The sequence below is a fragment of the Telmatherina bonti genome, assembly GCF_933228915.1.
Source record: "Telmatherina bonti genome assembly, chromosome: 17".
NCBI classification, from domain to species: domain Eukaryota; kingdom Metazoa; phylum Chordata; class Actinopteri; order Atheriniformes; family Telmatherinidae; genus Telmatherina; species Telmatherina bonti.
The window spans coordinates 13,948,002-14,083,710 of NC_136615.1; the positions used below are offsets into that span (position 1 = coordinate 13,948,002).

A 135,709-nucleotide genomic window follows, 5' to 3' on the forward strand; every position below is an offset into this window, starting at 1 on the left:
TGTAAAGACCAGGAAAATATAAAACCTGCCAACTGCAATCCTATGCAATTGTAAAATCTTTTGCCAAAAAGATCAAGACAAACAAAATTAAGAATTTTTGAAAAAAAAAATGAGTGAAAAAAGAAAAAAGTGTTTTTTTTATTTATTTGGCACAAATCTAATCCCGTCCTGTTCACACATGGTCTGTTTGATCAATTAAATTATGACTAAATGGGCTTCAACTTCAAGTGTTTTCCATTTTATCTCAACCCTGCCTAATAAAAACAACTTGTAATAAATATTTTCTCCAATAATTCATGAGCTTTCTTAGAGAAAAAGTCAATTACTTTTTCTCTTGAACTTCTTTGGTACTTGACAATAATCACTGGTAATGGATGTGACTCCTCTGGAGACCGGCTATATACTTAAAGAGCTTGAGGAGAAGCTATTACTGCATTTAGCCATTTTATAAATGCTAGATTTATCTTTTCTTTAAGCAGTGAAATACTCAGTTTTGCATTTGACTGAAAACTGTAGTGATTAAGGTGGTATGAAGTACAACGAAGAACCTCAACAATGTCACTGAGCCCACATAAAACCATGTGGGTGCAAAGATAAATGCCGAGGCCACAAGAAGGAAACAAGTCCAGTCCTAGCCTGGGAAAACCAGAGAAATTTCTAATCTCCCCAAGGAGGTTTAAGCATCAAGCCTTCCACCACTCCCCACACTCAACCATCCTCCCATCTTAACTCAGGTCCAGTTTGTGGGAGTAGGATTATATGTGAGTCAGGTCATATAAGCCAACCTCAGATTCTCTGGATGTGCGCACTTCCCCAGGGAGCTTATTAAAACAGAAATTACCATAAAATACTGGCTTATGAAGTGTCCTTACACTTTAACCCTGTAAAACCAGATTTCCATGAGTAATGTTCAGTGATAAATTAGGCAAAATATTGCTTGGAGTTTCCACATTCCTTGCTTTTGATGTGACTGGCTGTGTGGATCACACTCTCCATTTATCTCCTACAAGTACAGATCTGCTTTTTGTTGTTTATTTTACTTTTGCAGTTCAGAAGTACGCTTGTTTCACTTGCACATGGAGCAGAGTGCCAAAATAGAAAAAGGGAGTCCTAATAAAGCTTTAAGATCCTTGTTGTAAATAAGAGAACAGCTTACTGAACAGCAAGTCCTGGTTCGTCTGTTCTTGCATGTCAATTCCTGCACACTTTCAATCAGATTCATTATGTTTTTACAGAACAAGACAGGGGAGTTCTTTAACAAAAACAGGCACCATGGATGGCTTTGTTGTGTTTGTGTGTTTTTTTCTCCAGTGAAAGGCCAGCTCATCACACCCCCAACAAACTTCTCATGTTAGGAATGAGAGAAAACCCCAGGAAGTCAGGTTACTCCCCCGGATCTGTGAGGCAGCTTGGGTTAGAGGTGAAACTCTAAGGATAAGAATGCATTCTGCATTTAACCCCAATAAACAGTCCAGAATTTATATCAGCAGTGGGATTAGTGGCTTTAAAGAGATAAAAAGCAAATCAATAAACACAGAAAGAACTGAGAGCAATGATTCAAAGGCAGTCAGCTGACGGCGCTGAAACACGGCCGATCTGAAAAATTATGTTTGATGCGTAGACTTTGAACAATTACACACAAAAACATCACATAGTATTTATTAATTCTTAACCCTATTTAGTATTTATGAGTTCTACAAGATGCAATGGACTGGTGAGCTGTCCAGGGTGTACCCTGCCTCTCGCCCAAAGACTGCTGGGATAGGCTCCAGCTTCCCTGTGACCCTTAATCAGACTAAGCGGTTAGGATAGTGAATGAATGAATGAATGAATGGGTACTACAAGATATGAGGTATAATAACAAATATGATACAGTCTGAATATAATCCTTGTGATGATAAACTTGCTGTAAAAGTAAGAGTTAACCTCAACCTTTCATGTTTTCTTCTTCTTGGCTTCTGTATTAGCATTTTAAAATGGTAGTTTTCTAATGAAAAAATAACCTGCATTCTGCTCTGAGGACGACGGATAGCTTCATTTACATGGACAAATAATATTTCTTCTTTTCACCTGAAATCTAATCAGAGATTTAAGCTGACTTACATCAAAGCTAGATAAAGTGAGCTTATCAATTGTGTGTTTGCATGATGGAAAGATTTAATGTGATTTTAACACTTTAATCACTTACAATGTGTACAGGGCTGAAGAATAATAATCAGAAAAAGACAAAAAAAAAACAAAAAAAAAAACAACCTGTCGTTCCAAGTCTTGCAGTCATCGAGATGTTCAATATTCTGTTTAGAGTTTCAAACTAAAACGCCGTATCCTCCACAGTCCAGTTAGTTTTTGCTGATGCCATTTTTCTAACCTTTTCTGAAACTCATGTCATCTAACCCCACATGGCTGAAGCATGAGCAGAAACAACAAAAAATCCCATAAACTATTAGAATGAGTTTAGACATATTTATCGTTTCCTGTTGATCAGATCGTGGAAAGGCTTAAATCCCTCTTTGATCAGATTGAACAGTCATTCAAATCAAGGCCAGTCAGATACACTGAGGAGTTTAAATGATGTATTTTATGTTGATTAAAGAGTCAATGGGATTAAAAATGCTCCATGTAAACACAATTAATGCCACCCTGTGTAAACCTCTTCCCTCTTTTGCCATCTCATGTAAAAATCTTCATATCGGCCACTGCTCTGAATTACCTTAACAGCCCATGCTAATAGAAACAGCAGCATTTTATCTTCGCCTGTTGTAGTAATGAGTAGTTTGTGTGTCTGTGTGAGACTGCGTTTTAAGATAAGACCCTGAGATATGTGACAAACAGAACTGTCATGTTCTCATCACTTCATTTCTTCAGAAAAATGAATCTTTCTGATCGTCTACATGTGACAGAAATACATAAAAAGGTACTGAGGTTTGTACTTCATCTGCTCCTGTGTGTGTACTCTACTGTTCACACTTGCGTGTCCACATTATTTTTTTTTTTTTTTTTATTTGTCCCAGTTTTCCCTCTCAGTCAGTACATCCATAAAAAAAAAAACCTCAGACACTTATGGCTATGATTATCTTCATCAGTTCTACACTCAGGTGTGGTTTAACATAAGCTTTAGAGGAACAAGTCTCGACAGTTGCAAAGTATTTCCCTCTGGCAGCTTGCAGAACAAATATCAAGTACTTCATGTGCTGCAGCTTTTAAAGTATTTGTGTGTGTCAGAGTGAGAGACAGATGAACCATACAATTACTAAATTAATACCGAAACCTCTCATGTGCCTCTCATAGACAAACAAGGCCACAACAGCGTGTACCTCACCCAGCTTTACCCACATTCCGACAAGCCTCAGCAGACTGTAGCTACGTGAACAACAGACCTCGTGTGACCCAGCTGTTTACTCTGCTTTAAATGATCATTACATGGCATATGGCAAGCACATGAATGATTAAATACACTTCTTTTATAAATACTAAAGGTGAAGTCCACCCTAAAATAGTTTCTTCCTCAAACAGAAGAGCAGCCTAAACAAACAGATGATCCTCTGCAATGAGGATTTATTGCCTCAGATGTGCAAACAATTGAGTTAAAAACAAACTAATATAATGATAATGATGAAATTATGTGACCAAAACAAGGATCTATTAATGTTATCTAAGGGATGTAAGTTATATTTTTGTGCAACATAAGAGAGAAAAAAACTGTTGGATTTTACCACCTTTGTTGGTGCCATTGCATGTTAGGGGCGGCCCGAGTCTTTTGGGCCCCCAAGCAGAATAGGATTTTATCAAATTCAGAGCAACAATGGATAAATTTGCACGTTTTAACATGTTTTGTGTTGTATGTGTGTGTTGCATACTTACTTTGTATTTGGAGGTAAAAGAAAACGTCATCAGACAAGGCAGGATAGGATATATGTAAAATGAGCACGTTAACTGCTTTAATTATTCATTTTGTTCTTAAAATAGTACGGAGATACAACAGTTGGCATATATGCCATATTTCACTTAAAAAACAACAACTTGTTTTTGTCCTCAAACACCACAGTAACTCAAAAGATTCTCCATCAATCTGCTGCACAAAAAGCTGTGCGTGCACCACACAACGCAGCAGCAATTAATTAAGCAAGAATTGTTTGCATTTTTTTTTTTATCTCCACCAAGGAGGTTGTGTTTTTGCCCACATTTATCTGCCTGCCTGCTTTTTTTAGCATCTTTATGCAAAAACTGCTAGGGGGACTGTTGCATTGCAGGCAAATGTTTCCTTATAAATTCCTCATTAACAGAAGTACACCATCACCCATCACATGCATTTTTAAACAATTCCCATTATGAGTTTAATTAAATACTGCTGTTGTGTACATATTTTAACCTGTGCACAAGGAGCCGCCTTTATTAAATGTGTTCTCGTGTTGTTTTAATTAAATCTCAAAGGTTGAGTGAAGGTTGAATCAGTTATTGAACAAAACACCAGAGCAGTTTCTGTGTGAAAATGAATTAGTGTAAACATTTTTTGATTAGATTTAAAGACACTTTTCTCCTGTGTGTCTCCTAACCTGCACCGACAGTCGATACATCCACCTTTGCACATGAGTCTTGACATTGAGTTAGTTTCTCAGTTTTCTTCCACACAAAGTGAAATAAATGATATTCTTCTGGTGATAAAATCCTCTCCTCACATAGATAAGGATTAAAATGCCCATGTTGCTCTGCATTTTTTACAAAATTAGTTTTACAAGCTGCAACAAGTCCTTTTAATTCACTTTTAATTTTAGTTGTGTTTATGTTAAGGATAACACCCGGTGATTGCAGTGTCACACTCATTAATTAGGCATTTAGACATTTAGTCTGCATGTACACAGGCCCTTCATTATCAAAACATAATTTTATTAGTAAATAATTGCATGATGTTTACATTCCTTGGCATGTGGTAACGTAAGTGTATGTTAACATGCAAACACGGTTCTTTGAACCATTTTAGTCACATCTGTCATACTATGTCTCAGTTTCCCGTTTGTGAAATCAGTATATGTCATGGAGGCGGTGGGGATGTGGACCCAAATGCAGGAGTCATACGAGATTTTAATTCCAGTAACAGAAGCCAGGGCAAACTAACAAAATGAACCAGCAACTCGAGACAAAAACTGAGGGTTATAAATACACAGAACACAACGAGACACAGGTGAAACTAATCAGAAAATCAAATCAGGTGAAACTAATGAACAGGAACCTGGACACCAGAGACCTAAACAAGGAAAACTACAAACCAAAACAAGAAACCAGAGTTAAGGAGAAACACAAAACACCACATCATGACAGTATGCCCATCAGAGAGAGTTGTTTAAAATGTTTCTTTCCAGTGACCAGAACTGTGTTTGCAAAGTATGTGTTTGTCAGGTGTGCCAATAAACAAGGCCAGAGTGGGATACAGAAGAAAACAAAGCTTCTTGGGCCATGCCAGTTATTAAGAAATTGATTGAACAACTTTAAACCATCATTCATCATTCATTGGCAATAAATCAATACCTTTGTTGAATTTCTATCTATAATGTCCACACACAGATTTCTGTTGTCCTATGACTATAATGTAAGTACTGTAGCTGTCAAGATTTTATGCGGTACATCACGTTTGTGCTTTCTCTCAAGCTACAATAACTGCATTATTAGTGTATTTTCTCTATACTGGTTGCACATCCTGTCTGTTTGCTCAGCACCAAAAACACACCTAATTACATGTGTTTTAATTGCTCTCAGCGAGTGTTTGGGTTGTTGACTTTTCGGAGGGTGGAAAAGCGTTTATGAAGAGGAGTTATAAGGTTATTATGCTGCACATAAAGATTGTGGTTTGCACTTTTTTAAATATGGTGTTTAAATACATTTAATTGAAGGAGTTTATGAGAAAATGTCCTGAAGAAAATATTGATTTTTCTCTGCAACATGCTGGCAAAGTTGCTCTTTCAAGTACTAAACATACGATCCAACATCTCTTTATTTACCTTATGTAAGTGGTCCTTTTTTTTTTCCTGATAAAAAAAAAAAAAATATGATAGCCTCACTACACTTATTATAATCTACTTAAAATATAACCATTATAATCAACATTATCTCAGATTATACCTAAAGTTTGCATATAAGACAATTCACACTGTAAGAAATCCAACTGTTAAGCAGCTCATTGACAAAAGGAGACTTTTGGAGAATGAGATTACAACAGGAAAGTAAAGACAGATTACATATATTAGTGGCTGAACTACATAGTGGGTTGATAAAACTGGCTGAGAGTATCCTCTCTCTGTGAACTGGGAGGAGCAGAGAAAAAGTGTTTTGAGAATAAAAGGAAACGTTTCATCCTTGGAAAAAAAGAAAATAATTACAGTACCTGGTGCTTGGCACATAGATGTTAATTTCTCACACCCCTCATTGTTATGGAGCTGTTACTATGGGCAACCTGCAGTACCCTGCATATCCAGCAGGGTCATTAAACCAACTTGTTTTGAAGTCCGTGTTAGAGTAAAAACTATTTATGTTAGTTAATGTAATAATTCTCTATTATTCACATTTTAAATGCACAGCAGTAGTTGTCCCAGAAGAGCAACATTTTCTGAATTTAAATGGATTTCAATGGACAATTGAATCAAATAATAGACACAGATGTTGATATTGTAAAATGAAGCTCTCGAAATGTCTGTAAAAGTGTCATTTCAATAAAACAGTCGATAAAGAAACGGGTAATATCCCTGGCCAAAACTGAGCAGACCTAAAGTTAAAGTGACTTTTAAAAGTACTTTAACTAACATTTCTGGCTCTACTCAAATTAGGAGTTTACAACATTTGACAGTACTTGTAAACTTTTTAAATGAATAGGTTGGCTACACTGTGTTAGCCGAGCTCTGATGTAACTATTAATGTAATCAATGAAGCAAGATATCGTGCACTGACAGGTGTTACGTGTTCCTTTGAATGCAGACTGTGATTAAATGCGTTAATACTTTTATAACTTGTTCATTATTTTTAATACAATTTCATCTGAACATAAACTTTAAAACATGCTCAAAGGTGTCCTTTGTTTCTGCCGGTGTGTTTGTTTCATGAATAGCTGACAAAGTCTGTACTGGGAGAAAGCTGGGATACTGGGAAACAGGATGCAAGAAGTCAGTTCTCCTGTGTGTGTGTGCGATTGTGAGTGTGTTGCCCTTTTTTTTTTTTTTTTTGTTTGATTTGTTTGTTTTTTAATCTATTTTTTTTCTGTTCTGAATTTGCAATTTAATGGCCAACCTTAAAATGATGAATGCCATGAAAATTAATGATCTGATTTATGTGAATCCATGTAGTTAAACTTTAGGGTGTATTCCGAAGAGCTTTTCTTCAGATGAAGGATGAACAGTTTACCTGTTTGGTTTTTTTTTATGTCAGAATTTAATGGGAAAATGGATCATTAGTCTTGATCAGCAGTGGGTGCTGTCATTTGTTCTGATAAAATGCCGCCGCTGGTGTCTTCTTCTGCATTCCTTCCAATTAAACATGCTCGGGTGATAACAATGATTGCTTTCCCAACTGCGCAGAACGTGCAAGGCGGGCCGTTTTGATGTGTGAATGCCTGGGCATGTTTTCTTTTTTTTTTTTAAATTCATACATTTTCTGAAGTAAAAATAGGCCAACTTCTGCAGGTGTTCGCACATGTAGATGGATTTGTGTACATGGTGTCCCTGCGTTTATCACCTGCTAACACATGAGAATGCTATTGGGTCTCGCCACTTCTTTTTCCTGGGGCTATCTTGCTGATCTCAGAACAAGCCATGATTCTACCTGCAGTGACAGAAAGGAAACTTTGTCAGAACAACTCATGTGATATCAGTGTTTCCTTAGGCACACATCTTTTCTGTTTATTGGTTTATACATTTAGGGTGCTCATTTGGGAGCTGTTGCCAATTTCAACTTCAGAGAACACGGAGCAGCTCTGGCATTCAGACAGAGAAATCTTGTTCCAATGTTTGCTTTTCTCTCAGCTCTGTTTCGACTTCCACCATCTCTGTCAGCCAATTGGTGCTGAATAATGATTCTGTTATCGGGGCTACTGCAGACAGCTGCCTGCTGGAATCAAGCATCAGCTGAAGGACACTGAATAATACTTGCAAGAATATGAAACACATTTCATATTCTGTGCATGACAAATCTATGGGAACCGTTTTAAATGTAGAGAAGTAATGATGTGGTATGAGCTTTTTTCTGATGCATTTCAAGTTACCTCATAGAAGAAGAAACTTTGTGGCATTCTTTTGAAACAAATATTGAAGTTAAAGCAAAACTGAATGTTTTCATGGTGATGTCTGACAGATTTCATTAAAATTTTTCTGACAAAGTTGTGATGAGTGTTTGTTTGATTGAGGGCCGGAAATGCCTGAATAGCCAGTTTTTACAGGAGAGTAGGGCAGTTCAACTTCTTTCTACGCTCACATCCTGACAGCCATGTATGATTCCTGCCCATCTTTCCAAATTATGTTTCCCTGGAAAGACATTCATCTTTAATACTCTGTCAACTGACAGGAAAAGGATGTGTTCAAATCATCTAGGACATTGTGTTATGAAAGCTGCCAGGTGGTTATCCACCCTGTCAGCCAGTTACTGTGGTTTCAGTCACTAATATCATCTGAGGATGGACAAAAACTTTTCTGAATCTTTTTTTTAATTGTCTTCCTGCAAATATCAGTCAGATTAAACTATTAACATTACAATTTTAGCAGCTTTTTTTATTATTATTTTTTTTTTTTTGCAGATTAAGAATTATATCATGCAAATAAAAAGGGCCGATCCATGCTGGGTTAATCAGATTGATTGTATTGTTCATTATACCTGTGTGCATTTTCAGGGAAAGGTGAGGCAGAAAAGAGGCAAAGAGGAGAAACAAATCATGCATAGCTTACCTGAATCAGTAGGACTGCAAACTCCCAGTGCAGGTCATGATTATCTCACACCTTGACATCTGCATTACTGCTCTTGCATGTTTGCAAGAAAGCAGATCTTTAAAAGAATGAATTTACACATGGAAGATGGGATCTTTAAAAAGGCAAGTGGTTTTGTTTTTGTACTCAGGTGGCTTTATCAGTGTGTTTTTGTACAAAAAAAAAAACCCCTGCATGTTGTAACCTAAAACATCAAGAGCAGCAAGCATAAAAGCATTTAAGTCATTTATCAAAACAATGAGTTGTAAGTAGAGTTAAAAGTTCCAAAGGGGAACTGAAATGTGAATACTGACAGTGGATATGAGGGATCTTTGTTTCGAGACTTTTGACACAGATTTACATCTTCACAATGACAACAATAAGCTATTCACTTTCATACAAGACCAGATAATTCACAACACCATGTGAGCAAGAGCGCGCGGCTGCAGAGCACCTGCACGATTGTTCAAAACAGATGTACAAGTCTATTCTTATTTATCCGCTTCAGGACACCAAGCTGCCGTTGGGGCCTCCAGGCAGAGTGATGAAATATTTGCAGAGAAAAACTGAGCACTTCCTTTTTGAGGCAAACTGCTTGCACAGGCGGCTTCCTGAGTACCGCACCAGCTTGGCCAGGTTTGGTCGCAAAACTGATGTGAACTCAAAACGTAATAAAACAAACAGAAGAGGAAAGAATGTGGAAAAACAAAGAATTCTCTGTTTTATGTTGTTTTTTTTTTTTTTTTTAACAATAAGTCAGCTATGTGACTGGCATCCATGTGTGTCCTGGAACGGTGTCTGAGCTGTGTGCTGCTATGGGATATCCAGAAGGATCCATATTTTTTCAAAACATAGCTCACCTTTTTCTTGATTATGGTTGCAACATTGTGGAACCCATACCCATACACACAAATCCTTCAACCAGATGCAGCAGTGCTGTTTATGGCAGATTAGGTCTGTTGGCACTTGGCTGAACCCCAAGAACATCATGATGGAGTGGATGTATGCAGAGCCCACCTGCTTGTTCTTACGCTCTTATCATACTCTAGTTAAGTTCAACCGCTTCAGAAAAGCCTGTGAGTCAAATTTATTTAAAGTTTCTACACAGATGGGGATCATTAAATGTTGCTGTACCAGAATACAAAATGCTGTCTTAATGTTTTTTGTTTTATTTTTTTTTTTAAGAGAAAGTAAAGGAACATTTGTTTTATTTCTCATCTTTTTTCTTTGTTTTTTTTTTTTTTTTTTAGCTTAGCAACATATCGCATGTCCTTGTCCCGATGACAGCTATCAAACCCAGATGCAACCAGTAAACAAGACAAGCAGGGTGTGTGAACTGATTTTCACTTTAATTTTTTTTTTTTGGATTAGTAATGAGACTTTTTGCTTTGAGCCAAAAAAAAATCCAACATTAATTTGCCATTTAATTCAGGGTGTTTCAGTTTATAATAGGTTTCCATGTTAGAGTTGCAATTTTCTTGTTAATTATCCAAAGAAAAGAAAATATTGTTTTATTGTGACTCGTGCTTTTTTCATAAAGGTTACCATGTTAGTCATTTTCTTCTAAGCCATAATCCCAGAGCATCTCACATGCACAGGTTTGTATTAATCTGTTGCAATTAAACATGTCAGTGCCATGTGGAATTTACAGTGCTGTTACTTTTCAGCAACGTTTTAAGCCAGACTGGGTAAAATGCAAATTGTTGCAGTCCCATTAACATACAGAAAGGTAGATCATTTCTTTTATCAGGATGTCATCGAAAATAAACAACAGAAAACTATTTTAGAATGTATGTAGTAAATGCTGATTTGGCTTTTTTACAGTACAACAATGTTTTCAACCGTTGTCACCTACCACTGTTTGTTCTAAACAATGCAATATGTGTGAACGTGACGCACATCCTCGAACAACCTGCTATGTCACTGCAGAGATAGTATCTTCAGTTGAAGTAAACACTCTTGTTTTCTAAAGTTAATAACAGTTGTGCTATTTCTGTGGCATGATTATACCCTCAACAAGCTTAAACATGTTGAAAAGTTTTTCTATAGCTGCTTTCATCAGCTGCTGCTGTGCTTCCCACAGCCTCTGTATGTCTGGCATGCATATATAAATTATGATGGGAGTATGGTGTGTTTTCATCAGAAAACTGAGACTCTGTAAGGAAAACTTTATTAAAACTGCACATTGTCCAGTATTAACTGGATATCACTCGAATAAATGGATGAAGTCATTAAAAGTAAATACCTTATTTGTAGAAGAAAAAAAAAAACCTAGACAGGTGTTTTATTAAAACATGCATGGCGGCTCCAGGTTACTTTTGGTACTATTTAGTTTTATTTGGTTTTGTTTGTGGCTTGTTTAGGAAGTTACAGTACTGGTTTCCTCTTTTTTTACACTTAGAGTTCCTGAGTTTCTCGCTTTGGTTTTCTTTGAGGCTCATTTCCTGTTTTATTTTGTACTTTATTCTCTTGTGTATCACATTTTGCTTTACTTCCTGTTTTTCTACACACCTGGTTTCATTTGTCTACAGGTCTGTACAACAAAGTTGGATTTTCTCTAATTGAGGTAACTTCATGGTTAATCCAGGTTTTCTATACTATGATGCTGATTCACTTCTAGCAGGCGTACATCCCTCCTGCAACTGACTGAGTCACAATATGAACAATCAAAAAAGGCCTTTTTCTTTGTTTGTTTGATTCATATTGAGGACATTTGGACAAAAACAACTTCAGGTTGTTAATGTAGGCTACATGGTTTCATTTTTTAACATTTTTAATTTGTAGTGTCAATATCATCGAGTATAAAAGCACAACCTCCTTAGCAGTTCTCTTGGAAAATGCCCTGCTGATCTGGTGTGCAGATATTGAGACAAACTTAGGAGAGAAAGTGTTATTAGGGATAGATGCATCTTTTTTGATGAAGAAATAAAGCCTTGTTAATGAGTGCTTTGAGATTCATTTTTGTTCTTGTTCTTGGCTTGTTTTCAAGTCTGTTTAGCTCCACAAGGGATGCATCTGCAATGATGAGATTAATGCTCACACGTGGGCCATGGCTGAGCTGTAGAACCACATATTTATGGAACACACTACTACTTGTACTGTCACACTGAGGAACACAAAACATGCTCGCATGGGGGGGGGGGGGGGGGGCTGAGCCTCAAAAGAACTTAATGCAAAATATAAAGCCAAGGAAGGAACCGAGGAAGTTCTGTCCAAAAGGTCTGGGTCGTATTATTGTGAAACCTGTGGTTTGTACCAGGGCTGCGAAACTCTGGTCCTCCAGGGCTGGTGTTCAGGGTTTTCCTGCTGCAACACACCTGACTCAAATCAATGGCTAAGTAGCTCTTGCTAATTAAGCCTCATCAGTGACCTCTTGACCCAGTACGAACTTACCAGACCCCTCAAGTCATCTGGTTCGGGTTTTTCATCGAATCCCAAAGGTAAAACCAGATACAGAGAATCTGCATTCAGCTTCCATGCTCCACAACAAAGTTCAAACATGCAATTTTTCTTTGAAGCAATGATTTTATTTTTAAACTTGATCAGGTTTTAAATACTGTTTTAATGATTTTCCTTTCTCTTTTGTTTTAAAGTTAATTATGCTTCTTATGATCCCATGTGTCAGTATCTCTGTAAAGCATTTTGAATCATCCCGGTGTTAAATAGTGCTAAACAAATACACTTGCCTTGCCTAATAGCCGAATCACCATCGATTAAAATTAAAGAAATATTCACCAAACCTCACAGCTTAATCATAACCAAACATGACAAAAAAAATGCAACATTTGAAACGTTACAAAATGCAAACCTCAGTCTTCTGGGTGAAAATACAGCAAACGCTTCAGGCTAATTGTTGGAACTTTTTTTTCTATTCTCTTTACTTTATGAACTGCTGGAGATACCTTTCCTTAATAATAGTAGTAGTGATAGCTCTATAGTAGAATAAAAATTGAATGAATTTTTTTTTTTTTTTTAATATCATTTTTTTGTTTTATTTTCTTGTTCAGACTAACCTGTCTGGTTGTTTCGTTTACACAGGTATACCTTCACGTCATGAATGAAGTTTGTGTTTCCACATGGCTCCCTTTGTAAACTCCTTTTCCAAACTAAACAGGTCAGTTTCTGTTTGAATGACCTGGGGTTAAAGTGCAGAGAGAAACTGAAACAGAAGACAAAATTGTGAGTTTAATATTGGTGTTAAAAACTTTTTTTTTTTTTTTTAAATGATGAAAAAAGTCCCAAATCTTAATAAACAAGAAATTATGAGCAACAAATAAATTTTTAAAATAAATAAGAATAAAACAAGCTACTACAATTGGAAATTCTGTATATATTTTGCAAATCAGATTATTCCTTATTATTTCCTGACGTGTTTTTCAATTTTACTTCACCAATAAGGTAGTGACATCAAGTTACATTCTTTTATAACATTAGTGGGCATTACATCAATTCAATGTTCAGCCTAAAACCAAATTAACAGCAAAATAATGAGGAGAATGCTTTTATTGACTATTTTAATTGTATTTACATCCATATTATAAATCATACTAATTTAGTTATCCCTTTACTAAAGATGTTGCTCAGGTGTTTGATTAGTCTTTAAATAGTGATCATAATGATAATCCCAGATAATCACAAAGTAAATACCATTTTGTGGAATTTCCCATGCTCAGCTTTCTTTCTCACCACTAAATCCTATACAAAAACAGCAACTGTTGACCTTTTTGTTTCCTGACCGTTTAAAGATGTGGTAAATTCCATGGCAGCAAGGCATATTTTTGTATGGCAACATTTGTGTGGGAATAGTTTAAGGCTTTTTTTTTTTCTCTGAACTGATCACACAAATAATGTCATCCCATCAATGGCTAATATGCCACTACACCACATCCCTGTAAGGAAATTTACAGCAGCAACTGTTTGATGATCTTGTTAAATGATAATGACTTGAAATCATTATCATTTTTCAGCTGTATAGAAATACACAACATCCTCACCTCAACACTAGCTTGTGTCCTGACCGATCAATCAAAATGACCATTGCACCTTTCCTTGTGCATAAACATCCAAGTTCAAGCACAAAGACCTTTGTTGGTATGTTTGTTGGATTAATTCCAATCAATCCATCCATCCATCCATCCCTCCCTCCTTCCATATTCCAGTTTACTCCAGTGGTGCATGATGTGAAGTTAGCAATGTACAAGCATATCTTGGCTGCAGTGTAAATATATTTCTACAAAGCACTTATAGAAGGCAAGCTCAAACTAGAGTCTAGTTTGAAACAGTCTAGTTACCAGACTGTTTCTACTAAATCAAATTTGGACGCCAGAATCGAAGTAATTGCCTTGTGCAACAATGCATGACAGCCAGTCCTCCTTACACACTTGGACATTACCTGGAAGTCCCATCCAGATTATTTCTGCTGTTCATTAATGATTTGCCATGGAATTACATTTCATGTCTAGAGCAACATCATGTTTTGTATTCAGGTCAGAGACCCTTTTTTATGAATCTTATAGTTAGGATCTGAGCATATCCTGAGTTGGAGTCAGCATGTATGGGGCATAACTGTCCAAGTTATGCTCTTATAGAGTTAGGGATAGTCTAGACATCCATTAGTTATGTTGCCATAGGGATGAGCATCTCCTGGGTTGGAGTCAACATGTACGGGACCCAACTGTCCAGGTTATGCTCTTATAGTTATGGGTAGTATAGCCATCCATTACTCATGTAGCAATAGGGACGTCATCTGATGCACTGAGTAGTACCTTGCTCCATTTTTCTAATGTATTCATGTATAAGTATATGACAATTTTGCCATCTTTAACTTATTTCTCCATTTTCTGTAGGTCTTTCTGTATAAGTACAGTTTACATGTTGATCTGTCTTTCTTGTCCTCTCCACCCCAACCAGTCGAGGCAGATAGCTGCCCTCCTTGAGCCGGGTTCTGCCGGAGGTTTTCTTCCTGTTTAAAAGGAGTTTTTTCCTTCCCACTGTCGCCTCATGCATGCTCAGGATGGGGGATTGAATCCAAGTCATGACTCGATGCAATCAGTTGGTTTCTGTGTATGTTAAGTGCCCTGTGACAACATTGTTGTGAAGTGGCGCTATAAAAATAAAGCTGAATTGAACTGAATAGATCATAACTGCGTCATGTTGTTTGGCTTCTGATACAACGTTTGGTTCTAAATTAGGAACTTTTTTCTTTATTTACTTCTCTTTACAGCTGGGAAACCAGAAATCATCCTTTCAATGGTTATTCTAAAGAAATAAACAAAATAATATTTTGGTTTTTATGATTTGAAATCTTTAACATTTATTTGATTAACTGAACTGATCAAGTTTAAAATACATGAAGTTTGCTCACTTACCTATTAGATGATTAGATTATCTAACACTGATTAAACAAGCAGTTAGTTTAAAACAATTAAATGACAAAAGTCATTTAAAGTGATATTACAAATCTTTTCAAATCTTTATCTCCTCAACATAAATAATGTTCATTGTATCCCATGTCATATCAAGGCAGATGCAATGTGTTACCTATGAACTTTTATCCATGTTATGGTCTTGAAGAGAGCTAATGTTTTCCATGCATTTACTTTGTGTGCACTAACCTTAACTAACCACATGATAATCTCAAAGTACTTGAGTAAGTACTCAGTCCTTGCTCTTAGCAAGTCTTGTTCTTAGCAAGAAAATAATTTGTGACAATTTGCAGTCATCTGAACATTTGCCCTCTAAATCTTACTGTACATTTTACAAAAAGCATTCCTGACAGCTGGACAGAGTCTGCACTGTTTTATAAGTCGCAGATCAAGGAAAAGCTGTTAAATGACATCCAGCTTCTTCCTGACACACTTCAGCATCTTTGTTTTTATGACCACCCACTGCTTTCCCTTGCAGTGAGTTACATGGAGGAATCTTCTTGTTTGTTAACAGAGCATGGAATGGAAAGAACTGTCCCCAGCATAGCTTTGAAGAGATTAATTGATAAGCCTGAAATATCAGAAACTACAAACATGTTTATGTAATAGTTTGTTTGCATATTTAATAATCTACTTAATGTTATGTGATTTGTGTCAGGGGCCTGGTCTGAATATGTTAGATGAAAAAGGTTTCAAAGTCCTCATGAAAGAAAGGAAATGTGGCATTTTTACATTTTATTGCTGCTTTTCTGCTCTCTCATGTGTTGTAACAAGGGATATAAACATACAGAGATTCTTGGCCAGTACTTATGATTAACTTTTGTCGTGTCTGATCATAAGCATGGTCATGGTGACTGAATTTGGTTACATTAACTAACTTCAGCTGTGTGTGTTTCTGTTAAGTGTTCATGTCATCCAGGCTCCAAATGTGGATGGTGTCACGTCTCTTGCATATAAGTCTTTTGATTAGTCCAGATTCCAGATGATAACTTTATAGAATATGCTTGTCTGTGTTCTATATAGGGCAGCTGGGTTCGCTGGGATTTTTCACCAAAACTGGTGGCCAGAACTCTTTTTTTTTTTTACCTCCAAACCATCATTTCCACATCACCTGCTTCAGGTAATAAGCATGTCTTACAAATAAGAACTGGAAGCACCCGGAGAGCACAGACCTCTGCCAAGCTGCACTGTAATTTTTATTTATTTATTTATTTGCCAATGATTGTGGGCATTAGTTGTTTTAATTGAAAGCTCTAATGGTCCCCTTCTCCCATATGGATAGTCCCAAGCCTACCGTATCGCAATCTGGTTGTCGCATAACCATTAACAGCTTGTTGGTAATAACAAGCCCTGCTTTTTACCAGTGCCCATCTTGAAGTGTGTGAATACTTCTCATAGTTTTAAGGTTTTCTCTATTGGTTTTTGATAGAAAACTGTCTATAATGTCATGCAATTATATCAATGGCCAGAGGAAAATATGAAGCTAAGCTAGTGGCAGTAGGACTAAACGAATGGTCCCATGTCTATCTACTGTCACATTCTGAAGGAGCTGCTAAAAAGGAAACATTGAGGACTTCACAAAGCCCCCATAGACATTTGTTATTGTTACTGTATCTGGTCATTTTGTGGTATTTTTGGCAACTTTGCCAAAAGATCTGGATGTGAAAATGTAGGTAATAAGAATAGCTGAACAATCTCAAAGAATTGCAGCCGTTTTTCTTGCTGTCTTCGGATGAGTAAAATTCAGTCATTCAAAAGATATCCATTTATTCCATTGCAGGGTAGCAGAGTGTATCCCAGCTGCTGGGTGGGAGACAGGGTATCCTGGGCAGGTCACTAGTTCATCACAGAACAAACACAGAGAGACAAATAGCCACTTATGCTCATCTCACTCCTACAGTCACTTTACAGAAACCACTTAATCTAACATGCGTGTCTTTGGACGGTGGGAGGAAGCTGGGCTGTGTGGAGAGAACCCATATAAGCAATGTCCACACAAAAAGGCCCTGACCGAACCCTTACTACCCCAGCACGAGAAACAGGAAGGGACTTCGGCAAGCTTAGTTTTATCTTAAATAGTAAAAGGAAAATACACAAATTCCAAATTTATTAGAAACGGCTTAACAGGAAACTTAATTGTTTTATTTTGTGAGTTAAATTAACAGCATGCTGTCCCCATGACTTATTTTTTGTTGGATTCATTAAGGTCTGGATTAGATAAAGAGCAGAGAATGTGAATGAGAGGCAACTGGACTTCTTTATGAGGTTCAAAAGTTTCTCAGTTCATTTTATCCTCCTGACTGAATTTAACAGTTTTCATAACATGACATCCTCCCTTTGTACCTTCAGATTATGTGTCACTTTTATCCATCCATTTAGTTCAGCGTTTCCAAATCCAGGCCCTCAGGACCCCCTGCCCTGCACATTTAATAGGTAACTGTATTTTAACTCACCTGAATAAAATAAAGAGCTTGTTAACAGGCTGCAAAAAATGTAATGAGAAAGTGCAGTTATATGACTCAGGTGTTTTGTTGGAGTAACATGTGGCAGGGCGGAGTACACCCTGTACTGGTCACCGGTCCATCACAGTATACGTAACTTAAAAGATCCATTTCAAAGCTTTGTGTGATGGCTTTCGGTATTCTTGTAGTGCTATTATGGTAAAATATTATTATATTGTGTTTTTTAAGTGTGTCAAGTCAAGAAATCTGAGAATAGTCATGTCTGGGATATGACTCAAAGCTGCTTGTTACAGCTCCAACATCTGGGAAGTAATTTTATTACATCAGGGATAAGTGCCTGTGGACTAAATGAGTTAAATATGAGACAAAAGGAGCAAAATGAAAAATCCAAACTGCACTCTGTTTCAGTAGCTTAGATTACAGGCAACAGATCTGATTAAGAGATTCTCACAGCTCAAAACAATAAAGCGATCCATCCAGACATTTCATGCAGAAAAAGAAACATTTTACTGACTATTATTACAGGTGGCTGTAGCTGAAGAGCCTTTGAAGAGCAGTTGTCCTTCAACTGGTAAGTTGGGGGATCGATTCCAGGCTTCCCCTGAAATGCCAGTGTCTTGCCCTAGGACAAGACACTGTCCCCCAATGTGCCTATCAGGGTATGAGTGTGTGAAGTAGTGTAAAGCACTTTGAGTGGTCTGTATGACTAGAAAAGTGCTATAGAAGTACAAGTCCATTTGCCATTTAGTCCACTTATAGCGATGTGGAATATTTAGTGCTTCATCATTTGTGTTCAGTGAGGGATGATCTGGTTAGCTACTTAAAGCTCATCCCAAAATGAACCACAGCTTGTGTTACTGGAAAACATTTTATACCAACAGCACATGATTATCCACCTTGTTCTGTTTTAAAAATGCATCTTATGTTGTCTGATGTTTCAGTAACTTGGAAATTCTGTGGAGAATAAAGAGGCAGATGGAATGACAAAATAATCCCATGCACTGTGAATGGAAAAATAAGTCCACATCCACATATCTTTTATCCAGATATCCACTGGCAATACCAGGATCCACAGAATACCTCCACATTAACCTCTGAGAGGCAAAGTCTGATTGGGGTCATCTTTTAATTGTGATTTAAGTAGGTACTTAAATCGGATGAACTAACTTCAGCTGGTAATTAGTTACTTCCCTGTTTCTAAATGAAGGTGAAAGGACTAATTAGAATCAGGATAAACTCTCTGTGAAGCTCTGCACCTCACTACATAGATGACAGCTTACATTTACATGATTCATCATCAAATTAATGTGTGAACTGGGTACTGGTGGCTGATAGAACTGGGAAAAATATGTTCTTGAAGCCCCTTCTCTCAGATGTGACGACATATTGCCTGTGCTGTTTTTTAGGTCACTGTTCTTTGTATCTGTGGGAAACAAGTCAGAGTTCAACAGCACTCTGAATGACCTTAGCAGGGTTACGACTGTAATCAGGAAACAAACTCTAGTGAATCCTCAGGACCAAAGAATCCAGGCCAAATTGCTGTTTGTGATCGGTTCAAGATAAATGTTTTCCAATAGAAGGAAGAGACATCTAATGCCTCTAATGACACTTGGACCAAGATTTTTAGTGGTTGAGCCTGACAGTGAGGTCAGAAGTAGTTGTACAACACACTACTGTTGGTCAGAGGGATTATGGTTTTATGTGATATCTTTATGACTCTGTCACACTAAATCACCAAAGGTCCAGTGAAGCAATAATTTGTATTATTATATTATTTATGCCCATAGCTTTTATGAGTTTAAAATGCTCCAGCTCAGCTAAAATGTATTTTTTTTCTTCTTGTTTTTTGTCCAAAGGCAAGGCTACACCGTGTTTTTTTTTTTAAATGGAATTTTATCAATTTATGTGGTCATGTTCACCACATAGAAATCCTTAGAGATGCACAATCAGCCTCAGATTGACCGAAAAGGGACTGAATAAGATGTATTTTCATGGTTCTTCTTGGTTCAACTTGACAAACCTCACACAGAGCTATTCTTTCTCCCATGAGGGGACAGAGTACACACTGAATTTTTCAAAAAACATTTTAAAAGTATTCCCAAGGATCCTCATTTCAAACCTTACTTGGTTTTGTAAACACTCCATGTAAGATCAGTGTAGTTGGCAGAAAACAGTAACGCTGCCCGGATCTGACCACCCCTGCCACACAGACGGGGAAATAAAAACCAGACTCAGCTTATAAAGGAAGCTGAGCTTTGATATTGCAGTGATACACTACACGTGTTGAAGCCCATAGTCATGGTTAAAAGGCACCGTCACTAAAAGCAGAAGGCAAGACTGTGGAGTTTATGCCAATGCTTCGTCTTGTACGAATATGAAAATGTACTGATTTTTAATCTGAAAGGTTATTGTTACTTAGAAACGTGCAACAGATGTGCACGTAGTACAAACTAAGCAATTAACAGAATACAGTAACCCATTATGTGTAGACGAAAGGCCACATTTATGAAAGAAAATAGGCACATCAGGTATGAAGGTGAAGAAGGTGACAGAAAAGACTCAGAAATAGTACTTATGCATGCAGGAGGGTTAAAAAAAAAAAAAAAGCAGTATTTCATTTCCCAATGTGGTGGAATATTTATTGGTGTTTTTCAAGTCCACATCTATCCTTAATTTGTTTTATTTATTTAGCAAAGCTACATATATCTGCAAAAAAGTAAAGGACCTTGAGGGTTGACACTGAAGCTGAGTATGTAATTAGATCCAGATGGCAGTTAGTGGGATGACAATCAGGTGTTACGAGAACCCTGTTTTTATTTAAGGAACAGGCTTCTATAAAAGTTTGAGCTTTCTGATATAATTCAGAGACATTTGTCCCATATGAGCTGACATTTGTCAACTTGTCTCAGATTTCTACTACATGGATTCATCATACTTAGTGAGATAGCTTCCCCGAACATCCTGAAAATGACAATTGGGAAATGAAACTTGTTATATTTAGATCCCATAAAATTGTTTTTAAGTGTCTATTTCTGAAAATATCAAGTACTTCATTTCCAGTGAGGGAAAATCTGCAGCAAAACAGAGGCAGGTTTAGATCTTAATCACTGTTAAACCACTGCATCAGTATTTAATTATAAAGATCATTATGCAAAGAACAGCCCTCGAGCTTCGTAATTTCCCATAAGTTTGCTGTTTAACTATTTTCCTCTGAGATGAAAAAGAAAAAAACAAAACTACAAAACTTTTAACTGTGGACACAGTCAATCTTTCTGACATTGGTGTTTTAAGAGATGAATAGATTTTTGCACATAAGACATGTTGGAGAAGAGAGTGAAAATACTGAAATACAAATATTGAAGCTGATGACAACAATAGACACAAAAGTAGACTGGATTGCTGACAATTACTGGGGAGGAAGACTTTGCATTCCATCTTTTAAGGACGGTATTCCTGGTTTTGTACTTTTGAAACCAGTAACAGATCCCTCTCACAGGACAAATCCAAATAGTCAGCTAATGGGAATGCTTGTATGTGAATGTGTGTTTGGTTTCTGTAAAAGCTTTGGATGAAGATCAGTCAGGCTCTCTGCCGATAGCATAAGGACTTGGATAAGATGCAGCTGAGCTTCTAAACAGATAAGAAACAGAATAAAGAGCCACAGAGCAATAAACAGCACAGTGTGGACATGGAGGTTTCCGGTTGTTTTGGCCAGAACAGAACATCATGTAAGTATAAGAATGTACAGAACTAACCAAAGGAACTGGACAGATAAGTTAACAAGCTTTGATTTTCCTTAAAATTCAAGTCCAAAAGCGATTAGGACTACGTTCCAGTCATGATGGAGCTATGTTTGGCTTTCATCAAAAAGCAGATGAGAAAATACTCATTTGAGCCTCTAGGGGGAGCTCTACACATAAGCCGCTTTATACTTCATTTTATTTTGCATAATGTTTGAGATGTTTCTAAAATTCAAAGAATGACATTAAACTTTCAGTATTGTGTATTTATTAATTGAATACATATGCTGCACGGTGGCCTAGAGGTTAGCACTGCGGCCTCACAGCAAGAAGGTCGCTGGTTTGAGCCTAGGCTTGAGGTGGTTTGAACAGGAGCCTTTAAGCCAAGAGTGTGTATGTTTTCCCTGTGTACGCGCTGGTTCTCTTCAGGTACTCCGGCTTCCTCCCACCCACAATACATTCGATAAAAGTGTCAAATGGAATAGAAATTTTCCGCATGAGGCATGAGGTGATCTGTTCCACTGATTTCAATATACTGTTGTAGCTGAATGTTTTTGGATGTAACCCCGTTTTTCACTGTGCCTCCATGCTAACATGTATGCATGTGTGTGTGTGACTTGCAACGTTGTGAAGCACACCTGAAATTATGGCTCCCCAAAAGCCTCAGTGTAAGTCTAGCCGTGGAATAAAATTCACTGGAATTTTTCAATTCATGTTAGACTTATAATTCAGTGACGGTAGCTTCTGAGGCGCAACAATGAAATCGGTCAAGTGATGCTGAATGCAGTGGTTTCCTCTTTTTTTTTCTTTTTTTTTTTTTGTTTTGATTTTTTTCTTTTTCTTCAGCAGATTTTTATCAGAGCAACATGAATCTGGATGGTTTTGGTATAATACTGGTGGAGGAAACAGTGTGATATGTTACCTGTGGTTTTGCATGGTTTGGCTTCTTTTCCCACTTCAGCACACTTACAAATGTTGATAAGAGTCTTGTCACACTAAAGTCCACATTAACCTTTTTCAAAGACAAACAAATACAACACAATTTTCTACCTGGTTAACTAGTTTGGTAACAAGCCCCAGACTGCTGTACAAACACTGAGATCCTACATTTCTTATCAAAATCTCAGAAAAGAAGTAAATAAGTTATTTTCTGAAAGTGCTGAATTGTCTGCATTAGTCTAAACCAGAAATTATTAACTCTAATTCTAAAATAAAAAATCAGAGTTCTCGGGAAATATAAGATTAATTCTGAGATCAATACATAAGTGTACATCGAGGTGTACAGAAGGTTATTGACAGTCGTTATGTGTTTTAAACCTATTAGTTCCAACACATGATGACAATAAAAGCATTACTTCATCAGCTGGTCATCTAGCTCCGCAGAATGAATTTACATTTGGAATGCGTCAGCGGTAAGTCATCATAACCAGAGCTGGTAAACACTGGAATAGAACACACTCATCTGTGTGCTCGTGTGCCAACAGATAGCATATCATTGCGTGCCGTCCAACACATAGCAGCACGCAGCGCTCTCGACTCACTCTGGCACACTTCTGATAGATAAAAGCGAAGCAAATTTCACAAGTAACCACAGTCTGCACTGCACCAGCACATCAGTGCTGCACATCAGTTCAAGTGTTCCTTTGCAATAACCTACATAGGAAGAACAATCTGTTCATGTTAGAGGTTTATTGCACTCTGCTTCTGTTGTATACAACAACTTTGTAGTATAATCTTGCACTTATAATGAAGTATTGGCATCCTGTCAAATGATCCAGTTGTCCCAATAATTAGGGTCCGAGCCATACGAAGTATGGCAAGGCCCTATTGTTGTTGAAATGTTTATTTTTATTCTCCTCAGCACAACTCACTCAATTTTGACCCCCTTAGACCCCATGAAAAGTTGCGAAACTTGGCACACACCTCAAGCCTGGCGAAAATAACGATATTCTAGGGTCCATATGCACACCAATGCAAAAATGTCAACAGCGCCCCCTAGAAACGCCAAAAATTGCCCCTAGAATGGAGTCCAAAAAGTTTAGTTTGACGTAGGACGACGAAATCCGGTACACATGTCTAGCACCTCAAGATGACCAAAAAAGCCAATTGTAAACCTGCTGTCATGGCAACAGGATGTTCGCCATCTTGGCTTTTGCGGCCATTTTTTTGCCCGTTTTTTCAATTTGGGCGAACTAGTCTGAGGGGATTCATGCTATTGGTTCCACATTCGCCAGGGAGCTTCGTGACAAGATGGGGACAAAAAGTTATTCAAATCTTTCTGATAGGAGAAGGCGTGTTACCGTGGCAACCCATGGAAAAAAGCCTTCTCGCCATGAAAGACGATTCACTCATATCTTCGCAAAAATACATCTGATCGGAACCAAAATTAAAATCTTTCATATTTGGAGGGCCCTTAACGCATTGTTATATGTATTGTGGGGTGGGGCACTTTTTTGGGGGGGCCCCTAGGGGCCCGATCGTCTACTTTGACCAAGGGCTGCGAAATTCGGCAGACATACGTATCAACCCTAGACAAGCAAAAAACTCAATTAAGCACCTGTTACCATGGCAACGGGCTGTCAGCCATCTTGGAAAAAAACCTTCTCGCCATGAAACACGGTTTGCTTATATCTTTGCACAAATTCATGCGATGTGCACCAAAACTGTAATTATTCATATTTGGTAGGTCCTTGACACATTGTAATATGTATTGTGTGTGTGTGTGTGTGTGGGGGGGGGGGGGGGGGGGGGCACATTTTGGGGGGGGTCCCGAGGGTCCCAAACATGTACTTTGAGCTAGGGCTGCGAAATTCAGCACACGTGTAACATCCCAAGACAAGCAAAAAGTGCATTGACCACCTGTTACCATGGCAACGGGGTGTCCGCCATCTTGGCATTTAGTCCCATTTAGCACCGTGCGTGAATTGTTTCTAAACAAACTAGTGTGGGATTCGTACCATTGACTTCACATCCACCCGGAAGCTTTGTGACGAGTTCGGGTGGAGGTTTCGGCATGAGGCGAGGACCCGATGGATGCCGCTTGCGGCTTTAATTATGCTTCTTCCCTTAATTATATTCTTTACTTCTGTTTTATGTCTGTATTAACCCTTTAAGGTCCTTGTCTGCCATTTGGTAGAGGTAAATTTGCAGTGACTTTGATTGATTTCTTTTGAAAAATTGTGGAAATAAACCTGCCTGACCAATTGCTTTGGGTATGTAAAACCCAAACTAAGCTACTGTTAAATTTTAACCATTTCACTGTTATATTATTATTAACTTACATTTCAACTAGTTGCTAAAAACATTTATTCTGATTATTCTTGTTAAAAAAAACCAAAACAAAACAAAAAAAAAACAGAGAAACATTTTTATCTGGTCTTTTTCTCAGCGTGAACATTAAAATGTATTTCTTTCTAGTAATCATAGCCTCTATTGCACTTAACTGTACACAAAGACAAACTGTCTTTGCATTTGACCACACAGGAGATGTAGAGCATGAGTGACTACCAGTTGTGGTGTAATTAATAGCAGTGGCTGAATGGTGAATAGTAGACTGGCTAACTTTCAATTTGACTTTCCTTTTAAGAAACCCTGGTGGAAAAAGTGATCGGACACAAAGACCTTACATTGCTGTTCTTCTGGGCATTCTGTAATTTATGGAAGCATTTTCAATATCCTTGTAGATGAGTTACAGGTATTGGCATGTCCGGATGGTTTCAATGAGAATCAGAGAAGAAGTTTGTTTCGTAATGACCTGTGAGGTTGATCATGTATGTAATGAAGACTTCCATGATCAGTCTTTAGCTGTTTTACTGTAAATTCAGCATAACATATAGTTGTTAAAAAACAAACCTTTGTGTAAGGTGAGACAATAAAAAAAAAGAAAAGAGAAAAAAAAATTAAACTATATGCTATGACGTGATTAGAAGCAGAATGATAAAGTAAAAAGTATAATTTAAGGATTAATTTTGCCAATTGGGTGTCAATTTACTGCAAGCAGAGGATAAATATTGAAATAAGTAACCCTTTGCATATAAAAGTACATATGCATTAAAGAAAAATCCAGTTTTTTCATCCTGCATTTAAGTATACATACACACACACATGCACATCAAATATTCCAGTTAGACGGAAACAGGCCAGGACCACCTTAAAACACGGAGGTGGGTGGGATTTTCATAAAATGTTGCATCTGATGAGTGTGTCAGACACCCATGAGCCTGGCTTTCCTCCCTAGATTTTTGCTGTGAGAAACTTTTTAAATGAGCTAATTGTATGCATGTTACACCTCGCTTAGATTTTCAAACATAACACATCAGGAAAATTTTCAACACTTACTTTTCCCGTTGGTACGGATTATCTGCTGATATTGATCACCTGTGTCTTCCCTGATCAACACCACCCACTCAGTCACACAAGCTTTTGACCCTTCTCCCAAATCCCCTCTTAAACTCTAGTTTTGGAGCGCCCCCATCTGACAGCAGTTCTTCAGAGTGCAAATACTGTGGAAAAGGATTGAAAACTGTCCCTATAATCAGTACTTCTTTGTTCAGCCGTGAAGATTTAATGTTTACCCAAAGCTCCAAATGCAAACATTTGACATTTTAATTTTTTTATTAAATACTGTGGAGCTGCTTGACTTATAAAATAGATAAAATCACTGAAAACCTTTTCAACAGTTCAAAAACACTCAAACTAAACTGGTACAAGTGAAATGTCCACAAAGTATCAAACTATTTATCAAGTAAATACTGTAAAAATTATTAGAAAAGACAGTTTAATTCATTTTTTTAACTAAATCTTTAAGCTTCAGAACGTGAATGATCTTGTTGTGAAGATTGGGTAAAAGATGTTGTTCTTTAGTTTCATTCTTATGAATGACCACAAGAGGGAGCTGTCCGTCTAATTATGAGTCCTCTTCATTTCACTTAGATCTGCAGAAACTGATCATGTGCCACTTTTGTCCAAAAATGATCGCCTACTGTACACTTTAAAAGCAGATCGCATGCGAAACATATTTTCTCCTTTTTCTGCCATATCATAATGACATTTCACCATATTTATCTGTTTTACTTATTAATGTAACTTTATTTAATAAAGTTGTAAATCTTGTGTATCTTTGCATAATGTTCTTAAAACAAAATGTCTTCTGGGATCAATACCAAAAATGCAATCTCACCTTCCTGAAGCCAATAAGATGTCTCCCTTCTCTGTCTCAGCAGGAAGTCACTTAGCAAAGTGCAAAGTGCCATGCAGGGACGGCCATAAATTTAACTCTGCCTCTCCATGAAATGGAGAAAATACAGAATAAGATTTAACCAGAAGCAGGCAGATAAATAAAATAAAATAACAGGACAAAATTAAAACCACACTGACTGCTTGCTTTAGTAAATTATTAGATAAAACAGATTTTATATGATTTTTAGTTATGCTCTGATACAAGCAACTTCAAATTGGTTTATAGTATGAACACAGCAACTAGATCTAAATTAGTGTTTAAAAAATAAACTCACTGGGGCTAAATAAAGCATTTGTTATGTTAAAATTTTTACTTTCTTTGCTGATGACGAAAGCATTTACAAAGTGACACCTAACATCTTTGAATCAGTCACGGAGCCCATATATCTTATTCTAATTATTGAAAAGCATATGTTCTTGTTCTTGCTCCAAAGGGAGTCTGCTAATCTCCTCGAATCACCTTATAATAATAATAGTGTCAAGGCTTTTAATGGTGATGTTGCTAAACTGGTCAGAAAGCTTCAATGATTTTTTTCTTTTTTTTATGGAAGTGTTTTCCATTTGCAACCAGTCAAATGTTTAGAGTTGATTTTTATTCATATGAAAATGATTTTATGTACCAGGCTTGCATGTTGTATGGATATCTAAAAAATATAAGTAAAATACACTTTTCATTTTGTGGCCAAGACTAAATAGAAACAATAAATTTCCATCTTTGATTTCTATCAAACACCAGCGACTACACTACAAGATGTTCCACTCTGATTTGTTAAAAGTCTCTAGGGTGCATTCACAGTTGGAGGAAATTGCTAAATACCACCAGCTTAGAGAAAGTGCTCTCATTAAACACCTATAAATGTCTTAAGCAGTCTCCTTAATAAAAAAGTTGTTTTACACTGAACAAATGGATGTTGTCCAGTCAAGACCCTGCTGTAGAAACAAACAGTTTCCTATTATATTCTGAAACACATTTTTGTCTTAATCAACTATGTGCTTCTAAAGATATCCCACAATTGTGAAATATTTTATTGTTAAGATTCAAAGATTTTCAGAAGGTCAGCAAATTCATGGTGTTTACTGTGCAACAAACATGAATATTAGCACTTTGTAATCAAGAATTGATTTGCTTTGAACCAAATGTAGGGACCAATATCGTGACGGCTGAAGCGGTTCTAAATGTAGGCAGCCTGTCCCCACAGCAGTCGTCCAACACAGACAGCAAGGTTCAGCCGGTTCATGCACATTCTCACCACTGCTGTGCACACAGTTAGCTTGTCTTTGTGCCGCAGGAAAACAGGTCAGGCTGTTAGTTATATGTTTGCTATTTTTAATAATTCAGTGCATTGGCAAATATTAGACATATGAAGTCTTCCACTGGAAAAACAATGTTGAATTGTGACTGTTTGTATATACTTGACATTGCATGTGCACTGTGTCATTTCTCTGAGTTTAACGGATTGCACATTTCTCTACCCTGCCACTCTAATTCTGTCTCTCCTCAGTCAATTGTATGCTCAGACACTCACACGCAAACACAAACAAGTGAATCCTGGAGTGACGTCCTAAATAATGACAGCTCAGCAGGCTGCAGACTTTACAGACACCGCAGTCACTGGGGGGGTACACATAAGACTCCTTGGTGATAGAGCTGCTTGTGCACCTGCAAGTGCTGGACTACATTTTTTTCATGTGTGCTTGCAGAAATAACCACATCTTATCCAGTTTGCATGAACTGCTTTATAACATTTTACAATTGGGTCTGGAAATGAATTTTAATGCATAAATCTGAGAAAATTGTTGTATGTTATGATTGTTTATACATTTGTGCATTTATAATATTTTAGTTCTTTTGAATCTGTTCATTAAATAATCCCAAATTTATTCACTGAGTGAAGAATTATTAGTTTTCTGCACATTTTTCATTTTAATCTGGTTGAAACACATGGTTCCCATTGGCTGCATCCCTCCTGAGGTCTTGTGAAGATTATACATCACCTCTACACAGGAAGTGCCAGCAAGCTGCACCAAGGAAGAGACTGTTCTGTCTAAAAGCCCTCTGTGATCCTTACTGAGCGAGAGCCAGGTAAGGGTAAATCACTACCTCTATCGCAAGAAATACTACTAATAAAAACTCCTTAATTAGATGTTATGAAGTGGCTTTATAAGTGTTTGGTACTGTATTCTTATACTCTGGATAACATGATGTCCCTTACAGCAAATGCAAGCATCTGACTGCAAGCATGACATAAGTCATGGTGTGAAAGCATCAGCTGTTTCTTTACAGTTAAATATTGTGAAAAGGTTCTTTGTTGCATCAGGCAGTAAACAACTTTTCTGAGGCGGAGCTACAGGGATATATTGATTCATATGTCACTGAAAACAACACAGAAATGGGGATTCAAGAAAAAAAATATGGTCTTGTCGAATTATAGAAACAGAGAATCAAAGAGGGCCTAATATAGACCATGAAGGATTAAACAAATGACATCATAGTTGTATCCTTGTTATTGGCTGATATTTAGCTGGTTGATATCGGTCAAAGTATTCTATTCTTTTCTATTCTGCAGTCATTTAGCAGACGCATGAGGTAGATGCAAGCCCTCATGGATCCCCGTTCTGTTTTTCCTTCCTGTTAAAAGGGAGTTTTCTTTTTCATTCATTCATTTTCCTAACCGTTTTATCCAATTCAGGGTGGCGGGGAAGCTGGAGCCTATCCCAGCAGTCTTTGGGCGAAAGGTGGGGTACACCCTGGACAGCTCGCCAGTCCATCGCAGGGCCTGTATGAACACTGTTATCATAAATGTTTTAGTTGGTTCACAATGAATTTGCTTGACTTGATTATGTCTTTGAAGTGTCCTGAAGTTACTTTGTTGTGAATTGGAGCAATACAATATACATAAGAATCTGAAAAAAGTGTAAACATTGCATCAAATAAAGACTAATCCTGTCATAGTCTATCGCACATTTCTGTCACCATGATGCATGTAGTACATTTACAGAGCATTAGACACATTTGAATTTGTGTATTAACAGCTAAAGTTGTACTTTTAAGGTACCAGTGAATGTTAGTCTGACTGAAATCATCCTGAATCGCATTTCTAAAATCAGACTGACACACAACTCCAGTAAGATGTAACTTTTAAGATGTAAACCATTTCAATACACAGCTCTACATGGTACCAAATTTCAGCTAAAATAATGTTTCTTGTAGTCCCAGTACTTAAAAGCTAAATGGGAGGTTTACACGACTGACTGTAGCAGAGTCAGGCATACTTCCATCAATAAATCGTTTCCCATCTTGTGCTCATATACTCAGACAAAGAGTGGAGTCAAGTTAAATGAGCCAGTCATGCTACAGCTACAGTTCAATTTAACTGTGTAAGTAACCATACAGAACATTTATTAAGCAGTATTTCACTTTCTTTATTGCAAATGAACAGCATTTTGTCAGCAGGAGGGAAAACGGCAAGCTATACTCTGGCTGACAGAAAACAGTCAGCTCTAATCAAGCAGGTATTTACTGTAGGTGTAATCCAAATCTGAAAATCTATGACTGACTTCATCTGGATTAGTGGTTATGTAATTTTTTATCTTAAATAATTCTACTTTGTGGTCCTATCTTTTGCTTTTTATACTCATATTATCTGTTGCAAGATGTGCTTCCCCCATTTGTTGTTGTGTTTTAATGTAAGTAACTTGGGGCATTTCAGATTTGATGTTTTGTTAAAAAAAAAAAAAAAAAAAAAAAAAGACCAACAAGCTTTGTGAATTATTAAAATCTTACCCTGTTCCTTTTAGACTGATTTCCTCTACTCGCAGACACAAATGCACCTGGAAACAGCTGGAAAACCCCCTCACAGTCTTTTCCATCAACCCACAGCAAGAGCCTCCACATTCTTCATTCACATCCATCTCATCCTTGTCTGTATCTGAGAGACTTCTGGTGGCACCTTGTTGTATTTTTAATGGCCTCCTTTCCCAGTGGTGTATAATGAATGTTTGATACAACCTCCCATGGCCTTGGGAGAATATGTCCACCAGCCCACCAGGCTACAAAGGCGCTAAAATATTCACACTCAGCAGCTTTCTAAGTCAATATGGCACCAGCAGTGACCCCCATCCATAGGGTTGTCAGAAGGAAATCTGGGGTAGAAGTCAACATTTGTGTGCATCTTTTTTTCTGTCTTCACCAATCAACTACTGACATTTAAATCAATAATTCTGAAGTGAAATCAAATATGTAGATAATCTTGTGACCATGCAACATTTTCCTGGGAAACCGCAATCCTGTCCCTAACAGCAGCCTAAATATCGCTGAGGTCAAGCACAACCCCCCACCATTGCATAAGCACTCCCAGCTGGACAATGCACCACTCTACACTACAAGAATGGCTCATGGATCAAAACAAAGGGCCCCAGGTATTGATCTAGGATCTAAAATCCCCAGATACCATACAGGCTCCTTCCCACAACCAAGAGAAAGGATCAACTGCTTGTGTCTCGTTACCAGACACCCTTACCGCAGCGGGTCAGAGCTGTATGGTGACATGAGTAGAATCAGTGAGCATTCATTCGATCCCAGCTAAATTTGTATTGTTTTGACTGCATTTCTGAAGTTATTTTGTATTTTGTTTTTTTTTGTTATTCCACCACAAAGGGCAAACTTTTAACAGCTAGCTTCTCCTCCTGGGAGAACTAACCATCTTTTTATGTTTATATGAAAGGATGCAATGGCACTGCTAGCTGCATTAAACATCTACAGACACACACACATGCACACTCACTTCCTTTCTAATAAAACATGACAGAGTGGAATCCTGTGATCTCAGTTCTTTTCATTTACTATTCATTCAGTCCATCTTAACCCTACCGTCCCCTGTCTGATCATGTATCTCTTTCATATGAATGCTTATTTTTTGTGGAAGCTTTCCACAATCAAAGAATCACTTGAAACTCCCTGTTAGACTGTGAGGAACAGCAAAGGGGACATGAGGCAACCACACATACATCCACAGGAAGGAAGCTTTTCCGATAATATGATAAAAAATAACTGCATTGGGGCATGTGGGTCTTTAAAATTTTTTATTAGTTTTGTTTTTTATTCATAATTATTTGTATTATATTACACATCAGAATACATATTACTCAGTTTAATGGCCCATTTATACACATAGACATACATACTATATACATACTGTGTGTATGTGTGTGTGTGTGTGTGTGTGTATGTGTATATATATATATATATATATATATATATATATATATATATATATATATATATATATATATATATATATAATGTGTGTGTGTGTGTGTGTGTATGTATGTATATGTAACAAAAATATATCGCAAAAACTCTTCTACCAGAGTATACATTTGTGTGAATGTGTTTTATATCACATGCATGAGGTTCAAGGGCTTAAAAAGAGTTTTTAAATTACAATCTAAATATGAAGTTTTGGGATGTCTTATTGTTTATATGGGCGAGGTTGGCTAAACAAAATGTAGAAACCACATTTCCCACAATGCAACACAACCACATCTTTCAGCAGACCCTACCAGCCTTACAAATGTCATCGTAACGCTACAACATTAACCTGCATGTTCTGCTTTAATTATCAAATGCCACTTTCTGAGGCATTTCTCAGACTTTACAAAGTGTTTAAAATGATTCTCATGTGGCAAACAGCTGACCAGCTGCAGTATTTCATCCTTTACAAAGTCAAAAGCGTATGCTAACAATTCAACGTGACTTTCGTGACATAAAAATGACTGCTGAAAAAAATCAGATTGTTTGGAAGCGAGTTTTGTCTTGTTTTTTTATTTTATGTTTCTTTGTTTGTTTGTTTGTTTGTTTGTTTTTTTCTCAATAATAGATCCCATTTTTAGATTAGTTTGGAAGTGGGATGTTATTTTGTGAGTAACAAGTGACGAGAAGTCAAGGACTGATGCAGTGAAAAGCATCACATCTCGACTTCCGGAGCTGTTTGATTTGTTCTGGATGACATCAGCTGTGGGGTGAGTGTGCTAAAAACCCTCCTGGCACCCTCTTCTCTCCTCGGTTACCGAGCATGACACAATGTCTGCCGGTATAAAAACGTAGGGCCACTCCTATCAAGGCTCCACTTGTATGTCTGGAGACCTCTGCGGCGAGCAAGGGGAGGAGGCAGGCTCGCTGTTGGGATCTTGAGCGCGTACAGGAACGACAGAGAGACAGCCAGAGAGATAGAGGAGTGTAACGGAGAACAGAGGAGAGGATGGCCACGCTGGTAGAATGTGCAGATATGGAGAGTTTAGGCAGCCAAAGCAACGTCGGGGCATCCTCAACATCCTCCAACCCATCGCAGCATTTCAACGACAGCAAATTCTACTTGCTGGTGGTTATCGGGGAGATCATAACAGAAGAGCACCTCAAATGTGCCATTGCAGATATAGAGAAAGGTAAGATGAATCTTTAAGAAGTGGGTGCACCCACTGAAAATTGAGCTTCACCCCCCCCCCCCCCCCCCCCCCCCCCCGAGGTGCATAAGCAGAAATTTAAAGGTTGGAAGTTGATTTAGTCGCTTTTTTAGCCGTTTTGTTGACAGTACTTTAAAATGTGCACCTGTTAGCTGCGCATGACTTTACGCGCGGCGCAGTCAGCTGAATTACGCATAGGTTGTAAATGTGTAATTATTTATCTCTGAACCCAATTTAGTAATATTATTACTTTGGAATTTATTTAAATAGATGTTGCTTGTGATAATAATAAAGAATATTCACTCCCATTTGCATGACTTTAGGGTGGGCCTAATGTTTCCAAACACGCTGACCAGACTTCCCAAATCTTAACCCACAGGTTCCCCACCTCCTCAACCACTGTGTTTTAGAGCATCCTGCCCCAGTATACATTATTTTGTGTGATATTATTACCAAAAGACACAATTTCATTTGTTATTTACACGTCTGCTTTTGTAAAGATGACCACAATGATTCAGCATCAAATTTGTTCAATGCGTCATTATTGCAGCCTGTCGCAGTTCTGCTTGTCCAGTGCAGCTTTTGCGGTTTTATTCAGGTGCGTCAGGCTTTTGTTCCACAAGAGGGATGTGGATGTTCACTCTCCTTGTTGAGGAGCTCAGCTTTTAACGTGACCAAACTGACTGAAAACGCTTTGTTTTTCAGAATGTAATGATTGCTTGTCTGCAAAAACGGAACCGCAAAAAACCAAAAAAAAAAAATCAATTCCCCTTCATCTCGTGGGAACATTTCTGTATGCTTATCACCATCATCCCGCATCCAGCTCTCTTTTTCTATCTCTCTCTCTCATCCCACACCGGCTTGTGGGCGTGGCCCTGTCCGCACTGCGGTCCCTACGGAAAGCCACAAGAACCTATCTTCATACTGAGCAGGGCGTTTAGAGATGCTACAGCTGCTGAGGCCTGCCTCCCAGGCTAGAGTGCACTGTTTGTGTGACAGGAGTGGGAAGAGGAGAATATGGCGCAGCAACTGTGAGCGTTTAAAATAGGCCTCTTTTCACACAAAGGCAGATAAGAAGGTCCAAAGGAGGATGTTAAAATTCTAATTTTATAAGGCTGAACACTACTTTATAGAAATAAAACTGATTTGTTTCTAGGGTTTTTGTTTTATGGTTACATTTAAATAATCTCTGTCTATGTTATTGTCAACCTTAAATTTATATTTATGAGTATTGTATAAATCCTCATGGTGAAAACTCATATTTCATGACAAAGTCATCTCTTTAATTTTGAAATTTTAATTTAGTTTTCATTTCAAAGCAACTCTTAAAACGTATCTACATGATTTCACTCCCTCATTCTCAGACTTGTTGATTGGACGTAAAAAATCTGCCACACAGTGCTTCAACTTTGCTGCGTTGCTAAGTTACAACATCAGTGAGATGCAGGTGATATCAATCTTCTTTTTCTCTTTTTTTGTGTTCATTTAAAAACAACACCTCTCATTTTATTTCCAAAAGTTGACTCTGCAAGAATGTACAAAGGTTATGATAAGTTCAATGACACTGTGTAATTACTGAGTGTGATACTATGACTCTGCACCGGAAGGGCCAACAGTACATCTGGCCCCTGGCAAATCACAAAAAGCACTATGGATATTTCCTATCATAGATTTCTAAGCTCATGCCAAATCTGTGGCAAACCGAGACACGTTCAGTCTAAGATTTTTCCAATGAATGGAAGCAGATGATCATCTGAACAGATGTGTGGGCGAATGGAAGACTTTTACTACACCTGATATCAATGGAGTGTCTGATCTGTGTATTGATTTATTTCCAGCCAGAAAACTAACATTCGTTGCTTGCATTTGTTTGTGTGTGTGTTTGTGTGTGTGTGTGTGTGTGTGTGTGTATTGCAGGCATCCGTTCTTGGGACACCAACCTTATTGACTGCAACCTGGATCAGGAGCTCAAGCTTTTTGTCTCAAGACACTCAGCTCGTTTCTCTGCAGATGCCAAAGGTAATTTGGAAGTGAAACATGTTTGCACTGAGAATTTCAGACAGGCTAATATTTACACTGTGTCACACAGGAAACAGATTAAGGGAGGAAAGGAAGCTGTAACCCCTACAATGAGGAGATTTAGTGGCCATCCGATGCTGTTTGAAGTTTTTGCTGGCATGGTTTGAGTCCAGTCACTTATGCTAGAACAGTCACTGCAGATCAATACAAAGCTGTTCGAAGTGATGATTTCTAATTTGTATTTTGATGTTATGGAGTTCTTTCAGGACAAACTCTCCATCCAAAAAGTCAATGAATGATTTGTGTGTGAAAAAGATTTATGTTCATGGTTCATTTTGCAGTCACCAAATCTCAGCTGTACTCAACACCTAATGGAGAATTCAGGGCTGCACTCCACCATGACCATAACAATAAATAAGTGAAAATGTCTTGTAAGATTCGTGCTCCATTCCTTCTTTAGAGCTCCAGAGGGTTCTAGCCATTCAGTGTTTTCCTTCACTTTGTCATCCATATAAACAGGTTCATTTTCTAAACAACAGAGAAAGCACACAGATGATGAAAAACATTTATTAACTGAAGCAGAAGAGATTAAACAATGATAAAAATAACTCTGCCTTCAATAAACCTGATATATATGTTAAAAAAAAAAAAGAGGTAAAGAATGTACAGCATAGGTAACTTAAAGAATAATATAAATAATGTAATAAAATAATAAAAAAAATAACTAGATTTATTTCATTGTATCACCAAACTTATACACATTTATTACTGTAAAAGTACCTTTTCTGCAGCCTTCCTTTAACTGGACTTTCTCAAAGCTCCTTCAACTGCTACAAATTTTTTTCATTTTCTACAGCTCGAGTGGTGACCAATAGGTGATGAGCTCAGTATTACATCACCCCAGCTTTTTGCTGGCTGTTGATGTTGGGGTGAACCACAAAGATAAAAACAAAGTGGAGTTAGCTTGTTACTTCCACTTATTAGAAAATAAATCAGCAACCGAAAGGAAAATGTTGGCTGCAAAAGCAAACAAAAAGTACCCAGCCAAATAATCAGTACAGCACATTCTTGGAACAGGAACAACTTTACGGTATTTGCTGAGAAGGTGGCATGATGGGCTCTTAATGGTCCCCCTGTTAAACAGAGATACTTTTCACTGATTTTATTAAAAGGCATATTTAGCTCTTGCAGTTAACAGCAGGAAAAAGAAAATATATAAGACTTAAGTTAATGTTGAACTTCATGGAAAAGCACATGTCCCCGTCTGAATTCTATTCTTGAGATGAGAACTTTAATGACTACATTCTGCATTTCATTTTTGTGTATGTTGGTACATTATTGTGGGCTGTAACTTCCTTTCAGTATACTAAGCATGCAGGTTTTATTACCTATCTCCTGTACGCCCTCTCAGCACTTTGTGGCTTGGCACTTTTATAGCTGTATCATTTTCAAGGTGAAGGAGCAGCTCTATGAAGATGGAACAGCTTCAGTATGGCTGGACATGTGGGCTGTCAGTAGGCAGTATGGCCTTGACGGCCGGCTGCAGTCACAGCCTCTGCTTGGCCTCGTTCCACTTTGGATATGATCTGCAGGCTTTGCTTAGATGTATAACAGATTGATACAGCCAGCAAATTCTGCAGTCGACTATATCACTGGATAGGTTTATTGCATCAGTATCAAGTCTCAGAATTGGCTGCACAGAACACGATCACAATAAACCTGATTTATCTACAGTGACGTTTAGTGGAGCTCCAGTTTCCCATTCCCTTTCCCCCGACCTTGTTTTTACCTCGTTCCCACCCTGTTTCTTGCTCTCTATCTTCCTCCAGTGTGCTGTTGCTTAGATGCACACTTGATTTGGGAGTAATTAGCAGTGTGGGATTCCCAGTGGCAAGCATGTGTCCATGAGCATAAAGAAAGGAGGGGAAATGAGAGAGTGAGAAGAGCTGAGGGGGGTGAGGGGAATGGCTGTAAAAGAAAGAGAAGCAAGAGAAAGAGCAAACAGGGAGGAGGGGAAACAAGGGTGTGGACTAGAAATAGAAAGAAATACTGTAGATTATAACGGCTACGATAGATCAGGCATGATTTAAAAAAGCCAAAGCTGTTCTAGTCAGAGCTACTTAAGCAATAAAAATAGGCTTTTTGTATTCACATATGTGACTGAGATTTTTTTTCCGTGTCATTCTCATGAGATTTATAAAAAATAGTCATCATAACAAACTAGTTTAGACATTTACAAGAGTTTATGCATGCAATTCCTTCATTCAAAATTAATTTCTTTTTACATATTTTCTTGCATCACTGCATGAAACAGAAATAAACCCAGCTTGGTAATATTTCAGCTGAGAGCAGAGAAATCTGATCGCACGCTTATGTCTGTTAAAGAAATGCAAGCATGCAACCAGCAGCTGTTTGCTTCAAAACATCAAAAGAAGATTTATTCATCTATAAAAAAAAAAAAAAAAAGTAGAAATCCAGACCACTGTCATTTACAAAACCCAGGAAATAAATACAGAACAAGGAGCCTTTTGTTTGGTGGGCTCACTAATAAAGGATCAGTGTTTGGAGGAAACCAGCAGGTGGTATCAAGTGTATGACAAATGCAATTATCTGCTGGCTTGATAAATGACATACCGTCCATCACATTGTATGCAGGTAGTCTGGACCCAACAGCAAGTGGGCTGAGCAGGAGACCCCCTCAGTCTCTCTCTGGTAGCTACATGAAGCTTCTGCAGTAAATTTCACCACACCGAAGCCTAAAAGGCTGACTCTCAACCACAAACCTATTAAGGATGCTTGGATTTAAGATTAATAATGATTACATAATAGTTTATAATAAATAGTGACTAAAGTCTGACATTCATGTGTCCATGATTAAAACGTTCTTAATGTTTATTCAAATCATGGACAAAATATTTTAACTTAAATTGTCTTTTCCATCTCCTAAACTATTCTGGACTCTCACTGAATGGTCTATTCAGCATCTGTAAATCGGCTTTTTTGTCATATATCTGGATGTAGCTTGTAGAATTAATGATCATGACTGAAAGCTGGACGTTATTGGAGGGCATCTGAACAAGTGGTGGATCAATCAGTGATCAGACCATTTAATAGTATTGATAGTGCCACTGGCTCCATTTCCAGACATGTTATGTGTGCTGGTTGCTGTTTTTAACCCAGTTGTGTCGGTACACAGCATCTAGGGGCTTCTTTTGTTACAAATGAAAGTCACTGGTGTCAGACAAGCGAAGACAAAAGAAAAGACGCTGACACAGACAGTAGATCCACCCAGTAAGATTAAATTATAACCCCTACATGCAAATTTTTTTAAAGCAATAAGGATTCTTAATTTAATTTTTGGTGTGCTGCCATGCACATTGATGTTCCTGTCTGGTTCACTCTGTGGCACCTATTCAGCCAGATAGAGAATGCTTGGCGATGCGTGTCACATCGACTTGCCTCCTGCTGAGACAGATCCATGCCGGGCATTTAGGATTTCTATATCGATCAATGTAATTGTCAGCATGGAGAAAGCTCCAATTGCATAGTCCATCATATTTGAAGCTTTACCTCAGACATGCAGCGATGCTGCTCGCTTTGTTGAGTTCTTTCATGTGCACGGACTGCTGCATTTCTGTTAACCATGACAAGCCTGCAAGAAGAGCGGAACCAACAATGAGCCAAAAAAAGAAACAAGATGCATCTATATTACATTAGCTGTCACTGATACAACCTGTGTACAGGAGCATGAGTAGGATGAAAACTAGACTTTTGGTATCGATTGTTCTCTCATTTCGCAGACCAGTGATAACAGTGGTCTCACGGGAGCTCTGGTCATCAGTTTGAGACTGCTGCCTCTACAGAACCAGTCTCAGTGCTCCTGGGTTTCTCTCTCAGTTAAATGGGATTTGGATAATGGTCTCAGGGCAGACGTGTGGCCCTTCTTAAAATGCAAAAACAAATGAAACAGCTTACCAGAAGGATGTGTTTTAAATGTGGCGACCATCAAGGCTGGAAATTTGGTCATTGATTAAAATAAAGTTGAGAAATAAAACAGAAAAAATGAACCAGCGAGGACTAAAACCTAAAAACATGTTGCATGAGCTGTAAAATTGTTTTCTTCCGCTGTAATATTGGAAATTTTAACAACTATCTTTATTATTTTAGCCAACCCCATGTGGCCATTCAGGACACTGCAGTTTCTGTCATTTTCTATTCAGTCCTGGAGGGTAAAGGTTTTCACAATTAAGTTTTCCTAAATGAGCATTCCTGTATTTAACTAATTTTGTTTAACAATATTTCAGATTATACATATTTGCATCTACAATAAGAACCACATGGTCTGAAGATATTTAGGAAGAAGTTGTGTTTAAAAAGTGAAAACTTATTTGTGTCTCTACCAAAAAAAAGAAAAAGACTGTTAGCATGACATTACATGCATAAAAGCTCAAAATTAAAATCACACTTGAACATTTTTTCCCCTCCAGACAACTTAATCCATTTAGCAGAGTGCAATACAAGCTTTAGAAGGGACGATGAGTGTCTGGAAAATAATGAAATTTGGAGTCATTATTTCCTCCTAATGGTCATGTGCTGTGTAAAAACAGCAGTAGTGGATGCAGAGTTTTTCATTTACAATGACAGTCCTCTTGAGGGGTAGGGGGAGGTGGAGTTAATGGTTGTGTGCTTCATGATGAAAATCTGCTGTATGAAATATGTATGTATGGGGGAGTCGGCTGAGCAGTCATAGCTGCTCCATGCTCGCATCCCCAGAGAGGAGGCACTTTCTGGCTTATGAATTTAAAGATTACATCCTCGCAACACTCCATCGCCTTCATGCAGACCAGAGCTTCATCTATTTTCTTTTATTTCACCTCGACTGTTGTCAGCAGGCTTTTTAGAGACTTATTCTTTTATTTACACAACTGGTTTGAAACAAAAGGAGGCAGAACAAAGAAACACTCCCGGCTCGATTCTTTTAAACCTGACGGGTTCATGAAAGACCTCTACCCCCATCATCCCCATTGCACGTATAGCAGAATCATTGTCGTTATCATAATCAATCACTCTTAACCTACAATGACTGATTGTGAGCCTGTCACGCCCCACCGTTTATCCTTTGTGAGACCCAACTAATGAGAAGAAACTGCTACATGTGGAAAATCACCACATTGTATTGAAGTGAGGCAAATTACCATCATGTCACAATAATGTTTGTTGTTTTACAAGCAAAAGTGATTAGTTAGTTATTGGATTAAGGGTTCTGTTATTTCATAAGGTTAGTCCAGTTAGAAATTCCCAGAATCCAGAACCAATAAAAAAATAAATAAAATAAAAAAAAGCTTCTGCTCTGCTGTTTTTCAGTTTACAGATGTGTTTCTAGAAATAAATGCCTTTTAATAGAAACATACATAAAGACAAATCAGCACCAAACAAGTTTAATCACAATGATAAATAGTTTATGTCTAATTTTTAAAAAACTGTACATTTATTATCACCTTTAATGCAACAGGAGGAAAGTGATGGAGATGTCCTGAGGAAGAAGGATGGAGGAGGAATTTAATTCCAACACGGGCTTCAATGCCAAGGAGTTGGATTCACGAAGGCGTTTCACTTTGCCCTCCAGATTCCATCCATCATAGTGATAAAGAGCTTTACTGTGCAGAGTCTGCTAACATTTACAAAGTCATGCTGCAGCTGCCATGTTTGATGAATTAGTTGATAAATTTGTGGAGCGATGCCACAAAACATGAGAACATTCACTGTGAGTTAAAAATCCCTGTTAGGTCTTGTCATAATGTAAACAAGCATTAATAAAGAAAAGGAGTCGAGATGATTAAAGGGATTAGATACTTTATGTCTCTTTCCTTTTATATTTTTGTGCTAGATTTGCATGTTTTTATTATTGTGGGCTTAAAGGCAAAATTTCTGAAGGAGATTTGAACCATGATTTTCACAATCTTCCAACATAATCTTTTATTACTTGGGCCATACTATGTTTTGATTTCAGGTAAAGTTAAAATTCTGCTGCACTGACTACTTTTTACTGTGGTTCTACAGCTACAAAAGTTCAATTCAAGATATAATGAAGTGCATGTTGACTTATTCTCTGCATGTCTGTTTTTTTCTGCAACAAATGTTTCATTAATGATTAGTCTTCAGATTATTCTTCTTCGTGATTATTAGTTTGTCACTGTATTAAGTTAACTGAATTAATATAGTGAATGGCAGAATGGCACCTTAAAGGTCTCTTGTTGTCCAGTTAACTAACTATCAATTCTCCATGCAAAGAAAAATAGCTGCTGTATTTTCCCAGTTTTTTTCCAAGAAAACTAAAATAATTCCCATGTGATTTTCTTTGTTTGTCTGCGAGTTTTCTATTGTTTATTGCACATTAAATTTATTCTTAAGTTGTTTACCAATACTGTAAGAGCTTAAGGAATGGACAATAACTTATTTAATCATGTGACATACTAGCATTACTTTATTTTAATTTATTCTTAATTTGTGACTCTTTCCTACTTTATGTTAAGGTCAGAGGATTCTTCACCATAAAAGTAATATCCTGGAGACGGTGGTGCTTATCAACCCTTCAGATGAAGCTGTCAGTACTGAGGTAAAATAAGCTCTGAAGAGTCTTGAACATACTTTGATAGCATGTGTCCTGCTTTGAGTTGTTGTTTCATCCTGCTGATGCTTCTCAGATCCATTTTGATATTTACAAATGACGTGCAGCATTAAAGGGATTATTTTCTGAGAGATGAGATAAATGCTTTGCTAACCGCACACTTAGCTTTTAGCATTTTGTCTTTGCTGTTTTATACTGTCATGTGAAGAAAAGGAGAGAGAAAGATCTGGAGCAAAGACAACATGATTTTCTCCTCTGTCGCTGCTCTGTCACCCCTCCACCCCCACCCCACGGCAAACCATGTCTGCAGTTAAACTGTGCATTAATAATATCTCACAGGCACCGCAGGATCGACTGGGCCAGTCACCCAGAACAGCTGATGCTGCTGAAGTAGAATAAAAGACCAGCAGAGAGGGAGAAAAGCTGTGAGAGAAATGGATGACAAGAAACTTAGCAACAAGAGAGCTAGTCAGCTAATTAGCTAATGGATTTGAGCGACACTGAACTGATGGTATTTTACCTATAGATAATCATTTAGCTGATTGCTGCAGCGGTGATGCTGTTGTGTAGGATTTCTGCTCTTTAAACAGCTGCAGTGATTTTTTTGTTTTTTTTTGTTACATAAATGCTTTTCTACATTTTCCTCTTCTAATTTTCAGGTTCGTTTGATGATCTCAGACACTGCCAGACACAAACTGCTGGTCCTCTCAGGACAATGCTCTGAAAACACTGGAGAGTTGATTCTTCAGTCTGGATCCTTCTCTTTCTTCAATTTCATTGACATATTTACTGATCCTGAGGTGAGACAACTTGCATAAGTTTCTTGTTCTTATCAATAAAATTTCCTGAAAAGCACATTGCCTGAGAGCATAAGATCTTGAAAAGCATAGGATCTTGATCTTATTTAAATATATCATCTGCATCTTGACATCAATACAGATCAAATCCTCTAAATTTGATGCCTTAACCTAATCCGCCTATACACTGAACGTAGCTAATGTTGACCTGTAAGATGCAGTCCCAGATTTGCATGTTTTTATAAAAAACACTTAGCTGTACTACACTGTTGAATACAATACAGATCAGAGAAATTAAAAGTATCTACACTTGATAATACCTTAAAAATAACTGGACATACTCCATGTAGTTGTGTATTTCCTACACTTCACTGCTGACATTACGTATTAATTTTTAAGCTTCAGCGTATGAAGAAAATTAACCTGGCATGGTTGTGTCTCCAGAGAAAGTGTTTTGTTTTTTCATTCACCTTCCATTTGCTTTAAATGAGCAGTACTGTGTCATGTAATCATGCTAATATGCTTTGTGTAAGTTTTAGATTTGGAGCAACTCAGAGTGAAACAGTTCTGTATATTCTTAATTGCATTATTTCGTGACCAGCCCTGAGAGTTCACAAGCGTTGCCCTTTTTAAATGCTTCTGATAACATTAACCCAAGCCAAAGTGGTATTTAGTTATTTTTTATATTTTGCTGAAGGAATTATTACAGTGCTTTATAATTCTATTCATTTGGTGCAGTGTAAAGGGTTACAGGTCTCGGGAAAAGGATTTTCTATCCTGTAGCAAAACGAGGCGATAGCAGTACAAACACCACTCACTCCAGTGTACCATAAATTCAGCCAAGAAAGAAAAATAGCACTGGAGAGTATCCAGACAGAGATAGGTGACGAAGAGGAAGATACTTGACCTTTTTGTTTACATTTTGCACCTTAAAGATTCACTGACACATTCTAGCTCTTAAATTGTATTAATTTAGTATTTAACTCCAATACTAAATCTTTAATGTGTTTTTTCATGAACAGATCGGCGAATTGCTCAGCACTATTCACCCAGCGAACAAAGCCAACCTCACACTCTCCTGTCCTGAACAGGGAGACTGGAAAAACTCCAACTTGGACAAGCATAACCTGCAAGATTTCATTAACATGAAACTTAACTCCACTCTCATCCTCCCTGAAATGGAAGGCCTCTCGGAGTTCACAGAGTATCTGTCTGAATCAGTAGAGATCCTGTCTCCTTTTGACATGCTAGAGCCCCCAGCCTCAGGTGGATTCCTCAAACTCTCCAAACCATGCTGTTACATTTTCCCTGGTGGTCATGGTGACTCTGCTCTCTTTGCTGTAAATGGATTCAACATGCTCATTAATGGTGGTTCAGACAGGAAGTCATGCTTTTGGAAACTGGTGAGACATCTAGATCGGGTGGACTCCATCCTCCTGACCCACATCGGTGATGACAATCTGCCAGGCATCAATAGCATGCTGCAGAGGAAGATAGCAGAGCTGGAGGAGGAACAGTCACAGGGTTCGACAGCTAACAGCGATTGGGTGAAGAACATGATTTCACCAGATATTGGTGTTGCGTTTGTAAACTTTCCGGAAAACCTAGATGACCCTGAACCTGACTACAGAGTGCGCAAAAATGTTGTGGAAGCAGCATTCACCCAGCAGTTCCTCAACAAGCTAAATTTGAGGATTGAGCCTTTGCAAAGGCCCATAGGAAACACTATCGAACCAATCACACTTTTTCAGAAAATGGGCGTGGGGAAGCTTGAGATGTTTGTGCTTAATCCATCAAAGAACAGCAAGGAAATGCAGCACTTCATGAAGCAATGGACAGGTAGTGAAAAAGACACCACTTCTATTCTGCTTCCAAATGGAAAAGAATCTGAGTTCCCACTTTCTTACTTGAATTCCATCTCATCACTCATTGTGTGGCATCCTGCAAATCCCTCAGATAAAGTTGTACGGGTTCTCTTTCCTGGAAATGCCACCCAGCATCTCATCTTTGAAGGCCTAGAGAAGCTAAAGCACTTGGACTTCTTGAAGCAGCCCGTTGTCACTCAAAAGAGTTTGTCATCTAGTATGCCATCAACACCAACACTTAAGCAAACGAAAATGAAACACAGAACAGACAGCAAAGAGAGCCTAAAATCTACTCCAAAACCATCACCGAGCAAAACAATCAGAAAAGAGTCAAAGGAGGAAACACCAGAAAAAGCAAAGCTAGATGCAGAATCAGCCCATGAGAAAACTCAAAAGACAGAGAAAAAAGAAAAGGTCCCCCTGAAAAAGGAAAAAGCAAAAACCTCAGAGAGAGAATCAAAAGCAAAGGTAGATCAAGCTGCTCAAAATGAAAGCCCAGAAAAGAAGAAATCTGAGGCCAAACCTAAAATGGAAAAGACCATTAAAAAAGAGGCCAAAGCATCGGTGGAAAAGAAAAAGGAAGTCAAAAAAGATGTACTTAAAAAGGAGGATGTTTCCAAGCAAGAAGGAAAGAAGGATGAGAAAGTAAAGAAGGAAGAGGTAAAGAAAGTTGTGAAAAGGGATCTAAGGAGAGACTCACCTATGAAAGAGAAAAAGGAAGACAAGAGAGAGCAAAAGAAAGATATCAAAAGGCCCTCTAAAGACATGAAGAAGACATCTGCTGCAGCAGAAGAAAGGAATCTCAAACCAAAGTCCCTGAAGAAAGAGGACACTTCCAAAAAAGATGTGGGAATTTCATCAAAGCCTAAAGAGAGAGGGAAAGCAAAGGTAACAAAGAAGGACACAAAGGTGGATGGTACAAATTTATCAGCAAACGCTGCAGCTGTTGTTGTGGATCCAGAAGCAGAAAGATCTCTAATGTCCTCACCAGAAGACCTCACTAAAGATTTTGAAGAGCTCAAAGCAGAAGAGTTAATAGAAGATGATGCAACTGTGCAACAAAATGAGACTGAAATCATCCACCATGAAGAAATGATACAGACCAAAGAATCACCTGAGGCTTTAGAGTCTGTGGATGAGGGAATAACCACAACGGAGGTAGAAGGAGACAATGGAGAGACACCCGAGGAGCAAGTGCTCAAAGGGAAAATTAATGGCAGTGTCTCTGAGAGGTTTGAAGATGAGGGCACTGTTATGGAGGAGACATCTGAAGGAGGGGAATATGAAGAAAAGGGGGAGATAGAAGAAGTGTATGAGCCACAAAAAGTGGAATTAGATCAAAATAATCTCTCCCCTTGTGAAGATGAATATGGCACTAAAGTGAAAGAAGAAGACAGCACTCAAGATGATGATGTGAGAAATAAAAATGTAGAAAATGACGATGTTAGACAGGGAGAAGCGGAGAAGCAGAATCCGTTTGTGTCAGCCTCACCTAAAGTGTCATCACCTGTATCTCCAGCTGCATCTATCCACGATGAAATGCCCCCAACTGGCTTTGAGAGCTTCACAGCTTCTGATGATGAGAACAGAGATGAACAACGCGATGACTACACAGTTACATCTGGCCACCCTCAGTCCACCATTAAAATCTCTAGTGCGCCTACTCCCATGGATGAGATGATGACTTCTAAGGACATCATGAGTGGTGAAGCCACCAATGACAAGACAGAATCTCCATTACAGGATTTTGGCAATTTTGGGAAATCAGTGTCAGGAGAGTTTGATAAAAAGAAGCTCTCTCTGCTACAGGATATGCAAGGGTCAGATCATTCTGAGAATGTTGCCACAGAAGGCCAAGACTATAGCCACTCAGCTTCAACAATATCTCCCCCTTCATTGTTAGAAGAGGATAAATTTTGTAAGGAGTTTCTCGAAGGGAAAGAGTCACCTGAGAAGTGTCACAAAGACTCAGCCAGACTCAGTTCGATATCCACAACATCACCAATTGTTCGTTCCCCATCGGTCGAATGTAAGAACACATTTGGTTCTTCATCAGTGTTTGCCGCTCCAGTTGAAATTTCCACAACACTGGCAGGCAGCACCAGAACAGCAGCCAATTTCGCCACGAGCCCAGATGACAAGACACTGGATGAAGCTAATTCTCCCCAGTCTTCAGGTCACACACCTTACTATCAGTCACCAGTGGATGAGAAAGCAGGAGCTCTACCAGCTGTGTCTGAAGAAAAGGCGCAAGGTCCACTCATTGTGGAGGTCATAAGTGATAAAGAAGATTCCTCCAACAGAGTTACCCCTGAACCAGAGCTAGAACATTTCTCCTCAGTGGAGACAGCACTGTCTCCTCCTAAGAGCCCACAATTACCTGAGCCTGAATCTCCAGTAAAGAAGAACAAATCACCTTTTGATGTAGATAACAAGAAACTTGGTGAAAACAGTAATTCAGTCCTGTTCTCAGCACCACTGACCAAACATGACTCTGACACCAATCCCTCCACAACTTTTAAAGAAGAGAGCAAAATGTCCATTTCAGAGGGCACCACCTCAGACAAATCTGGAACTCCCCTGGAAGAAGTTGTAGCAGAAGACACATTTTCACGACTAGCTTCGGCATCTACAGCCTCCCTGGCCACCAGCTCATTGCCAGAACCAACTACTGATTCTCCTTCCCTTCATGCTGAGGTGGGTTCACCCCACTCAACAGAGGTAGATGACTCTTTGTCGGTTTCCATGGTTCAGACCCCAACCACTTTCCATGAGGCTGAGGGATCCCCAACTAAGGATGATAGTCCAAGACCTATGTCCATCTCCCCAGACATCTCACCTAAAACAAAAAGCAAGGCACAGATCCCAGACACTAAATCTCCAGAGCATTCTACTATGTCAATAGAGTTTGGCCAGGAGTCTCCTGACCATTCTTTAGCCCTGGATTTCAGTAAGCAATCTCCAGAACACCAGTCAGTAGGCAGCAACTCACGTGCAACAGAAAATGGCCCAACTGAGGTAGACTACAGCCCCTCTGATGGAACAGAGATTAAAACATCTGGAGAAACCAGAGCTGCAACAGAGAGCCATTTACCTTTTGAAGAGATTGATTCAGCCCATACCACCTCTGCAACTCCTTCGGATGCCTCTCAGTCTACTCCCTCTGTCACAACCCCATGCCAAGTGACAGAAATGCAGCATGCTGTGGTGGAGCAAACGGATAAGTCTCCAGTCACCCCAAAGGCATCATCTCTAACATTTTCTCCCCATTCTAATGACCCATCTCCAGTGCTAGGAGCTTCCACAGTTAAAGACACCACCAGCCCAGTATCACCATCTGTAGTTAAGTGTAGTTATGATAAGTCACCATCACCTCCCAAAGCTTCTTCCCCTTCATTTAATCTTTCAAAAGGAGAGACATTTTCCCCAGCAAAGGAGACTAATCCTTTTAAATGTGAGGATTCTGTACTTGAGAAAAAATCTCCTGTGAGTCCCAAAGTTCCTTCACCATGTAGTCTACCTCTCTCCTCTGAGCCATACAATTGCAACTCTCCCTGTGGCTCCAGGGACCCAGACCCCACAAAGAGAAGCCCCTGTGCTCCATCCAAGACAGATGTTGACCTTTGCTTGGTCACATCATGTGAGTACCGTCACCCCAAGACTGAACTGTCCCCATCTTTTATCAACCCTAACCCCCTAGAATATTTCATCAGTGAGGAAAATGCTTCGAATGAGGAAAAACCTCTGGCCAAGTCAGGAGGAGGACCCCCACCCCCAGCAGGCAAGCTTTGTGCCAAACAATGTGAAGAGACCCCACCCACATCCATCAGTGAATCTGTCCCCTCACAGACTGACTCAGATGTTCCACCGGGTACAGAAGAGTGCCCCTCCATCACAGCAGACGCAAACATTGACTCAGAAGACGACTCAGAGACTCTACCTACAGACAGAACTTTGACCTACAGACACCCCGATCCTCCTCCAGTGGCACTCAGGGACTCTGCTCCTTCCCCAGGCCAACATGATGTCTGCATGGTGGACCCGGAGGCTCTGAAAGCTGAAGAAAATCTTCATAATGCCAATACTGATGGAGGAGAGAAGCCCACTAAGAAAAAGTTATCCAAAAAGTCCTCATCACCAGCAAGGAAAAGTGGTCTGTCAAAAGTGAAGGATGCAAAGACTGCTTCTCCAAAAAAGGGTGTCGGAGAAGGAAAAGATGCCAAAAATGCAACCAATACCTCTGCATCTAGAGGTGTGAAAAGCACTGTATTAGGTGAGTCCTATTTTAGCAATGTTATTCTAATTAAAGTTTTTCAAATGTTACATTAGAGAAATGTTACTTTTCCAGGTTCAGGTACTGGAAAGGCCTCATCATTGCCCAGCTGTCCTCCCATGTACATGGATTTGGTTTACATTCCTAATCACTGCAGTGCCAAAAATGTGGATGCTGAGTTCTTTAAGCGTGTGCGGTCTTCATACTATGTGGTCAGTGGCAATGATCAGACAGTGCAGGAACCCAGTCGGGCTGTCCTTGATGCTTTGCTGGAAGGAAAGGCCCAGTGGGGAAACAACATGCAAGTAAGTTGCAAGTTTAAGTGCAATAATTATCTATTGGAGTTCTGATCCAAGACCACAATTTCAATATCTGTAGATACCAATATTTGCTATCTCCAAATCTGTTTATGTGAACATTATTGTGACTATGGTTATTATTGCTGTTATAACTGTGTAAGATTTCATTAGGTTGTAATAAATGATCCATCCTTTCTTAAGTTACCTCACCAATTTCAAATATAATAACATTACAGATCTAACAATTTCAACAAGTTTTATTTTGATTTGGCACATTTCAACCAAAAACAACTAAACATGTGCGATTTTGAAACAAAGATCTTGTTTTAGTGTAATAAAAAATGTCACATTTTAACATTCAAGGCATTTATTTCTTTTAAAATATGGCTGAAGCATGTCATCAAACACATCTGCGCGGGCTTGACTATCGGTATCGGAACATTTTTAGTAATACCAAGTATAGGTACAAACGCGGTATTGAGCCGATACTGATATCGGTATCTGTGTATTGCTAATTAGTTTAATATTTCCATTCCAAAATTGGGATGCCAGATAGACTTGAAAGGATAAAGCTTATACACAACAGACTTTCCCTTTTGGTCTTGTTTTGTTTTTTTATTGTTTTGTTTTGTTGTTTTTGTGTGTGTGTGTGTGTTTGTGTGTGTGTGTGTGTGTGTGTGTGTGTTTTTATCACATTTCGATTTCATTTACTTTTCCATCAACTTTGATATTAACTCAGGTTTTAGATGTACAATGGACTATATAAAGTTGTGTTTATTACATTAGATACTCTATTGAAATGGATGGATGGAATATCTGACTTTGAAAGGTGAAATTTATTAGGCAGTTACCTAAACCGTCACCACGCCTCTGGCTATAAAAACCCATCTGTCCGTATAAAGGCAGTCAATCATTTTCTGACCCACAATTAAGGGTCACAGGGAAGCTGGAGCCTAACCCAACAATCATTGGGCAAGAGGCAGGTATACCAGTCCATCACAGGGCCAATGCAGAGAGACAAACAATCATTCATGCTCACATTCACTCCTCCCCCAACCAAGGCTCAAACCACCAACCTTCTTGCTGTGAGGCTACAGTGCTAACCACTACACCAACGTGTCCGTATGAAGGATCTCAGATAAATTGACCCTAATTATTATATGATCTCAGCAGGCATATTTCTGCTGAGTTTATTCCCTGACAGATATTTATTAGTACAACAAGACGCTTGTCTTTTTTGAAGTTCTTTACCTTGAGCTCATTGGAAAAGATTCAAGATTTCTCTATTAGTCCAAAAGCCTGGAAATTTACAGTCCAACAGCAACAAATACACACACACATGATAAAACAGTCAGAAATTGAAGACAAATAAAATAAGAAGTAATAATAGATATAGATATACAAAAATATATAATAAAATGAAATAATCCAAGATAATAATTGCGACTGTAGGTATAAGTGTACATAGCACAGAGAGGAGTGTACCAGAGAATATACGCATCAGAAATATAAAATGTTCTAGGTATGAAATGTGGTTTATGAAAGATTAGATAGAGGGTTAGAAGGTCTTAGAAAAAGATTGTCAATTTAAAAAGGAAGGACAAGGCTCTGAATAACCTTTAGAAATTAAATACAGATGATTGTCTTTCACAGGATTCTGATTTGTCACATTCAAAGTCACAGTACATTAAACCAGAGCACTTCAATCAGGCTTATTTGACAAGGTGTTTCAATCATAGTTTATAAAATATTCAGATTCAACCAGCAACTGTCAACAGCATCTGTCATCACAGAACCGAAAGGGCAGTATGTCATTGTTAACACAACAAATATACTATCATCAATTCACCATAGTTGGCATGGATCTGATTAGGGTTTTTTTTTTAAAAGAACAGATTTTTTCTTAATATTGACAGTAAGCTCAAACATAATAATCAGAGGATTTTATTTTATTCTAAAAACGATAATAGCTTGGTCTCTTTCACCTACATCAGCTTGACACAGCAGACCTGCTTGGAACACAAACAACATTACCAAAACTCTATAAAGCAACTCCCCTGGTTTCCCAGCCGAATCCTCAGCACATGTTCGACACAAATATTTATTATTCGACAGACAGGTTCAGCAAATCAAAAGTATGTTTCAAAAGTAAACATTCATGATTCCCTTTAATGATGTGTCTTTATCATGGCTTTCTTGTGTATTTTGCATTTGTTTGGAGCATTGCTCTGGAAAAAATGCAAGAAGTTGTGTTATGGGAGTAACTGCTAGGGGCAGGCAATAGTTTGATCCGATGTATTCCAGGGTCAGCAGCGGTAAAAATGACTTAAGGTTTCAAAGACAAACTTGGAAATCGAGTCTGAAATTACTTGCATCTCTTTATGATGTATCATTTCCACAGCAGCAACAAATATGTGTGCCACATTAACAAAGATAAAACAGAATGGGGATTGTGTCAGTGGGGTGTTTTGTCCACCTGTTACAGGAGACTTGAGTTGTTGGATTTCCTACACAAAAACACACACAATTGTATTTGTATCCCACAAAATCAGCAACTCTATCCAATTAGAGTTCTCTATTGTTCCCCCTAGTTCCCCCTAGACTACACATTAACAAGTGTAGTCAACAAACAAGTGTGAACAATTACCCTCAGGATGGAGACAGTTGAAATGCACACAAAAGGTTAAAAAGCACATTTTCTCTTTCATTTTCAGCCTATAAATGATAAAAAAAAATAAAAAATTTAAAAAAAGCCTTAGTAACAAGAATATAAACAATGATCCCTATCTTTATCCAGCCTAATCAGACAGGCATACTCAGACAAGATCAACATTTATTTTGATCAATATTTTTCAACAATGTCAAATTAATACAGTTATCCCATCACTGGGGGCCAAAACAGCATTTGATAAGGTCAACTTGACATATTTATTTCACTCTGTATGAATTGGGTTTTATGAGTCATTCATTCGCAATAGAAAAACACTTAATACTTCCCACAGAGTCTATCAGAACTAAAGCTGCCCTCAGAACAGAAATATGGCTCTGTATGACATCCATACTCACAGACCTTCCTGAACCTGAATCTTTTCTCTTTCCTGTTTTTTTCGTTGTGCTCACACTCATGTTAATGTCCTTATATCCTTCTACACAGACCACAGATGCATAAGTAAGGATTAAACAACGAGGAAGCGTGCATTAGACCATTCTAAGGCACGACGCGGAGTGGGAACACCACGACGCGCAGCGGAGTGGTGTTACTCCGCGGAGTGCCTTAGAATGGTCTAATGCACGCTTCCGAGTTGTTTAATCCGCTTATACCTTGGTCCCACAAACTGTAAACACTAAAAGAAATAATTTATAATTGCTGTAAACTCGCTAAATGTGGTTAAACATAGGAACTACTTTTTGTTAGTTTTTGTGTCTTAGCAACCGTTGTCAAGAGAAATAGAATGCCATGCGCCATAAATAATATTTATTCACACCACACACTTCAAAAACAACCACAGAAATAGCTAGTAGGGAACAATATTTGTAAATATATATATCATACAAATTAAAAATTGGTTAATCTGCACAGGGGTTGGTAAATTAAAACTAAGTTGAATTAGATTCATTACAAATTAAGCACTATTTTAAACCAAAATTTTTAACCAAAGAACAATAGGCTATCAAAACATTTAATAAACAGGCCTATTGAAAATTAAAATAATAATAATAATAATAATAATTAATAATGTATTAGGCTAATAAAACAATTTCAGTACAGAGAGTGGATCGGCAAACTGCGTGATGCGTAATTATGCATTGCGCATGCTTCAAACAAAATTTAACTGAATGTTCCCGTTGATTGTGCAATTATTAAAACACACTGGCGCCTTTTCCTCGCTGGATTTTTTCTTTGGCAGGGATGCTGCTGAGTCTTTTGTTGAGCCCGTAGACAGAATTTCGTGTTCTCTTCATCTTTTTCATTTTCAATCTTGTTGAGTTCTTCTGATGTTACCTGCTTGTAACGTTGCCTAGCTTGTTCTTTTATTGTTTCCTCTTCTTCCCAGTTATCATATGTTTTGTTTGGTCCAAAAATGTTAAAATTGACCTCAAAATCCATATTTCAGCGTCTTCTGTTATTATGTTATGGTCAGCCGTTGAAGCGTGTGTGACGCGTTGCTATGGTGACGCGCACGGCGGAGGACTACGTTGGTGATTAAACTTGCCGAACTAACTGTGCGTTTAGACCAATCTAATGCACGCCAGTTGACATTGGAATTCTCACTGACCATGGTATAACTCAGGATAATATGGAAGGTCAGCTACCTGATCAAAACACTGCTCAATCTTTATTATAATTTCATTCATCCCAGTCTTTATTACTGAAATGTAGTTTGGGCAAATGCTTTTCCAACCAAAATATTGGTAATAAATGCTTTGTAAGAGTCACAAGCCGATCACTAATTCACTCCATCCATTACTATATGAAACTAAAAATTCTCACTATTTATGATATTGATACTTTTCAGATTTGTGTATTTTTTTCTATTAAATGTATTTAAATGAAGTAGAAATTCCTGACCATTTCTGTTCTATTTTCAGAGTCAGTTTTCAATGAGGCATACATGGGTTAAGTTATGGAATAATATGACTTGTTTTGCAAATAAGTGTCATAATGTTAAAGGTTTTGAGGGATATTTAAAAGGTTATTTGATTGCTCATTTAAAATATTCTATATATGTTTTGCTCTAAGTGGAGGTTTGTTGTTATCCTGAGTGGTCGTTTTTGTCTCTTCCACTGTATTGTCTGTCTTTTATTTCTGTCTACTTTTCTATTTTACAAAATAAAATGAAAAATAAACAATGAAGAGGACTATTTAGAAAACAGCTCTTACTGTGGCTGCTATTTAAATAATTTTTAGTTAAAATGTTAAAGGAGACAAGTCGGCCAGGCCAGTTCCCACTGGGAGTAAAAATTACGAATAGTAGGTTATGCTGTTGGACAGAACCCCCTAGTAATTTACTAGCTGCTACTTAATGTGCTAGGAATTTATCCTTAGGCTATCAGTCAAGTCCACATCCACATGTAACATCTAATTAAACAAAACAAAAAAACAAAAACACGAGGTTGATTGTCAAAATGTTAAACTCAAGGTCTGAATTCACTTGTGAAGACACAACAGTCAAATACCACGTTCACGTGATGATCAGATGCATGATACAAAGGTTCTTGATTAACAAGAATTACATCTGGAAGAGGCTTTTTAGTCTGTTTCTCATTGTTTTTAGGGAGACTGAGTTTAAAAACTTCTTTGTCTTTGGCATCAGGTCACTCTAATTCCGACCCATGACACGGATGTGATGAGGGAGTGGTACCAGGAGACCCACGACAAGCAGCAGGAGCTGAACATCATGGTCCTGGCCAGCAGCAGCACTGTGGTCATGCAGGATGAGTCCTTCCCAGCTTGTAAGATAGAGATGTAGGCCTGCTCAGCGTGATGTCAGGAGGGAGTGTTTTCCATGAGAGAAAAACCAAACCATGTAGCATAAAGCCTAATCTGACCTTCAAACAGTGAATCAAATAAACACCTGCAATGAGGATTTGCCAACATTAAAACAAAATGCCTGTGATTGGACTCTAATGTAAAATAATCAAACACAAGAGAGATAGGAAATAAATACATAAAATAAAATAAACCACCTGCATTTATGCTGACTTTAGCACATTTCCTATTTTACTGCTGATGTATTTAGCTTTCCCTGATCCCCCAAATCAACATATTGAGCTTTTCAATCAATTTAACTGGTTTCAAGATGCAGGTCTGCCCTGCATCGCCCAGTTCACAAAGATTGGCTGTTGTGAACACCAAAGTATAAGACAACACTCTTTCTGTTACTGCCTTAGGGAATCAAAATGAATGTAAAGAACTGCTTGAAAAATAAGACTGGTAACACTAAACACCTGAAGTTGATAAATGTTCAGATTACAGAATTAAATGATGATAAAACTAAAGGGACACTTGAGGCTTAAGCATTAATATGATGTCTATCATCTTCATCATGTGAAGCCAGAGAGCTGCTACCATTACGAAACATTTCCTGGTGTTTTTAATTGAACTGGGTTAATTTATTTTTCAGTAAATGCCTGTTTTTGTTGCTGCTTATATGTATGTAATCATTTCTAAAGTTAAATTTAAATTATTCTTCTTGATTGTCCAGAAAGTCTTTAACACTGCAATATGAGGTTGCTTGATAACACTCTCTTTTGCCTTTGTTAAAAATCTTTTTTAAGAGCTGCCTTTACTTTCAGATCATCCGTCTTATTTACAGAATTTACATTTTTGCAAGAGGAGAAACCCCAGTCTTATAACTTATAAATGTTTTTTTTTATCTAATCAGTGACCTTTGGGAAGCTTGTCTTTCCCCAATGTAAAGCTAGCGAAGCAGGATATTTTCCTAAACCTTAAAATTTCTTGTTTTTCTAAACCATTGTAATATAATTATAAATAGCTTTGTGGCCAGTCGAGTGGTTGGGAGACATGCATGAGTTATGCTATATTAGAATTTTTCTCTTTTTTTAAGGATTTTGCTCAAACTTAAGATTTAATAAACAACAGGGCTACATAGGCATGATTTCACTGAGGGAAAATTGTGCCGTGATGTATGTATACTACACAATGATGGAAAACTTGAAAACGTGGGTGCAACACATGGAAGATTTCAGTGCTGATGCTGAAAACTGTGAAAGTGATCCAGCTTATGGAAGATGTGTGGTCATGAGAGAGGCAGCACACAGAGATGAGAGTGGGGGACTTGTGTGTTTTAGATGAGAGTATGTAACACAAATAAACTTGACACTTTAAAAAAAACACAAACCTGACACATCAAAACTAGCAGTGCTGAAACCGAACGTTGGCTTTGACCGGCCGGCTTCTGAAGAAACATTTAACAAATCACCACATAACTATTACAGGCTTTGCTGTTTTGGGTTATTAAACAAACTTACCCAGCTCAGTGGATATTTCTAAGATGACATCAGGTGTTCATGACACCACCACAGACTAGTTCTCCTGCAGGAGAACCTTAAACTATCACCATGGACTGACAACCAGAACCGACATTTTTTTCTCAAACGGATATTTCTCTTTTCTCTGTACTCTTTCCCTACACTTCCTCTCTTTCTCTCTCTCTCTCTCTCTCTTTATCTGCCTTTTCTCCTGTCTTTCTCTCGGGAGAACTTTAATAATATTTGTCTGCAGCAGTGTGGTATATTTGTCTTGTGATCTTGCATCTTCTCTGCCCTTTTCCCAAACTCATGTGTAACCTATAGCAATTAGTTTCAAGTGAAAATATTCCTTAGAGCTTTCTGATGTTTGTGTGCAATACTTCCTCTACTGTACCCGTATGGCAAAACTAATGTAAGAGGAACCAGTACTAAAGAACAAACATTCAAAGACAACCACAATAAAAATCTATTGTGAAAAAATGACTGATGTGTGACTCCTCCTTCTTCAGTGCTTTCACTTATCACAGTTATTCTTCACAAACTTTGTGCATTAAACAAGCAAAAAAGTGGTATCATTTACAGGATAGATTTTAAAGCCCTGCTGATTGTGTACAAATCCCAGAACAGTTTAGTCCCAGAATACATCTGTGATATGTTCAGAGAATATAAACCAAGCAGAGCTCTTAGATCCACAGACTCGGTTCAACTAGTCCAGACCAGAGTCTAGACTAAACATGGAGAAGCAGCGTTTAGCTGTTATGCTGCAAACAAGTGGAACAAACTCCCATCAAATGTAGGACCTTTTAAATCCAGATTAAAAACATTTTTTATGCATTTTTGCATGAAATCTGCATGTTTAACTGATCTTGTTTTTAACTATCTTAATCAAATTTATCATATTATTGTGATGTTTGCTGTTTTTGCTGTCTTCTCTTTACAACACCTGTATTGCTCTTCATTATTTTATATAAAGCACTTTTCTTTTTTTTTTTTTTTTTTTTTTACAAGAAATGTGCTATACTTGCCCTGCCTTGGCTTTAAAAGGTCTGCATTTTACCATTTACCAAGTTTCTAGTCCGACTGACTGATGCACCAGATGCAGCAGATCTGCCTTGAGATTTAGTTTAGATTTATTTGTTTGATTTAATAAGAACAATGTACATTGATAAACACTTTGTACAACATGCCAGATTTAGCTAGAAGCTACTTTCCAGTACAGGTTTATCCCTTTTTTTTTTTTTTTTATCACATTCATGGTTTAAATGTGATTTCTGAAAGGAGCCTCAACATATTCAGTTGAAGTATATACAAGTATATACAGTCGCTGTGTTTATAATAATGACAGAGCACAAAGCTATAACTAAGTAGTCAAAGTCATGTCCTGATGGATGAGTTGACATTCTGGCTCGGGAGGAAAATTTCCCTTGGTTTCCTTAAGAGACAGACTGTACTCAGAGTGGGGGATTTACTGCATGCTCCCACTGACAAACACAGCAGCAACAAAACAGAGTCTGGTTCTGTCATAAATGACACGCCACAGCAAAGTAGCAATCATTCTGTCTCAGGTGTGGCATCCTGCAGCATGGCAATGATTATGCTTAATGGTTGTGGTTGTAATGGGCATCATAACTCAAATGTTAAAGCATCTATATTTTCTGTCATCAACTCTTCAGCCTAGATGTAAACAAATAATTGGTGATATAGTGATGAATTAATTGTCTCCTGGGGTTTCAGTGCAGCAGTTACCATTCAGAGAATATACTGTATGTACACATTGTTTAGAAATTTGTTTTCAAAGGTTTACCTGCTCATTCAAAATGAAAAAAAAGATAAATGTGTCTTAACTATCTCAAAATATCTCTAACATCTTTAAAGTGTTTCCCACAAACCTGCGTGGAATTACTTTTGGTCAAATGGTGCATGATAAAAGAAAAAGAAAGACTCATAAATGCCCTTAAGTTACTGTACTTTGGTAGAGCTGCCTCCGTTAATCTTGGATCCTGCATGTGCTGTATAAAACATAAATATTTTAAATGTCATCATGCAAAACCTCCCAGGCATTTTTATATTCTTGGTTGCTGTAACATGTCTTAAAAAAACGGTATGTGAGACTGCTTTAAAGCCATCCTTTCCTCGTGATAGTAAGTGTAAAAAGCATCCAGAATGTTACTGTTGGTTAATTTAGGCAACAACTAAAATAGATATCATAGAGATGAATGAATGAAAAGGAGTTGAATACTGACTAGATATGTATAGTTGTAATGCCCTTGCAGAATTTTATCTTAATGGATTGCTACAGCATTGAACATTAAGCATCAACCTTGTGGTACGCTGTCTAGCAGTAGCACTAAAATGCTACTGCTAGATGCCTCTATTCTAGTTAAAACAGATAAGGAAATAATAGCTGCAAAAAAAAAAAAAAAGAAATCATGCACATAAAAAGATATAGAAGACATAAGTGTAAATAATGACGAATCTTTTAAGAAAGGCATATATGCTAAATTTCTAGAGAGAATATTAATAAATCAGTATTTAGAATTGGATTTGGCTCCTGTGTTATAGTGTCCTGACAGACACCCCAGGCAGAACACAACAGGACTGGCACAACAGGTACAAATGTCAAGAGTTGTCTTCACAATTCAGAAGCCTTTTGTTTTACAGTGGGGGGGTCACAGCTCTTCATATTGCTCAGTGTGACCTCGTAAGTCAGGTTGTCAGGGCTCTTTTAGCAAAAATACATAATATCTGTAAGCGAGCAGCATTTGTAGGTGTTTTCATGTAGTATTGAATTATTAAAGATGTGCAAATGAGAGTATCCCTGCCATTTCTCCAAATCCAACACACAACCACAAGCATTTATGATTCAGAAGAGAATTGGGGAGGGGCTGAGTAGCCCTGCATGTCTTTACATCACCGGTCTTACATAGAAAACTACTGTATAATTGTCTTTCAAGGGTCGTGGCTTTAAAAGAGTGGAACAGCAAGCCATCAGTACCAGCTGTTTTTATTCTGCTCTATCACCGTCTCAGTGGGGACATCTATTAGTGTTGACGGGACACCTGAGGCACTTTCCAAAACCAAAGAGAAGTGCACACAAGGATAAATCAAAGAAAATGTAAGAGCTACAATCTGTCAGCAAACCCTGGCTGCTTGTCAGGGGAAATCAGACAGTGTGTTTAAATAGAACCCCTACAAACACCATTGTGTTTTCCTGTTAATTATTGACCCTAACCTCACATGAGCTGTCACCACACCAAACTCAGCATGTAGCTACAAATTTGCTCTACCCAGTGTGTAGCCAGAAAAGGATTGAGAGTTCTGCAAAGATTCACACACCTTGTAGGATACCATAAATTATCCAAGGCACTGTCTGATTGGCTAAACAGGCAATCTCACCAGGATGAGCTGAGGTTGTGTTGCTAAGGCAACAGTGGGGAACCTCCCTGTCCCAGCCCTGTTTTCTCTTTGCATGAATCTTTATCAAATGTGAGAAACACTTTAACAACTAGAACACACTGGTTGAAAAGCTTCCAGGCATGCAATGAAAACAACAAATGTAAGCAGGACGGTTTAATCAGTCTGATTTAAAGAAAATATGGCACAAATGTTTCCTTTACAGAGAATCATCAGAATTTTTTCAAGTGTGCAGAGCTTTTGTTATGTAATCCTGTGGAGGTCAACGGGTACACTAACATGAAGTGGCAGGAAGTGGTGTTTAGTACAGCTGTCTATATCAGAACGATTGCTGGATGTTCATCAGAATGATAGTAATCTACATCTTTCACTTATTCATTATGACAATAACTGGCGTGCATTTTTTGCAATTTGTTATGTTATCAGTTATTGAGACCTTTAAAAAAATTATTCTGCAGTTAAATTTAAATGTAATATGTATTTTTGTGACATGTTCAGGCAGTGATGCAGCCTAAAAAAATATGTTTACAATTACTAAAACTACAGCTACATTTTGAAGTTATATCATAAACATTACATAAAATTCAGAATATATTTTTTCTGTTTACTAAAATGTCTCTTGAGATATTCTGATTTATTTTATTGTTTTAAAGGAGGCTATAGAGAATTGCAAAAATTACCTAAAGACACAAAGAATTTGCTGCGTGACATGATGTTTTGTTCAAGACCAAATTGTTGGAGCCATATGTTCCACACAACCACATTGGGATAAGAAATATATCGTTTTCCAAATTTAAATCTCACTCTAGTGATGCAAAAGATCTGACTTTATAGTTGTTTGAAACAGGAAATAATATTTTACCGGGGAAAATTTATTATTTTATTTTATTTTGTAGTTTAAGGTCAAAATCTTGCCATTTAACCACCCAACTTTCAATTTGACAGTCTTTGTCAGTAATCTGTTATTTTTTATTATTATTATTATTTATTTATTTTTATTATTGTCTTTGTTGTTGTTGATGCTGCCACTGTATTAAATGATCATATAGTGCAGAAGACTCCTCTGTTTGGTCCTACACGAGCAGCAGGCCATTACTTTTCTATGCATCCAAGCTCTAACACACCTGGCTCTGAACTTGAAAGGTTGTGTGGCGCATTTGATTTGATTCAGGTGTGTTGAGGCAGGAATACACTGAAAACCTGCTGTACTGCTGCCGTTGCAGGACTGGATGTTGACAAAGTCCGTCAGACGTGAATTTACCAGACATGTTGCGCGGTACAACAGCACTGTCTGCAGGTTATATAGTGAAATGTCTGAAATGAAAGTTCGGGAAAAGGGGAGAAAAATGAAAATGTTATATAGACATATGTAATTTATGGAGCTTGAAATATAAATATGAATACAAAAAATGATTAAATATAAAAAATTAAATCACAATAAATTGCTTCTGCGGCGAATTTCATGTGCAGCGTCATGTTGGACGATACCAACTACAAACTGTGAATAAATACAAAGAAAACACAAATTGTTATATGTTACCCTAAAATATGTTAATTTAATAACTTTTATTAAGTAAATTCTGTAATACATCTCTGTGTTTTGCTAGTTAAAATGTTTTACTAATATACAATGGACACAAACACTCCCTATGTTTTCATCTCCATGGTACAGTCAGTGGACAACATGGCGCTGCTGGTCAAGCTGGCTGGTAAATGTTGTCGGTCGTTGCCATTTGAGCCCTCTAAAGGTTTATTATGTGGTGTTTTACAGTCAGGTTGGATTGAAGGCTGCGTTGGAGGTAAGACAAACAAAATCCTACAACAAGATAACTTTGTGATGCCAAATTAACTGCAAAAACTGTCAGCTTGGCAGACAGAGGAAAGCTTGTAAAGCAACCACATCAATCCTCATGTGAGGAAAAGTAGAAGCTGATTGCAGATCGATTTGTACTTGCAGAATAATTTACTTATGCAAATAGGTATTGGTAATTTAACCTTGAAGTTCTGCGCGTAATGGTCCTTTGTTTAAAATGTTCTTAAACATTTGGAAGTGTGCAAGATTACAATCAAAAGAAAAACTTGTGAAGTAAGTGCAAGAAAAATGACCCATTTTGACTTTTTCTATTGATTAATTCTACCATACAGTAACCTAAACACAGGCTTTCACTGCTTTAAAGATAGGTTGCTTCCTGCTGCCTCCCTGATCCTTTCCCTGCCTGTCCTGGTCCATTCATTAGTTTAGGGAAGAGTTGATTTCAGTGAATTTGTGCGATAAATAATCCATTTTTATTTGATTGGCCTAATCCCACTTTGGGGCAGGCCACATATGAAGATCTGATCATAATGAGTGAGTGAGCTTGTTTGTTTGTTTGTTTCTTTTTTCTTTTTACACAGCCGGTCAGATGTTTGAACGCACTCTCTAATTTGATAGAGAAATCAAATTGAACTGAACCAACATGACATAACTTGTCCATTTATCTTTGTCCTTTTGTTAATATTAGAATATTAATAGAATATTTTGAGTATGGGGTCTAATTTTAATGATTTTATGTCTTTACTCTTCAGCTAAGAGACATTTATTGTCAGAAGATGTCATCAAATTGCAAGAATTCCAACAAAGAAAACTGGCAGCATCTCACCTTGTTACTGGATCAGAAGGTTAATCAGTGTCTGTCATTTACAACCATGCTATATTTGGAGAAAAAAAATCTCAACAAGAAAAAAACAAAGCAAAAACTTTTTTTTTTCTTAATTTACAGGAAATTATATCCAGTTGTTAAAACAGAAGATGCAAAGAAACGAGTTGATTCTGCGAGAGGAGCTGAAGCTTCTCCTTCACATCTGCCAGTCTGCAGACGACATGTTAATAGCAAAAGAAGCCGTCTACAGGTATGTCACCTGGTTAACTGGTAGCTGTCACTTGTCAGTCACAAAGACAAACTAAAAAAGATTTCTGTTCTTCTTACCATTATCTTCCTTTTTTATTTTCAGATATTATCAAATATGAATTTGACACCACAATCCCCATTTGCCAAATACATGAAATAATAGATAATTTACATAAGTAAATAATTTACATCTTTATTTACAATTTAAAGGTATCACAAAGAGAACAGCAACTTGTTATATGGAGACTTTAAGTTCGGCCCCCTCTTCATGAGACTGTGTTACGAGCTTGGTCTGGAGGGAATGGCTGCTGCTACAATAACAGATAAGGTTAACATAACAGGACTCATTGACTGTTGTTAATAAAATCTAAATTCTGATAACATAAAACAATTCAATGACACCTTGCACCAAAAATGTTTTCTCTCTTTTTTTTTCAACAGAATATGAAAGGATTTTTCATTGACGCAACCTCTTATAACATCACTATTGACATGTTATTTATAAAAGGCTCATATGAAAGTAAGTAACAGTTAAACTTTTCACTTTCTCCACAGTTATTTTCACAAGTATAATATTCTAAATGTTGATTATTACAGGTGCTATGGAAGTACTCATAGTCATGAGGAACCAAAGTGTGCCATTCAACAAAGACACAGTAACACTAGCAATTGCTACCTGCTATAAATTGGTAATGTTTAGAGTATTTGACACATTTAATATAATATTGCAGTATTAAGGCTTGAATTAGAAATGAATATGTTTTGGCCTGTGCTTTTTATCATTTGGGTTGAGCAGAACACTGCAGAGTCCTACAGTATCTGCTCTGCTGTGATAGAAGAGCAGCAATCCAGAGGGTTCTTCATCCCCAGGCATGCATACTGCTTTGCTGTAGCATTAGCACTTCGACAGGTGAGCTGTCTCTTTTATTTTAAACTCACAATATGCATGCAGAAATATATAATAATGTTAAAAAAAAATCTACTTTTTTTTTCTCTTCCTATTTTCCAGAATGACCTGGAAAAGGCTAAGTCTTTATATTCACAAATTATGAGTACTGATAGCAAATTGTGCCAAAATTTTAAGGTAAAGATGGAACATTTATTCGCTGTATTATTTCTTGCTTCTGTTGTTCAGTTATAAATGTTGTTTTGTTTTTTTTTTTTTACTGTTTTAGGTTGTAATTTTAGCCATGTCAGGAGACGTTGCTGATGCCATTTCCATCCTTTCAGCAGCCGTTTTGCCTAAAAGGCCAAACTTTGTGAAAAAGCCTGAGTTTTCACAGGAAGTGGTAGGTGAAACACAGATGTTTGAATTAAATATATTGTAGCTTCAATGAGTTGACTTAGGATGTACTCATGAAATTTTTAACGACCATGAATGTGATTGGTAACTTCAAAGATTGGAGTGTCTATGTATTTGTTCTATTTTCATAACTATAGAAAAATCATTTTATGGCTATAAGAAAAAAAATTATAGATATTTTTTATTCTTAATATTACCAACAATTGATTTTAAAACAAGATTGGAAGTCAAAATGGAAGGAACAGGTTGACCCAGTGGCATCTTTTTTTTAAGGTGAATTTGCTCCGTTTGCGTTGTGAGGGGCAACCATGCCAGATGAAAGTGGAAGAAATCGTGACCCAGCTAGAAGCAGCTGGTCAGGTGACTCTGCAGACTCTTGATGACATGCTGTGTCGTGCACCAACGGGAAAAAGGAAGCAAATGCAGATGGAGGAGGAGAGGAGGGTCAGCCGACGGACTCTGAAGCCTCTACAGTCCGCTCTTTTGTCAGAATGAAGCCAATGAGGCTATGTTATAACAGATTTTGACATAAGTTGACTGATGCAATTTTAAGAATGTTGTACCTCAAAACTATGAACTCTGTTACTAATATGTGTGAGAATTAATAAGTAGTATTGCTCCTACAGATGCAACAATGTAAAGAGAAAAACTCTGCTCAAATGACGTGTATTTTTCTACTGCAATGTGAACATTTAAAGATTTTTAATAATCTGTCGAACAATTCATCGGATGCAAACATCTTTTAAACTTGCTTACTATCCTCAGTCATATTTTTCTTTTGTTAAATTGTGCATTTGGTGGTTCCCATGCAACACCTCTCTCGAAACAGAATCTAGACTAAACTTTGCCTTCATGTCCATCATATACTCATGAAATTGTGCATTTGATGGATCTGCTCTCAAGGATCTCACTTCCAGGGATTTGGAAGGATTGGGTTTTATATGTTTTGGTATATGTGTGAAAGAATGTGTAAAAGTGAATCATATTTGATAATAAAATCCACATTCTCATATTGGAATTTCCCTTGCCCTTGGTTTATTTAATGGCTTTGAAACTGTACAAGCAGATTTTGACCCACACAGCTCAGATTTTATAAACACCCTGAAACACTTTGAAAACTCACTTCATACAGTGTCTGCTAAGAGGCTGTCTCAATCCTGCTATACTTTCAATCTCATGTCTAAAAAAACGTGAACCAAAACTGCACCATTTTTTCTAACCACATTTGTTTCCTGTTTCATAACAGTATTTTGTATTGTACTGTATTTTGTCTTTTCATACACAGAAAAACGATAATTCGGTTCTTAAAGTCGGAATAGCATACCACAACATCACAGTTACATGATTATGTCAGTTTTAGCTTTTTTTTTTTTTCTCCAAAGAAACATACCAATTAAGCATACCCCCAACTGGCTCCCAAACTCTAACTCCAAAAAGACATTACAGAATGTTTTAATGTTAGTAGACTATCAAATGTTTCATGCATTTAAAGCTGGGGTAGATAATCTTGCTGAGAGACATTTTTTTTTATTCTAGGTAAATAGTTCCTCGTCCTGTTAGTAGTATAGACATTTTGTAATTATGAACAATAAGAAATATAGATAAATCCTTAGTTTACTGTAGATCTATAAAAACTCTGACCAATCCAAATATTCGGACCGAATTGAATTCGCCCCCTGCTGTCACAAATTCTGATAGGTCACAGATTTTTGCTGTAACACCTGCTCCCCTCGTGCCCCTCCCGCAGCGCACACCTGATAGCCACACCCTGCATGTAAATAGCGTGTTAATTTTTAAATACAAAGTAGTGAAGAAGAAACTCGAAAGGCAAACATGGCTAAGAAAATGCTGGAAGGATTTCCCCGACATGCCTCTGCTTATTTGCCTCCTCTCGATAAAATGTTGAGAAAGAGAAAATCTGGTCGAAAAAGCTGCGAATTAGAAAAGCAACCGGAGAGCGGAAACCTCCGCCAATGGGCCTTAAAAAAGTTCAAGATCCAATTGGTGATCCGGATCACCGCCAAAATTAAATCATGTCTTCTTTTTCACATTTCCAACAACTCCTGAAAATTTCAATAAAATCGGTCCATAACTTTTTGAGTTATCTTGAACGAAAACAGACAGATAAATGCCGGTAAAAACATAACCTCCTTGGCTGAGGTAAGAAAAAAACCTTAAATCCATAGTTCATAGATATCATCCCATAGACCGTATATGAAAGATGGAGGAGCTTTATTAATGTCTATGCTCCAGCGGATAACAGTGAAGCCTGTGCGGAGTGCATAAAACTGGAGTTCCCCCTTCATCCGCCAGGGGCTGGCTTCAAAACAGAGCGAATCCCCACAGACTCTCATGTTAAAAAGGCCAACTTCACAGCAGAAATAAACAAGTTCACAGCCTAGTACAAAAATCTGTTTTTGGTATAATAGGTCAGGTTTACCTTCATAACAACTGTGGGGGGAGTGTATTTTTTTCTAACTCTCTTTAAATACAGTCAATGTTTCACATCTTACTAGCTCCCCAACATTACCTACCCCAGCTTTAATTAGGCCACATTCGATTGTACGCATGCGCACAAAACAAATGAACGCTATTCTGATGGGTATTCTAAACTGATATAACACCTGGCACCTGAATATTAGATAGCTTCCCTGATTATTTCTGGATGAATCCAGAAAGTCCAGCTATCCACTGTTTTGCCATTTAGTGTCACTATTATAATTCTGGCAAAAAAAAAAAAAAAAAAAAAAAAAAACGGATTAAAAGTTACTGCTTTCACAAAATATCAATATTTTAAAGTATATCAACGCAGTATGTACCACTGTAGTAACTACAGCACTAAGGACACATGTACAGTGAATCTGACATTACAACTAAGCATTCAGATCGGATCACTCCCTACATGTCAACAAAACCTGATGCACATTAAATCCCTCCCACAATGCACCGCTACACTGGCAGCAGAGCTCCTTCGGAAAAGAGCGACGGGGGTGCTTCTTTAACCCTAAAATTTCGTGTTTAAAAAAAGTCATACTGGGTAGAGTTGTTGCTCAGTTCTAAAAAAAAAAAAAAAAAAAGAAAGAAAAAGAACTAGTTAAAAGTTGTGGATAGATGCGTCGGTGACTGATATCAACGCCGAGCGGCTGCTGGTAGCATCTGCTAGCCAGTTAGCTGTTTCTGACTGACGGGGTAAGCCGCGTCGAAAGCTGCTGTTAACAGCTGGTAATCACAACTACCCTAAGGGAAGACATGTATATATATATTTAAAAATTCTCATAGTAAAAATTACATTTTATAGACTGAAATCAACTGCGGTGGCGCAGTTAGCAGTTAGTTTGTCATCGCTAGTGAACTTAGCCTGGATATTATTGGTGGTCTTAGGCTGTTATCTTTGAAAACTGGGAGGCTTCAGCAGACTCGTCTAGAAAAACACCATGAGCACCGAAGAGGCTGCAGCGCCCACCAAAACCGCTCCAGAGGACGATGGCATGACCTGGTGGTACAGATGGCTCTGCAAAATAGCAGGTGTTCTGGGAGGAATATGTGAGTAGTTTTAAAAGTTAATAAATTACAGATTCATACTCAACAGCAGCTTGTTAAATGTCTCTTGTTTAACCTCTGCAGTGTGGCAGTTTATAGTATTTTGTTTGTTTGCCTTTTCTCACTGACAACTGGATTTATTATGCACCATTGTTTGTACTCCCTTCTTTGTAATTTATATAAAAGTCAAATCACATACAGGGCAAAAAAAATAAATGTACTTGTTTTTTGTTTGTTTGTACAAAGGACTGTGTGTGTGTGATTATGTACAATCTGCATTTCACTTGCCCAGCTACTAAACAAAAGCCTTGTCACAGCTCATTGTCCCCTCACTGCAGCAGCCTCTGGTGGGCACCGCCTGTTATCATGACTTGCTTATTTCTAAACCAGTTGTTGTTCCCTAGTTTGCATATATGAACACCAACATCCACATGTTTGTGTGTAATATTCCACTGAGGAGTTCAGTATGAGAAAGGAGTGATTTCTAATTGCTGGCTTTGCAGTTCTGTGGCAGCATTGCAGCCCTCCATCCCCTTCCTTTATCCCTGTCCTTTTCAGTGACACCAGAGTCAGAGTTCCTGTTTCACATTAACTACTGCATATTCAATAGCTCTTGTATTATTGAGAAGGCTGAATGATGTAAAGGGACAGGATACACCATGTGGTTTTTCCAGAGTTTGCGATATTAGTGACTTGTCTGGTCCATCAGTTCAGATAGTGCCTTTCTTCTCACTATGGATGCTCAGTTAAGGTATGGTGTTAACTCCTACATACAAAAGCTCAAGATTGGCACCAGTGATGAAATACACAGAACCTTAGATTAAGAAAGATGATATGAAAATGTTGAAATATGCCACGGATTGTAAAAGCTGTGCATTGTGCAATTAAGCATTACCGAAGTTAACATTATGCTATATATTATGAAAATTAATTACAGATGTATTATGTTATTATTGATCAGACCTGCAACTTCTTTTTTCTGAAGTTGCTTAGTCTGCTGGGTATTTTTACAATGAACCCTGAGATTATATCAGTTACAACAACCATCATGATTGTCTCAATTTAATTAAGCACATATTAATTATCATGTATTAAATTGATTAGTTTTGCAATTAAAGCAGTAGATCATGACAGTCATTTAGCTGATAACACCAAGTTTTGCAGGCCCTTTTTCATCAACAATTTCAAAGAAAAGAAATTTATCATTTCAGTTGCACTTAAAAATTCAATAAAAATATATAAATGGGATGATTACAAAGGCAGCAGCACATTAGTATATCCTTAGTGCATAACGTATATTTCACCATTGCTCAGCTTCAAGTTGTTGCTGGTGCATGGAATGAACATTTTAATTATATATGATAAAACTATATGAGCCACTAGCTCGGTGACAGATCCCAGTGGCCTCCTGCATTGAGCAACACATCATGCATATGTTGATACAAACAGATCTACAGTTTAATACTTTGAAAGAACTCATAGGAGGACAACAGCTGTATTGTAAGTGGATTTTATTTAATATGTTTATGCCATTCCATACATTGTATTTGGTTGCGTCTCACATTGTTAATGTTTTTAGTGCTTATAGAGTAAATTAATCGCTCACCAGGCAACGTATTTATAGCAGCTTGGTATGACATTGAAGTGAGTGAGATGGAACTTCCATAGAGACGTTTCATTTTAATGTTTATTGAATATTAAACACTTATAACTTTAGGTAAGGGCTCATGTTTTGTCTATAATGCACTATCTAACATCTGCTTTAGTGTAATAACAGACTTCTTGATTTGTTTTTGTTGTACAGCTTGCGCTGTCTCAGGAGTATGGAACTGTGTCACTGTGAACCCTTTAAACATCGCTGCTGGAGTTTGGATGGTGTAAGTCCTCTTTATTGTTCTTGATGTAGCATAAACATTTACTCATTCAGATTTCACAAGTCCAAGGGTTTTAATTATTTTTCAATGAGAGGACCAGTAAAAAAAAAACAACAAGCATTCATGGTAACAATCCCACATATCCTGTTGCTGTAGCAAAATGAGAGCAAATACAGCTGTAGGTTTTGGTGCTACAGTTTGACAAATGTGTCCTGTTTAGTCTCCCTGTAGGTGTGAACTGCATTTTCATTAATATCCACACCTACTGCTTAAATGTTTAAGGAGTGGAAAAAGTTTTGATTTGTTTGGATTTTAAAATAGCAGTCGTACAGGTTTCAGTTCAGGCTGACAGGAGCCACAAATGAAGCTTAATGCTGCAAATCAGCCTGCTCTATCTGCCAGTGAGATAAAGTTTTATCAACTTCAACTTTACATCATTTATTGGCCTCTTTTCTTACTCTGGTGTGAAATAATTCATGGTATCTCATGGTAAAGCAATAATATTTTCTCCCTATGTTGGTGGATGAGCTTCAAAGTTCACATGCCGACACATGCACCCCTATTTCTACCAGGCAGGTGCATTCATTATTCAAACAAGAGTTAGTCGTAGCTCTTATGTCAGCGACCTGCTCAGCGTTTCTGTGACAACATAGTGGTTCTTTTTTACTTAGTTAATTTAGATTCTTGTGTTTGAGCTGGATTTGTTTAGAATCATTCACTGCTCTGCTGGGTGTGTGTATGTCCCCTCCTCCCACCTCAAGGTTGAATGCCTTCGTGCTGTTCCTTTGTGAGGTGCCATTCTGTTGCCAGTTCATAGAGTTTGCTAATGCAGTCGCAGCCCGCGCCGACAAACTCAAACCCTGGCAGAAAGCCTTCTTCTACTGTGGGTGAGAACAGCTATGCATTGTACATGCTTCATGTTGGGGAAGGCTGTGCTTCAGTTAAAGGAAAATTAAACTGTGGTTTATATTGTATAAAAGCGTGAGTGTACTAAACATTTTTTTTTTTCTCTTTGTTGTCTCGGCTGCATACTTTCAGGATGGCACTGTTCCCTGTGTTTTTGAGCTTTTCCATTACCACGTTGTTTGGGAATGCCATCGCCTTTGCCACAGGAGTTCTGTATGGCCTCGCATCCTTGGGCAAAAAGTAAGCTGTCCTGTATGCACTAATAGCATGTTATACAGTACCAGCAATGTAGTTACTCATGTTTCTTAATATTTCAATCACATTAAACAGACTCTCTCATTAAATGCAGTCTGCCACATTAAAAAACAATTAACACAAGTTTTTATTTCATGCCTAACAACTCTAATGAGCCTTCCTGTCCATGCATATTATCGTTTAATGAGGAGAGATGTGTGATAACCTTGCTGCTGGTGCTTCCTCTTCTCCTGACATACCTGCTTTGTATCCACCTCTCCCTTGGCATAACCTTCCTTTTTACTACCACCCTTCCTTTGCATCCTATTGTCCCCTTTTTTCCTCTCAGGGGAGATGCCGTGACTTACGCCAGACTGCAGCATCAGAAACAGGGAGACGAAGAGAGAATGGCAGGAATAGAAAATGGAGCTCCAGAGTGAAGCAGCTGCCTTGTCGCCCTCCTCTTCCTCTTGTTTTCCTCATTTCTTACACTTGGATTTTATTTCTCCGCGTTCTCCCTCCATCCTACATCTCCCTCTTCTCCGACACTACAGAACAGTTGTAATATTTATTTGTGTGCTTAATCTGGTGCAATTGTATCCAAGCAGCCTGATGTTGGATTTATTATTTGTTACATGTTGTGTAAGCAGGATTTTTCACTACAACTTGGAACCTTCAATTTAGGTTTTGATGTTGTAACTCTTTTCTTTTGTTATTTTTTTTGTTTGGTTTGTTACTGGTGTCAGTTTTAAACCCTTTTTTGCTGAAACTTTAATATCTTTGTTGCCCCAAAAGCCTATCAGGAAATTTGAGTAGAGCTGATAGTGATTGTAAAATATACATAATTGACCTCAGGTTATTTACTTAGGGTTGTGTGACAGAGGAAGGTCAGTGCATGAAGATGAGCCAGATGATACACAGATATGCTACCACGCATTTCATGTTTTATCCTCCTTTTGTCAGCATTCCCCACGTAATTTTATTTAATGGCAACTCAAGAGTAGTGGGTGGAATGAAGCTGTGGTACGGCAAGGGTGAAAATCCCCAGTATACACTGTCAGCAGGAGGAGAAGCAGGCAAACATTATTGCTCATTACTACCTACCTGTAACAGTATTCCAGGGTAAATAGTTGCAACACAAGACATAGTTAGCCATGATAGGGTTGCCCATACAGAGTTGTACAGTTGGGAAAAAAAAACCACCTTGAACTTTTTCTTTTGGAAGAAAAAGGTCCTTAAAGGTCTTTTATTTAAAGGAGTTTATTTCAGCCAGTATAAGAGTGGAAAGTTACAGTCGCTAATATGTGATTGGAGGGCTTAAATGTTGAAGTTATGCATAGTCAGGCCACACATTGCTGCATAATGGTCTGCCTGCTCAGTCTTTATGGTACAGAACAAATAATGCTTTGGCTTTTTTGTATTTCTTAAAACTAATGCAGGATGCACCAGTGTCGCCCATGTTAAATAAAGTTGTGGGGAACTGGAATGCAAACATGCATGAATGTATGTGTTAGGATATGACAAACAGCCTGATTATTGAGCTTTTCAGCTGTTTGTTCAAAGAAAGAGTGAGACCTGCCTTATAGCTTGAGCCAAATCTTCACCATCCTGTAGCAGAGAAGGTATAAAAAAACAGAACTCAATGAGCGATCGATGTGTTGGCGTTTAAAACGCAGACATTCAGACTGTAAATGTTCAGATTTCACCAGTCTGTAATGAATAATTGGGCTGTGTGTGTTTAAGTTTTTGTTTTATTCATCGCTTTTAATCGTTTTGTGAATTTTATGTAAGAAAGCTTACCTGAACTTTAATTTATTCCACTACACCACAGATGTGTAAATAACCTTAAGTGTCTCCTTAAAATGTTTCATACTTTGTGTTACCTCATGTTTTACTTTTAAATTGCCTGTTTTGTGTTCATTTCTTGTATTAAGTTGAGGATTTTTTTTTCTTTAGTTGTTTAATTATTTGTGCTTTGATCAAAAAATTGACTAAAAGTTTAGACTTTAAAGATTCTCCTCTGAGATATATGAACACGAAAAAGCCAAACTGAGTAATGGGAAGAGTGGTTTTGGTTTTACAGTAAACTCTTTGCACACACAACCCTGACCTACAGCTCCGGGGCATTTGTTAACACAAGCTGAAGGGATATGTTTAACATGAGGGAATGTAATCTGGTGTACCCAAAGATGAGGACCGGATATTTTAATTTATATTTTAGCTTTTATTTTAGCTTTTATACCTGCAATTTTTTTTTTTTTTTGCTACTTTGGTCGCATCTTGTACCAAATATTTGGTAGCATTCATCGCCAGAGCCATGCTTTACCTTTATCACTCATATGAGGTGTTTAGTGGTCAGCGGTTTGTAAATTAGGCGTTTTCTTGCCTTACCTTTACGTATTCAGAAAAATGGATGCTTTGAAACAACTGCTCACACATCTCTTACAGCTGTTTCTATCTTACGTCTGCTACCAGCTGGTTTGTGACCCAACGTTTTTTCCACACATCACCAGCTCTCAGGAATCACACAAAACTAGCACAAGCATGAAAATCATTTGAGCACATTAAAAAGCTTTTGTGATGAATTTTTATCATGCACAACCAGCATCGACAAGAGACAATATATCCACACCTGCTATATGCTACAGTCTTACACTACACTTCTAACTCTACCTTGATGTCCACGGCCATCCATCCAAATGCCCACTTTTATTCTAATGCAGTCCCAACCAAGCAATTTCATGAACTAATTTATTTTCCATCTGCAGGTATGAATGTATGCTTTACTGTAAAGGATATGTGTGCATTGTGTGTTATGATGTGAATCCTGATCATGTTTTGAAGTAGTAAATTAAACAAAGTTGCTAATATCACTGTGGTGTCAGTTTCTTTCGGTTTAGCTGCGCTTCCTGCAGTTATTTTTTGTCATGTATATGGTTTTGAACTTGTGAATGAGTTCACTTTTGTAGGAAAAAAAATCTCCAAAGTCCTAAAATACCCATAATTTTTCCTTTAGGTGTTGATTAGCTTGTACTTTCACTATACTAAACAATGCTATGCACTGATATAAAGGACATTTGTATGTCTGCTAAAATGAAAAAAATGTTATTTGTAATTTATTTCTTGTTGAATATCATTTAAATGTATTATAAATAGGCAGAATAATTTGTCTGGCTCTTTGACCTTGTTGGACTGTAACCAGCTCTCAGTAAAGTTAATGAAAATATATAAAGGGCACAAATTCAAACCTCAAGCCAGCCCTATGCTTTTACAAAGCAGAAACCACAGGGTATTATGTTAGCATTTTCTTCATGTAAAACTGCGGCAATAATCAAATATCTTGAAACTAGAACTTAAAAGCATTAGACAACAGCAGCTTTTAGACCATAACTACAAGGTTTGTAGTGTAAGTTACACTGTAGCATGACATTATATATATATATATATATATATATATATATATGTATATATATATATATATATATATATATATATATATATATATATATATATATATATATATATATATATAATAATTTAAAAAAAAGCAGTAATGCACAGTGTACCAAGCTGTAAAGAGACAAAGCTTGTCTGGTAGCTTCAGTTTTTTTTTTTTTTATATATATATATATATATATATAAGTCAGAGGAGAAGTACATTAAATCTTGAAACATAAAGCAGCCCACATCAGTTCAATTCATAAAATATTTAGCTTTTTCTACTAAGTGATGCTATAAAAGGAAAGAATATGGACTGTATTGATTTCATTCATGTTGTAACATGTTACCTTTGAGACCTTAAAAGCTCCTCCAGTCAAGCTTTAAGACATGAGAATATCTGCCACTGGTAATAAATTAGTCTTGTATGGCTTCCTAAAACCATTTTAGACATTTTGAAAAAGAAACAAATATTTTTCTAAAAAAAATCCATTCTAAAATTTCTTCATTATTTCTACTTCAGTATTTTCAATGTTACCACTCTGTATTCATATTTGAAACCTATATTTACTTATTCAAGTTCCTAAACCATTTGTTGGGCTTGTTTGTGGTTTGTATTGAAAAAATATAAGTTTTAAATGTGGATTTTTTTTTTTGTTTGTTTGTTTTGTTTTGTTTTTTGTTTATTGTTTTGTTATCTTTAAGGGGCCAAAATGTTAATCAAGTTGGTCAATAGGGAAAAAATAATGATCAGATCATACACCAGTTCATGTTATCAGAATTCCTGATAACATGGGGCAGGTTTTAAAGTAAAAAGCAACAGCATGACAGTATACACTTGTCAAGCATGTTTCTGTTTTTTTCTTTTTTTAAAAATCTTATGTGCTTTGTTGTGATTCTACCAAAGACTATTCCGTAATTATTCATTTATGAAAATAATACCATGCCAAAGTTCATTTTGCAGACTTACTGACATACATGTGCACCCTACAGACCAGTTTGAAATATTTCTATCTGCACACTTCACAGAAGACTGGTGTTCAGATCTTGTCTCCAGATGTTTCATGTGAGGACATCAGAACATTAACTTTTCACAAGAGGGGGTCATTTCTGGGAACTGTGTGAAATTTTGTGAGAAATTAAATAGAGAGATAGGGGCCCATGTGATTTCACTGCAGTACAGATAAATTTGACATGACATTAAAACAGTCAGAAATCTCTTGATAGGCATTGTTATTAGATAACAAAGAAGCAGTCCTGTACTTTGTCTCCTGCGGTTAATTGGGTTGAGTTTACACAATAGAATTAAAAATCTATTTAATACTGGATGTGAACTATAAATGTTCCTAGAAAGTTAAATAAGTAATTTTTTGTTTCCTGGTGTTTACTCAGAGGAATGAACGTTTCATGTTACAGCTAATAATGCTTTCGTTTTTTCTTTTTTTGCACATCTTAAAGAAAAAAAAGGTGTCATATGTCAACTCAGGATTTTTAAGTAATAGGAAGTAGCATCTGCAACAGCTGTATAAAGCCTTTTTTCCTGTTTTAAGTTTGTAAACTAAGTTGGTGAGTTGTATCATTGTTTTACAGTAAAAGACTTGAAGCATGTTACAGCCAGCAGCTTTCAGATTAATTTGATCTTTTAAAGCTGTTCTCACTGCTGGTTAATATCCGTTTAATTAAGGTCATCACAAATACCTGTCTCTTTTTATTGAAAACTTCCTTTTCTCTGCATCAGCCCTCCCTCTTATACCACTTTTAACACCTTAGCAGGTAAGATATGGCACTGTGCTGTCCTTTTTTGACATTCACTTAAATTTTCAAGGATTAGTTAATAAATTTGTGAGTTAAATGCAAGATGATTCATTTAAAACAAAAAGATTTGCTTTACATGTTATCATGCAACACGTGGAAGCAGGAACTGGGTTCATGTCATATATAAGGTGCTTTTTAACTTCAGTAACTTGTGTAACCAACAGAGGGCGCTGTAACACAAGGTTAGTCACATGCTTAGTATTTAATTATGTAATAAATTAGTTGTATTGTGAGCACAAAGGTAGGATGAATTCAATCATTAATGCTATAAAAACTTAACAATTGATGCTCCACATACTTTCAGGCTGATATTGGTTCGCACAAATCCATCATGGCAGGCTTTATAGCAGCAGTATCATGGGAATCAATTCTCCATCATTTTCACTTCAGAACCTCAGCAACAACCTCTTTTATCACTTAGAATAAGATGACATGATGAAGTCCTCAGAACAACCTGTTAAACGTGTAATAATGTATTTTAAGTATCTGCTATTATCTACCCTTCTTGGGTTCTTGTGGGAAAACTCCAAGGAAGATGAAAACAACCATTTTAAGGTTTGTTTGAGTCTTTTTTATTTGATCAGAAATCCAGCCAGACTCTCAGGGCCTAAAGTAGCGTGAGGTAAGCAGACACCAGGGAAAAAATATCTGAAAAAAATGTGTCATTTCATGCTGCTACATTTTCTTTTTTTGTGAAGAGATAGGCAACAGGACAATAAATTGTCAACTCAAAGCAGTAATTCCTTACCTTAATACTATAAGTCCTGCATTCATTTCATCTTCTAAGTGAAAACACCCACGTATTTACAACAAATGGCTGCTTAAAATAAAAAACAGTATTATCATACTGATGCTCTGAAGAGCAGAATAAATTCTGTCACTTAGCCACTGTAATGGTCTAATCTTTGCAAACCTTCTCTGAAAGAGTAAGAAAGTAGCTGCATGGGTTGAATAATGCAAATTGCAATGTTTTGTGCTGTAGTCAAATAATGTCTTGAGTAAACATCTTGAGCCACCTCTCATTTCTTTATATAGTGCCAAAAACAGCATGCAGGTAAGTAAATATTGCAACATGCTGACAAAGCATACTTTGTACAGTGCAGATAAGTTTGAAAGACAGGTTTTGGTAAGGTCATCTTTTTTCATTTTATACACTGAACCCTCTTGGACAAATGTAACTCTTTAGCACTTCTTGAAGAAAGTTTCAAAGCTCTTCTTTGAATGTAGGCTTCCTTTTGTTCTGCTTTCTGTCTAGATGTCCACTCTGCTTCAGTAATGAGTCCAGGCTCTAGGACGGATTCATAAGACCTGCTACCACCAGTTTTTAGTCCAGTTCTTGTATCCAAGGCCGGATTATCCAATGGGCATTACGGACAGAGGCCCAGGGGCCATGTCCGCTTGGGGCCCACGTAGGGCACATACCAGCAGTTTAGACATGAAGCAAAATGTACATAAAAGCCAAATACTTACACCACAGTGTCTGGTGCATTGCTATTGGCTGAGAAATGTTAGAAATGTCGTTTCACAGTGTATCATTCACAATTTTTACAATGTTGCGGTGGGGAAGGGGGCCCCTGGAATATTCTGTGCACTTTTAATCCGGCCCTGCTTGTATCATTTAGCATTCCTCAGCCTTGTTTTGTGTTCCTGCTTTCCCTTCTTTCAGAATGGCTTCAGAGATACTCTTCAAGACCATTTGGGATGAGGTTTTACATCTGCTGTAGATACGTCTACTTTTGTACCTCGGTCAGAACTTGTTCAGTTATCTAAATATCTTAAGGAAACAAATATCATTTTTTCAGGTAATAAGTTTAAAGGCATTACATTGATGGTGCAAAAATATTTGTCCAACTGAGATATATGATCTCTTTGGTCTGATATTCAGATGCAGCTTTGATTTAGTCCCTGAGTTATGTGTTGCTGTATGATTTGATTAATAGGTTTAGTTCTTAACAATGAAACTCCCTCTGAAAAAGCTCAGGTACAAGGACAGGACTAAAAATAGCCCAAGTAATAAAACAGCAGAAAAAAAACTTAGAGAACTTATGTTGTAGACTACTTTAAAAATAAAAACAAGAAAATCTTTGAGTTTGGAAGCAAAATATAAAGAAATGAAGGGTGACTGGAGGTCAGTAGCTGCTGATGCATCAACCAACTAAAAGCAGAATTTAAACAAATGCATCATTAAGATACGATAATTAAATAAATATTCTGGTAAATATTCACATAATTTCATTCCGGCAGTAAACCCAGCTTCAGTTCCAGCAATATGTTGTTTTTGTGGGGGGGGGAGAGACTAACTTGTTTGCTGGCTGTGCTCCAGCTCCTGGTTGCATCATGCTTGGGAACTTCGCTCCAATGAGGGACTTGCTTTGTGCTCTGTGGAGGGGAGAGAGAGACAGACAGACAGCTGCAGCGGTGCCACCACCAGGACAGGATTCAGTTTGAGGAAGACCCTCTGCGAGCAGGCTGCATCACCTGCGGACAGAGAAACAACCTTGATCCCACGTCGGGGCTGACAATCCATCCAGCGTGTGTCTGCCTGTGTGTTTCCCCCCTGTTATCTTTTCTTTTTCATTTTTTTAGAAGCTTTTGTGGCGGAGAAACCAGAAGAGTCTCCTGGTGTTTTGTCTCAGAGAAAGAGTCGCGCAGTTTTGTCCTTCTTGAGAACGGGACGTTTGGAGCTCAAAGCAACAACAATGGACCTCGATCCCACCGGGAAGTCTCTGTTGGAGCCGCGTTGCGCTCACACATGGGTATTGTAGCATTTCCACAGTGATCCGTGTAGTTACTGAGCAGTCTTTCACCGTGGTGGGGGTCGTCGGTTGGAGCCTGGGATGCCCGCCAGGAACAGGTACAACCTGGTGGACGATGTGGCGGACTCCAGGGTGCCACTGCACAACGAAGAGGCTTATCAGCATGGCATATATTTCCAAGCCAAGGTGAGATCCATCATTATTTAACCAAACTGTCTTTGCATAGTTGCATTAGATGTGTTGTTGGAGTGGCAGGTGCTCTGGATTTAGCTGGGATCAGTCGTAAAGTTTGAAGGCATGGCGGCTTCTTCTGTCCATAGACTGTATACAGTCTCTGGTCCTGTCCTCAGCTGCACCATACACTGTATATGCACACGTTTTCTGTTCGTGCAAGTTTGTTACACAAGTGTTAAAATAACTAAGATGCCGTCCACAGCCGATTGCATGACATAGTCCCATAAGTAGATGTCTTCCCCGCCAAGGGTTTCCAAGTCTTTAACCTGGCTTTTTGAGGGAACCAGGTGTTTATTGTGGAATTGCAGCAAATGTTTGTTCTTTTTATTTATTTTTTTATTATCCCCTGAATTATACATAATTTCTAACTGTGCTAAAAATGTAATAAAATAAAACAAAATAAAGTGACACAGTTGGTTAAAATATCTAGTTTTCAGACAATCACAGCCCATTATAGTTTTTGAGTCCTGTGACAGAAAACAGCATTCATGTTGCAGATGCTAAAAAAAACCCCAAAAACAAACAAACAAAACAACAAAAAAAACAACAAAAAACAGCAAAAGTGTTTGACTTTTTTGCTTTTTGGTCTACAGATTTCTGTTGCTGGACTTAACTACAGCCTTATGTTGGCCTTTATGTTGTAAAGAGGAAGCAGCAAAGACACAGAAAGGGTTAAAACCAAACCAGGGAGTGTTACTGCTCCAAAGTTCAACCACAAAGCTGCTTTTTCTTTTTTTTTTTTTTTACATCTTATTTGGTCGACTTCTTGCCATCTCAGTTTGTTCTCACAATAACGCCATCTTGTTATAAATTCACACCATAAACACAGGAAAATGCTTCCACAAAGAGTGGGAGGTGTGTAATAGTTTCTATGAAAGAAAAATAGCTCAGTCATGAAATGTGCTGCAAACTGGTGAAAGGATGCAGGGAGAGAAAGTGGATAAGTCACCAAATTTAGACACAAAACAACTAAACAAAACCATATTCTTACCTTGTACCAAGTCGGTTGTACAGATATTACGCTCTCAGACCATTTAGAGTAATTATAATAGCAGCCACATCAAAGGCTTTATGTTCCCCAGAGCCTTTTATGTATTCAGATATATGCAAGCTGCAACCAGCCTCCTAATAAGGCATGGCTGTGTCATTTATATCATACATAAACAGTTTGGTCTGAAATAGAAACACAGGGGTTTCTGCATTGCAACAGAGGATCTGGTTTGCATTAAAGAAATTGAAGTGTATGAAAGAAAATTTCACTCCAGGTTTTGATGCTCTAAGACAAGATCAGGATACAGGCGGTCTCATTCAGGGTTTCCTTGGCGATTCCCAGGCCTCACTTTGGAACTCCTGTCTATCAAATGGCAAGTTTAATAATAAAGATGTAGAATAGATGATAGAGGTGAAGAGATTGAATTCATGGTATCACTAAAGTTGAGATTATGGAATATTATTTGATTTGCTGTATTTTTCTTGTGACTTTGTGCTGCAGTATGTGGGGAGTCTTGACGTGCCCAGACCAAACAGTCGGATGGAAATCGTGGCAGCTATGAGGAGGATCAGGGTAAGATAAGCCTTAAAATGCATTTGTGAGGAAACAAAAATAAAAACAAAACAATGTCTGTAACTGCAGACAAAAGCTGTAGAAAAGAACAGCTACATCTTAAACGTATTCTGACCAAGCACAACCTTTAAACACATTAGAGCCAACAGAACCAGTCTTTTGGTTATCCCCCCGTGATGGAGGACAGAAACCACCTTGACAACAACATAGTAATCACACACAATAAAAAGGGTGTGCTGCTGTCGGATGGAGTTTGTTTTGAGAGTGCACTGATGCATGCGTTGGCAACTGGACAGCAGATCTTAATGTCTGATGGAGGGAAACAGTGCAGGGAGGAGTTATTGTGAGAAGGAAAAAGCAGCATGAAGGAGGTGGATTATGTGGCTTTCCTGATAATTCAGCGTTTTTATGTTAATGGGCCTTTCATTAAATTCAGTCTTTGGCTTAATGCTGGTCAACTCAGTCAGTAAATCTGTTTATATATGCACAATTATTTAGTAAACACAGGTGCAGAGGTGGAAAACAGCCCTTAAGACATCATGCATTGAATTAATAAGTAAAAACTGAAGTTGTTTTTTGTGACTTTTAGTTTTCTTTCTCTTTTACAAATTTTCCATTCACGCAATCTTTTTATAAGAATAATTAGCTCTTTATCCCTCAAAGCTGTTGACTCAGAGGTGGTGAGAGGTGACTCAGACTGTTGGGGTGGTTCTGTAATCTAATTGTGACTCACTCGACCGATGTGGTTCATATATGGCAGAGCTCTTCGCCCAGGCTGAGCGGATTTCATGGACAGAGATGTGAAAGTTTGTGCTATTACAAAAAGGTATAATGTGCATCTAAAGTTGTAAGTCTTTGTGTCTCTGTGCTTTTTGGGTAAGATACTGGGTTTTGCAGGTGACTTGTGTGTTGCTGAGTGGGCCTGCAGAGCACAAGTAAAGCCTGCTGTTTAAATGGTGTCTTTTAATTCCTGCAGTTCCCCCAAACTAGCACATCAGTGAGGTTGTAACTTAAACATGAACACCACCGAGACACCCCACAGGCTGACACAGAGCATTTAACAGGAGCAGGTACAGACAAGTGAGGCCAAATCTTACCAGAAAAAGATTATCATCGAGAAAATATAATGATGTTTACATCATAGTCATGCGTGACTGTCAATCTGTTTAGTTGGAGCTTACATTTAGATATATGAATAACTTCCTCATCAGATGAATGGGTTGTTGTTTTAAAGCTGCAAATCTGAATGTTTTGTGTTGAAAAATTGAGCTTTTTTTTCGTCTTGAGTCATGAATGTGATAAAAAGCTGGATGATAAGATAAGGCAGTCAATACCAAACCACCTTTTGTTTATGAATTTGTCATGTGTGTTAAAAAGCGAGGAGACGTTCCTATTTATAAACTGGAGACATTATTCTGACCTTTGGGTGACTTTGGCTTAGTTTGAACTGTCATGTCCTCTTTGCAGTATGAGCTTTTAAGCCCGGATATTCTGCATGACCTTTTACTGAGCAGCGTCCACCTTTGGAACAAAGGACAGTCAGATGAGGAGCAGCAAATTAAAATTTAATTTGAGTTGCTTTCAAGACATTCAGCTGTGCTTCCTGGTGGTTTTGGCTGCCAACTATGTTGTTGTGATATTTCAATTCCAATGAAGTTGAATAAACAAGACACACTGCTTGTTTGTTTTTGTATCTTTACCTTTTTTTTTCTCTAATTTATTAAAATGAAAATTGTGCAAACAAGATGTAAGATTTTTACCTTTTATACTATTAGTTTTATCTGTGCTGCTAGATTTTGATGTCCCTGAGAGTTCGGCTTGCTGCTTCACTCTGCTTCCAGTTTTAAAGTGTTTGTTGGCTGCAGCTTAATATTTAATACTAAGATATGAGAGTGGTATGGATCCTCTCCTGCAGCTGACTCTCAACAATGCAGCAGTGAAGAGTATTTCCCAACATCCCATTGGTGTATTAAGAAAAAAGGAAAAAGAAAAAGAGATCATATTATTATAGCAGGTGAAATGGGATAACAGCAACATGAGCTTGAGTCCTGGAGTTTAATACTTCAGATGTTTTGTTTTCTCAGTTAGTTTTTACCAATAATCAGTCAGCTTGAAAGATTTTCCTTCCTTCATTTTTCAGTAGGCTGGTTTTGTCTCACTTTTATAATTGCATTATTTTCTTCTTTCATGACTTTTAATACTTTGGACTTTTGCCTGTCTGGATTTAGTTATTTTGCATGATGCCTGCACCCCTTTCTGTCTTCACTGGACATGCTAAGTACCACATTTTTGACCCCACAATCAAAAATTAAAGTTTAGATTTTGCAGGGTCATCTATATTTGGTGCTTTTATAATGGAGGCCTGAAGGTACTCACGGTTAAGTCCAAACCATGTGCAGCTTAAATATTTGTTGTTGCAGAGACGGATTGCTCCAACTCTGTATGCTACTGATTAATCTCCCTCCAGAATAGAGACATACCAGATAAAAAGAGACAAAAGATGCACGACATGGATCTTTGTTTTGTTTTATTCTCACTTCTACATACTGTAGAGACCAGTTACATGTCTACTAATGCATAGGAAGCACTGGCGCAGCTGACTTAAAAGGTATGAATAGAACAATGTTCATGACTGCAGAGTCTCAGTCAGTTTGAACGTGCAGACTTAGAAACTATCTACCTTAGCAGGCTGATTTAAGGTTTTATCCTGGATTACATTTTTTAAGTGAAGATGTGAAGATGGTTCTCTCTCCTATGGGTTGCATTGCCATGGTAACTCCTGCAAACCTAGCCTGCTGCAGGGCAGGTGGTATTCAAACAAACAGTTCAGCACATGTAAAAGTAACACCTATAATCAACTCCCCTGGAAAATAAAAAGAAATAAAGAACTATTCTCCACAGTTTCTAGCAAGAGTGAGATAATCTAAACCAGGGGTACCCAAGTCCAGTCATCAAGATCTACTACCCTGCAACTTTTAAGATGCATCCTTTCTCTAACACTCCTGAATGAAATGGTTGAATTCCCTCATCAGCATGTCATTCAGTTTTGCAGATGCCCGACAAGCCGTTCAGTGGATTCAGGTGTGTCGGGAAAGGGGTGCATCTAACGCTGGAGTAGATCCTTAGGACTAGACTTGAGCACTCCTGTAGACCATATGAGTCTCAGTGGAGGGAAGGATTTATATCAGGGGGTCCTCGAGATCTACCATCCTGCATGTTTACATGTTTCCCTGGTACAACATACTTGATTCAAATGAAAAGGTTCTCCATCAGCTTGTTGTCATCTTCTACACCTGCCTGTTAATAAACCATTGATTTGGGTCAAGTGTGTTGCAGCAGGGAAACACTAAAACCTGCAGGATGGTAGCCCTGAGGGGAACAGAGTTGGTGACCGCTGATTTATATGTAACACATGGATTAAAGTGTGAAAACCTGTACTTAGTGAAATTTGCAAGTATGTAACGTCTGTAATAATACTCACTGAACCATAAAAAGTTCTCCGCTGATCTTCTAAATGACAGACAGTAGTTTTAAATATTTCTTTTTATTCCATCTGTTTCACGTCTCATATAATGAAATACTGTATTTTAACACATGCGGATGCAGCCATAAAAACAGCTTGATATCAGTGTTGGTACCAGTGACACTGTGAATAATCATCATCAATTATTCATATAAACAGCATGTCGATCTCTGTGTTGTTTTACTTATGAATTGAGATTTTCCTCTGTGGAAGGAAGCCAGTGGGTTTTTTTCTCCTTTCAGAAGCTGCACAGCATGGCTTTAAAGCCTCATATTGAAGTTCAAGTCCACCCTTTTGTTTTTGCATTTGCTGGTTATAAAACACAGAAAGGATTTCTGTGCCAACCTGTCCTAATTTGGTTCAGCCCCTCTTACGCTGGGCGAATGTAAACACAGGAGCGTTTAAGAGTAGGCGTGCACGTTTAAGCTTGTACGCCAAGCCAGATGTAATTAACTTTATAGATGAATATTGACTAGCCTTCCTGACTTTCCCCTCGTCTCATTTTCACACAAGCAAAGGCCCTGCCTTTCATTTAAAAGAGCAGCGCGTCAGCTGAGGGACTGAGCAGACGCTCCACAGAGTTGAGCGTGATTAAAGGGTGTGAGGACTGAACTGATTGCAGTGGCAGAAAGACTTGGGACGAAGTCCTGTAATAGAGAAGGGTTGTGTAGTGGCTGGCAGAGCCATAGTGGTTTCATCTCCCTTGGCTAATCTCTTTAGTCTCAGTCGACGTGAGAAAACCGCAGCGAACATGAGCCGAGAGAGGGAGAGTAAACGCTTTAACACAGCGCAGGAGTTCAGTAAAGTCTTTACAAACTCGCACACCTGCCATTCATAGCGAGAACGTGAAAAGACACAATTTTGCGTCCCGTGGATCTTTTCAGGGTTGGTTTTTTTTGTGTTTTTTGTTTTTTTTTTTATCTGCAGCGTTTTCCCCCATTCTTACTGGCTGGTCCTACTGTGCTGGTTTGTAAGAATGTATTTCATTCAGTTTGACCGGTGGCTTAGAAAGCGAGTAAGCGTGTTCACAAGCGTGTTTGTGTGTGCATGTGAGCTGCAGCGCTCCATTATTAGTGAGACCCCTTGCATCCTAATGACCTCCACAATCGATTCACGAGGCTGAATCACAAAAGGCTGGTGTTGCTTCATCCACATGGAAAGACTCGCCGTCTTCCACGGCTCACTGCCTCAGAAAAGGCTGAGTGTGCGTGCTGGAATCTCCTTGGGAAGCAAACACATACTATTTACAGGAGGTTTCTGTCTCTCCACAAAAGGAAACACGTTTAAGGCTATTCTCCTCCCCATCCCATCTCTCTCTTCTCTTTTACTTCCTTATTTCTGCCCCCCCCCCCCCCCCCCCCCCCCCTCCCCCCACTGCTGTTTTCTTTCCATCCCCTCACTCTCCCTCTACCAAAATAGAGTGTCTGAATTTAGCCCCTCTCTGGCTATCTACTCAGTGCTGACAGGAATAGATTTTAGGCTGAGGGCAGGCTATGCATGCTTTTTGATCAGCTCTAATGGGATTTTAAGGCTTCCTCACATGTCCGTCAGGATGCAGCTTCCTTCCAAAGACAGCCAAGAGTCAGATTTTCACAGCTTTATTTCTCCTTTTTTTTCCCCCTCCTTCCTGCTTGTTTTTTAAGGCAGTCTCATGAGAACACCCCCATCTTCTGTGGAAGAAAGAAAGAAACCTGATGGGTTCTTTTTTTTTTGGGTCAAGCCTGTTGACAAGTCAGCATCACCACTCAGTCATGGAGCAGATGTTTGACTGTGGAGGTGGTTGTCATGACGAGACAGTTGCTCTGGGCCTGTCAGAGATTGCAACAGAAATGTTTGGGTTTTTTTTCCCCCTCTATTTGTGTATTTTTCCTTCAGTAAAACTACAGGTAGAAAAAGTGGCTTACATGCAATGACAGTTACTTATTGATAAATAGATAAATGTTCAATGCGTCTTCATCCTCCCGTCAAGACCTGGGGATTCTGACAGTTACTCTTGAGAATAGCCAGATTCATCCTTCAGGTTTCGATGCAGACGTTATCCTGTTCGGGGCCTGTCCCAGCTGCCACTGGGTGAGAGATGAGGCATGCTCTGGATAGGCTATCAGCCTTTCAGTCCATCACAGGCTTAACAACAACAGACAGCTATGCATACTCATACCTTCTGCAGATTCAGCACCACCGTTTAACCTGACATGCTTGTTTTTTTGTTTTTTTTTCACTGTGAAATAAAACCCCCGCACGAGAGAAAACATGACAGGGTACAGGGATAACATGCAAACTCCACACAGAAACTGGCTAATGGACAAATAATCAAACACAGTTAAGAGTAATTACCGCACCAGTTACCAAAACATGCATGTGTGTTATTATCCATCTTGCTGAAGTGTGTTCTTGACAAGCAGTTTTTCATTCATTTTCCAAACCGCTTAGTCTGATTAAGGGTCGCAGGGGAGCTGGAGCCTATCCCAGCAATCTTTGGGTGAGAGGCGGGGAACACCCTGGACAGCTCGCCAGTCCATTGCAGGTCCTTGGCAACCAGTTTGTAGTTGAAATGAAACAAGGAAAGAAATTTGGTCTGATTGACTCATTTAAAAGTGAAAACACTCCATAACAGTGAAAAACTTTGTGTCTGCTGACAAACTTGCAGGACGTGGTTAACAGCAGTGACCAGTTGTGCACTACTCTGGTTAAAAGCCTTTTTTAAAGGGGCAGACCCAAATATTTTGCCATTAAATCTTTTAAATGCGCCAGTACTCCTGAAATCCTTCTTCTGGCATTTAAAGTCATGCTTCAGATCAACTCAGCTAGAACTATTGTTGGGAGATCCAAAGATTTTTCACTTTAGAATATTTCATGAACAAAACTTTCTAGTTAATTTCTGACAGTCAGCTGTGCTGCATCATGAAAGCCAAGCTCTTGTTCCTGCCTCTCTGCTTTGACCCTGGAAATTCAGTGGCAGAGATAAGAAAGCATCAGCATCCATGAATGAGAATATGCAGTGTTGTTGTCATTGTCAATGCTTTGAAAACTCATTATTTACAACCAAATGCCCATAAAGTGGTATTCGGGGCCATTCTGATCTGTTCAAGCAGATATTCTAGATTCTAAAGTGTTTTTGTTATGTAAAGCTTTTTTTTTTTTTTTTTTAATTTCATTTATAAAAAATTCTCTGGATAAAATTTTATTTGGATTTACTAAAACAAAATGGTGTAGGTGGATGTTACGTGTTGCATTTTACATTTTGGTGCTCAGCATGAAGGAATTAGAGCAGGGAAGTGATGTTGGCAGGCCTGCAGGCTGAGTGAGTGGATGGCAGAGCACCGCGTCTGATCCAGCAGTGAAACTGTCACGATCCATAGATGTTGGTTCTGTTCTTGGTTTTAGTTGTTCTGGATCTTTGTCTTTAGCTGGTTATGTTGCTTTATATGCCTGTGGTTTGAGAATCGATTAATATTCTGTAGAGCCTGCTCCTTTGTTACTTCAGTGTGTCCCTGTTAGCTGATTAAACCACCTGCTCCTCATGTTGTCTTCACTTCCCTCAGTGTTTAGACTCTTGGTGTCTGCTGTTCTTTGCCAGAACTTTTTTTTTATTGTTCCCACGTTGATTGCTGTTGTCTTCCCAGTCTTTCCCTCTGCCAAGGTAGGGTTTATGTTTTTGATTGCGTTGTTCTGTCTGTTGGTCTGTTATTAACATAACTCAAAGAGTGAAGGGAAGATTTTTTATAAGATTTTCATGAGATCTCCAAAATGGAATAAAGAACAAGTGACTTGTTTTGGGGGGTTGATCCAGATCAGTGCCTGGATCCAGGAATTTTTTGGAAAGGATTCTTTACAAGGGCAGGACAGGCTCAAATATCAGGTTACTTTGCTGAACTTTGTTACATCTGGGCCTTTAGGCGATGCTAAAGCGCAACATAGTTTGTTTTTAGTGTTGATCCTCCTCATAGGCTTTTATTTGAAATTCTGTTAAATATGCTGAAAAACTGAGTTTCTGATCGTTTTTCAAATTTCGAAAAGACACAAAAGCCAAGAAGGATGCGATTACTGACTCGTTACTATCAAGCGTGTAAATCTTGCACCTTGAACACATAGGTGTCCTTCAGCAGACTCCACAGTTTCCAGATCATTTTGTGCCTGGGTGAAACATTTTTTATAATATTACTGTTTAACACTTGAAGTTGTTTTTGTATCAATGCCAAAAATACCATGAAACTGCTGGTTACAGTAACAATAACAAACATCTATTGGTGGTTTTTGTGAAGTTCTCCGTGTTTCTTGCTAGCAGCTCCTTCACTGTGACAGCCGGTAGGGGTTAGGTCTGGTCTCTCTGAGTTTTCTGGTATTGTAATAAATAATCCTTGAATTTTGTTCTCAATGATTGAGTTTTTAGTGGTGATCCATGTTTTTATGTCGTGTTTAGACAACTGTAACAACAGCTCGGCCATCTTCATTCAGCTGCATGGCTTTTATTTCACACTTAGAAAAGAGGCCATATTACCTTGGATTTAGGATCTCTAATGGTTACCCGTCCATTTTAGATTCAGTTTTAAAATACTGGTCTCTATGTTAAGAGCTCCATATATCTCTGACCTCTGACAACACTTACCAGCTTGTGCGCCGTGTTTCACAGGTGAGAAGTTACTGGTGGTCCTGCACACGCACTCTTAAGACCAGGAGTGGTCTATCCTTTCAAACAACTGCACCCAAACTCTAAAACCATCTGCCTCTCTCTTTAAGATGTACTTAAAAAGCAGCTGAAGACCTTTTAATCCAAGCAGTGTTTATACATCTTCTATTGTCTTTTATGACTCTTTTTATGTATTTTTGTCTTATTTTCTGTAAAGCACACTGCGGTTTTTATCTGTGAAAGGTGCTTTTTGACTAAATGTTTCTTTGTCTGCATCCTCCTGCCTGTTCCATTATACATTTGCGTCCTGCAGATCTATAATGAAGTGGGAGCAGTTGCATGGCACATGTGTGTATGTGGGGTATGGTGTATTTAGGAAGGCATGAACCATAATAGGAGTCTTTGTTTTCAGTTTGTATTCATGGCAGCTTAATGGCAGATGCACTGTTGTGGGTGACCTATATGTCTATTGGATTAGATGTGATCTGGGCTTTGAAAAGGTGCAGTATCTTTGTTTGTCCAAACACAGAGACAAAAAGGGCCCCATCCTTCTTCATTAAGTGTAACTTCCCAGTCTGTGATCGGTGTCATCTGCTGCATAATAGGAAGTTATTCACCACTGATGTGGAGGATGGAGCTTGTCTTTGTTTGCATGACTGGGCACACAGGTGATAAGTGGTCCCAGTCTTCACAACCAGCATCATGTCCCTCGTGTCTACAAGCACAAGCTTCTGCTTTCATTTGCTAACTTCAGGCCATGTCGTGTCTTTCTCACCCGAAAATTAGTCAGGTCATACTTACAGCAATGCCCGAGCATTCACCCAAAACAACCCCCCTTTCAGTGCAAAAAAAAAAAAAAAAAAAATCTCTTAAGCCATGAACTCAATCCGTCTGCAGGGCCTCAAGGCACATTTTCTTCTCTGGCATTTCCTGGCCCTCACATTCAGCACGCAAAATTTGGGTTGTGTGCCTTTGGGATTTAAGTAAACAGTGTTTAACCCCAATGTAGGTTGTCAAAAATCATTTGTCTGAAAAAAAGTGTTCAGATGACTCACACTCAATGACATTTTTTACTAGGTTAATTTCATGAGGGAAGGGTTACTTTGACACTATTTTGGAAGGCTTTTAATATATTTGCAAGTCCAAACTTATTATGTCACCATGCAGAGGCCTTGTGAGCGAGCCAATAGTCATTCTGCTGTCCTGTCACCTGTTAGTTACTGCCGTTACAACCAGATGCAAAGTTTGCTGAATCTTTTCTCAAATGCACACAATCAAAGTCAACATACAGAAAACTGAATTTATACGTGTGCATTTTTATTGGATGGAGATCATATGTATGTTTGAGGCGATGGACTTGTGCCGAGTCTGCTATGGGAAAAACTAAAAATGAATTAAAGCAGAAAATCCTGGAAACCATTATGCGTTAGGCCTTAAAATAGTTCCAACACATCAATTTAAGCTTTATAATTGCTTTTTGGAAGATATAAAATGCGAAGTAAAAATAACAGTGATGTCATTATTTATATGAAGTTGTTGCTGATCAGACTTCATATTGATGGAAAGGACTTATTTATCTGTTAAAGGAAAACATGATCATTCATTTCTTTTCTGCAAATGTCTCTAAACGTCTCTAAAATCCTGATCCTTCAAAACTCAAATCTAAACTTCACTCTGACCAAATACTTTGTTGTTGATGTCAGTTTATGTTGCATTTTGTGTGTTTAGAAAACCAAGAGAGTGGAAGTCAAGCTTAGCTAAATATTAGTGTGTTTTGCACTGAATTATCCCTGTGGCTAAAGACTCATGAGGTTGCTTTAAAGCTAAAGAGTTTTGATGGATTCTGAGCATTTCGTGTCATGAAAGCAAAGCCATTTCTCATGATCTCACTCTGTGTGAAGTCCATTTTTCACTTAATAATAATTTTCATAATCTGTAAATCTATAACTTCAGTATGGCTTCAATTGACTTCAGAGAATGATCAGGTTTATTTGATTGACTGGTTCTTTTTTTCTATGAATGCTATTGGCGTGCTCTTACCTATTTACCTATTACCTATTTATTTGCTATTATACTACAGGTTTGAATTGATAAGAAACCTAAGACTGCTCCTGGCTCTGAAATTTGGTATGAATGTGGGAAGGTTTGTCTTCACTGAGATCAATCCTGCAGCTTAGAGCTGCAATGCAGATTTAAATTGGATGCAACTTGCACTCAGTAACTCTTGAAGCACATTATTAGCAACTGAGAGAGCAAACCTAACACAACCTTTAGCCACTACGAGCACAAACAGCAAAGTGAGCTCACGTAATCATTCATAATAATAACTAAAGAATACTTTATGGGCAGTTTTATTCTCGGATACGTACTTTTCCCACTGTCTGCAGTTCATCCGTGGAACCTGGGATTTAGCAATCTTACTGGAACAGTCTCATTGTGACTCATCTGTTGACTTTGGCCCAGGTTTTTTAAATATGACAGCATGGATGAGAAGGCTAAAGTATATGGATGTACCTCAATACTCTACTCAGAACTCATAGTGAATCCAAATATTGTGACAGATCAGCTCTGTAAAACCGGGCTTTCATTCTTGGTCCATTATTTTTTGGTTTTGGCCAGCATTTTAGCTGCTGATGTAAAAACTGCTGCAGGTAGTTTCACAACTCTGAGATACAGTAAATGCAGCATAATTTGAATGTGAAGGTGTTTGCAGAAAAAGAGGAGAGGGCTGGATAATTCTGCCCTGAAATGGGAGGGTGACATACTGCAAATCTGAGCCACCCACTGAGAGACAGATTGTAAGGCTTAGTGTTCTTTTATTTTTTATTTGAGTTATGGATTTATTAGTACCTTCCGTCTCAGAAATATATGCTTTGCAGCGCAGAAGTTTTTATTTTCATTTTCCTAAACCAATTGCCTAATGACTTGTCAGCTCCTTTTTATTCAGTCAGAATTGCAGTACTGCTTGTTCTGTAATGGTGTTGAATGCCAGGGGTTTCCCATCAGAATGTTGTAACAAGATTATGTTATTTATTTAACTTTCTCTTTCCATAATTGCCATTTAGCTCTGAATGAAACTGTGTTTTATTCACATTCACACAAATTAAATTCTCCAGTCTACAAGATCTATGTCCTTCATACATCACTAAAGATAAACATGTCAGGTGGGTAAGTTGTTTCCTGGCTGGGAGCGCTCTCTGAGCATCAGTAGGCAGATAAGCCACGCTCATTGTACTATGATATCGTTTGGTGGATAATGATTGAGGCATTTGAGCAGACACTATAGGCTGCCCTACTTCTATATGTGATATGAAGCTGCGTAGGTGTGTGTGTGTTTGGGTGTGTATTCATTGCACTTCTCTCATCTTCCTCCAGCATACTAACTAGAAGGCCTGAAGGTGTTATTCCTTCATTCATATCCTGCAACGTCCCCCTCACTCTGGTTCATTTTTGTTCTGCTTCGTCATAATCGACCCTTCCTCTTTCAGTTCTTCTCGACCTGTCACGGGCTTGTGTTTGTTAAAACATGCAGGAAGCGGTTGAGCTTTAAAAGCTTTAAGTTCAAGTTGATGTTGAATTGCTGCTGACATACTGATGTCAGAACCTCCATTAACCAGTTACCTGCACAACTGTTGAGGCTGAAACAGCTTTTTGCTGACCATGAGGACTGAGTGTGGGTTGATTTTCTCATGACAGTAAGACGTTAAAGGCTTGCAGGCAAACAGTTTTCTCCAGTTAAATGAAAATAGGATGAAAGTCATTGTATTTGGTTAATCACACTCTTTCAACAGTTTGCTAAATTTGGTACTTTGTGAAACAATTTGCTTGATGCAGTGAACAAATGTTCACTTGTTTTAGCAAACAACTGAGGGCAGTTTTATTACCTTAACAGTACTGCTTTTTATTAACTTAGAAAGTGAGTTAGGAAGTGTTTGACATGTTTTTGTCTCCTCTCTGTTGGACTAGTATAGTCTCTGTATATGTGCCTAATTCGGTATCAGCCTGTCTAGATTAGGATAAATTAAGGATACGTCTGTCAGACTGAGGTAGGGCAGAGAAAATACCATGCATCATTCCAGCTCTGCACCAGTTGCAATGATTACCTTCAACATTAAGGGCTCATTTTTACAACCCCAATTCCAAGACAGCTGAAATATGGTTTAAAATACAAAAGAAAAACAAAACAGAGTGGTTTACAAATATCATAAATCAGGATTTAGTTGACAATAAATTGACAGTGAAATGTGACAAATTTGAAAGAAAAGTATTTTGCCTTGTCGTGAAAAATATTAGCTTGTGTAGAATTTGATGGCAGCAAAGTTTGGAACAGGTCCATGTTTAGAACTGTGTAGCTTCTACTTCCTACTTGGTTCACTGCAGCATGGTCCTGAAACCAAAGCCCAAGAACAAACCGCATCGTGTTAACCAGCAGCGCTGATCAACTGGGGTCGTTCATTTAGAGTTAATGAAGGATACTTCTGGAGTTGATCGACCAGAGGAGGGAAAATAGAAAAGTGATGTCCTTCCTTTACAAACTGAGATTGAAACTATCTCTCCTTTTTAACACCAGACTTAGAATCGCCTCATAGCATGGCTCTTGTGTCTGGCTCCAGTTAGTAATCAAGGAAGAGCAGTTTATCCAAGATTTTTGTTAAATGCGCCTGACTCTTTACTTGATTAGTTCTGGAGTTTAAAATGATAACTGTTAGGGCTGTGAGGATATGCTTTTGTCCCGATTCGATTCCAATTTTTTTGGGTGCCGATTCGATTTAAATTGCGATTCTCAAAATTCTTCAATATTGATGATTTTTGTAGATTAAAAACAAACACATTTTTTTTATAAAACTTCTTTTTGCAGTAATTTTTCTTGATTTCAGTTAGGAAAAAACAACACAGTAGCCAGATCATCATTCTGCTGCTACAATGCCAAAGAAGACAAGTATAAAGATCAATAAAACCAGTGAAATGACAAAACATTTTTTATAGTGGATTAATTTTATTTATTTGAAAAAAAAAAAGATTTTTTAACAAAAATTTTAAATTATGAAGAAAAAAATCCCGATTTCCCATTTTTCGATTCGATTTTCCCACCCCTAATAACTGTACCCACACATGACCAATGTTTGCTATGAGTGATTATAGCTACATTAAATTTAAGCAGGAATCAAAATCATTATTAGTAATTTTTTTTCTCTTTGATGTAACATGTTTATTTTTTTATTGTGTTTAACAAAGTTATTGCTCATGCCATTTAAAAAATCTGAATTTGGCCTTAAGTCATCAAGAGAACCTTATGTGAGACATGTAGGAGCTTTGTCACAGTGGTGAACCAAATCCACCAAAAACTACTTAAATCATCCTTATTTAATATTCTGACAGTTTTCTGGCTTAAATTTAGAGGATGGTTGCAGGATGTAGATCCATTTCTCATATGGATTGATATTGGATCAGTATGGACTGACTAAACCTCCGGTATCGGAAGCGATAAAAGTGAATTTGTACATCCCGTTTATGCATTAAATCTTCTAAAAGAACACGCCATTTATAGTTTTTCATGTTATCTCTTGAAGACACACAATTTCTGTCTTTTATAGCCCACTGACTGCATAAATGATGGAATCAAACGGCTCATCCTGAAGACTAAATTGCTTCAGTTCTGACATCCTCAGAGATGCAGCAAAAACAAAGTGTTATCTCTTGTCCAGATCATGGGGCTAATGTGTCCGTCGCTCAGTTTAACACCATTAGTTTCATCCTCCGAACATGTGCTGTCTGTCACTTAATCGTATTATGTTTTCAACTGAGATGTGTTTTGTTTACCAAATGGATTAAGAAACTATAAATAAAGATAATTCAGCTAACTGCACTGCATTGCAAGTTTGAGAAGATGTTTTAATTCTTATCTCCATTCACATCAACCCATCATAGCAGAGAAACGGAATGGATAATGAGGAATGAGAAAGCCCATAAGCCCATAATCGTATGCACTGAAGGCATTAGTGTGTTTCTGGAGCAGCGTCGTTTCCTAAAATTGCCAGTTTTTCATGTTTTCTTTGGCTTCGTTTGAAAATTTTCATCCCAACTGGATTTCAGTAATCTTTTCTTGTCACTTGTCTGGTTTCTCACTTTGTATTTGAGGTTTTGGAGTCTCTGATAAAAACCTGGATTCCTCAGATGTTAGTCTTTCATCTCTTCTGTTTGTGCCTGTCTGCAGTTGCTGTCATCCACATAAGGTGCATCAGAGAATTCCAGGAGTGTGTCATGACCTCCCACAGTTATCTACGTTCAGTTATCCCAGCAAGCATGTTCTCTGAGCTGACCTTCTCTAAGGACCTTTGGTCACAGTTAAATAGGATCACCAAACCTCTGACACTTCTGGGCAGCCAAACATTGAAGCATACATCCATGAATTGTATTCTCACAGCAGACTGATGTTTACTACACTGGTAGCCATATTAGCATCATGGATCCTGATGACATTTGGCCAGTATACCACTTTAGACCAGACTAAAATATCTCAACAGTTCTTAGGATAGATTGCCATGAAACACAAGACAACCTTTAATAACCTTCAAAGGATAAATACTTCCACATGTTCCTGTTTTGCCACTGTGGATTTGAGGGTAATGTGCTCAGTAAAAACGTCATCATGTTATATTTGCAAGCTGACATTTAAATTAAGCTGATCTCAGGCAGCTGTAGACTCTTTGTCTTTCCTCGGGTAATAACACAAAGGCGGAGGAGTGATCATCCCAGTTATCATGCTACATCCCAAACTCATCTCCAGGAAGTCCTTTGATTCTGCACCAAAGATATTCACTGTTTTTCATCCATTTGAATAGCTGTAATCTGTGTCACTGTTGGGAAATCAGAGCCTTGAAGCAAATCTAAAGAAACCCAAAATAAGCTCGTTTATTGATTTGAATAAATAGATGCTGGTCAGATCTCTTTCTGTTTCTCTCAGTGATTCCACTTGACACACTACAGTTTAGCTGGGTTATTTTCTGGGTGAAATGTAAAGGATATCACAATTTACACCATATAGGTATTAATGCATATTAACTTTGTGGGAAGAAGCAGGCAGGTATCAAAACTACTATCAGTCAGAAACATGCCATGACACACTTTGCGCATCCTGCAGTTGCATCATTAGATGTTGTCTTATACACAGATTTAAACTGCCAGTGTTTAGCTTTATGAATGCTGTCACACACTCCTAATTCTTCCTCTAAGGGGCTTTTGGAACATGTTTGAATATAGTGCACAGATGGCACCCCCAATTCATAGCCCCCATGCCCCCTAAAACAGGGTTGACATGTGGTGAAGCGTTGACCTTAAATCTGACATTGTATGCATATAAAATGGTTCATCACCTACTTAATTGTTGCTGTTGCCTGTTTTCCCTGATCTTCGTTTTTTTATTTTTTTTAAATTTCCTATAGCCTCTCAATGTCCTGCCATTCACCTTTTTCTTTTAACTTGTGTTGCATGTCCAAAAAACAGTAGTGTATTTCTCTGTAGGAGTAGTATGCTTCTCAGTAGAAGTAGTGTATATCTCTGTAGAAGTAGTGTATTTCTCAATAGCAGTAGTGTAGAAGTAGTGCATTTCTACATACCAGTTGTGTATTTCTCTGTAGAAGTAGTGTGTTTCTCTGTAGGAGTAGTGTGTTTCTCTGTAGGAGTAGTGTGTTTCTCTGTAGGAATAGTGTGTTTCTCTGTAGAAGAAGTGTATTTCTCTGTAGAAGTAGTGTATTTCTCTGGAGGAGTAGTGTATGTCTCTGTAGAAGTAGTGTATGTCTCTGTAGGAATAGTGTGTTTCTCTGTTGAAATAGTGTATTTCTCAATAGTAGTAGTGTATTTCTCTGTAGATGTAGAGTATTTCTCTGTAGGAATAGTGTGTTTCTCTGTTGAAATAGTGTATTTCTCAATAGTGGTAGTGTATTTCTCTGTAGGAATAGTGTGTTTCTCTGTAGAAGTAGTGTATTTCTCTGTAGAAGTAGTGTATTTCTCTGGAGGAGTAGTGTATGTCTCTGTAGAAGTAGTGTATGTCTCTATAGGAGTAGTATGTTTCTTTGTAGAAGTAGTGTATTTCTCTGTAGGAGCAGTGTATTTCTCTGGAGGAGCAGTGTTTCTCTGTAGGAGTAGTGTATTTCTCTGTAGAAGTAGTGTATATCTCTGTAGGAGTAGTGTGTTTCTCTGTAGAAGTAGTGTATTTCTCTGTAGAAGTAGTGCATATATCTGTAGGAGTAGTGTGTTTCTCTGTAGAAGTAGTGTATTTCTCTGTAGAAGTAGTGTATTGCTCTGTAGAAGTAGTGTGTTTCTCTGTATAAGTAATGTATTTCGCTGTAGAAATAGTGTGTTTCTCTGTAGAAGTAGTGTGTTTCTCTGTAGAAGTAGTGTATTTCTCTGTTGGAGTAGTGTATTTCTCTGTAGGAGTAGTGTGTTTCTCTGTAGAAGTAGTGTATTTCCATGTAGGAGTAGTGTATTTCTCTGTAAGAATAGTGTGTTTCTCTGTAGGAGTAGTGTATTTCTCTGTAGGAGTAGTGTATTTCTCTGTGGAAGTAGTGTATTCCTCTGTAGAAGTAGTGTATTTCTCTGTAGAAGTAGAGTATTTCTCTGTATGAATAGTGTGTTTCTCTGTAGAAGTAGTGTATTTCTCTGTAGAAGTAGTGTATTTCTCTGTAGAAATAGTGTTTCTCTGTAGAAGTAGTGTGTTTCTCTGTAGAAGTAGTGTATTCCTCTGTAGAAGTAGTGTATTTCTCTGTAGAAGTAGAGTATTTCTCTGTATGAATAGTGTGTTTCTCTGTAGAAGTAGTGTATTTCTCTGTAGAAGTAGTGTATTTCTCTGTAGAAATAGTGTTTCTCTGTAGAAGTAGTGTATTTCTCTGTAGAAATAGTGTTTCTCTGTACAAGTAGTGTATTTCTCTGTGGGAGTAGTGTGTTTCTCAGTAGCACATCCAAAGCTTCAGGGTACCACAAAATAACAGTAAAGGGCTGATTATTTCGTTGATAATTGATGATGGTTGTGTTTCATCCAAGCTAATGTCTAAAATTTTTTTGCTTTTGTCGAACAGAGAAATAGAGCAAATACTAACATTTGACTGGAATGATTTAGAGATGATGAAAATATAGTTGTAAATTAATTTTTTTCACTAGTGTTAATAGATTGAGTAGTTTATATGATAAACTTTATAATAGAGTCTGTAACTCCAAACTATGACCTATAATTAGGCATGTTTAATAATATTCAGTTTAGACCATGTGGGTGGATATAAATAGTGCTTGCTGGGATTCTTGCATTTGCTTCAACTGGGATTTTAGGATCTGTGATCTAACACCATTTGCCCCAGTAATCCTATTACTCTGCTGCTTTGCTAGAGTTCTGCATTGGCTAGTCATGCTCGGCATCTCGGTGGTCTTTTTTAACTCCCTTCTGCAGGATGCTGTTTTGCTCCACTTCTTGGCCTCATCCCTTGTTCTGAACGCCTCATTCTGGAGGCTGAATTAGTGCAAATCTTTGCACAGTAGTCTTGACTTTAAGGCCTGAAAGGAGTTCTGAAATATATACCTTTGGGTAAATCAGTCACAACCGAGATAATTAAACACTTTGAAAACTATCTGAAACAAGGATTGTAATAATCTACTCCAATTATTATCTAACTGAGGTGATACAGTTATACAGGGCAATAAAAATAACTGTTATTAGTCTGATTTCTTCTTTAGGTACCTTAGTCTTTGCTGTTTGGTAAAGCAGGGTGGCACCTTGTTTGAAGTGCCTCAAATGCATTAGAGCAACTGCATTTACATTAGTCAACATTACCATCACTGACTTAAGGTCAAAGTGTTCGTAATGTTAAAGTTAGCATTTTGCTTTTTCGTAGAAATGAAAAGACCACCTTTTCACTTGAAAGAACTATTTTGCTGCAGTAAAGTGGCAGTCAGAAGTTTAAACACCAATAATCTAAAAAAAAATCTTTCCGTTCATCATCCCACCTAGTTTACTAGGAATAAAAACTGCAGCTGTGGTGTATAGTCAAATGCTCACAACACACTTGCTCTTAACTTTACAGAAAAAAGAGAGACAAATGTTCACAAATTGTTTTACAATCTTTATTTTTCAAAGATAAAAAAAAGAAACACAACTGAACTTTGCTCAAGCTTGTGAGAGGGATCACATCTCCCTGACAAATGAAATGGTGAAGATAAAGATAATCAGTGTGACTGACTACCTGTCAGTCCTGTCATCCTTATATATGGACATAAGTCCTCGCTCATCACTCACTAGAACTGCTCTCATGACTCCACTCATTTACAAAACATATGGCAAAATAGTAGGTGTGATATGTCTTGAAAAAAAGTGTGAAATGAGGTGTGATAGCCAGGTAAGACAGGGCAAAGAAGTACACAAACGGCATCTATAAAGGGGTCAAAGCCCCTTTTAACTCTATCACATCAGTGTGTACAAATAAAATGTGACCTTTGGTGTGATAGAGCTACAAAGGAAATCAATATTATATTTCACCAGTGCACTGAGTTTCAAAAGTATTTTTACATGCAGTGTTTTTGAAGTGAAATCGGTATGTGAACATATTTAATATTTGTATATCTGTGTATCGTTTGTGAGCATTTGTTTCTTTATCTTTAGGCGGTGAGCTTTTGTTTTGGACTCACGTCTGCAGGTCTGTTTCATCAAATAAGCCAGTAAATCTAATTAAGTACTTTGACAGAAATGCTAATGCGGTATAAACCCCAAGAAAGGCAACCAAGAAAAATCAGTCAAAAACAGCAAACTTTTACTTGAACAACAAAACAAAGGAAGAAGTTCTCAATGATAGAAAAGAAGAGTTTTCTTTAGCCTCCACAAGCATTAATTTACAAAACCAAACTGGAATTGTGGAACAGCTGTGATTCATATTAAGTAGGTTTAGTTGAAAAAAACTAATAAACGATTACCTGTTGTTAGTTGTATGACAACAGACTAATGGTGGCAGCTTTACATGCAGCTGAAAGAAGTGAATTTGCCTCCGCTGTGGACTGTAACTAGCAGAAAAGTGTGATATCCATCAGTTGCAGTGCTGAAATTGCTCAGATGAGAGGAATCAAAGGCTTCAGATTCCAAAACATTCACTTAAGTGAAATACATCAACTCAGTTGCGATCCCGATTATTTTCAGTGTAAAATGATCACCCTGAAAGTCAGAAATTACAAGTTGTCTTTATTTTCCCTGTCATGTACTCTGGCAGCTGCTGTGGTCTTTCTCCTCTTCTCTACCACTTTCCTAATGGGATGGTAAAGTCAGATGCTGCTTCTGAGTCCTCAAATCCTCAAAAAAGACCATTTTAAGACAATTTGGCAGTGCTTTTTAACACCGTGAGCATAGAGAAAGAGGATGATGTCAGTTTGTGTGGCCATATGTATGAGAAGCTGCAACAATGCTTCACTAAATTCAAACCTAAATTTCAATTATATAAACATGCTTCTGCTGACATTTTGCTGTCAGTGCACAGGCCAAAATGTTTTAAGTCATAAGAAAAATATATAACAGTGATTTAAGCAATCGATCTTAATCTAGATAAAGCAAAAGAACTCTATCGAAAGTTGCGTCTGAAGAGAATTCAGTCGAAAGCAAAGTGGACTGTTAAACCATGTTTGACTGGAAATGAACGAACATATCACATATGGGACTGAGTAATTTATCCCAGAAGCTGTAGCAAATATATCCCAGTGTATTTATTGTTATTGCACTTGATTAGAAGTTTGGTATTTGTGGTGCAGTGAGACTCTATGCTTCATGCTGATTTACAGTAAGATTTTACCATCTTAATTTGCCTGGCCAATCAACCAGTTGTCTACTATAAGTTAGGACAATTGACTTCTTTCAAATAGTCACACTTTCACATTGCAGCATTGTTTTTATGCCGTCTATGCAGACTTCCATCCAACTCTCCTTCAGGAGATACTTGTGCCTTTGCCACACATTTACCAACTATGACAGGGGTGCCCAGGTTCGGTCCACGAGATCTACCATCCTTTAGCTTTTAGTTGCAATTCTTGTTCAACACACCTGAATCACATAAATGTCTTGTTACCAGGCCTCTGCAGAGCTGGATGACTTGCTGAAGAGTATTTTCTGCTATTTGATTCAGATGTGGTGGAGAAAGGATGCATCTAAAAGTTGCAGGATGGTGGCTCTAGAGGACTGAACTTGAGCACCCCTGAACTGTGACATGTATTATGTTTATTTAATTTAATTTTGCTTCCTATATTTGCATGTAAAAAGGAAGCACTGAAAAGGATATGAGGCTTCACCAGGTTATATGGGATGTTTTTCTGTGCCATTAGTGCACTAATCTTTGATTGGATTGGATCATCTTTTTAAGACAAGCTGAGGCCCATTTTGCTTTCTTTTATTTGAAATACAGAAGAGATTTTTAAGCCAGTGTTGCGTCACTTTGAATGTGGGCTTTTCAAAGTTGTGAAACAGTTTAAATGACTTCATCTACAAGCCCACTTTTCTTCTGTTTATCGTTGATTGCAAGTGTTTGGCATGCTCGGGTTGTTCCTTTGTACTTCCTCCATGTCCCATGTGACTAACCCGAGTAGCTGCCGTCAGTGCTCTGGGACTGGCTGTCCTTTCACTGTGCCTGTCAGCGACTCACTCAAGCGTGGGCCCATTCTCACTCCAAGGGCGTTAGTGCCCGAGGAGTGCCTGCCTGGGCCCACACTGGGGCTTAGCTGCTGCATCTGACAAGCAAGCTTTAAATGTTATTGGTACTCCACCAAAGGTGCCTTCACTCCACTTTACAAAATGTTTTTTCCTTTTCTTAGCCTTGCTGCCTTAATTTGAGAATGAATATCATTACGATGATCAATGAAGGGCATCACAATATCTTTTTTTGTTGGTTGTTGAGAGTTTAGTGGCTTTGAACCCCCCTTTACTTCCAATCCAACTATTAAAACAGGCCATTATTGATCAGTGCTGACTATCAGCTGCTAGAAAGAAACTTGCTGTGTGAGAAATGAAAGTCATTTTCAGAACAGCCACATCTGTAGCTCCTAACATGTGGTTGAGCACAAGAAGATGGTCACGAAAACCTCAACTATGACGCAGCTGTTAAAAGATAAACTCAGAGAAGCCGAATAGAAGCAGTGTCTTCAATCCCCTTTTAAAAAAAGCTTTGCTCTATCATTAAAGCCCCAGTCCCAGAGTTTCAGTCTTGCGTGCAGTTGTGCTGTCATGGAGAGGCCCCAGTTAACCAGGCCGTTAAGCACCCCCCCCCCCCCCCCCCCCCCCAGGAGACAAGAGCTGCTGCTCCTCACTACAGGCTGATTCATAATGCTTTTCACACAAGGTGAATCTCCTCCCATCAGTGCAGACAATCAGCAGCAGGTACACATGAATGCACATCTAAATCCTTTGTCTGCCTAAATTAAGGTTTTCATACACAAAATAGTCAGTGTTCAGAAAAACAAACTCCCGCCGACTTTTATCGAGGCCAAGGTTGCCGTCCACTGTCAAGGTAATTGCTCGCTCATACACACTCCTGCTGACTAATGAGGAGACGTGCCAGTTTGCTCGGGAGGGTAAGGCGTCTCTCTTGTCAGGGGAGTCATTCTGTCCTCCCTGTCTGGCCATGAGGCTGATAGGCTTGGCTGAAAAAAACGCTTACAGCGTAAGACTAGCAGAGCAGCCATGATTAAAGCTTAGCTTTATCTTTTTTCTGCTTCTGAAGCATTGTAAAGTGGTGCTGCTTCAATGGTTCTAAAAAAAAAAAAAAAAAAGTAAAGGAAGGAAAAGGCATCTGCTCCGGATGAAATAAGATAACTTCAGTTTTCTAACTTTGAATTTCCAAATCATCCTTTTCCATTTTAGCTCAGATACTGGGGAGCAGTTATATTTCTCAGCTCAGTCCTACTCCCAGCAGCCATCTCTTTGGATAAAGAATTGGGGGGAATTCCTTGGAAGTCCCCAAATCTTTGGGTTTATAATGAAGGGGTTGCTAGGATACGATCTATAGGGCCTATTGTGGAGTCCTATATGGATTCAATGGCAGACCAGAGAGCATCAGTGACCCACAATGCACCCACATTCCACTGCTTTTCAGAGCTCTTAGACAGGCCTTCGGCTTGGCCTTAATTTCTTATTCCTGCGTGGCTATTCATTGATCTTTTCCATTTTTTAAATTCTGAAACACATTGTAAAAATAAATTCATGTTGTGTTTTTTAACTTTTCTTGTTAACTTTCTCAGACAGGTCTTTGGCACAAATAAAATACCATTAATTGAACTGGTTCAGCTTAATGACTTGGAGCCCTGCTCCTTGAACTGCAGCAACTGTTAGGAGAAGTTACGTCATCTAAATATTGATCTGAGTCCTGTAATGTATAGTGCCCATTAGACATTTTATATACTGCGGCTTAGAATAGAAATACTACAAATCATACTCATAATAATATCTGTGGATTACTGTAAATAAAAATGGATGTTCAGTTTTTGATCTCTGTAGTACATTATTTCCATATTTTTGGTAAAGTTAGAAGTTGGTGAAGAGAAGGTCATAATATGGAGGCGTGTTTCCTCAAAGTTATCATAACTTTTTGATGACAGTTAAAGTTCAGAGCTATTTATGGCACAAGAAGAAACTTCTCTGAAACCATGCATGGCTAGCTTTAGTATCATGACTGTAATAAGGGCAAAGCACAGAGGTGTATAAAGTAGAAGTAGAAAGTAGAAGTCCTGTCCGGCAGCTCTTTCCAACCAGTCACTAAACTAGGGGAATTTAATCAGCTCAGCTCCACTGCATGTAGATGAGTTGTTCGTGAAAACACCTGTTTTAAATGCATCGTTAGCTCCAAAAACATGACAGGACTTCTACTTTATTTTTACTTCTACTTATACTTTATACATCTCTGGAAAAGCATATCTTATTCACAGTCTTAGTTGTACTTTTATCTTGAAAAATGATTTTCTCCATTTTGAAACAACCAAGTTTAAAATGTATAACTCTGGGCTGAATTGATTTTTTCCTCCTCATTTTCTGCACTCAGGAACAATGTGACACTTTGAAGGGAAAAGTGTTGACTGATATTTGTTTTGCTGTCAAGGAAGACAGATGAGCCAGATGGCTTAAATGCAGACAGCCAAGATTTGAAATAAATGCTGCCAGTCTGTTTCTTCCAAAGTTGTACTTTTAGGTTTCACAGTCACAGACACTGTGAGCATCATAGGTGTAGTTTACTGCTTTAATACAAGTCTTTAAAGCAAGCATGAGAAAACATAAAACCAATATTTAACATAATATGTAATATTCCTTAACTACTTTTACCAACGTCATTTGGAGAGATTCCTAATGTATGATAGTAGACTCTGTAGGCTTTTTATAATTTGTTTATTTAACCTTTTGATTAAAAAAAATGAACATGCATAACAATGAAAGTGCATTACAAGCCTAAATATTTCAAAACACTTAGCACTTAAGCAAAGAAAATATAAAATTTTCATACTTTTGAATGAAGTTGCAAAATCCCATTTTGCTTCACCAGAATTCTGGCATAAATCTTAAATTATAAAAGAGCTGTGTGCACATTCTGATATTGTTGTGTCAGTAAAGGTAGTTAGTTGCTTGCCTGTCCTTACTTTGAGTTTATTAGACCTTATAGTTGTACTATGTGGGGATGTTTTTACATTTGATAGATGTATGCGGCTTTGGACAAAATTGACAAATCTGTTTGGATGTGTGGTCCTCTTGATAAGCTAAGATGCTCCAGTTGATGTCAAATGAGCTTTGAGGCACTTGCCATCTGTCCCAGTGGGTCAAAATTAAAAAGTAAGCTGCTATGATAATCTTAAAAGGGTGCAGTTTTTGTTACTTATGCTTGATTGCTTTTAGATATGAGTTTGCTTCTTCTGATATGTAATGGCACCAGAGCTGGCTTCATGGAGCCAGTCACATGCATTGCACGTTGTTTACCAAGTTGGATGCAGGTATAACTTCTACTACACAGTTGTTCTTGATGCTTCTGTTAACAACCAAAAATACAGAATTTTGCATAATATGTGTTTATTTTCTTTGATTGTTTCTTAAAAAGTAGAATATATGATTGATGTGAGTTGAAAATTGAAGAGATGAAAGTTGTCCAGTTGTGACGAAGCATCAGTCACAATCCATGACCAAAACTATAAGAAACTCCATCATTGTCACCAGCAATCATCATGAACTCTAAACTTGAAACTTGAGATTGATATTACCATAATTTTTTTGTTTTCCAAAAATAAAAAATAGACTCTTCCTCACAGTTGCCATTTCTTGATCTACCACAGTTCACCAGCGGCTCCACAGAAAATTTCCCACTTCCAGAGTGTTTTCAGCATCTTTTCTTTTTTTCCTTGTCATTTCACACATTTGACTTTCCTTTCATCTTACAGCCACACAACTTCCCTTTGCAGCATGTTAATGTTTCCCTTTCTTCTCTTTTAACCCTGGCTTGAATCTCTGTGATGCGTTTCCTATGGTCCCACTCTAAAACTATTCTCTGTTTAATCAGTTCTCGCAGGACTTGATTCTGTATAATTAAACTAAAACTTTAATCACTATGGATTCAGGGCAGGGAGAGCTGGGCATTTCCAAACAGACACAAGAAGAAAATGATCATAAACGAAAGTAAGACATTATGACAAACGTTTCATTACGCAACAGTTATTTGTGTTCGTACTGTGCAAACATCCAGACACTGAAGACATACTGAAATGTCATATCAAACATAAATCTCCTTTTAAAGTCATATATGGCAGATCTTTTCTGTTTTAAGTCATTTGTTGCTGTGTGAGATTTTTTACTGAATAAAAAGTTTAGTTTGCAGAAGGTTTACACAAAACAGCTCAAGCCTCACCTCCTCTCTTTCCATCTCTTCATTTCAGCTCTCCTCTCTTATTCTCTTCTATTTTTTATTCCTACCATTTCTTGCCTCTGTTGACACTTATTGTGCTCTCATGTTTCATTCCATCCTCTCGTGCTTTCCTTATTTATTCATTTGGATGATGACTGTATATATGATCATATTTGACAGTCAATGGTAAATGAATCAACACATTTTCTGCGTAACTCCTGTGCAGGCAGCAGGCAATGCCACTTACTTTAAAAGTAAACCGGTTGCTGCCATAGTGAAGAGCTTTTATCACAGAAAATGTTAAATGCTGCTACCTGCTTAAAACATGAACAAGAATGCACTTTTGAACCTGCCAGTCAGCAAAGTGGAGCATCTTGCAGTTAAATGCCAGATGTTTTCCTTCAGAATACATAGTAGAGATGTAAAAGGAGAGCTAAAAGGAGTAACTGCAGAACTAACGTCCAAGGACCCTTAAACATCAGGTTGCTGTACTATTAGCTGATCTGGTTTAAGCATAAACATACAGACTCTGCTTACCAAACTAAACTTATTTTTACTTTAATCATCATCTAAAATATCATTTTAAAAATATTTAGAGCAGTAACAGATGTTTATTGTCTTTAAAAATTAAGATCCAACTTTTGTAAGACAAACACACCACTGCAAGGCTTTCTACCAACATCTATGCAACATCCATAACTAACATTTGAAAATACTTTGATATCTATAAAAAGGTGGAGTAGTGGGCTTTGCTGGAGCTGTTCAAGTGGTATTTCGGTGATACAAAGGCAGTTGAGTTGTATCACCTTTCCAGGTTTTATTTCTAAGCTACGCTAACTGTCTGCTAACAAAGGCATCACATTTGACACACAAACGTGACAGTGAAGCCACTTTTCTCATTAAATACTGTATATTTCTATTAAATATACATTTAAACCTATTTTCTACTTCAGTCATCTTGCTCCCACATTGCTACATCTTTGACCTTGCCATTTTGTGACATGACAGATGGCTGTGTCCTGTTAGCACCACTTTAGGTTCATGTAGCTAGTAGCTAGCAAGAGTTGTACGAAGCTCCAGGTTTTAAAGGGACGCTGATTTGAGTTGACAGGCCAGGCTTGCCAAGTTCCTCAGCAGAGCGCTAGGCCAGCTGACGAAGGGGAAACATATTAGTCACTTAGTGAAAACACAGCATTTGTTTTTTAATAATAATAAAAACAATGCACAGTGGAGACAAATGCATATCGTGGACCTTTTTCTGTAATATTTATGTTAAGTTTAATGGGTTCTTGTGTGTATACTACCAGTCAAAGGTTTGGATTGGACTTTAATACTGACACATTGTACCTTTAATTCAGTCATCCTGGCAAAGCAGAATATCACTTACTGCAGTGAAAAGATGAGGCAGAGTGGGAAACGAAGTGTGTGCAATGTCAAAGTGGGAAGCTGCATTTCATAATCAACAGAAAATGAATTTGCAAAACTGACTTGCTGAAAGGGGTCATGCACCTAAAAATGAGTGTTTTTATTTAGTTTTAAACAACATAGTATCATTATGAGAACCAACTATGCTGTTAACTCTTTTTTTCTTTAAAAATCATGTTTTATGAGGTCAGTTCAGCATCAACAGATTAAAAACAATTCAGTCAATTTTATTTTGAATAAGTGTTCATTGTTTGTGTGAGATTTTGTTTGTTTTTTTTTGTTTTTTTTCCTGCTATGTATGTTATCCCTGTAACAAAATCAATGAAACCAATCAATCTGCAGAAGATAGCTGAAATTTAATTTACTCATACATTGTTGCATATGTATACTGTTTTGCCTTGAATTTGACGAGGTTATTGTACATTTACTTGTTTTGATTTGTTTTCTTAGTATGAATTTAAGGCCAAGAACATCAAAAAGAAGAAGGTCAGCATTGTTGTATCTGTGGACGGAGTCAAGGTGACGCTAAGGAAGAAACAGAAGGTATGTCATCTTGTATGTCTGAAATAAAATGTGAAATGACATTTATTTACTTGATTCTGATCATAATTATGCTTAATATTTCAGTTACATTAAGAGGTATCCTCTGTATCTTTGCTTAATGATCATTTTTGTCTCGCAGAGAAAAGAATGGACCTGGGATGAAAGCAAAATGTTGATCATGCAAGATCCAATATACAGGTCAGCAATAAACTCAAGCTCTGACTAATTTAAACAAACCACAGTAAAATATCCTTGCTACCTCAACAGCTGGGAATGAAATGGTAAAATATTCTGTTAGGTCAGTCTCCGTTAAATGTTACCAAAGTAAATGAATGTGCCACAAAATAAACCAAACTAAACCATCTTTGATGAAAATTGTATCTTCGTATTTAACTTTGTCAATGAATCTGAGTGGCACTTTACAGTTTCTCTGATGTATCTAGCCATTTCAGATGTCTGTGCTTGAATGAGCAACACTATGTATGCCAAATGTTTTAATGTTCCTAATAAATAATCTATAACTTGACATGTAGTTATTGGAGCATATGTATATAGGCTTAAAAGAAGGTCATTTTTCCAGATTTGCTCTACTTTCACCCAGTCCTGTGCATCCTAATTCCTTCTGTTAGCATAAGTCTGGCAAGCATTTTTCAGTGGACATCTAAACATGTCCCTCACTGCTATTCAACTAACAGCAATTTAACTTCCAACTTTGACTACAGTAGTGTCTGTCAGACTCAGCACCAACCAGCCATATGTGCACTCAGAGATGTGTGTTTTATAAATTATAGATATATGTCATTTGGATAAAAACAGATTTCATCAAGAGACTGTTTGTGTTTAAAATGTAATTATCCTTGCTTGTGTTTGCATATGTTAGTGTGTGTCTAAGTTGAGAATGGTCATGATTTCTTAGCCTGGTTCCCAGTGGAGACAGTTTACAGCTCTGAAGCTGCAGATGGGCATGTAACTCATGCAGCTCTGATCCTTCTTTTTGTCACTTTGTCACAGAGTGGTAGCATATGGTTTCTGGCAAAGACACAAGCAGAAAGGATGATTAGAATTACCTGTACTAAAAGTATATTTTTTAAAAGGAATGTGAATATTCCCCTTTACACTACTTTTGAATTAGGTCATCTTTTTCTCCTTGATTTAAGACATAATTAATGATGATCTGAATGTTCGGTGGAAAAAAATCAATATTTAAAAATATATGCAATTTTTACTCATTATTTAAATATGCTGCCATGTTTTCCAGGATTTTCTATGTATCTCATGACTCCCAGGACTTGAAGATCTTCAGCTATATTGCAAGAGATGGGTCCAGTAATTCCTTCAGATGTAACGTCTTCAAATCAAAGAAGAAGGTTTGATTCAGTCCATGATCTGCCTGGCCACTGAAATGTGCAGCTGATTACAGAGAATACACATGCTTGTTTCCTTCTTACAGTGGGATGATAAAATCAGTGCCACATTGTCAGTTTGTTTACTAAAAATTAAGGCAGAGGCTGCAGAGGATTAGCTTAGCTCTGGAAAGCAAACTGTAAATAAATCAGTCTTTGTACAAGTTAATAATATTTTTTTTTTAAATTGTGTTTATTAATTCCCATTTTCGAACATTCCTTTTTTGACTAAGTCAGCTAAGTTATTTAGTTCAGGTTCAAATTTGATCTTAAATTAAAATTCCTGTAGCTCAGTTAACATCCTGCAGATTCACAACCTGCAAGGTGCACGGCTGCATATTTAGAAAAGTATCTCTGCACCTCTGCACAGTCTTAGCTCTTTCTTTGTGGTACTGCAAGTAAATGCAGCCTTGGCAACAGATGGCTCTGATGTCCGGCATTTTTGTATCAGTCAGGTGTAGTGAGAATCACTGCACAAATTTGATATAATTCTTTGAAGCTGGGGAGTTCACTAAGTGTGCATCTTTAACCCACCCACATATATCAGCAGAACATTTCAGACTTACTCTTCTGAGTCCATTAGCAAAATTACTTGCTGTATTATTTGGTTGAAGGAAAACGTGCTAATATTTCACTTGCTTTTGAATGTCTCGGCTCAATACATTAACCTGTGACCTACTATTGAAATTCCTGTCTATCCTTTTTTTAGACGCAGGCCATGCGTATCGTGCGAACTGTAGGTCAGGCATTTGAGGTGTGTCATAAGCTCAGTCTGCAGCATGCTGAGCAGGATGCTGACGGACAGGCTAACGGAGAGAGTGACAGGTCAACAGATGAGCCCAGCAGCAATGGTAAGAACAGGATTTAACTTCATCTGTCATCTCTACTTTGACCTATACAAGACACATCCAAACGCATACAGATAAATACATGTAGTGGTCACTGTATTATACCATAAAAGCATAAAAATGAGCTTATATTAAAAAAAGATATTGAATTCATTTTTAGAATTTGTTACTGCAGCTACAGTCACTATGGCAACATGGTTTTGTCACATACAGCTGATGGACATGTGGTCTTTAACAGCCTTTCTGGTCTCTGTGCTAACTACACTCAGACTACACAGTACAGTACACTTTGATTCTAGATTGTAGAAATGCATGTTTATAAGCTACAGACACTTATTTTATGTGGATACAGAGTAAGCTTGCCAATCAGTTTGGATGGTATGATGGAAGCTGCAGGATAAAAGCTCACAGAGCATTTGCTTTGCACGTCTTTAGGTGTATATCAGTTAGATTATCACAGTATTATCCGTCCATCCATCCATCCATCCATCCATTCTCCGCCGCTTATCCAGGTCGCGGGGGCAGCAGCCTAAGCAGGGAATCCCAGACTTCCTCTCCCAGCAACATCTGCCAACTCTGCGGGGAGGGATCCCAAGGCGTTCCCAGGCCAGCCGAGAAATATAATCCCTCCAGCGTGTCCTGGGTCTTCCCTGGGGTCTCTTCCCGTATGGACATGCCCGGAATACCTCACCAGGGAGGCGTCCAGGAGGCATCCTGGCCAGATTCTCGAGCTACCTCAACTAGTTCCTCTCGATGTGGAGGAGCGGCGGCTCTACTTTGAGCCCCTCCCGGATGACCGAGCTTCTCACCCTATCTCTAAGGGTGAGCCCGGCCACCCTGCGGAGGAAACTCATTTCAGCCGCCTGTATACGAGATCTCGTTCTTTCGGTCACGACCCACAGCTCATGACCATAGGTGAGGGTAGGAACGTAGATCGACTGGTAAATCGAGAGCTTCGCCTTCTGGCTCAGCTCCTTCTTCACCACGACAGACCGGCGCAGAGCCCGCATTACTGCAGACGCCGCACCGATCTGTCTGTCGATCTCACGCTTCATCCTTCCTTCACTCGTGAACAAGACCCCGAGATATTTAAACTCCTCCACTTGAGGCAGGACCTCACTCCTGGCCCGGAGAGGGCAATCCACCCTATTCCGGCTGAGGACCATGGTCTCAGATTTGGAGGTGCTGATTCTCATCCCAGCCGCTTCACACTCGGCCACGAATCGCTCAAGCGAGAGCTGGAGATCACGACCAGATAAAGCCAACAGGACCACATCATCTGCAAAAAGCAGGGACCCAATCCTGAGGCCACCAAGCTGGATCCCCTCAACACCTCGGCTGCGCCTAGAAATTCTGCCCATAAAAGTTCTGAACAAAATTGGTGATAAAGGGCAGCCTTGGCGGAGTCCAACCCTCATTGGAAACAAATCCGACTGACTACCAGCAATGCGGCCCAAGCTCTGACACCTGTCGTACAGGGACCGGACAGCTCGTACAAGGGGGTCCAGTACACCATACTCCCGGTGTTCCCACCACAGGAGCCCCCGTGAGACATGGTCTAAAGCCTTTTCCAAGTCCACAAAGCACATGTAGACTGGGTAAACTCCCATGCCCCCACCAGGACCCCAAAGAGGGTGTAGAGCTGGTCCACGGCAAAGGCCCAACCACCAGACGCTCGGCCGTGTACCCCACCACCTGATCTGGCTCCAGAGGGGGGCCCCGGTGACCCACATCTAGGCAAGGGAACAATTCTGCCAATGGTTGTCATCATCATGGGGGTCGCTGAGCCGCGCTTACTCTGGTCCCCTGGACACCTGTTTGCAATGGGTGACCTTACCGGGGTCTTTAAGCCCCCGACAACATAGCTGCTAGGTTCTTCAGGACACACAAACTCCTCCACCACGATAAGATGGCGACTCAGGGAGGGGCACAGTATTTTCCATTCAGTCAATTGTGCCAGTATATTATTTATATGGTGAATGGAGAAGTAAATCAATTGGAAGAAATGTGAAAAAGAAATATGTCACACCAAAAATATCCTAAAATACAAGATGCATTGTTCTCAGAGGTCGTGTTTGATAAAGATCCACTCCTTTTTAAATTTTATTCAGAATATTGGGTTAATTATGCTTTGTTAACACCTAAATCAAAGTATTCTTGTTGCATATTAGTCATTCTAACTTGTCATAACATAAGACTGTTAACATGACTGGAAATGATCCCCTTTCATGCAGCAAAACTCACAAAGGCTCTGACTAAACTTTTAACGTTTAAACTCCATGTTGCGTAGAGGATATGAGGTGCTGTTCAGTCTTATTTAGAAACTTTGGCAACTTCTTTGCATGATCAGCTGCAAGGGCTCGTGAGCAGTAGTACCCATCACAGAGCCAAACTGTTTTTTGTTTTTTTTGTTTTTTTTTTTAATCAATTTGTTCAGTTTCTCTGAATCGCTGACTGTGATGCTGCTGTCTCAATAGATGGTAGCAGCAGATAAAAATCTCTACCACAGAATTATAGTACTTAACTCTAGTGTCCTACACAGAAGTAACGCCAAGATCTTGACGTAAAAACACTTTTTAATTTGAATATCAGTCTTTAATAATGGCACTACTGGAAAGAAGGCTGTCTATCAGTCTTTATTGCCCAGTTTGGTTGCTTGAAGTGTGTGTTCCCTTGGCTGAAGTTTGATGTTGTATTCATTATTTTAATTACATGCTAATTTAGAACCTTAATGAAACCATCTAAGTTGATTAGCATGTTCATTTTGACCAGTAATGAATTAACTGTGCACATGTCTGATGATGGTGGAATGTTAACACATGTAACAACAACATGGAGAGGAGTTTGCACAGGGAATTAGTAGTTATCTGAAATTAAGTGACTTTTTAACATGTGAGGGAAAATACTGAGTGCTCAAAATAGAATTAAAGTTGGATTTAGTCTTTTAAATTAATAGTATTCATGTTTAATAGGTGCTTGTTGATAAATTTACTGCTGCGTTGGATACATTTGAGCTTTCAGATGAATCATGAGATGAAATAAAATAAAATGCACATGACACCAGTATACTGCAGAGAAATGAAAAAGGGGAAAAAAGCAGTCAGCTCTGGAAGTCTTGTACTATTTCTGTGTTCTTCCACAGGTCGTAAATTATCAGGAGCTGAACAAGAAGAAGACGAGGACAGCAAAGATGGAGGAGGAGGAGGAGAAGTAGAAGACCCTTCAGCTGGTGCCACGCTGTGCGAGAAGGCTGTCAGTGAGATTCTGCAAAGCCTGGCTGAGCTGAACATTGTTAAACCTGGACAAACTATCATGGTGAGAAACACAAAGCTTTCAGAGTTTTAGGACCCACAGTGCTGCTAATTTGGTCAAAGGGGAAGTGAAAGCTAGTAAGTCAAGCTAACTGGATTGCATTGATCACAAGGTACCACGTTAGTCTTGCTTGCAAAGAGAGAGAGGTTATCATGAGTAACTTGCACATTTTGTTTTAGTCCAGATGAAACTAAATGACCAGACTGTCACTATTCAGTCATGTGCAGTCCAGGCAGGGACCAGCAGCTCTGATGTATGGCCTTTTTCTTTCTTTTGTTGGTTGAACTATTGTATCATTAACCAAAACAAATGACAAAACAATTTTCCAAGCAGCAAACAGTTTTGTTTTTTTTTAAACAGTAAGTTATCCTGTTTTAAAGCCCTACATAAGCTGATTAATACATCTAAAGTGTCCTTGCAGTGCTCAGAAGCTCTGCAAATGAGACTGTCAAGACATAAAAAACAAACTTTCAAACTCTGTATTTTGGGGGAGAGGGGGTCTGATTAAAAGGTCAAGTTTGAAGAATAATTTTTTTTTACATTAACAGATCATTGACATATTTGTGTGGGTCATTGTTGGCTGGCTAAACATCTTGCTTCTCTGTTCTTGTAACTGAATGCACTGATTCCACACAGCAAGGAGTGCACCTTTTCTGACACTATCTTAAAGGCAGAGCATTGGTCTGCCAAAGAAAGTTGCTGAAGATGCTGAGGAAGTCCCAGCATTTGCTAAATCACTTGCATGTGAAATTGATTGGATATTACAAACCATTTTTAGTACCTACTTAGAAAGCAGGAGCTTAAATCAAATTACAGATACTTTAAAACTGCTGATCACTTTGGAAATGTTACAACCCGTACTGTAAAGATGATGACTGTTGCACAACCTGTGTATGTACGCTTGTACTGATTCATACACAAAAATGAATTCAATTTTAAGTTATGACTTATTTCCTGAAAGCTCAGTTATTGCTTGCACTCAGTTTCTCATGGACTAGTTGCGCCTACTAAGAAAAAAAAATTCTGCATGTTTGTCTCATATTGTCAATAATCCTGCTTGTCAGATCCTTGTGCTTATAAACACTAATTTACACACAATATTGATTTAATATTGACATTATTGGCGATGACTAAAGACAAAGTCTGACTGTGAGGAACTGTGCAGTGAAATGCTTAAACAGTAAAACACTTGGAAGATTTTCATAATGATGTGTTCAAGAGCTCCCAAAATCACTCTTTCTCAAGTCCTCACAGTTGCCCGTCGGGTGTAAATGTCATTTGATCTGCTTCTTTACCTTTTAGGAACTTTCAGACGCAACATAAAGCACCTCAGATAAACTCCACAAACCTTTTACTGTTTCTTGTTCTCACTTATCAGTAAAACTCAGCTGTAGAATTGTTTTTGTGCAACCACAAAGTCGCATCATAAAATCAACGCTTTTATTTCCATTGTAGCTGTTATACATGCTCCTCTTTTATGGACACTGGCAGATGCTTTGTGGAAGCAGCAGCAGCCTCCACAGTATTGATGATTTCACTTTTTGTTTCCTCCAAATTGCCATTGCCTTTGTAGCTATGAAACACAGATTCTGCTCTCTTGATTCACTGCTTTGGTGGTGTGTCAGGCTATTATCAGTGTATAGAGCTGTCAAATGCCTCATTGAGCCAAGCAACTACAGCTTCTCCTGCCATACCTGACCAGATAATTGACTGCAGCTCTTCTTGACAAACAACAGCTCATATTTTGCAGCAGTCTGAGGCTATAAAATGACCTGGTCACTCTTGCATGAATTGACAAGGTTAGGTTTTTATTTAAACTGGTTTAGATTAGGCATAATACTTTTATTGCCAGAAAACCAAAGTTATTTTTGAGATGAAAAGGCTTTGATGCATCATAATGTGTTCCTTTGGATTTGTCACGAGAGCCACTGTGGTAGAAGGAATTGTTATCATGCTGCTAAAACAGAGACAGAGGGGATTGAAGAGGGGAACCTGAACACTCCTGCTGGCTCTGTAAGGGGGGCACCTAATCCCCAAAACCCAGTCTGTTCCCTTTGATATCTGAAAATGCCACCATAATCCTGCAAAGAGGCTCACGAACATCTGTTCTATGGAAATAAACAGAGAGGGACTAAGACAGGGAAACTAAGAAACTGATCGAGGAATGAAAATATTGGTTTTAAGGACAAATATGAAGATGAATGTGATGATTGTACTGGGATGTGAAGGAAATCATATCTGCCAAAACCAATTTTTGCTGTCAGGCAGACAGACTAAACTACATGCACATGCTCTGACATCTTAAATACAATGTTTGTACCACAGACTGTATAATATTCCTTACTTGATCATTAACGTGATAATATATAGAAAAAACAGAAACGTTTCAACTGGCGTTTCATTGGTTTACACCCACTATTTACTTTTATATTTGGAAATATGCATTCAAGTAGGCAGTTTTTTTTTTGCTGGGCGGCTGGTTTAGGTGCCAGCCCCATGAGACTTAATGATTAGGAACATGAACTGAAGGGACACCAGCCGACGTACTGATATTTAAAGGAACATAAACAGAAAAACATCTGATCAAAAGGTAATCAACACAAGCCGCAGAGAAGTCTTCAGAAAGCAGCTGTCTGACAGGCTAAACTGGGATACTTTTTACCTGGTTTGCCTGTCCTCGGGTGCTATTGTGGTCGTGGTGGCCTTACTCTCTGTGTTGTTAAATGTTTGATTTTGTATAATTTTTGTTTAATTATACAATCCTGGTATAAAAGGAGCAATACACATTGTTAACTGTTGAAAACCTAAAACATTGTCTCCATGGTTACACCACTGTGTGAAATTGCTCTGCAGGTAATGTGGTCTAATGAAAATATTGCAAAATAATTTGAGAATACTGGCATTTTCTTTTGGAGTATTTTTTTTTGTTTTGTTTCTTTCCATTTGAATTGTTGCATTCACTTAACATTCCTACTCAAAACAACCTTGGAAGTTTTAAAATCTTGAAGCAGATGCAGGATTTCTGCCTGTGTAAGTGCTCTTAGCAGTTTATTTATAGCTTTTAAAACTAATTTGTAAAAGAAAGGAGTGTGAGAATTGTTTATTTATTAGTTAATAACCCAAGAATAACCATTTCTGTGTAAATAATTCTACAAAGGTATTTTTGTTGGCTCTTGACTGATACAAATGTATTACAATAAGTTATCAAATTCCAGAAGGACAAAGACTCAGACAAGACTTAAAAAACCACTGGGTTGGCACACCAAAATGATATTTTTCTGTTGGTTATTCTTTTTTCTATTGTAAATTGTTAATATAAAATGGCGAATTAATACCTAACAATGCCTTTATAATTTCTTGATATTTTATGTAAGCGTCTGACAAAGCTGCCTTGAAATATACAAGATGAACATTTTAGTTTTCATTGTACTATTCTGCCTTCTAGTGGTGAACTATAGTCATTACACTATTTTCTGATTCTCTGTCTCTGCAAAACCTCCATACTTTGTATGGAACCAGAAAGGATGAAAGAGATTTTGCAGGTTTAAATTAACATGTATTTTCATACACACACAAAAATACATGGTGACATCCCACTTGCACTCCAATCCTTCGTCCATTTATACACTGCAAAAGAGAGGCAGAGAATTGGGGGGGGGGGTATTAGTGCTGTTGAAGATCATCTGGATAATCATCTAAAAACCTGCGGAGGAGGGGAATAGAGAAAGTGCGGAAACAGTTGAAGTGACAATGTGACATTTTAATGAGCTGATAATAATTCAGCTTGTGTTGGGTATTTCTCACAGGGCTCCAGGGTGCTTCAGATCATTGGATCGCAGTGCAAGCCTCTTTGAGTCAGACAAGGGAGAAGCTTCTATAATCTGCTGGTTCATTAACCCTCCTCATTTGATGTTTGCGGTATAAAAAATGGGTCCCATTATGAAAGCCAGGATGAAAAACTGAATTGTAGTGGCCTCTGATGTCTAACACTAAACAATTGTGTCATGTCACATTGTCACAACTTCAGTCTGAACCATTAAAATTGGATCAATAATGCCTCTTTTTTATGTGTCAGGACTTTGATCGGAGGTCCGTCTTCACTGTGACATCACAGGGCATCACTCCAGGCAGTCCCTGTTCTCCATCTCTCACTCCACTAGCATCCCAGCACTACCTTCAGCTTCTTCAGCAGCAGCTACAGCAGCAACAGCAGCACACACAGGTGGCTGTTGCACAGGTACAAAACTCTCTCAGAAAAGTTCACACTTACACAGACACACACACACAAAACAAACACAGCTCAGAAAACCCCATTATGATAGAACTGTAGGCATCTGTAAATGTCAATGAATGAGATTTTTAAATAATTTCTGATTTTAAAAAAAAGTCATGGTAAAAGCATTAAGTGTTATAAGTATATTTATATTTGTATTAAGTATATTTCTTATATTTTCCAGTTACTGGTTGCAAAACTGTTTAGATCTTTCCATTACTGAGCAAAATCTCTGAAAAGATCTTAAATCTTAAATGTCTCAAAATCAATGAACAGTAAAAGACCTTTGCAGACATAAAAAAAAAAAAAAAAAATTAACCACCATCCCATCTATCTGCTATAGGAGCCTCAGTTTCTTCTTGGGGAAAGGTGCTTTGGTGTCAGATTTCTTTGCTGTTAAACTAGCAGCTCAAATGGTTGTTAGATACATGATAGTCTGCAGGGTGCAGTGTGTGCACACTGGTGTTCCCAACCATTTGTTGCACAATAAGACTACAACTTTAGCACGTCACAGCCCACAGATGCATTCTGTAAAAGGTTTGCCAAGTGTGACTTGGCATATTAATCCACAACAAAATCAAAATTTAACATAGTATTTTTGTTATCTTTGCTTGACATTTGCTTGGTTTGAAATCAGAATTGTCACAGTGGCAAAGAAATCAGTAGTAGAAAAGACATAGTTACTTCTGGAAGTCTTGACTTGAGGCCTCACTTCATTTGACCACCATGATCTAAATCAAAAGCTTGTCACGCTTTTCACTTTTCTGAAAGGACACAATTTGTGATGTAGTCCACTAGGGGGCAGCACCAACACAATAGTGGAAGAGCAGTGCAGTATACTAACAAATCACTAAACTAATGAAAGCTCAGATGATTGCAGCAAACAATGTTGCATCACTCCTGTTAAAAATGTCACAAGATGATATTCACTGTGTTATGTGATGTGTGATTCAGTTTAACACCCATCCCGAGCTAAATTAACCACTCAGGCCTACATCTTTCATCTTTCCACTTGTTTTTACAGTTAGTGTTATGGGTTAGGATTATAAATCCACTTTTGTCATGCTGTGTTTGAGGTAGGCGGTGAAAGAAAATGAGGTTTCAGAAAAATGACAGCATTTCTACTGGTGTCTGAACACAAACGAACTCCTTTACTCCTACAGGTGCAGCTGTTGAAAGATCAGATGGCAGCTGAGACTGCTGCTCGTATGGAGGCTCAGGCTCGCATCCACCAGCTGCTGCTGCAGAACAGGGACCTGCTGCAGCACCTGGCCCTGCTTGTGCAGCAGCTGAAAGAGCTGGAGGCCCGCTCCCCAAAAGCAACGCAATCAGGGCAGCCACAACAGGAAACTAAAGCTAACAGACACAGTAAGTGACTGGTGGGAACAGCGTGATTCCCTTTTATACAAACAAGTGTCAGGTCAGCTTCATCAGGTGTGGCTGTCCTCATTGCTCACCTGTCTGTTTGCCCGTGGATGAAGCAGGCAGTCACAACATGAACCACAATCCTATGCTGGCTTCCTGTCAGCCACCGTTGTCCGTTGTGTTTTATGGGACAGAGGCCACTGAGTACTCTTTGTGCATTTCACTTAATTTGAGTTGTTTTTACCCGACGGCAGTCATCATTTTAAATACTGCCAATCATAGATGATTGAGCTGGGGTAGCAGAGGGTACACTGTTGCGTTGTTTGTGTATTTTATTTATCTTTATCTTTAATATTATGTTTCATTTAATGAATGAGGCATCAATTGAAATGGCACTCTAAATTTTGTTGTACTTGTTGCAATGACAATAAAGTTTATTCTATTCTATTCTAGAAGAGAATATGATTGTCCTTGAGGTACAAGGAACATTGGTTTGAGATTAAAAAGGGTCATGATGCTTTCATAACTGTAATAAATTTAAATGTTACACTTGCATCTAGAAAATAAGTTGAAAGCACAGACTACCTGCTTAAAATTTTTCCTAAATCGTATTTAAAGTTGACATGAGGGTTTTTCACCACATTTTTAAGGTGGTTTACATCTTCCAAGGAAAGATTCTACCCCTCATGGATTTATTTCACTACAGTTTTGAGGAAGAGGGAAAAACTGCCTGCCATTATGGAGGTACAAAAAAAAAAAAAAAAGTCAAGCAGTCCCATAATACCATTCACATTGTAAGCGGCATTGTTAAGCTTTATACTGGACTGACGTCATTGTGATGGGTCAGCACAGTGGGAGCAAAAAAAGACAGACAAGCTGTAATTTCACATTACAGTTTGTTGGATATTAGCATGCTAACATTAGCTAATTAGCAGCAAACACAGACCGCAATAGAGGCAGCTGTTGTTCTCAAGAAATCAAATTAATGTCAAAAAGATTGATCTTCTGGCGGCCTGACAATGTCTCAAGATAGGATTTTGTAAAGGCCTGACAGTTAGAATTGAGGGTCATGCACCAAGCCCATTGTGTTGCACACCACGCCTCTCTGACACGCAAAGCTCCACTCACTGTTCAATCTGTGGATTTGAAAGCTTCTTTGTTTTAGCATTGTCTCAGGTTCAGACTCTTTTCTTTTCTCAATAAGAGTTCTGTTTGTGTTCACAGGATTTATTTTAGTGCATATACACATACTTTTTTCCCCAGTGGAGCATGTTTTGGACGGTTGTGTCTACAGCAGCTAAAAGAATGGCTGGCTGATTTTGCCAAAGTAATAATGAATATGAAAAAACCACATGCTTGTTCTCAGTTTGCAGAGCTGTCTGTATGTATAAATCTGTTTACATATTGATTGTATTTTCACCCATGTGTTTGCTTGTGTGCATTTTTATTTGGCACATGCTTGCATTCGTCATGTCAGCCCCTTTGACAGAAAATGTTTATCCGGCTGATCTCAGACATGGCTTGGCTGAGTGTAGTGGCTGGCACAGCGCCATCTCTTCTTTTCTCCCGAGTCAGCACTTAAGACGATCATTACAAAAACATCGAATCATAATAAAAAAAAACAAAAAAACATTTGGGGTGATCATTATGCTTCCTGTTGATGTTTTCTGTCCATTTCAGGTGACCAGCAGTCAGCTTGCAGCTCTGTATCTGCGTCAGTGAAATCTCTCTCCTTGAATCTGAAGAATCACTACAATCAGACCCTGGAACAGCTCATCACCTCCACACCTGCATGGCCACTCCAGATGTCAGCCCTGTCCCCCACCCAGGTGGACTCTGCTGAGTCATACCTCAACCTGCTCAACCTGGAAAATGGCACCAAACCAGGGGCCTCGCTCACCAACCTGGACCCCTTTATCCGGGCCAATGGCAACGCCGGTAGCAAGGACAGCTTCAGCAATGAGATTGTCCCATTCGTGTCCAGAGACTCTACCAGTACAGATGAAAAGTAAGAATGCTCTTCTCATGTTTTGTAAGATAATGCAGATTAATACTAGTAGAACACCCTGAGTTTGGACTTTAGAGTTGAGTGCTTCTGAGTTTGAGTGTACTGGCCATTTATTAAACATGATTTAACCAGTTGCAATTGCCAGTTAGTCATCTGCCTTGGCAAGTGTAAGTCATTCTGTTTTCTGATATATATAGCTTATAAAATCAAGTTTCTGGCCTTATTATTAGATAATCGTCTCAACCAACACTGAATTTTTTGACTGGTATTTGAGTAATATCTTGTAATGGTCACTCACTTTGCACATCCTATGCTACACTTTGCAAGGACGACATTGGACTTCTCTGTTGCCACACTAAAGTAGCTTAAATTAACTAGAAAATATTCATCAACTAAGAAAAGAAGCCACAGTTGCTATGGTTACTATTACTCTATCCAGCTCAGAGTTTTTCTTGGTGACATTAATCCACCTTAAGTTGGAAGCTCTGCAATGAAGAATGCAGGAGGATGTGGCCACAATATACAACTTTTTTTTTTCGTTGCCTAGATGCCAAACCCAACATAAACTCCTTCAAGATATATTAGACCTGTTTAGGAATATTATAGATAACTACATTAAATTAACCAAAATTTTAAGCCCACTTATATAATATTGTTGTTTTTTTTATAGATTTGAGCAAAAAAACACAAGTAACCTGCTATATTGGCTGTCAGTTGGGTTGAAGCTTTGCCGAGCAAACTTTTAAAATGAATAAAAATGACTGTCATGCAGATTTGTTTTCATTAGTTTTGGTCATGTATTCTGTGTTATGGAGGTCCATAATAGCACGCACGTGTTTTTTTTTTTGTGCAGTACAGATCTAGCAAATGTCCACATTTCCTTATATTAAATAATAGTGTTGCTAAAATACCCCTATAATAAAGAAAAACGAGACCGGTCAAAATTAATCTGTTTTAAGATACAAAGCTTGAAGAGATTTAGGTTTTGCTTTTTGACTCACTGAAAATGTGACTGAAGTTGAAAAATTAGCTCATCACCAGGGAAAATAGTTTGAATTTTGAACCTTTGCAAATGATGTGATGAAATTATCAGTGATTGAATTAAAGGGGGAAAAAAAGAAAAAGATGGATTTATATTATTTTCAAGTAACTAATACTCATGACTATTAACTAATCTGCTGATACATGTCCATATAAAGTAATTTAGCATCTGCTTGGAAAGTGGCCAGAGTGTTTAATGAGAGCCTGTATCATAATTGTTCTTTTCAACTAATAGTATGATATCTACTGAGGATTAATGCATTTTAACAATAAATACAGAAAATCCACATTTATGGAACTTGAATCATCAAATATGTTTGCAAATATTATTGATTTCTGCATCACTCATGTTTGAATGAGAAGCTCTATTACAGTAAATTCTAAATGATGTTACCATAGCCATGTAGCTTAGCATGGAGCATTTGGCTTAGCATAAAAACTAGGAATGGGTATTTCTGTTTAGCTCTGAGAAAGTAAACTTCACTACTACTAGAAATTAGATTTTAATTTAAAAAAATTTGGTTTGGGGAAAAAAATGGAAAAAGCACAGATTAGTTTTTACAAAGGAAGTTAGACTACCTGACTTTGCCAGGTTTTTCATTATGACTAAAAAAAGATTTTTTTTCTTTTCTTTTTAACATTTTTTTAAGAGACATAAAAACGAAATTGCATATTTCATTTTAAATGTATAACTTCGATATTAATTTGTGATCCAAGCTTCTTTGGAATTTGGTGAATTTGGACATTTTGTAGATATTGACGCAATGCTGTTATTAACAGTGAATCTCATGCTGAGGGCAAGTCATTGGTGCTTATTGTAAAGGGGTTTAACACTCACACTTTCTATGCAGTTTTGCACCAACACATGACTCAACATTTTCTGTCGAGTCTGTAACTCTGACCTCTGCACTGTCTATGCTGTGGCTGCCTCCCCCTGCTGTTCTTCATGCACGACCCTGAGGCTTTGATCAAATGTAAAGTAAGTGAGTGTTGCAAGTGAAAATCAACACAAACATAAAATCTGACGTAAAAAAGAAATATTGTATAATTTTATTCTATACCAGCAAAATCCCAGACAGTTTTGAAATTATGGCCGGACACATTTTTTTTTTTTTTTAGCTCCCACAAGGAGGACATGTCCAGGCAAGAGGACATCTGGTCACATTAGCTTACCTTCATATTGGACATACATAAAGAGTATCAACCACTAACTCTCTGGGTATTTCTGTAGACATGAAGCCCTTAATGTGCGCATACAATTTGCACTCCAAATGTGTTAACAGTCAGTTTGTGTTTGAAGTAACCAGGCGTCTCCGTGACATACACATCTTGTGGCTTTTAGTGTTATTGCTGGAGAACAGCTCAGCTCAGCAGAAACTGCCTTCAGCTAATGAAAGCGTGACTGTAATCAGGGGATTATATAGAGGGAAAAAAAGTTGGAGTTAGACAAACAAAGGGGTGATGAGATTTTAGGTGGAAAGTGGGAAATCAGAGAAGCTTGAGTGAGAGAATGAGAAACACGGGGACTCCGCCGCTTAAATTCCATCCTAATATTGTTTTTTCAGGAAATAACTCATTTGAAGAAGTTATTAAAGTGCGAGTTGAAAGAGAAAATGGAATTGTCTTTCTGGAGGAATGGTTTAGGATAACCACTTTTGCTTTTTAGGGATATTTGCACTACTACTTCTTGCTATCTTGCATACTTTAGTCTGTGAAGTGCTTTCGCTTCGGCACCACTGACTTAGTTTATGTTTAAATTCTCTGACATGTTACACGCAGCTCTTACCATCACCTTAAATGCATATGAAGAGCCACAGCTTATAATCACATTTTAATGAGCTTTTTTAATGAGCTTTTAATCTTCTCAAAGCCACTGCATACTCTGGGTATGCTAAAAAAAAAGAAGAAAAACATTTACTACATGAGATCAAGAAGAGTTCTGAAGCATGACAAACTGGTTTTCTTTTTATCCTCCTTCTCGGTGTTCTCATTCTCACACTCTCACTGTCTTCTCTCTCCATCTCACTCTGAAAGTAATCCACAGTGAACTCTCCAAGGAGAGCATCCTAAAATTGATTTCAAAGCAGACAAGAAAAAAAAATGAGATTTTTTTATTTGACTGCAGAGCAGTGTGTGTTGGATGGTATGGCTCCCCTGTGCATGTGTGCCTGTTTGAGAGTCTGCAGCTTATACAAACTCACATTCTGTGGTTTCCTGCAGCGCTGACTCCCAGCCAATCCCATCTCCGATCCTTTTACAAGCTGAAACTCTATCCTGCTACATGTGCTGGAATATATTCTTTTGACACAAGCAGAAGGAAAAAGTTAAAGTGAAAGACAAAGGGGAACATGGGGTCTCTTCCAGGGAGAGGAATCCTGTTACTCTGCATTTCCAGTTGAATATTAGTATCATTTCAATGTGTGTTGCATGCAAAGACTCTTCCAACTATTAAATTAAATGATTAAATGATTCATGCACCGGTTAGTGGACTTTTTAAAGAAATTTTGCCCTGAACAGGTAGCTAGTGGAGGGAATAGTTAGATTAATATTGTCTGATTTCACTCTTTGTACAAGTACACTGGCTGCTACGTTCTTGAGTTGATATATTGTCAAACTGACTGATAATCCAGTAGTTCAGCATAATCAGTGGGGAATCCGTGGACCTTTTCACAGTCTTTTTAAGATGGATTTTCTAAATTATAATTTATACATTTTCAAGGGCTAAAAAGCAGTTTTGGTGATGTTGATGGTGTGATTCTTAAAAACTGAAATTGGTGTCTGTATGATAGAAAATCTTCATCATTTAAATCTATTATTTACAGCTAGATCAAGGTTTGTTTTACAGATGTGTGCTTGAAAGAGACAAGTAGAAGATCTGTAGAAAGATGACAAATGATTTTCTCTCTGGATGGCCCCATGATAGTGTGTATTTTTATGTCTGAAAAGTTATAAAAGATGCAACAGCACAAGAAAGTACCACCAGAACACTTTTTTTCAGTAAAGGGGCTTTTACTTCTCTGCTGTATCTGCTCCTTGTTGCATCTTCTCCTGAGTGATATTTTTATATTATATATATATATATATATATATATATATATATATATATATATATATATATATATATATATATATATATATATATATATATATATATATATATATAATATGTACTGTATAAAGTGTTATAACAAGTGTTATCTTACACAAAAAGGCCAGATGAAAATAATAAAATGCCAGGTTGTTACTGCTTAGAGAAAACTCAACATTTCCTGTTGTGGAGAATACTGCCTTGCAACTTTGTTACCAAACAAACTGACCTTTAGGACCTTTAATGTGATGCAGTGACTCAAGTACAATACAAACAAGAGAATGAAGTAAAACTCCAGGGTGGAATGGAAATGATCTTTGTGTTATTCTGTTCCTGAAGTGCTTTGCATCACCGCTGCTGCAGTCAGACTCCTGCGCCTACCCTCCCCGACCACACAGCAAATTTTATTGCTTCCATTTTCTTTTGTTTTCTGGATTTCCCCAGTGGGTTATGTTTATGGCCTGAGTGGCCAAGTTTTATGTTCTGTCAAAAGACACTCCTTAGCTGTTGTCTCTATATCGGGTCCTTAACCTTCCTTCTTCATCAAGCAGAGCAATAAAATCTGATTTCTTCATATTATTAATTGATTTCAACTTCATACGTGTGTTGTCTGCCATTATGGACAGTGTGTAGCTTCTACCACTATCCACAAGGAAAATTTAAAGGTTGACGAAAAGTTAGTGTACTACTTGCACTGATAAGTTGGGATGGAACCAGTTTTTGGTGGAGGGCACAGGCTGCCCCTAAAATCTGATTACCCTCTTCCAAATGCCACCCTTAAGAATAAACAATCAAATTTTAAGAAATACTCAGTGTAAAGTGACCTTCATCTGAATATGCATCAGATACCCAAGTACAAGTGAATGCAGCACATAATATAAACTGACATTTGTTGGCAAACAGACACTTCCTATTTTATAGGGAATTACCCTGAAGTCAGAGCAACACCTGCTACATTCCTCCCAGTCCACATGGGTCATCGACCCGACAATGTACTTAAACAATAACCAATATGTAAAAAACACACTTGTGATATGATCTGCAGTGTTTGGGCAGTGGGAGTGCTGCCCTACAGTTTTTGGGGTTGGTAAATCGAAAAAAAAAAAAAAAATCAAATATCGGGATATTTTGCTTTACAAATTTAGAATAATTTTTTTTCAAATGAATAAAAATAATCCATTACAACATTTTTGTCATTTTTATTGATCTTTTTACATGTCTTCTTGGGCATTATAGCAGCAGAATGATGGTCTGGCTACTGTGTTGTTTCTTCCTAATTGAAATGAAGAAATTTGACGAGCAAACAAAGTTTTGTACATTTTTGTTTTTTTTAGCTTGTATTTAGTCTACAAAAATCTGCAATATCGAAGAATCGTGAGGATCACAATTTAAATTGAATTGACTCCCAAAAAATTTGAATTGGGACAAAAGCATATCGTCACAGCCCTAACAGTTTTCCTTGCTTACTTCGGAGGCACAAAGAAAACTAATACTGTTTTCTTTTTGGGTTCTTGCCCTGGAAGATGTGGAACATCAGAGACTACCATATTTTGGGGGAAATACCCTCAATATCCCTTTAACGCTGAAAACAGTTCAGGTTCAGACATATTCAGAGTTCCATCATTTAAACTTATTTCAGCAAGAGTATTTTCTGATCTGCCCATCCTGAGTTTCCTTCTTGTACCATCCGCTCTCAGGAACACTTCTCATTCTGCACTGTGAACTTGTCTAAGGGGCCCTTTCTGACCTGAAGGTACTATTGAATAAGCCACTTCCCATTCAGGGGCCAGGCAGTGCACTTCATGAGGACTTGGGTCCCAAAAATCCTCATCCTGTTATGACCCCTGACTGACAGAAAGTCTACCAGTAACTGTGGCTCCCTGACAAACATTAAAACACATGGAGTCCTGCCAATGGTTCGATGGACACTGGTTTTATTCCAAATGTGACCTGAGGGTGTTTTTGCTCAGGGGAAAGCATAGACTGTATATGAAGAGATGGATGGAACCTCTGTGACGTCACCCATAGGTTTCTGAAGAGCTGAATTGAAGCTGAATAGGGCGGTTCCTACCGTTGCCATCTTGGCAGCGTCATGCACGTCGTCTCGCCTGGAAAATACATATATGGGCAAAGAGGGGAGCCGTGAGCGTCATGGTGGATGATTGACATTGAGCGAACTCCGAGCTTTCTGTAGCTAAGAGCTAACAGAGCTAACCCTGAGATAACGGGAGCTAACCACCTAACGGAGGTAAACGGGCTAAAGCTAAGTTACGTTGTTAACTGGCTAAAAACCGCGGTTGTTCTACGTTTTTCTTACTTGAAGCCGGAGATTGGCAACTGCCAATCAAAAGGACACGCCCCTAAATATGCCGAACTTCGAGATTAGATTACTTTTAAACGGGCGAGTTAGAAAAAAATTCCTTCCCCCCACTTTTGTCATGAGGGTAAACCTGACCTATAAACCGAAAATGGATTTTTGAACCAGGCTGTAAACATGGTTATTTCTGTTGTGAAGTTGACCTTTTTAACATGGGAGTCTCTGGGGATTTTTTCTGTTTTGCAGCCAGCCCCTATGGATGAAGGGGGAACTGCAGTTTCATGCACTTCCGCATAGGCTTCACTTTTAACCGCCGGAGGTTGCCGCTTGGGGAAAAGAGTTTGCAACAAGTCATGTTAAGTGTGATTAAAACTCTCATACTGACCATTTCTTGGAGCCTGTAAGGGGTAGTTCAGCTCTTTCCATTGTTATAAAATAAAAAAACCAAAAGATTCTTTATATTCCCTGTTCTGAGTGAATGTGCGTAGGGACACCAAAAAGCTGGAACCAATTCTTTACTTCAGCCACAATGCTAGCTTGTGGCTCTCTCAAGAACATGCTTCCCACCATCTGTACAAGGCTCCAAGACTGGAAAATGTATTGCCGAAATTTCATGGGTCTGCCAATACAAGTTTTCACTTTTGATGGAATAGTCTTTGACAGCACACAACTCTCACAAGTTTTACATCATTTCTCCACATCTGTGTACACATAGTATTATGCTAAAAAATAACATGCATGCACCAACTGCAGAGTCGGGTCAACCCCTTTTTGACCCTGGTCACTGTGCAGAGAGCAGAGGAGATTGTTATGCACACATTGAGATAGTAGCATCTGCTCAAACTCAGCTTGCCCATCTGGGGTGTGAATACAGCAGTAAAGCACTGAATCTCATTTCCTGAGACACCTCTACTACCACACCAACTCAGTACCTTTCCTCAATTCTCAATTTTAAGGCATCATAACCCTAAGAAAATAAGCTAGTATGTGGGTACTGATGTTGAATAGCACATAAATTTGAGCCTAATCTCCTTCTGTACTCCAGTAACCCTTGCACATACCTGAAATTTCCTGTTGGCAGGATCATGCATTAGCATTTTGAGAGCTTGGACAATATTTTAGGGTCAAATCAAACACTGCCATTTCAGAAACCCGTCTTTGCTCTGTAGCTTTGCTCTGGCCAAATAATGGGTTAATATCTGTACATTTGTTGTCCAGTAGGTAGTCTCTTAACTTTTCAGTTTCCCCCCAGTTAAGGCCCACCAGCTATAAATTCACCTTAGTTGTTCATATTACACTCAGTAGGCTTTAATCTACAGCTTGCAAGTGCTATAGGATGAAACATACCCCCATGCTCTTGGAAGTGAACCACTTCTCATCCTCTTTTGCTGCCATCTACTTTCAATACAAAAGCCTTATAGAAGTGTTCATAAGCAAGAACAGGTGCAATTATAGGAGTTTCTGAAAGCTCTGCTCAGACTCAGGATCCCAGAATTCACAGAGATGTCTTCTAGATGTTTTGCTTTTTTTTACTGGGAGGATAGCCACTGGTTTAGAGGGGCATTCATTTAAAAAAAAAAAAAAAAGAAAAAAAAAAGCTACCTTTAAATTTAGTAGCAGCCAAACCTTAAAAATAACTGGAGCTCTGTTGGATTTGTAATCCCCTTCTAATCACACACTGCAGTCACTTTCTCTGGGTCAGGGTGGACCCCCACTGCATATACTACATGACCCAAATACTTACATTTTCTAAAAACTGGCATTTGGAAAGTTCCCCCCTTCGACCTTGTGTTTCAAGCCATGAAAGAGTATGATCTAAATGCTGCATGTGTTACGCGTGTATAGATTAGAAAAAAAGCATAACATAAAAGTCTAACAATGCACACTAGTTGCAGCATTCTCCAAAATAGCCACAATGAGGTGCTGAAATATACTATGTGCATTACAGTAGCATGGAATTAAACTTAAATAACCCAAATCACTTGCAGAATTAGCACTGTGGCCTCACGGCAAGGCTGCTGATTCGTGCCTCAAATGGGGGGGAGGTTTGAACAGTGGCTTTTCTGTGTGGAGTTTGCATCTTCACCCTGTTTATACACGAGTTCTCTCTGAGTACTCTGGTTTCTTCCAACTGTCAGACATGCATGTTAGGTAACTTGGTTACTTGAAATCAGGGGTCTCCAATTCCGGTCCTGGTGAGCTACCATCCTGCAGGTTTTAGTGTTTCCCTGCTTCAACGCACTTGATTCAAATGAAAAGGTTCTCCAACAACTTTTTGTCATCTTCTGCACCTGCCTGTTAATGAGCCATTGATTCGGGTCAGGTGTATCATAGCAGAGAAACACCAAACCCTGCAGGACGGTAGCTCACCAGGACCGGAGTTGGAGACTCCTAAACTAAAAGCTAAAAGCACGAGTTGGAGTTGTTTTATTACTAAATTTTGATGTATTTAAGGGTACAACTTTTTACACCTGTGTAGTAATTTACATACATATAGCTTGAGAACTAAAAAGGCAGCAGTGCTTTTTTTTTTTTTTTTCACAGTGAGCCCACCAATGTCCACTGAAGATCTTCGTCTTCTTTCAGTTGACTCTCATACTCACTCATGTTCTCTCAGTTCTGAGATGGTTCATCTGTATTTTAAGTATTTCAAACTTCTCTTTCCTTTTTTTTGTAAAAAAAAAAAAGTTAGTTTAATGAAACTCATTTGGGCCATTTATTTATTTGCAAGCTTTTCCACCACTTTTTAAATCCAAAAAGTCCCACCCAATACTGAGGCTAACACATATTGTGTTATTTTTTGCAAAATTAGGAAGAAAAAAAATCTCATATGGTCAGAGGCTCAGATGTTTAACAGGAATTTCCCATGAGTGTAATCTTATTTAATAGTTTTGGTTTAGTGGTTTGCAAACTTGTCTACTTAAAACGAGCAAGTGAAATTAAATGAAAGGTTTCGGGTAAAATTAGCACAGTATTAAACACGTGTATTTCCTTCTATATTATGCATTTGATATTATGTCTGTGGGCAGCTTTGAATTAAATTATTGTAGTCACTGCATTGTTTCAAATATATATATGTATAGATTTTGAGTTCCACAGCATCCAGACTGTTTTTGAAAACAGGTTTGTGCTTTATGATGGCTTCCTGCGGTATGTGTGCTTTCACTGACCACTTCAGCCAACCATGTAATGAGTCAGATTTTACACAGCAAACAAGAAAGCCAAAGTTGAACCAAAACAGGATGTAATAGTAGGATGAAAATGTTTTTTGTAGCCACAACACTGACCTGAGTCAGAGGATGCACAAAGTCATTCCAGAAGGTCGTTTTTGGGAAATCTTATGTTGGATCAAAGTGGTGTTTTTGAACCACAGAAAACTACAGCATACCCACACAGAGCAGAGACAAACACATATGTTGGCCAACTTATATGAAACTCAAACTGTGTGTTTTTCACGAGTGAGTCATCTTTTCCTCTATCATGGCACAGACTAAATTCTCTTCATTTCTTCCTCTGACTGTATTGTGTGTTGCATAATCATATTTCCTGGTGTTATCTGTGATATTCCCTTCCCATCTGTCTTTTTTTTTTATGTTGCCCCTTCATCATTAGCGTCATGGCCTGTTTGCCAGAGCTGCACCAGCAGATCTCGTTGAATGTTAATTTAATTGCAAGGATGTTATGGGAGTTTAATGGATGATGTTTCCTGGCGTTTAGGCAGAGCTAGTCCTGTCCACCAGATTTGTACACTTTAACATGCTGGATTCCAACAATTTTGAAGACCTGCAGAATACATCTGCGTATTCTCCCTCATGTGGGGCTAAATGCGATGATCCAGAGAGCTGACAAATGAGCATAAGAATAATGTTTGACAGTCTCTGTCAATCAGGGCTGTGCTTTTTAGGACAATCAACTTTCTGTGATGTGGAGACTCTCGGCTGAGTGTCAGGTTCATCCACCTACACTGTTAAACTTCCCACACAGACATAATACAGACCCACTCTCATGAGTGCAATCATTTCTTCACTAAAGCAAGCTGCTTTTACAAAGACCCACGGTTCCTTGTGTAATTTGAAAGCACCCCCTGGTGCTTGTTTCTCGGTTGCTTTGTGTGGCCGTCTGTCTCAGAGAAAAGAACCATGCAACACTTCTTTTTTTAGAGAAATCGTAGAGACTTGCTTTTACTGATTCCATTTTCTTATTTTTACCTGCTGATCTGTTCAGCTCACGCTGGGTCCTTTTGTATGAGGAGTGTTCAAACTATCCATTTGATTTGCTGCTTTGTTTCTAATTATTGAACAGAATAAATAGATGCATTTTTGTCATGAGCTGTTTGGATTTCAAACACAGCAGGGTAACCCCTATCATTTCCACAACACCTTTGACTTTCTCATGGCATTTAATTAGTCCAAAAATAAATAGTTCCCCACAGTGAAAAGTCTGACACGTCTCTAGTGTTATAAAAGTGAAACCTTTTAGGAAAGTACTGCTAATGCTGAATGTTTTTGCACAAGAAGGCCTCCACTGATGATTTACTGCAAACAGAATGAAAACTTTTCTCTTAGCTTTGAGGCAGCAGCTGATTTGTTCTTATATAATTGAAAATTAACACATTAACTTCAATAAATGGACAGTTTTTTTTTGTTTGTTTGTTTTTTTAAACTTTAGTTTAGCTTTGTAGTGAATTTGTTTCATCGCTTTTTTTGGGTAGGTCTGCACAACATATGTTGTTTGAAATGCCCATTTAATAAAATACAGATGGAAGGAACTATGCGTGTTTTTTATTTTATGTGCACAACATTTGTGTCCAAGATAAATTTGCCCAAGGGGTCAGTAAAATGTATTATCATATGCTATCATAAGTTATGAGAAGTTGCTTAGTTGGTCAGGTCTTACTTCGGACACATAAAATGCCTAAAATTATGTCCACTGACATGATTTTTACACGTGGATTGGCTGCCTTGTCGCCACTGATGATCTTGCAATTAAAAAACTTTATGTAGGTAGGAATAGAAGTCTCCTTACATCAATGCAAGATCTTGTTGATAACTTATTGCAATTGTGGACTGAAATGAATTTTGTGACATCACAGAAACCTATAGGAATGATGTTCTAGTGTAGATACTTACCTACAAGTCTGAAATCCAGCAGGTTTTTAATGCATTTTAACTCCAACACAGCTGACTCAAATTACGAGTCGTTGTACAGAACCTGATAGGCTGTTGGATCCATTTAATTGGATTCATGTGTATTGAAGCAGTAATACAAGGACAATCTGCTAGATTGTGGACCTCGTTGGACCGAACTGAGTATCTAGTCAATTTTTGCAATCATCGAAGCTGAGGATGGTCCAGCAGGTTATTTGTGTGGTCATGTAAAATGCAGCAAGCTTAACATGGCAACTTGAAACATCTCAGCCTCGTGTCTTCCTGCTCTGTTTCCAGTCATGTGACTCATTTAAAGAAAAACATCAGTGGTTAATATGCAAAATGGAGGAACCCATTTTGGTTAAATGCCTCTGACCGTGCTTAGTGACAGGTTGTGGGTTCATGCACCAGGTTTCATCTTGATGGATCAAAGTTGTCTGCATTTGCCTTTCTTTGTTGATCTGATTTTTTTTTTTTTTTTTTTAATGTTTTCTTTTTGTGCAGTTCACATTAAATTTTCTGTTTGGTTTTATAAAGTTTAATCTTGTTTCATTCTTTTAGGCTGTTTTTGAGCTTCTTTCTCTCCCTGCACACCTGTGTGAAATTAGCCAATTATCACACCTGCCATTTCTTGGTCTTTTGTTCTCTATAAAAACCTGTCCTTTGTTTTGTGTCAACTCTTTGCTGAATGGTCCCCATAGCAGGCAGTCCTGTGATTTCACCGCGGTGCAGTTTCTTATCTGTACTGAGCTAAAACTTTCTTTTGCCTTTTGGTTGCTTGATAACATTTCGGTTCAACATTTCTTTACCTCCACTTTGCTGAGTCCAGCATTTCAGTCTCCAATCATTACATAATGTGACAAAACATTCTATAGATATGAGCACACTTCTGCTTTCTGAACTTACTCATTTTTATGACAAACAACTTTGTTTTCTGAAGTTTGTTCTGAAATAATGTGTGAAAGCACTGAAGTATGGAAATCTTGCAAAGTGAACTGTCAAACAGGCATCACATGGATACGATGAAATGGTTAACAGTGGGCAGTGCTAATGTGTGCATTGTAACAAGTCACAAGATTAGGGCTGCGATGGAAAATTTAGTTGGTTTCAACTTGCAATAAAGATGGAAACCAACTTGGCCAAAAAGTGATATCACTGTCTCAGATCAAGTTAACTCCCTCTACACAGTCATATTCAGACTAATCCAACAAACCATACTGTCTGAAAAACACCAGCACTTTTTTGTGCAAAACCAAAGACCAAAAAAGCCTGTTAAATGGAGATAAAGTGTATTTAACTGCCTTAAAACCAGCAGCTGCACCCACTTATTTGATTGCATTCCTGTGTCTAAATGCGTCTTTTCTTAGATGCTGCCATAGGGAACGCCAAATTTGGAAATGTTCAACACACAGTGTTTTTAATGGTCCACAACTCGTGATTTTTCTGTGTGGGTCGCAAGACGTTACCTTCATCTCTCCCCACTAACCTCCATGATCCTTTATAGTCTAACTTTTGCCTCTCTTTGGTACAGGTCTGAGGACCCGCTCCTGCTCCTCCTCTTCCTCATCTAACTATTCCATCAGTCTGTGACTCAGCTTAAACAAAGCGAACCGCAGAATAGGACCAAAACCAGCAGCCACTGCTTTAAACCCACAGCTCATGCGTTCCATCGTCCTGTCCCCATCCCTGCCACTCTCATCGTTTGCTGCACCAGCCTGCCTCTCCCTGAGAACCCTGGGAGCTCTCTGCCACTGCCTAAAGCCCCTTTCCTCTCCTCCTCCTACTCCTCCTCTTCTCCTCTCTGCCCCTTCTCCTCCCTCTATGTGAGTATTACTCATGGTAACCAGCATGTGGAACTGGTCTGTGGCACAAGTATGGAACTGGGCATGTGGTGGATGAGCAGTGTGGGTGTTTCACCAGTGATTTTCTCTGTCAGTGACTGCATAATAACCTCCATTTCCACACGGATGCGGTTCTGCAAATTGGGAATCACATTAGCATAGTGGTAATCAGAGTTACTGTTTTATTCATTGGAGCTCTGTTTTTCTACACTTTCCTGGACTCTGTGCCTCTCACTCTTTTACCAGAACACAAAACTGCTCTTTTCAAGATTTATTATCAGCGGAGGTTCAGCCTGTGCAGTAAAACTGTCAGAGTACAGGCAGATCTTTATGTACCTGTCTTAAAGTCATTGTGTTAAAGTGTATAAGGCTGTGTGCTTTTTTTTTCACATGCATGTTTATTTTTTGCTGAATCAAACTCTCCCAGACGGAGATTGTGATGAACCCCATCCTCACATATGGCATCAGAAATGGTTCAGGCTGCATGTGTGACCAGCAGCTGTAAGAGGAGCTGCAGGAGAAAACAAACTGATCTGAGTTAAAAGATTATGGTAGCTGGGTGAGAACGTTGTTTAACTCACTCAGCCTCTCAGAACAGCATTATTCCATAATGCTGTGCAGTTTCCACTGCAAAAGAAAATCCCATTTTGATGTTAATTTATGGATTACCTGCAGACATTCATGCAAATGTCTATGCAAATTATTTTTCACATTTCACAGACATTTCTGAAAACCAGTCGCTGATCAAACGCAGCAGAAGTACAAAGGCAAGTTTTGTAGAGTACCTTTCATGTACAAGACAATTTAAAGTGCTTTACATGAAACATTAAAAGCAGCGCAGATGGTTAAAAGAAGCATAAAAACCAACAAATAGCAAAAATCACAAAACATGGCAGGAAAATATTCTTCAGCAGTTATTGCATTATTCTCACAAGAGCTTTCAGCTTAATCATGTATGTTTAAAAGACAGTACTGTAATTAGAGCTGAGTTTTTGTTTTTTTTTAATCCATATTTTCATCAGAAGAAGTTATTTTCTAAACTGAGTACCCAAGAGAGGATTAACTTTTTGGAGCTACTTTCCAACATTTTGGTTTTCCATTTAGTTTGACAACAGTCATAGAAATATGGTACAGATTATGAGATTGCTTTGAAGAAAGCCAGTTGAATGCAATCTTTCTTTATTTGTTTTCTGTTGGTGACTGTCCAAAGCAACTATGTTTGAAAAGAAAAGCTGAGCGAGGAACTGCTGGTGGGCCGGATGAGACTGGAGAGAGACAAATGGAGACAGTGATGCTGTAATAGAAAGAGAGGCAGAATGATGGAAGTGGTACAGGACTGCAGCGGTAGATGGGGCAGAGTGGAGCGTCAGTGTGAGAGAGCATGGGAGCGTTGTCAAAGTTTGGATAAAGAGTGAAAAAAGAATGAACCAAAACAAGGAAATTCCACTGTTAAGGGTACACTTTCAGGAAAACAACACTAAATTAAACCCCAACATAATCATACTGTTAACTGAGCCAGTTGTTTATATAAGTCATTATGGAGTTATTTTATCCAGAGCGAAAGACAATATGACCATTGTGGAAAGAACCAAGTGTGTCATTTTGCTCAGGATGTCTATTTACCCATTTCCTTTTAAATTCCGTTCAAGGAATCTGTGAATAGACTTTTTTTTTTTCTATATGATGGGACTAAATTGGGGGAAAAAGAAGCACGTCTAACTGAGAGAAACATGAATATCTGGGAGAAATCTGAAGGCAGTCTGATATTAAAAGGTTACGAACCTCTTGGCGTCCGTTGTGATTTGGCAGCCTTCCAGACACTTTGACTAAAAGAGCCGATCTGATCCCATCAGGAAGCATGATGACATTAACTGGACCAGTTATCGTGTTCTGAACTGGTGTTATTTCTGTTGAGTGAAATAAAGCAAACTCTGTCGCCTCCAATTTATTTCTCAACAA

At 38.1% G+C, this 135,709-nt stretch overlaps 5 protein-coding genes across 6 annotated transcripts in view; all 5 read left to right on the forward strand.

The window, feature by feature from the left end:
* Positions 1-33,061: 33,061 nt before the first annotated feature.
* Positions 33,062-54,615, forward strand: map1b (microtubule-associated protein 1B; the record flags this gene model as incomplete). The annotated part of the gene is made up of 7 exons (XM_079256086.1): positions 33,062-33,245; positions 35,181-35,282; positions 41,816-41,898; positions 42,570-42,710; positions 43,730-48,845; positions 48,921-49,150; positions 54,460-54,615. 7 exons carry the CDS (start codon positions 33,062-33,064, stop codon positions 54,613-54,615), a joined length of 6,012 nt encoding a protein of 2,003 aa, XP_079112212.1.
* A 6,599-nt stretch (positions 54,616-61,214) lies between these two features.
* Positions 61,215-64,637, forward strand: ptcd2 (pentatricopeptide repeat domain 2; the record flags this gene model as incomplete). The annotated part of the gene is made up of 10 exons (XM_079256661.1): positions 61,215-61,350; positions 62,117-62,209; positions 62,311-62,440; positions 62,650-62,767; positions 62,881-62,959; positions 63,037-63,128; positions 63,236-63,349; positions 63,449-63,523; positions 63,615-63,728; positions 64,016-64,637. The coding sequence occupies 10 exons, from the start codon at positions 61,215-61,217 to the stop codon at positions 64,235-64,237; spliced, it is 1,173 nt and encodes a 390-aa protein (XP_079112787.1). The 3' UTR covers positions 64,238-64,637.
* A 2,059-nt stretch (positions 64,638-66,696) lies between these two features.
* cacfd1 (calcium channel flower domain containing 1) lies at positions 66,697-73,160 on the forward strand. Of its 2 annotated transcripts, none has more exons than XM_079256531.1 (6): positions 66,697-66,964; positions 67,124-67,285; positions 69,087-69,159; positions 69,918-70,043; positions 70,195-70,302; positions 70,646-73,160. In XM_079256531.1, the coding sequence occupies exons 2-6, from the start codon at positions 67,177-67,179 to the stop codon at positions 70,734-70,736; spliced, it is 507 nt and encodes a 168-aa protein (XP_079112657.1). In that variant the 5' UTR covers positions 66,697-66,964; positions 67,124-67,176; the 3' UTR covers positions 70,737-73,160. The 2 variants fall into 2 exon arrangements, with proteins under 2 accessions (XP_079112657.1, XP_079112656.1); XM_079256530.1 differs by having other exon boundaries at positions 66,697-66,931.
* Positions 73,161-78,092: 4,932 nt separating this feature from the next.
* Positions 78,093-120,320, forward strand: LOC306768615 (carboxyl-terminal PDZ ligand of neuronal nitric oxide synthase protein-like; the record flags this gene model as incomplete). Its single annotated transcript, XM_079257023.1, has 10 exons — positions 78,093-78,491; positions 80,032-80,103; positions 107,015-107,107; positions 107,247-107,305; positions 108,366-108,474; positions 109,220-109,361; positions 112,501-112,673; positions 116,746-116,907; positions 118,107-118,311; positions 119,989-120,320. The coding sequence occupies exons 1-10, from the start codon at positions 78,387-78,389 to the stop codon at positions 120,318-120,320; spliced, it is 1,452 nt and encodes a 483-aa protein (XP_079113149.1). The 5' UTR covers positions 78,093-78,386.
* A 14,778-nt stretch (positions 120,321-135,098) lies between these two features.
* The window catches only part of LOC306768617 (uncharacterized protein), a gene marked incomplete at its 5' end in the record, with an annotated part of 2,345 nt that continues 1,734 nt past the window's right edge, over positions 135,099-135,709 (forward strand). The window contains one exon of the mRNA XM_079257025.1: positions 135,099-135,121. Within this exon, the coding sequence (XP_079113151.1) occupies positions 135,099-135,121 (23 nt within the window). The remainder of the gene's footprint in view (positions 135,122-135,709) is intronic.

What these genes read in the sequence shown, in the direction of transcription:
- cacfd1 (XM_079256531.1), top strand. Translation starts at nt 67,177, where the DNA reads ATGAGCACCGAAGAGGCTGCAGCGCCCACCAAAACCGCTCCAGAGGAC. An exon ending in AAAGCCTTCTTCTACTGTGG is followed by an intron (nt 70,044 to 70,194) that starts GTGAGAACAGCT and finishes GCATACTTTCAG; the next exon opens with GATGGCACTGTTCCCTGTGT. An exon ending in CTCGCATCCTTGGGCAAAAA is followed by an intron (nt 70,303 to 70,645) that starts GTAAGCTGTCCT and finishes TTTTCCTCTCAG; the next exon opens with GGGAGATGCCGTGACTTACG.